The sequence below is a fragment of the Carassius auratus genome, linkage group LG28B (assembly GCF_003368295.1).
Source record: "Carassius auratus strain Wakin linkage group LG28B, ASM336829v1, whole genome shotgun sequence".
NCBI lineage: Eukaryota > Metazoa > Chordata > Actinopteri > Cypriniformes > Cyprinidae > Carassius > Carassius auratus.
In genome coordinates this window covers 3,215,607-3,335,426 of record NC_039293.1, presented here as the reverse complement: position 1 = coordinate 3,335,426, position 119,820 = coordinate 3,215,607, and the positions used below count along the sequence as shown (strand labels likewise).

The window sequence follows — 119,820 nt, the reverse complement described above, 5'->3', positions numbered from 1 at the left end:
GGACCTGTGGTCCAGCAGCGAGGAGGTGAAGGACGAGGTGTTTTCTGTGCTAAGGGAAAGATATTTGTGGGCAGAGTGTGTTTGCAGTGCCGATGTATATATATTAGAGAACATTATTAGAGAATAGATAAATTTACCAAAAGAATGCTTGTTCCTAACTTTGAGAGAACCTTGCCAGCCAAAGTTCTGAGAACGTTCCTCGTTTCCTGGGATGCACAAGCCGACTTTTAAAAGTAACATTTCCATAATGTTTAAAATATGCTCAAATGGAACCCTAATGTTTTCTCTAATATTCACAGAAAATAAAATAATTTTTTCATAACAGAAACATTAGCAAAACTTTTTGTGTTATTCGGGAAGAATGTGTTTGCCTGGGTATTAGTAAAGGTTTATTAGGGTAACAAACCCACTCCTCAAACTCATGTCTCTTTTTTTATTCTACTCCTTTCTCCTCTTTTCCCTCTGATTCTCATTCTCATTCCATTCATCTCCAAGTAAAACACTCTCCAACTGAGGGACTGAAGTCAAAAAAAGTTTTTTGGACTTGGACGCCGGACAAATGCTCCCACTGCAAGGACCAAATGACATCCTGCACCTTCTCAGTTTCTTTGATACTGTCTGCACTTCTTTTTTCTCATTCTCTCAAATATCACTGTGTAGATGTTTGATCTTGTTTCTGTTCATTTTTTGTCTGTTTTCTCTGTTTCAGAGGATGAGTCTTCCGCTCTGATGCTTGTGACCCTCAAAGACCCCCAGCTCCTCCAGCTGCTGTTTCTTCTCAAAGTCCATGAGCACAGACACGCCAGACCCTTGAGCCAAACACTCTCACTGCCCACACTGGCTTCCCACAACACTTTTACAAACTTCTCACAGCGTTTATGCAACTTTTAATAGTGTCTGCGTACTGCCACTCAGGGTTTCTGAAGCCTCAAGCTCTCCAGACGTCACATGAGTCCAGTTATGCTTATGGTTTTGCTGGATTCTTCTGCTGTGGGTTTATGTTTTTGACGATCCCATCTTCCCATGCAACATACAGACTGATAAAATATAAATCACATGTTGTGCCAGATGCATAAATGTAAATCAGGAGTCACTCAATCTTGACAGCTTTTAAAATGTGTTGATTTCTTGAATCTGCAAAAGTCTGTCAAATAATTAATTGTGATTAATTGCATCCAAAATGTTTACACACTATATGTATGTGTGCTGTGTATATTTATTATGTCTATATAAATACACACACATGAATGTATATATTTCAGAAAAATAGCTTGTTCATTATATAAATTATAGGAATATAAATACAGACATGTATATGTAAATATTTTCAAAATATATACTGTATATATTATGCAAACAAAAACTTTATGTGTTTTTATGTGATTTGTTTTATGTGATTAATCATGATTACTATTTTGACAGCACTACAAAAATAATAGGCGAGTTTTAAAATAAATAATTACAAATAAAAAATAAAAGAGATTTGGATTTTTTTTTAAAAAAAAAGAGATTTCTGTTAAATAAAATATCTCCTTTTGAAGTAGACTTTGAGCTTTGTACCATTGCAGATCTTTTTTTTATGCTCAAACAGCAACAACACAGACTAACTAAAGTAGAAAAGTGAAAAAGCATCTTAGGACCCCTTTAAATAAAACATTCATTATGTGCTTAAATCACTTATACATGAGGAGTTTGTGTGAGAGTATTTGAGGTGTTTGATGTGTCTGCACAGGTTTCAGGTTTTCCCGCCCACTCATCCATGAACATGAAGTCATGCAGAGATGGAAAGAATGATTCTAATGACGATGATCGTGGTTTGGGGAATTTTAGTCATGGATGATTCAGGAGCAATCCCAGGATTCCCACACAAAAGTATTTTACTGGAAATTCATTTTGGATAAGTGTCTGCTAAAGGAATGCATGCTATCTGTGTAAACTCTCTTAAAAAAGCATCACATATAGACATTTGGTAGAACTTGTGTAAATCATGATAATTTGAATTTGATCTCTATGGTTCATGGTTATTTAGCTATAGTCCAGGAATCTGTTGTACCTCCGACTGACTGCAGCTGGTGTTGGGACAACCGGGGCGCTCGAGGAAGCAGTTCTCGTGTTTTTGAAAATCAATCACTGCAGAAGGAAGCTCACAATCAGAGCACATTTCAATATAAATGGCGCTTTATTTTAGCCTCCACAGCAGAATTCTTCAGCTTCCTGAGCGCCGTCTGTTTAGTTTTCATCAGTTCAGTCCTCAGCTAACACTCACTGTACAGTTTGCATGCGTGCTGACTGGAAAACTGCACATATACTAGCTTAAAGGGATACTCCACCCCAAAATTAATGTCATTAATCACTTGTCAGCATCATCAACACGTCATTCCAAACCCGTAAAAGCGTGCGCAGCTCCGTTGCCAGATCCAGCTTTTGAAAGTGTCCGGACTTGTCTTTTCTTGATTAGACACAGGGGCAATTCCAGGATTTTCATTTTAGGGGGGCTCAGCCCCCAATGATAGTAGGATATAAATTGTATTGTTAATTTTATTTATCTTTTCTTTATTCTTTTATCAATGGATGATAATAGTTTACATTTTTGGGACACAATACAGGACCATGAGATGTTCTCTGTCTGTAGTTTCTCATGGTTTGTGTGTCCGAATCACACTAAATGCGCATCAGTCGGCCACAAAACCTCTGGATATGTATGCCCTTTGATGTAATTATTTGTATTGTAGTTGTAGTGAGAGTATGAGGTTGATGACTGAATCAGAGATTCAAGTCATGTGTTCAGACGTGATCACCTAACACAGGTCATCATCATGTAATCTGTGTTTGTGAAGTTATCAACTGTTTAACCTGTTAACTGTCACTCACGTTTTTGAAGATAGACTTGAATGTGCATGATACAAACCTAAATTTTTATAATTCATGACTGAAAACATTTTATAACATGATGTTGATGTGCCATTTACATGGTAATGCAATGTCTGATTTTAAAATTGGTTTTAAAGGATGAATTTTGAGATTTAATGTTTTCAAGTGATATATAACTGCTGGTAAAATGTGATAGAGAAAAAGGCCACGAGGAAGTCTTTTTTTTTAAACAAAAGTCAAAACTACTTTTGTAATGTAGATTTCTGATGGTGCACTACATAATTTTTAACAAAAAATATTGGTAAAATATATATTTGGGAGTCTTAGACCTTCCCAGCGATATATAGTTTTTCAAGATTAGATTAGATTTGATTGTAATATAGTATAGTCAAACGTAGGCGTCCCGTATACGGGACGGGGTGACAATTATAGGTTAAGCCCCTCATCATTTTTAAATCACAGATCTCAATATGAACTCCAACATTTATCATCACATTATTTTTTAGCTCTATACTCTTACTGTATGATAACTATTGATTCATGCTTAATACAGTTTAGCAGAAACATCAGAAAAACATGCTCTTTTCTGTGAAATGGACATGTTCCTCTGGCCGCAGCAGCTCTGATGATGTCAGATCCTATTCAGCTGTCTATCAATGACACAGCACAGTTTAATGTGTTTGAAAGGAGTCATAAAGCGCCATTCTTCTGCAGAACAAAGCTCTGATTATGTTGGGATCAGACAGAAAGAAGGTGCTGGATGCTCGGCTGCCCTTCATTGGATTCCTGCTTCACAGAACCGCTGGATGTCTCTTGATCTTCTGCTTCTGGTGGAGCGTTCGGTTTTCTGGCTGTGTTTAGATGTACTGTTGTTTAACAACATGCCAAACATGTTGTTTGGCTGATAAAAAATCTTTCCGGAAACTTTCAAGAACTATGTTAGACTGTTTTGAAAGTTGTCAGAACTTTGTTTTCATCCATGCAAAAATCAATATGGCATCTACAGAAGACTTTACAGACAGTACAGTTAGCTAATATAAAATTTGCTAATTTATTTTATTGAGAATCAAGAATATTGTACAAAAAAAAAGATGTAACCCAACATTCAGGGGTATTATAAAGGAAAAAAGACAATCAAACAGTCAATAAAATTCATTAATTATTAAACCATATGCATGTTAAATTACTTTGATCATATTTCTTTCATGCTCTCACTTTTAGATTAGATTAGCCTACTGTTACTGATATATTACTGTCAGGTCTAAATTGTTCCTTAGCACTTCATGAATAAAACGATGTGCAAATATAAAAATCAAATAAAAAGTTAAATACTAGCTATTTGTCACCATGCCATTATAAACACCTTAACTTCACATCAGCTTCTACAAAATTAATCTGGTTGTAAAATAAACTCAAAAAGTACCAGCACATTTAAAAATAGACATAGAACGATAGAACGATAGATAGATAGATAGATAGATAGATAGATAGATACACTGAAAAAAAAGATTTGTTGGATTTACTCAATCGAATTATGGACATTGGTTCCACACATTCAGTTTGAGTTCAAAGTATCCTATGCATTTATGTGGTTTCATTATAATACGGTTGTGTTAATCCTATGCAATTTCAAAAAGTAATGTGTACATAGTCTTTTCAAGTTATACTAACATGATTCAGTTATGCTAGTTTAACATTATTTTTTTATTTCAGATTTCTGCTTCAATCATGTTAATTCTGTGCAATTAAATCAAGTTATCTTAACATAATTTTAATAACTTCACTAAAATTAAATTTTAATACATTTCAATGGTTTGTTGTCGCATGTTTCATTTCACGTAACACAAAACTTTTGTAAATCCTTTATTTAACAATTTGAACAATGTGTAATTTAAATGGCATGTCTAAATAACATTGTGCTTTCAAAAGCATAGCATAAATAACTTCTCTGATTATTAAATTTAATAAAAATACATATCAGTTTTAATTAGACTAGTATAAAAACAAACACAGTTCATTTTGTATGCATAACATGTAGATCAACAATATTTTTAAACCTTCATAAGTTTTACAAGATTTCTTTTTTTTTTTAAAACAATATCATAAACATAAGTAACATTATACTGCATGTAACTGTGCGTTTAAAAACTAATACAACATTGTAACACTAATTTATTTCATTTCTCTCAGAAACCTTAAAACTGTACCCAAGAACACCAGTACCTGGAACTAGGGCTGCACGATAGTCACATCGCAGGATGTGTGATGTAGGCTGTCGTAGTTTATTCGTTATTCATTAACTGTACGGGCCAGCTGCTCTCCAGCTCTTGACGAATGTGATTCGCGGATTAATTGTACAGCTTAACCATCATAGAGTGAAAGTTTATCTTTTATATGTGTTTTTAAGTCCTGTCAGTTTAACAGGGCAGAGAGAGAGAGAGAGAGAGAGAGAGAGAGAGAGAGCACGAGTGAGAGCATGCAAGAGAGAAAGAGAGAGGGAGAGAGAGAGTGAGCCCCGGCCGCAAGCTCACCAGCTTCAAACAACACGAGCGCTGTCTTGCTCTCTCTCCCTCGCACATATTAATCAATTGACACGATGGTGTCGATGTTTACATCATTTAAAATGAGAATGTAAGTGTGCTCACCCAATTTTTGTTTGTAAGAAAAAAATAGATTTCATATCGCAATATATATCGCAGAAAAATAAAATATCGCAATGTCATTTTTTCCCAATATCGTGCAGCCCTACCTGGAAATGTTATTTCAAGAAAAACGCTTTAGTTTCAAAGATAATTATATATAGACATTACAAAACAATGTGAAAATACAGTATCTGACCCTTACCTAAACTATAAACAAAGTATCTTATTTATGCTAGTTCAACCATGTTTCATAGATTCAGCTCTCTAATCAATCAACTTCTGAGCCAGTCCAACGAAGGGCCAAATTCAGACAAAAAAAAAAAGATAAAGAAACGAGAGCAGGCAAAGGGGAACAGTCTAAACAACAAGATCACGGTTTACCCTCTGCAGTGGTCTTGCATGAAGGCTGCTGAAATTTTCCGAGGTTGATTGTTTGTAGTCTCAGTAGTCATTCAAAAATCAGTCCATCTCACTGGTGGAGTTCAGATTTGAAATTTTGGGCCTTGATCGAGAATTCACCCGCATCCAAGTCCATGATGAGTTTTTGCTAAATTTCATATGTAAAACGCAACTTTGTGGGGTACTGCAGGTTAAGAGCATAAATTAGACCAAAAACATTGAAGTTGCAAAATCCACACTGTCGATGTCCTGAAGCACTGCTACACCCTCTAGCACAATGCCTACATCATGGGCTTCATTGTCTGCAGTGTGCTTTATCAGGAGATGCCCATGGTAGTCTTCTCAATCGCACACTGTAAAAGATCTTCTTCCATGTCCTAAAGACAGAAAAAAAGATGAATATGTATTACAATTAATGCTACATGTCTAGTGGATAAAATTATAATTTTTTACATTTATGTTGCAGTGTGCATATTTGATGAAACCATGTTTTTTAGATGTATTAATATTTTGCTTGTTGAACATAGTACAGATTCCATCAGTTAAGCTCGAACTACTCACCGCATACTCCTGAATGAGATCTTTAGAGTCCTCATTAAGATAGATACACAGTCCTCTGATGGCAAGTTCACAAGCTGCATCAATGTCATCCTTAAAAATAAGCCAAAGCAGAAAAAGAAAGGTTAGTTTAAGACATTACTCAAATCACAATTAAACAAAAGAGCACAATGGGTCTCATTCACTAAAAGTTCCTAAAAATGTATGTGTATGGCAAATATGTTGTGGTCTAGAAAAATATAATAAAGATAATAGCTTGATTTTATTATGTGAAATGTAATGCTAATAACATGAATTACAAAAAATAGAGTGTGAATACATGCAAACAAACAAAAAAAATTATAGTGTGCTAACCTGCTATTTTTACTTTTTTATTCCTTACCTTTGCAGCAGAAAAATCTCTTTAACGTTACCATCTGCACATGTCCAATCAAATAGTCAGCCAAGGGGTATTCATCAGTTAATTCACCGACTTCTACAAGGCTAACTGCCTTTGTTGGGGACTGACTTAGCTCGTAATTTGTCTGAACAGGCTTTGGAATTCCAAATGTACAGCAAATGTCACTGTAAAGAGAGAACGAGCAGAAATTAGGCATAAATAACAGCAACAATTAATGATTTTAAGTAACAGTTTACTGTACGCTTCCAAATTAAAGACAATGCTATTTATAATATTACCCCCTTTTAAGATGTACCTTTTTGGAAAAAAGACTTTTTAATTTTTTCCAAAATGTATGGTAAATACTAGAAAATTAACCAACATTCACTTTAAAAAACAATTTATAGCATACCATAAAATAACCTTTATTGCAGCAGTCATTTATATTAATTATGATATCCATCTTAAAGTGTCAACCATGTTAGTTAGCCAACAAAAATGTTATTAATTTAGATGTGAAATCCTAATATTGTAATCTAAAAACCTGCCTGAGAGATTTTTGTGAGTTATGGACGAGGGCCGGGCTATCGAGTATTCGTTTACTTGATAAAATAGGTCCCTGCACTAAAAACATACTGTATGTTTAACCAGTGGTGGACGAAGTACACAAATCAAGTACTTGAGTAAAAGTACAGATACGTATAGTAAAATATTACTCCAGTAAAAGTACTCCTTTTTCAATTTTACTCAAGTGAAAGTACAAAAGTACTACATTTTTTATGTATTTAAGTAAAAAAGTACTGAAAGATAGATGGATTAATAGAGAAAGATATATAGATTAATTTAATTTTATATTAGAACATTTTTTTTTTTTTTTTTAGAATCCTACTGCTCAAAATACCTGAGATTTATTCCAAAATAACCACTATATGGAGTCAAGATATATTTTTGTTCATATGGACTACGTTGACGAGAGTGATGTTAACTGTGAAGCTTACACTGTGATGTACCTGAGAGAAAACAGAGATGACCATCTGATCTTCACCAGTAAGAACAAAGTATTTTAAAGTTTGTTGTTTTACAGAACATCACAGTTATATATGACATGATAATAAGGCCTGAAGTTAGGAAGAACATTTTAAGGAAAATATAATTATATTTTCATAATGATTTTTTCCTTCTCAAATCTTGTCTGTGGTGTAAAAACAACCCTGGCCAAACGGGGTGCTTCTCTTTTCCTCTTTGATAATTACTGTAATGTTAGTTACCATGTTCTGAACATCACATCCTTTCTTTTCTCCCCAGATGTAATCTATATATATGTGGTTGAATAAAAATATTTGGACATTATTTATAAAAAATACCTCAAGTTAGCACCAGCAAGCTTGTTAGCTAGACAGTTAGCATCACCTAACAATATTTACTTATTTTCGGTACGGTTATGAATAAACATTCATGTCAGTCTACTCGTCTAGTTAATCCAAACAATATAACGTTACTGTTGATAAACAATATAAAAACAGACGTCACATAGGACATGGTAGCATTTTAATAAAACTGTTAATATTACGGCAGCGTGGAATTTGAATAAATGAGTTATTTTATTAATTTGCGTTAATGTTTATTATTTTATTTTTTTTACCTAAAGCACAGAGACGCTGATTGATGTGTCTGCATCGTCTGCACTCGAGCATTTCAGTGGGCTTAAACAGATCACTCTTTACAGCGGGTTTAGTTCCTAAACAACTGACAATTTTGACCTAAACATGATTTTCAGTTACAACAATTTATCCTAAATTTCGACATTAACAACTTACTTTTAGCAACATCAAGATGCACGCGCGCTCACAAGATCTCCCGGTTCTTCTGTAGACTCACACTAAACGGTTCATTTGAATCAGTGAGTGGTCGACTCCAGAACAGCTGCTGCAATCGGATCATTCTAATTCCTAAACGAATCGTTTGGTGCGATTCGCGATCCGATTTAAAAGTTTATTTTTAAAGTTACTCAAAATAAAACGACTCCAGTAAAGTACAGATACTCCGTTACTGTCCACCACTTTCGGTAAATCAAAGACATGCACTGACAGAGCATCGAGCGAGCGCTTTTGCCCATTGCAGTGATATGACAACGGCTACGAACCCCTCCCCCACACAAATCCTAAAGTCCATGTTATTATTATTCACCTGATGAGAACTTGATTTCCATCTGTAAATTGTTTAATCGGATTGTAGAAGTTTGATAAACTAATGTTACCAGTAATATTCATGGTTTATTAACCTGAACGTTACCCACCCAAAAAAAAAAAAATCTGCGACGACACTCGAGAAATATACCATCGATTTAAAAGCGTGTGGGGTTATCTTAAAACATTATTGTTGCATTTAATCTGACAATGAATGCATTTGTATAATATATCATACGATAGATACTGAAATTCTTACCTTTTAACGAGCTCTGAAAACAAGACAGGCAGTACCCTCATGTGTCCTTTCCAAACCAACGGTCCTGGTGTGGTCTGGATTTCAAAGCGCATGCGCAGACGCTCTCGCGCGCGTTGCTCCCGCGCAAAGGACGTATTTCACAAACCTGAATTAAATTAATTATAGCCTACACAATGGAATTAAGTTGAGAAGAAAATACAAAGTAATTGTGTGACATGGGCCTATTTTAATTAAATAAATCAAACAGCAGAAAAAAATCATTTTACATGAACACCATTTGTTTGACATCTGAAACAATTTGAACATTTTCTTGCAAAGTGATTATATCATGTTTTGATGATTATGTTGAATTTCATTTAGAATTAAAACAATACAATTATGTTTCCATCTTAAACATAAATGTATTAAGTAGATTGTAAGTGTATCCTTTTAGTAAATTCAGTAAAACTGCTTTTCCTTTTTTTCAGTGTAGATAGATAGATAGATAGATAGATAGATAGATAGATAGATAGAACGATAGATAGAACGATAGATAGAACGATAGATAGATAGATAGATAGATAGATAGATAGATAGATAGATAGATAGATAGATAGATAGATAGATAGATAGATAGATAGATAGATAGATAGATCCCAGCCGGCACATGACCGACCTTCAACGTTGAAATATGGTTGAAATAAGGTCAGTTGTGGTTTCAACGTTGAAACAACGTTGATTCAACGTTTAAAGCTGAATGGTTGAAAAACATCCAGCACATGACCAACTTTCAACGTTGAAATATGGTTGAAATAAGGTCAGTTGTTTTAATGAAACAACGTTAAAAATGTTTAATGCTAAATGGTAGAAAAAGGTTAACAAGCTTTTAAATTATTTATATTAAATTATTTAAATTAATTATTATTTTAATAGCATTTAAAAATATTTTAGTCATGATACCTATTCTAAAATGTTAAATATTATCATCATTAACAACAATAAAACTATACATTTCGCTGCTTTATCACACTGAAACAACTCCCATTGGTAGTTTTATTTTATTACTTCTATCGTGATTGGTTAATCTGGCTGTCATTCAGGAAACTGGACAATGAATCGGTTCGCGCTTTTCTACATTTAAAAATATGACCGTTGTTGTCGTCTTTCTGTGAGTGAGGCGGCTAACTGTGAGCTGCTGCTCGTTATAACTGACTGCTCGGTCGGTCCCGAATTATTTCATATTTGCCTGTACATTTTTTATTTATTTCGAGCGAATTTGAGTCGTGACATGTCAATGGAGAACAAAAACTGTGCACACAAGAAGGGTCAGGTGTTCTGCGAGGTCCTGAAAACATCCTGTCAAAATGAGGTAAGAAAATCGCTAACTTTATCTTTATTATCTTTTGAAAATAGTAAAGTATTACCAGAGTTTACAAATGGGTAGTTTAAAGGACATGTAACCTGCAGATAAATAAATACCCGTGTGTCTATTTTTGCATTGCTTTATCACAGCTGATCAAGTTAGATGCTCACCTAATGTGTTACTGGTGAGTTATGTGTTAATGTCTGTCTTTTAGAGATTTTCCCATATTTTCCTGATATGAATCCCATGCATTAGGTGTGTTATATATGTTTGTATTCTTATATTAGTTTCAAAGTGTTTTCTGCAACATATAAGTGCAAATGTCGGTATTTAAATAATATAATTTTAATGAATTAATGAAAATGAAAAAAAAAAAAAGGATTGTTTAAAGCCATGGTTCTCAAAGTGTCAGGCCCCCTCTAGATGTTATGCAGGTGAATCACTAAATTAAACTAATTAATGTTAATATATTTTAACTTAATCTTTGAGTAAGTTTTTTTTTTTTTTGCACATTTAAGTATGTTACAGTTAAAGTACAGTACAGTTTTGTAACTTTTGTTACATAATTACATTTAAAATTACATTTTAATTTAAACTTTTTTTTTTCATTTACCTGTGTATGTAAGCACAGTTGTAGTGTTAGAGTGTACTCACACTAGGCACGGTTGCCATGAACCGGGCCCGAGTACGATTGTCCCCCCTCCCCACTCCCCCTCTGGCCTGCACTCACGTATAGGGTTTCAGCATTCGTGCCGGAGCACGCTTACGTCATTATGGTGCGACGGTTTCGGGATAAATGGGAAGGGCGGCGCTCTCTGAACACAATGGAGTGCATCACTCTGTTTTCTTTGTGGATAATTTTGTGTTGTTTGGTCCACAGCCTGTTGTTAAACAGATGTGTCGCCTTAGTGGCGCGAACATTTTCACGTAATCGTGCTGCTCGTATGAGGATGTTTGCAAGGTACCAGCTGAAGTGCAGCAAGGACTTTGCAGTTTTTAGTTTTTTTATGCGTTTTGCACCTCTGCCGTAGACCAAAGCGACCCTTTCCCTGTCATGTTGGTTTTGGAGCGTCGCAAAACCGTGATGCAAAGCGTCCTTTTCCGTGCTCCGGCACGGTTAGCACTCACACTGCATGCGAACCGCGCCCGAGTCCAACTGAACCGTGCCCTGGCCCACCACTTCCAAGCGGGCCAGGGCCGGCCAATCGAGCCGCGCCCGGGCACGATTCGGAGCACTCACACTAGTCAAACGAACCGCGCTTTGGTGGTCAAACGCACTCGGGCACGGTTCAAACTGGCTAGTGTGAGTACACCCTTAATGTTCAAACTGTATTTACCATGGTAAAGTGTCTGACAACAATTAATATTCTTATTAGAAATAAAACTGCCTCATTTTTTAACTGTAGAGCTGTAGCTGAATAGTTTGGCCTACTACGCTGCTGAAATGTAATGTTGGTCATTATGGTGCAACTTAATATTTAATAACAAATATTTTCTGAAGTGGTACTTATAAAAAGTTTGAGAATCAATGGTTTAAAGAAATGGTATAATATGAAATCCTGCTTTTTAAGAACTTTTCAGTAAACTCTTTCTTCTTTCCCCTTGTAGAGTCATCAAGGATCCAGCTTGTTCTTGAAACATTGGTAAGAAATTGTTCATCTGCTACATTGCACTGTCACTTCTGCTAGAGATGCTTTGACCTTTTGTGATAGGTTTTGATTGTACTTAGTTTAATAAAAATGTACTGAATTTGATTTGACTTGTTTTACTACACTGTAATGTTAGTGTTCTGATTAAAACAGTGTAACTGGGGGCTCTGAAGACACTGCTTGTGAATAATTTGTTAATATTGTACATTTTCATCTGAATACATTAAATAAGTGTTTAATGAATAGTGTTGTCCACTTTGTTTCCAACCTCACTGTTACTGAACTGTAAAGTGAAAATATTGTGTGATTTATTTTGCATTCAGTTTTCAGTTAAATATATTTCACAATATCAAAGTTATTGTCAAACATTGTGAACATACCTAAACTCGCTGATTAAATCTTATGTGCCCTCCAGAAGTTTGTACTCTGCAAGTGAACGACGCCTTGTGGTGCCATCTAAAAGAGGTTCATAATCACTCTCAAGGACCTTTTCCTGGACTTTGCCCAGCTGGTGGAATCACCTCCCAATCTCAATCCGAACTGAGTGTTTACTCATTTTCAAGAAACATCTTAAGACTCATCTTTTTCACCAGAACTTAACCAACTAATGCTAGCACTTTTCCTTCTTTTCTTGTCTTTTTTATATATATATAAAAAAAAAAACCTGGCTATGCGTTCTGTACTAGACTAACTGAGACTTGTCATGGCACTTGTATACTGTTGTTGTTCGCTTGTACACCTGACTACTTCTGTTCTTCTCATTTGTAAGTCGCTTTGGATAAAAGCGTCTGTTAAATGATTAAATGTAAATGTTTATACAGGACAGTACAGAAAGTGCACAAGTGGGAGAGAGTGGAGGGGACGGCGTCAGAAAGGACCTAGCGCTGGGACACTTTCAAGGATCACCCGAAGCACAACCACACTGTATACACGAGGCTGCTGGTTCTAACATTTTAGAGTCTCCTTCGGTAGAAATCTCATTCTGCATTCCCCACGGTAAAGAAGACAAGGTCTGGGGGGGTTCCCATTAGAAATCAACTGGTGGAAGGTTCCCTTCTCGAACTGTTCAACACATTTTCACTGCACAAATGTACACAACTCTTGTAATGAGACACATTACTAAAACATGTTTTTGACAGAAACTGTAGGTTTCCACCAAAATAAAAGATCCACTGGTTTCAGTCATAAAGGTACAAGGGTTTGTCTTGTAAGTGCTGCAAAAAATATGCATTTATGGGCCAAATTATTTCACAAAAACCTTTAAATATTATTGTATTTGGATTGTTCTACTACCTGTTTTTAGCATTACCTCCATGCATACTCTGCATAATAAAGTGTGGGATTATTTTCATCTGTTTCCAAAATTTAACTGCTGTTTGACAATTTTGAGCATGTGGAAGTTTATTGAAGTTGTTTGTAAAGCCATTGCTGCCAGTCATTAGATTTTTAGCCTTGCATGTACCATGTTGATCTAAATGCCAACTAGGATCTAGGTGTATTTACACACTGTGCAAGGTACGACGGGGAAACAACGTCGTGTTATCAACGCTGATTAACTTTTCAAAATCAACACCTCATTCAGCTTTCATCCCAGGGCTGCAGCACGACCCTAATTCATCCGTAATGCAGGTAAGACGGTGAAACAGCGTCGCGATTTCAACGGTGAATCCACGTCGTGATTTCAACGTTGATCCAATTTGCAAAATCGAAAGGTTTTTCAACGTCGGGAGTTCAACAGTGAATCAGCGTTGTGATTTCAACCGTACATCAACGTCACGATTTCAACGGTGAATCAACGTCGTGATTTCAACGTTGATCCAATTTGCAAAATCGAAAGGTTTTTCAACGTTGATTCAACCCTGGTACCTGACGTTGTTTCAACGTTGAATCAACGTTGAAATGCCGGCTGGGATAGATAAATAGATAGATGTCTCCCTCCAGTGGATCCTCCTCATCCTCACAGACACGCACTAACAGGTCACTGAACTCTCTGACCCGTCTGGAATGTGACTAATCGCCGGAAACTAGTTACAAATTAACACGGGATTGCTTCACCAAGCTCTCGATGGAACCCCGTGGTTTTCACCGTGACTTTCATATTTTATTGCGTGACTCAGGCATTTTGTGTTTCCCCCGATTTTTTTTTTACGCTGACTGGACTGACTGATATTTTTCTAAAACAATTAGGCCTACCTTAAATCGAGTCGTGAAATTAAACAGTGTGGGTGTCGAGACAGAAAGGCAGACGAATGTTAACGATCATGTCAATATAGCTTCGACTCCTGAGAGAGAGAGTGTGAGAGAGAGAGAGAGAGAGAGAGAGAGGGAGAGAGAGAGAGAGAGAGACCGAGAGAGAGAGGGAGAGAGAGAGAGAGAGAGAGAGAGAGAGACAGAGAGAGAGAGTCGCCTCGCTCCTTCACATCTGGTTTTGTCTGTCTGAAGTGTCGCTGTTGTTTTCATTTCTCTCATCTCGTTCGTTCCTCAGCCGAATTATGACCGGTAAGACCTTTCACTTTTCTAAATCAACGAATGAATCAAATGTTTTGATGTTGTTCTTTGTTGCTTTTTAAATTTTATTTTGTGTTCTATGTCAGTAAATGTATGTAATGGGAAAATATAATGTAGGATTTAAGTTGAAACTAATTAAACTCATAAACTGGTTGTTGTTTTCACAAGCAGCCTAAGAATGAAGATAAGGCACATTACACTGAATTAAACATGATGATTTTACATGCAAAATACTTTTTTTTGTACAACTTAGGCTACTTAATGTTTTATTTATAACTTTGGATTAGTGTATTATTAGTTTTGTGTTAGCTTTGTCTTAATATCACTGTATTATTAACAGATGTTTGTAATGCAGCCTATAGTATATGAGCTTGTGTTAGTGTACAGTGATCTGTTGTTGTTCCCAGAACTGGATTCCTTCACTGTGAGACATTCATTGAGATTCCTGCATGTGTTTGGACCTGCCTGGCCTGAACACACACACACACACACGAACCCCTCACACACACCCCTAATCTTCAGCATCTCTCAAGAGCAAGATAGCTTGTTTGGAAACAGTATACTCCGTGTATTTGTTGTGCTTCTACACAAGAAGAATCACAAATGAGATCTTGTTTATGCCTCAAACCGGGTTCAGGTTTGCAGTTCAGAGTTAGAGATCTCTACATGAATTCTTTTATAGCTCGGCACCGTTACTGGATGATGGTTGTTTGGGTGTGTTTCATTCATGCGGAGGAATTTTAGAAGTACATAGACAAAGGTGATGATTAAATGAATCGTAGCTGATATCTACGCCAAGTCTCCTGAGAAACCATTTTGGTGTGCAGGTACACACAGGCCTGGATGAAAACACAGTTTTTGTTTCTCTGATTATCTCTCATGTTCAGTGACAGGTCTGCATGGTACTGTCTGCATTCCCCAGCTGTGAGATCTTGTGCTTTTCATGATTGAATTTACAATCTCACATCTGTGTTTATGATCATGTGGATTTAGGATATCACCTTCATCACATGTGTTCACTTAAATCTCATGAGAAAACATGAGATTGGTGTGAATGCATGCAACAAAGTTATTTTTATTTCTTAATAATAATTTTTTATGATGTGATTTTTTTTTTAAGTAAGCATGAAGATTCACCTCTTAACATACCCATCAGTGGAGCATAAATATGTTACAAAAACATACATACAGTTAATAAGATTGTACAATATACACAAGTTCACCAAAACACACTGAAAAGAAAGAAAGAAAGAGAAAAAAAACGCAGAAATTGCTAATTTCGCAATTACAAAGAAACAGCAAGTAACACATTGTAAACTAAAGCAACCCCAAAAACAGAAAACAGGCTCAGTTTCTTTGAGGAGCAGCTGCTTGGTGTAATGATCATGAAGCTCATAAACGTGGTCTGTTGTCTCGCAGGTGAATGGCCGCTGGGAGATGAGAGTTCGCTCATGTCTCCGTCAGAGGAGGAGAAGTACGAGGAGCTGTGGGAGCGAGTGGAAGGAGTGCGACACAAACTGACCCGCATTTTAAACCCGGCGAAGCTGACGCCGTACCTGCGGCAATGCAAGGTGATCGACGAGCAGGACGAGGACGAGGTGCTGAACTCCAGTCAGTATCCACTGAGAATCAGCAGAGCCGGTGAGACGCACAACACCACACACACACACACACACACACGGAGAAGTGATGGACACTGTCCAAACACAAGCCAAGGGACTTCAGTGAAGAAAGAAACCAAAAGCCAGAGAAAAAAAATATATATTCAAGGTTAAAACAGTGCGAGCATGACTGTCAAAGACCGATTTTAACCCCCCAAAAATTCTGCTGAGTGTGAAAATTTGAGTCATGGATAAAGAAAAATTATATTGCAAGTGTTTGTTTTGTATTATACTACTCTGGACATCTTTAAAAAATTTGGTGAAATTAATGAACCAGTGTCTAATTTGGTTTTGAATAATTTGAGTCAGCTTTGTAATTTAATGGCAAATGTGAAACAAATGGACTAAAGTATCCAAATCCAAATCCTGCCAAAAACACACACAACACAAGCAGTAGAAATTAATGAAAGAAAACTAATTGCAGCCTACATGTACTTTTCAATTCAATTCAAGTTTATTTGTATAACGCTTTTTATCATACAAATAATTGCAAAGCAACTTTACCAAAAATACGGTAAGCATTGCTGTAAGTACTTCATATTTAATGATTTGTTGAATTTATCTGATGGTTTACGCTCTAATGAAAATATTTTCCATTGCTTTATAAAAGTTTGTGAGTTCTTACTGCTTTTTCACTTTTTCCATTCAAGAATCAGAAGAAAACTATTTTGCATTTGTAGACTGCATTTAATAGATTACACTTTTTGGAAAGATTGTCATTTGGATTGTAAAAGGTGTTATACAGTATTTTGATCAGCCGATTTGGTCAGTGTGTTTTCTGAGTGCTTCAAAAGAGTGAATCATTTTGCACTTTAGATTCCATTTAATAGATGACTCTTTAATTCAAACATTTGCAATTGCAAATGGTTTATTAATATGTTCTTTAAATGTGTCTTTTCGACATGTTTTAGTTGAGTTCTGATTGCATTTCGTTATCAGCATGTTTTCTGAGATCTTCATAAGATCTTCATTAAAATCTTCATTAAAAGTAAATATTTCAGAGCTTGTAATAAGAAAATACAGCCGCATTGGGAAATTCTGCCATGTCATAACATTGCATTCAAGTTCGTTCCTTGAAAAAGCTTCAGTCTTACTTCCCTTACATTTTAGTATCTGGAAGAGTCAATAAGGAACCAGATAAGCTTTTCCTCATGTGTAGTGCAAAGGGTTGTAGGTAATATTTAACCCTTTTACCAATGTAATGATCTAGGAAGTACTAAACTAGTGTAATATTTATAGTATGTGAATCTGGATGCAAATGTTCCCATTTAAAGAGAATCAGAGAAGGAATCAATGTGCAGTGGAATGTGATTGGTGGGCGGGTGTGCCTCTGTCAGTGTGCAGTGATTTGATTGGCTGTTGTGCTCAGGGCGTTTATTGGATATCCTGAGGGGGCGTGGCGAGCGCGGTCTGCAGGCCTTCATGGAGTCACTGGAGTTTTACCATCCAGAGCAGTTCACTCAGCTGACCGGACGACAGCCGACACAGCGCTGCTCCATCATGCTGGGTGACTACCACTGAATCCACAATCCTACACTAGCACACTACTTTTTCTTTAATGTTTGTGAAATCGCCTCATTTCACTTGTCATTACATCACTTGGAGTGTATATCGATTTATTGCTTTCTGAATTGAACACAGTAATAGTATATGAAATGGAATATATCATAAATTTCTTCTTCTTCTTTAACTTTTGTATATTTAATATGTCATCCAGGCATTATTTGCATACTATGCACTTTGTGCATACTATATAATTCAGAGGTATGGCAGCGTAATAAATGAACAGAATAAAATTAAGCAAGTTTATGCTCAAACCAAAAACATTTTCTCAACATTTAGTGGGTTTATATTGAGTTTATGCTAGAAACAAACAAATGTTGCACAATTATGTGGATTTATGCTAGAAGAAGAAATTTATGAAAATTATTTAAAGTTTTGCATAACAAAGCAACAAATTCATTCAAATCAAGTGGTTTATATGGAGCCCTTCACATGACATGCAAGAAAAAATAAGTAAATTGTGCACACAATTTACTAATTCGTTAAATTGGATAAAAAATGAGTTTATGAGATTTTTCTTAAAAATTTATTAATTTTGATATATTTATTAGGAAACAAGACTTACTACTAGTTTTGCTTCTTGTGTAACTTGATTTGAGAAATATATAAAAAAAAATTACAATAACAAATGAATCAGCTTGCAGCAGCTCTAGCGGTTTGCTGATGTTGTGTGTGTGATGTTGTGTGTGTAGATGAGGAGGGTCCTGAGGGTCTGACTCAGTTTCTGCTGCTGGAGGTTCGTAAGCTGCGAGAGCAGTTGCACTGCAGCCGTGTGTGTGAGCGGCGTCTGTCTCAGCGCTGTCGTGTGGCCGAGGACGAGCGCGGCCGAGCTGAACGCAAAGCACAGGAGCTGCGTCAGGACCGCATACAACTGGAGAGGTGAAGAAAACACACATATCCAATTTCTTCTCAAACCTAGTGTATTTAAAGCTAGTGTATTCTTTCTTTTCAGCCAAAGTCAGTATTGTATCTGGTCGTCAATTTTTTAATTCTATGCAAAATGCAATATTCGCAGAGTTATAAGGTCATGTTTTCTACCTTTTTTTTCAAACCAGCGACAAACGCCATTCTCCCATTTTGCAGAATGTGATATATCCTCTCAACCAATCACAGCGCACCATTCTATTCAATCTAGACAGTAACGGCGCTTTGAATACACCAGGCATCCTAGTTTTCCTCATCTACTTTGTACTTTTTGATCAACAAACAAGGGCTGCACGATTAATCGCATGTGATTGTCATGCACATCATAAATATAATTATATATATAATCTGCCAAATGCATAAATGTAGATCTGTTTGGATGTGTGTGTTTATGTGTCAGGTTGAGGCAGGACTGGGAGTCTGGCAGTCGTGAGTTGGGTTTGCTGAAGGAGAGACATTTGGAGCAGGCTGTGAAATACTCGCGGGCATTAGAGGAACAACGCAGAGCTACAGCGCGTGAGAGAGAACTGCTCACAGAGGTAGACAACATTAATCAACATTTCACACTCCAGATACACACAGTTCATGTTAGGCTCAAAGTGGGCGTGTCCATGTGGTGATGTCACTGACAGGTGGAGCAGCTCAGGAAGAGATTACAGGAGGTGGAGAAACGAGCTCACGATGGTCCCGCCCCCGTGCTGACTCATCACACGAGCAATGGGGTGTATGACGGCGCCCCCACAGGACCGGTGGAGAAACCACCGCTCCCTGTGAGAAACAGAGAGCTTAACTCTGGAAATCAGGTCAGAGTCATGTGAGGGACCCTGCTGACACTTACCAGAGTGTGTGTCGGTCGTCTGATGTACCGTGTGTTTTAGGCTCTGTTGGACATCCTGAAGCAGGACCGGCGGGAGGCGGCGGAGCAGAGGCAGGAGCTGAGCAGCACCATCGCCCGACTGCAGGCCGAGCTGGAGAGCTCCGAGACTCAGAGAGAGAAAGTAAGAGCAAACCTCTGTGTGTCTGTGCTGTTCATCAGCTCAGTGTGAAATCACATACTAGCATCTCACTCATCTTTTGCCATATATGAAACTGAGAATGCCATTCTGAACACAGCCTTTGTTTTGTGCACACTGTAAAGTTGGATTTAATGTGCAAATAAAGTGCAGTTGGAAAATTAACTCATTAAAGCTCATTACAAAATGATTTGTATAGTGTTTAATACAATAGAAATGCTTCCATCAGCTTTACAGTAATAAACAGAGGAACTGTGTTCAACAATCAGTTCATTCAAATCTTCAATTTCAACTATTAAACAGCTCTAAAGTAGATTATATAGTGTCATAAAGTTAAATTATATAAAACATTATACAATAATATAATATAAAACTATAATACTATATCAGTGATACAAAAATAATAATATAAATGAACAGATTTGATGGGTTTTGGAGTAAATATCTGAGTCTGTGAGTCATCCTCACTAATATAAACTAATTTAATAATTAGTCTTAAACTTTTTCAGTAATACTGTATCTTTTTGTTACTTTTTGTAACTGGATAAGCTATTCTGAAAGTTGGCAGTTTATTTTCTAAATCCATGTTACTGATCATATTGTTATCAATCGATGCATGCATGTTTCTCACCTTATTTATCTATACATACATAAATGCAAGAGTACATGTATAATGTGTTTGTGTAGTTGGCGTCTCAGTGTGAGCAGCTGCAGCTGCGTCTCAGGACTCTGCAGCTGGACTGGGAGACAGAGCAGAGCAGGAGTGTGTCCTACTTCAACCAGATCATGGAGCTGGAGAGAGAGAGAGACCAGGTACCGAACACACACACACACACACACACACACGCACACACACACACACACACACACACACAAACATGTGCTTAAACACTTGTGTGTCTGTTCAAGGCGCTGCGCAGTCGTGACAGTCTGCAGCTGGAGTTCACCGACTGCCTCCTGGACAAGAACCGTCTGCGCAAACGTATCGCGGAGCTGCAGACCAGCCTGGAGCAGCTGCAGAGAGAGACCGAGAGAAGCAGAGAGCTGAGAGAGCAGAGCAACACCTGCATGCACTGCGTACGTCTGCATCACTACACACTACACATGGCATGCTTCTGTTTCTCAATTATCTGAAAAAACCCTACTAACTCCCAGCATATACTATACTAAAGCATACTATATGCTATATTGAAATATTGACTATAATGCATAGTGCATTGCACTGTAACAAACTATCTTAGTACCCTTCTATACTGAATAGAACTGTACTGTAAATTATACTTTACTGTACTGTACTATACTGCACTATTTACTACACTGCATTGTACCATAATGCACTATTCAATACTGAACTGTACTACACTTCACTGTACTACACTATACTACACTGTACTACATGGTACAATACTACACTATACTGTATTGTACTACACTGTACTACACTTCACTGTACTATACTATACTACACTGTACTACATGGTACAATACTGCACTATACTGTATTGTACTACACTGTACTACACTTCACTGTACTATACTATACTACACTGTACTACATGGTACAATACTACACTATACTGTATTGTACTACACTGTACTACACTTCACTGTACTATACTATTTTACACTGTACTACATGTTACAATACTACACTATACTGTATTGTACTACACTGTACTACACTTCACTGTACTATACTATACTACACTGTACTACATGGTACAATACTACACTATACTGTATTGTACTACACTGTACTACACTTCACTGTACTACACTATACTACACTGTACTACATGGTACAATACTACACTATACTGTATTGTACTACACTGTACTACACTTCACTGTACTATACTATACTACACTGTACTACATGGTACAATACTACACTATACTGTATTGTACTACACTGTACTACACTTCACTGTACTACACTATACTACACTGTACTACATGGTACAATACTACACTATACTGTATTGTACTACACTGTACTGCATTGTATTGTACTAAAATGTACTATAGTTAGCTACACTGCCCTATACCATACTATACTACACTACACTATACTGGACTGTATTATATTGTATTATACTGTACTGTTCTACAACAACACTTTATACTTTACTATACGTTCACGAACATGTGTGTATGTGTGTGTTTCTGTAGTCCCACCTGTCGTTGTTCAGTGAGGATCAGTGTTTCGGCCCGTGTTGTTCAGTTGATTTGAGTCCCAGTCCACTCACACTCAGAGCTCATCTGAAGGTCAGAGTTCACACACACATAAACACACAGCTGTGTTCAGAGTGCACTTGTGTGTGTTGTTCGCTCATGCTGTTCCTGTGTTTTTACAGTCAACCTCTCGAGCTCAGATCTGTGAGCAGTCTGAAGGTGAGTGTTACTGTGTGAATAGTAATAGTATGTATTTAACTGACACGAATGAGAACAGAATTTGATCTGAATTGAACTGGAAAACAACATTGCTTTCTTCTGTAGAGCTGCTGTACTGCTGAGACTGATTCATAATTGAAGAATTTTAAAACATTAACACTGTTATTGTGTTATTTTGGTACTGTGAAGTGGCTTTGAAACAGTCTGCATTGTGTAAACTTGTTGATGTTAATTATTTGACGCTGTTGTGTGTTTGTGTCGCAGACTCCTGCTGCTCTAATTCAGAGGAGAATCTGCTCACGCCGGTAACTACTTATATTATTTGTATATGGATGATGCAGTGATGATCACGTCCTGTGTTTGAATCTCACTGTGTGTTTTGTGATTGTGCAGGAGTGTAACACTGAGAAGGACATCAACAGACTCTCCACATTTCCCTTTCCTCCCTGTATGAACTCCATCAACCGCAGAGCAAACGTTGAGTAAGACAAAAAAAAACACTGCACACTGAGTTAAATACATGAATCTACAGCTGAAGCTTTAGTTTACAGACATCACTAAACTAGTGAAGGACGACTCCTGATTCATGATTCACTGGCGTCTCACTGTCTGTGTGTTTGCAGGTTTGATCTGAAATCCTGGGGGAGCGAAGAGAACGAGCCACACACAGGTGTGTCAAACAGCTCTCTGTCTGTCTGTGCATCTCAGTCCAAACCTGTCTAACTGTTAGAGGTGTTAGAAAATCAACAACATGATTCTCTGATGTGTCACCATTCTTTGTTCAACGATTGTGAATTGATTCTAAAGAACTGCAGAACTGATTCATTTTTAACCACATTTTATAATTGCAACTTTTTATCTTGCTTTTGTATCTCACAATTCTGAACGTTTTTTTTCTCAAGTTGTACACTCAGAGTTATGCAAACAATGCCAGAATTGTGAGATCTAAACTCAAAAGTCAGAATTCAGATTTTATTCAGAGTTGATATATCGCAACTCAGCAGGGGTTACGAGCCTGAGCAGATGGAAGTACTACAGTCATCCATTATCAAATTCAGAGTGCTACCCTTGAGAATAGCCGCTGGTGTGCCAATGAGTAGAACCTCTGTTTCAGAACAATTCAGTTTTAAAAAGTTATGGCGCATCCACGTTTTTATTTCCAGCACACACTCTGAAAGAATTGTTGAGGTGAAAATAGGATCAGACATGGAGCTGATGTACATTTGGGTGTCATCAGCATAAAAGTGGTACCACAAACCATATTTCCTAATAATTTGTCCCAAAGGAAGCATATACACACTAAACAAAATAGGACCCATTACAGATCCTTGAGGAACACCATGATAGACCTGTCCAAATTGCTATACAATACATACATTACAAGTTAACCTAATAAGTGTTCAATAGCAGTTTTTGTGTTATCTTTGGTATTAAATTGGTTTTGAGAATCATTTCAGCTGAAATGTTGGAGTCTTGTCAAATCTGACCCCCGTTTTGTATTGTAATGTAAAAATGTCAGATCTTCACCTTTAGAAGCAAACTGAATCATGGGACTGGTGAAGATTCACATCTCTTCTGTCTTTATGTCTGTGTTCAGTTTGTATTTAGATTGTTAGTAATGGTGTGATTGTGTGCGTGTGTGTGTGTGTATGTGTTGTAGAGGACTCAGACTCGTGTCTGTTGAGTTCGTGGAGCTCTCTGCCATCTCAGCTCTTTCCTTCTGACTTGATCAACATGACTCCAACTCTCCCGATCAAACCTTCATCATCCTCCCCACGGTACGAACCCTTCATCAGCGTTAACATGACCTTCATCATGTTTTGTCTCATGTTCTTCTCATGTGTGTGTGTTCTTCATGTTTTTTATTTATTTATTTATTTATTTATTTATTTTTTGTCTCATATTCTTCTCATTTGTTTCTCAGCTTGTCTCTGGCGCTCTCCTCCTCACTTAAAAGCGTCAGTCTGGCCGATGACATCACTATCATTGGAGGAAACCGGACAGGTGTGTTTGTGCAGACGGTCAGGGAGGGTTCACCTGCGCAGATCTGCGGCCTGAGGGAGGGCAGTGAACTCCTGGAGGTGAGAGAGACAGAAAACTGTTTCCTGTCAGACAGGAAGTGCCTCCTTCTCTGAAACATATTCAGACCACGTGCTCTGTTGTCAGTTGAAACAGGGGTTGTTCGGCGAGGGTCATGTTCGTCTCAGTCAGTGTACGGCTGAAGTGGCTCATTTCTCACTGCAGTGGTGGACAGAACCGAACGCGCTAAAACACACACACAATCCCGATGGTGAGACTCCATCAGAGTTTCTATAAAACCTTCTCAAATCAAGTGTATGTGCATAAACTGATAATTGCTCAGATGAAAACCTGAAACTGTGAATGTTTCATTGTATTTTCTATAATGATTCAGTCTTTTCCTCTCTCGTCTCAGGTTATTCTCGTTTACTCGCTGAGCTGTCGTCTCCGTCTTTCACTGGCGCCGACTCCTTCCACGTGCGAGTGAACCTTGACCTCTCTCACCATGGCGACCCACCGTGTCTCCAGGTTTGCTGTGACGACGTGCTGCACGTCACTGACACGCGTTACAATGGTAAATATCAGTGGCGCTGCATCCGCGTGGACAAACACACGGGGGCGCCGCTGCAGACCGGAGCCGTGCCCAACTACAACAGGTACATGATGCACTCAATACATGAGAAATACATGAAGTATTTAAATACCATCCCTTTAACTCTAGTGACTAAAAATCTATGAAAGTGCACATAATTGGTGCTTTTTTGTCATGCTTTTCTATATCCTATCCTATATTTTGTCATATATATATATATATATATATAGACTTTAATTCTATAATTAAATGTTTGTTGTCATCATCTCCAGTCACATAGTCTGCTCTAACAAGACAACAACTGCTGACAATATTGAATGAATATTAATTATTAAATAACCACATCACAATTCGGCATACAAAAACATTGGGATGAAGAGCAATCACAAATTCATATTCAGAAGATGTGGATATTTGATGTTAACCATCTGTCTGGTGTCATATCAACACGTCAGACTCGTGTTTTCTGTTCAGGGCTCAGCAGCTGCTGTTGGTGAGGCTTCGAACGATGGCACTGGAACAGAATCACTCCAGGAGGAAGGTGTCTGTCTCTCTGTCTGTCTGTCTGTCTCTGTCTCTGTCTCTCTCATAGACACTAAGCTGTTTGTTTCGTGTCTGTTTGTAGTTCTTTAAGAAAACCTCTGAGCGCCTCCGGCTCATTAAAGCGGTCGCGGCGAACTATCGCAAGAGTGGCTCATCCAGTCCGCTGCTCTACACACTCAGTAACCGTAAGCCCCGCCCACTCTAACCTTGAACCAATCAGAGTGAAGATTGTTCTGAGTGTGTGTGTGTGTGTGTGTAGGTCATGAGGAGCAGCTGATCCCGTTCAGTCTGGTTCAGATGGTTGGGGTCTTCAGCAAACGTCCGGTGGTTTTCTCCCCATCTATTCTGTCCCGCGGGATCATCGAGCGACTGCTGCAGCCGTCAGAATCCGGTCTGGACTTCAACACCTGCCATCCAGGTACACCAGCACACCTCCACTGATGACACTAGAAATAACAGCCAGGAGTTACTTTGTCTATTTGAAAATAGTTTGGTTTTAACATTTTTTTAACATGTATTTGTTAAAAATCTTGATACCTTTAAGTTCACAATTTCAGTAATTTATTATACATTTAATGGATTGTTTTCCCCATTGTTATTATCGTGTACAGAGCCAGTTGAAAGCTGTGTGCTTCAGGATAAGAGTGTGTTCCTCATAGACTCCACAGATCAACCACTGGGAATCAAACTACAGAGTATTCAAGAGGTCATTAACCAGGTAAACATTAACACACACACACACACACACACACACACTGAGAGTCACAGCTGTGTTTTAAAACTTTGTGTCTGTGTGTGTGTTCAGGACAAGCACTGTCTGCTTCAGCTGGGCTTGAATCATGTGGAGAATCTCCTGAAGCACAGCATCTATCCCATCATTATCTACATCAAGCCTAAAGACAAGAAGGGACGCAAGTTCAGGTTCGGATCCATGTCCGTCTGTCTCTTGACACTCTAGTCAGACAAAATCTGCCCAACGTTTAGCTCTTGATGTCACACAAACCTTAAACCCTGGTGAAACCTGTGTGTGTTTCAGGAAGCTGTTATCGGGCCAGCGAGAGGAGGACCTGATGGAGGCCTGTCAGATGGAGGAGCTGCAGCTGGAGACTCTTCCTGTGATGTTCAGCACGGTGGAGCCGAACACATGGAGCAGCACGGATGAGCTTCTGGCTGTCATACGCAGCAGCATCCTGAGCCAGCAGAGCGCCATGGTGTGGCTGGAGCAGGAGCGCCTCCAGTAGAGACACATCCTGACATACTTCACATGGTTCATGAACATACCTTTCATATACTCCGTAATGTGAATCAACTAACTTGAATTTTTTTTTTATAAAAAATAAAGATAATGGTATATACATATAGCATATATATATATATATATATATACATATATACACACACATATATACATTTAAATGAGTTAAATGCAGGCAATTTTTTTTTAAGTTTAATGCGTAAAAAATATTGTAGCTTATATCCTTTCATATCAAAGCACAAAATAAACTATGTGCATGCAATGTCGTGGTCAGGTAAGTCATGAAGTTACCAAAAAAGAAGTGATTAAATCTGTCTTAAATCTGTGCATGCATGTAATTTATTTTATATAAGTCACATTTAAGAACATGTCACTGTCCTGGAGCAGCCCAGCACTGTCTCCCTCATCTAACACATCTAACACACCCGATTTAACTCGTCAGCTCATTAATAGAGACTTTAAGAGCTGAAGTGGGTCAGAAAAAAGAGCTGAGTGGAAATATGATGCGTCAGATCCACGTCACGTTCAGCAGCAGCTGCTCTTAAAGAAACAGCAACCAAAACAAACTAATAATCAGCTGCTGTGAAGTCTGTTAATCAAAGCACAAAGAAAATGAAAAAACTTTTATAACTTTAAGCATTCATCTTTATTTAATTTAGAATTTAGTGTTTGATTATTTCAACTTCTTGATATTTCTGCTGTTTATTATAATGGGTTTATGTGAAGATTGTTTTAAGTTCACTTAAATGTTCAAACTGATATCCCTTTACAGAAAAGTCAGTATCAGTATCATTGATACTGGCCATCGATCATAAAAGAAGTACCATTAAACAAATATATATACTGTCTTTATGTTGATTGTACATTAATGTGAAATGTGAAGATTGAATGTGAAATTATTTCAATATGAAATTATAAAAAAGCGTGTGCGATTTAATACATTTTTATTGACTGCAGTAATTATATATAAAACGACAAACAATATACAACAAACTGATGCTGGAGAATAGGTTTTATGCACATGTTATATATTATCTTTTTACTAAGCACTTTTTTAAAGTAGTTTTTATTTTATTTTTTATCTGTATTTATTATGATCTCCGACCAGGAGAACGGCACGACTACATTGATACAGTGTTTAGGATCGACTACCATCAGGTGTTGCTACCATAGAAAACATTTCTGATATTGATCAAATCTGTGAACCATCTGTTAAGTGTCTCTCTATCTATCTATCTATCTATCTATCTATCTATCTGCTTGTGTTTCTCTTAATCAATTCAATAATTCCCGGGGCCCATAAAATGTAGTTTGTGATGACTGTAAAGCAGCTCATGTTCAGAGCTTCTTGCAGATATCAGAGTCATTTCCAGCATCAACCAGCTCCACTCGTGGGACCTTTGGCTGAGAGGAAAAGATCATCTTTTAGATAAACACTTACATCTGAAGGAGCTTCCAGCACCTTGGGATTTTACATGTCATCTTAAAACACATACAATCTAGGGACATATCTGCTGTGAAGCCTGACCCATGAGAGGCATGTTAGTACTTGTGCACTCTTTTGCTTCTCTTGTTTTAAACACGTCCTCTATTAAACAACCAAAGAACACTTTTTACAGACTCATATTTAATATTGGTATTTGATGTGTAAATTGTTTTTTAACAATATACTTTTAATAAAACATTTGCAAATGGTTGTAAAAGCATTTTCCTGTGTGTTTGGGCTGAGTTTTGTTGTACTTTAAAGTTTTGACCAGCAGTCGTCAGCACTCAATTTATTCTCAATTTAGTTTGCAATTCCATTCCTTGAAAGCCTTCCAGCCCTGATCTCTGTAGAGCAAAGATGAAAAAGCTAAAAGGAGCCCAAACAAACACAAGTCTCCCTCAGGCGTGAAACTAGATGTGAATCAGCTTCTCTCTCAGAAACCCCACTCAAGCTCTTTCTGATCCATCATCCAGTGCTTCATGTAATCTTCTAGCAATCATCTGCACTATTAGCAGCGTTATCAGAAACATTCATTTTCATGCAGTGGAAACGTCTTGATCGAATAAAAGATTTAAAATCATTGTTTGAAAATTATTTAACAGTAGTAATATTTAAATTCCATTAAGTGATTTTGTGCCTCTTTGCAGGGATCAACTGGGACCAAAAATTGGCCTTGGCATGTTGGCCCAGACCGGCCCACCAGATCACAAATACCACCTGTCCTTCTGCCCTGAATCTATACCAACTCCTCCTCTTTAAAACCACTAATGCCATGTAATGTGTAAGCTAGAATCAGTAAGAGTTGAAACATTAATGCTGTTTTTCCTCTCACTCAGCTTCTCTGCACCTCCTTTGCGTTTCTTCACCATGATTACAGTAGCTGCTTTACCACTGTCAGGCCAGTGCTTTAAACGGTGCTAATAGCTGAGGCCAAAATAGCATTTTAAATACTTTAAAGCAAACTCTTATGAGTTTTAATGTCAAGTAAGCCTTTTAGGAAGAAATGTATAGGTCCTCTTCCAAAACAAAGCTGTAGTGGATACATCAAAAAGTCACCAAAACAAATTACATGGTATAAAATCAGCTTTATTTGAGTAATGCTGGAGTCATTCTCTAACTGGTACCGAATCAAATCATGGACAGGGACTTCTGTAGGTGGTCTCAAATGCATCACCTAAAAAAATAAAAAAAAAATAAAACCATAATGAGTTGGATCATGTTTAAGAAATTCAGCCGAAGCAAGGCATGACCAGTGGTGTGTTTCCCAAAAGCATCATTAGCCAACTATGATCCCAAGCTCAACTGCACGATTGATAATTATGACCATATTTGCTTTCTGGAAACACACCCCAGGATGATGAATACATACTTGGCTGATAGTAGTCATAAACGCTGATAACCCCTGGCTTGAGATTTTCCACTGCAAGAACCTGTTTCAGCTGCAGATTGTAACTCATGGGGAAGCATTTGGAAACCTGCAAAACAGAGGATGAACAGCAACACACAGCACATGAGACGTCAGTTTGTGAATATGTCCAGTGTACACAGTCTCACCTCTTTCAGATACACCAGGACATGATCATCTCTAGCATCAACGCGCTCCACAAGCGGGGCAAAGGAATTAGGTGGAGATCCAAGCTGAGACGAAAAGATCATAGTTCACTACACTATTACATAAAGAAGCCTCAAACATCATGAATTTGCAAATCTTAAAAACACCGAACCGGTGACGTATCTGCCGTGAAACCCGACAGGAGCTTAACGTCTACTATAACCATGTTAGTGCTTGACTTTGGGCCATCGTATCTGTAGGGTGTGGAGATAAAGAGGTTAAGTCATCAAGAAAACAGCTTCCCTTAGGAGGAGTCAAACAAGAGCTGGTTTCAAGACAAAGTCAAAGTTATTCTTACTTCACCATGAAGTTCAACATAAGATTGGCTCCAAGTGGTTGGCAGTCTCCAGTCACCTTCGCTTCGACACTCAATGTCCTGGCTACTTTATTGGGTGTTGGGATGTTATAGAAACATGCAACCTATAGTATGCAGAGCAAAGAACACAGAATTAGGCCATGCACCACAGAAACAGAGAGAGTACAGATACAGACCTGCACAGACACACAAGTGGATCCTGTTGCTTCAATCCTATATATGCCTGGAACGCTCTCCAGTTGTTTTTCCTGATACAGCAGCCTGTTGTCCAGAGTCACGTCAAAGTTATGAACATCTCCTCCTACCACGGAGGACTGTACAGTAACTGTGCTGGAGCCATCCAAGCTGAACACTTGAGTGGCATACATGGACAGAGCCTGAAGAGCCACCACTGTGTCCTACATACAGTAACAAGCACCAGAATAAAACCTCCACTCAGACATAAATGATTGTGGTCATGTTAGCTGGTCAGTCACCTGGGTGGAGGTAAAGCCTCCATAGGGATTCTGCTGGGCCACAAGCCAGTTGACAATGCGGTTAGCATATCCCAGATTAGCCGTCGTGAGAGGCTGTACAGCAAGAACCGCTAGCAGCACATATGAGCTGATCTCCACCGCCAGAGTATCACCAGAAGAAGTCTGAGACCAGTGGAGCTTGTTGCCTTAGGAAAAGACAAAGGAGAGAAAGTTGATGCCAAAGAGCCTCGAACATCAACAGTCTGGTGAATATTACCTTCAGAAATGGCAAGGTTGTTCAGGGTGTTTAAAAGCTGTGCTCGAGTGCTGGTCTCTCCTGCCAAACTGAAGGTGTAAGTGAGGAGAGCGGTGGCATAAGTGTTTGCCAGGTCGCCAACAACAGGCCTCAAGCATGACAGAGCATTGGTGATGACAAGATCCTGGAGAGAGAAAAAAAAAAAAAAAAAAATAAGAAACACCTGTCAGACCAGGAGGATCATTTACAAGGAGCTCATACAACTACTGAAGATGTTTCTACCGTGACAGGGACACCGAGTTCAAGCAGCGATGCAGTGATGTAGGCGGTCATGGTCACATTATCATCAACTCCACCCTAAAGCACAACAGCACATGGATTAAAACCACTCTGACAGACTCTATGGCAGTGAACGTCAAATCGGTCTCGCGAGATCCACTCTCCTGCAGAGTTTAGCTCTACCCTAAATCACACTCCGGAGTTTGCTAATCAATGTCTTCAGGGTCATTAGAGAGAGAAAAAACCTTCACAGGAAGGTTTGTTTGATTAAGGTTGGAGCGAAACTCCTCTGGAAAGTGGATCTCACAAGACCGAGTTGAGGATCACTGCTCTATGGGGTACATGCCATTTGAGAACATGCATACCTTCATGTCATTGTGGTACAAAGTCCCCCGTTGCGTGAAACAGCCATTTGAACCTTGCTGGCTTATCAGCCAGTCCTTTGCACTCTGAAGGACATTTGGATCGATGAATACGAAGCGTTTCGCTAGACCAAAAGACCTCAGGACAAAGGCAGTCAACCTGGCCATGAAAGTTTCATGACAAACTGATTTCCGAATCAGAGGATACTCAAAGAACAGTGTGATATTCACCATGTGTTTGATTCATCATAACCAAATGTGCTGTATGAACCGTCAGGGTGCTTGTAGTTCAGTTGTCCTTGGTATCCTGTTCAGGTCAAATGTTGCATGCATGGTAGCTTAGAGTCTGACAGATTCAATAGTAAGTGCAGGACAGAACGTCCTTAGGATTTAGTCTCCCCAATACACAAAATGCATCTCATCCATACCGCTCTGAAGGTAACCGGTGGCAGTCTGTCGGATGGCTGTGGTGAGTTGACCTGTGACTTCCAGATATTGCAGGATGTAAATATTGGGAGCAAGAACGATCATATTTTGTTCTCCACAGCCAAATGGCATCTGTAATAACCGATCCAGATTCTTCAGTGCACGGCCCATTATGTCCCCTATGGGAAAGTAAAGAAACTCACATCAGAAAGAGTTGTCCTGCAAAATATCACATCAGTTTCTACTCCGTGAAATTCTTTACCAAGGACTGAAACGGAGCATCTGGCTGATCCCCGGATCACATTTGTCGGAAATGTCAGAATCACATCTTCAGTAAGAACACTTTCTGAGATCCAAACAGAATAGATTAGCTTTGAGCGCTAGGCTAGTGTTTGAGAGAAAATGTTTGGGAATCACTGAGTGCAAACAAACCCTTTGGACACAGTAACCAGCTCTGGGCATTTGTCCTCTCAACTCCTTCAGGCTAAAAAAAAAAAAAAAAAAAAAAAAAACACACCACATCAGAAAAGAGGCACGGGCTCAAGGATCGAACTGGTTAACACTTACTAGAACAAGTAGACTTCGAGTGACTACATCAATGCGTCCTCTCTCTGGCACAGTCACAATCTCAGTGCCACATCGAGTCTGGGATTCTTCAGCCAAAGCACTGACCGTCACATTGACAGATCCTGCAGTGACCGACAGCTAGTGAGCAACACCTCACATACTCGTATGCTTCAAATTTTAGAAACAAATGGACCAAAACTGACCAAGAACAGAGGCTAAGAGAACCCACTTAAATGTCTTTCTCCCATTAGCACAGAGACAGGATGAATATGGCTCTTTAAATGGTGTAAGTGTGAAGGCGGAGCTTGTAGCTGGAGTTACTTTAACCTGCCAATGAAAACCAGTAACATGGAGCCAAAACACAGGACCAATCTATATCCATCTATGAAAAACATGACAGACCATGATGCAATTGGACAGATAGTTGAATACAGTGGCCTTCAGCTCAAAAGACTCTCCACGGATGATGGAATAAGGCAGGGAGAGCTCCAGGAAGAAGGGCTGGAAGACCGTCAGTTTAACAGGAGGAGCCAAACCGAAACCTTTGGAGGACAAGCAAAATGCCTCGGTCTCCCATGTTGTGATAGTGTCAGGAACCGTGAGAGGAACTTGTGTGGATCCAGTGTCTCTGAAGGTTAGCCGAAGACAGAAATAAGAGGGGACAGGAGTTAAATTATTTGGTAGATGGCATCAAGTGTCAACTACTGATTTAACACAAGTTGTTGTTTCACCAACCCCACTTGAGCAAGTTGCCAGATCCAGGTTTCTGGAAAGTAAGTCCTGACGGTAATGACAAAAGGGGAACTGCTCCGGTCTCCACTAACTCCTACTGCAGCAAAAGCCATTTCAGGTTTTAGAAAGGCAACAGGACGACCACCTTGCATAAAATGGAGAGATAAGCCATTAATACGAAGACTGACACCCAATTGAGGTTTATCCATTTTCTAATGTTGAAGAACACCTAATATTAGGAGGTGAATCAGTGTGCGTTCATGCAAGTGACAGTAACTCAAACAACGGTGACTTAAAATTGTGCAGTGTGAAATCGGCATAAGTACATTAAGTGGTTCTTGAACTGATTCACAAATCTTGGATTATAAAAGTCCATTTAGGCATTAGTCGTGTATGCGCATACACAAACATATACACACACACGTAAATATTACAGAGTCATATTAAACTTTAAATAAATGTATATCTAAAACCCTTGCATAATCTTGGGGTATGCTTCCTTATCTTGTAGTTTTACTAAATCATATGGCTAATTTTAGCTAGCTAAAGAACCTAATGGGCATACCATAGAAGTAGTTGCGATAGTAATTCATGTCTCTGTATTTGAGGCACTGAGGGTCTCGGACAGGCAGATTTGTTGCGATCTTCAGTCCCACACTCTGTCAAAGCAACAGATCAAACTACGAGTCACATTCAAAATGGATTATTGACTGATGTGCAGACCATTTTCTACCTTGAAAGCGTCGTATGCTTGGTCTGTAGGAACAGCTCGACGGGGTCGAACATTCAGGCATTCCTGTTCGTCCTCGACACCAAATGGAAAATCTGATACCCCTTGCACTGGAAGTAAGCCGAACACCTGAGAAGAAAAAATGTTTGGGGGGGGGGGGGGTCGTCAATAAATCAAGTAGTTTTAAAGTCATACATCTGCGGAATTCTACCCTTTAAGTTATGCATGTTAATCAAGAGAACTGAAAGATGGACAAATGGTCACAGGATAAGAGGAATAAAACTTAAAGACCCAAATCAACAAGACCAACTGATACCACATGTCAGCAATGGATTCAAATCTACATTGTTTAGTAGGAAATCTGATACCGCTTCAGCACTCAGACGTCTTCCTGGCTCCATGATCAGGACACTCTGATCAACAGCACTGAGGCCACACAGGGATCCTGCTTGAGCAGAGACCGTCAAAACACTTCCCTCACCAGGAACAGCTGTAGCTGGAGAGAACTGCAGAGAAACCTGGAACAAGAACCAACACAAGCTGAAGGACAAGTCAAGGCATGCATGTCAAGGGGGGCGCTACATCATACCTGGTTTTGGAAACACTTTTCTGTGTCAAAGGATGCACTAGCAGCAACTACGTTTTCACTGGGTAGAATGCAGAAGACCAGAATCTGCGCTGCTGGAGGCATATCTACGCTGACAGACAGCTGGAATGACACCGCACCACTCAGGATGCCATTAGAAGCCCAGGCTTGAACCCTATGAAATCCATGAAGGAGAATAACTCCTTTGGACAAGACCTGACAAGAAATGCAGAGTGCATAATGTGTCGGACAAAGACAAGCATAGCAATCAAAAGGCAAGGAACACTACAAAACCAGTGTCCACTCACCATATAGATGATATCAGTGCTGAAGTCACCAGTCTCACCAACAAATGAATATTTGATGGTTACTGGATAGTTGGCACCGCATTTCAGCGGCTGCTCAAGCTTCACTATTGTCAGTTCACTAAACGTTGGGCTGTAGGGGCTGGCAGATTGAAAAAGCTTTACTATTCTTCTGTCTGAAGAGAAGTATGGCGATCTGTAGCCATTAACAGCCTCTGTAGTCGCACTGGCCTGAGGAACAATGAATGGAATTGGTTCCTGTGATAGGTCTTCATTTAAAATAAATGAATACATAAAACTTACCACCAGACTAAGATCAGCTTTAGGGACATCAGCGGTGTTGAGGGAAAAATCGGCAAGTCCATTCTGGTTTGTTGTCACATTCAAAAGCAGTTTGTTGGGCCATTGGCCATTATCCAAGAGATAGACTGCCTTGCTTGCAATTGGTTCCCCATTGAAATAAGATGCTGAAACCTTATGGAAAAAAAAAAAAAAAAGGTTAGGAAAAAACCAATATGAAGGCATCTGTAACAAGTGATGAACTCTTACTTGCCTTTCCAGTAATCAGTGATCCATGGTCAAAGAAATCTGGGAGCTCCAAAAATGTGACCTTACCAACTTCAAACGTAATGGACACGGTTGCAGATTTTGACAGCAGCACATCTGGAAAAATGATACAACAAACATGAGGACACCAAATAAATGCCAACATCCTTCAAACACGTGCAACTGCTTCAGATCAGCCAATAGCTCACCTGTTCCCTCCTCAGTGACGTTGGCAGTAATAAGAAACACATCTTGCAGATTATTTTCAAATCTAGTGGTGAAAAACACTGACGTACTGAAGGAAAGGGAGGCACAGCCAGTGTCCTTCATCTGGCAGCAGAACATATATATAGTCATATTCAAGTCAGCCGCATGCAGAAGACAGAGAGAATAACATTTGGGTTGTTTGGCAGTAGTTATACCTCAGCAGTTTTATTGATGCACAGACGAGTCACCCCAGGAACCTCAACGTATGGATATGGCTCACGGCACACTTCCACCAACGCCTGACCAGGAACAGGCTGCCCATATGTGTATCTGTGAAGTATTTTAAAGGGGGTTACAGAGACCATTTCAAAACAATTATTTGGATGTAGAACAGATTATTTCTGTGGTTCTTCAGGACAGAAGGGTGGAACTCCTTATACAAGCACTTCTCCCAGAAGAGAGCGCGAGCATTGTTTTATTCAGCATCGCTGTACAGGACAAGAGCTTGTCACTCTTTAGCTCCACCCACAGCACCCCTTCAGGAGCTCAGCTGTTTTCGGAGGGAATTGTAAAGTTGCACCTTTCTTTGAAAACTATGATATAACTAAAGACTCTTTGGAGATACGAAGGATGCAATACTACTCAATAGGTACTCAAGATTAACATTATATTTGGTGAAACTCTGCATTATATCCCCTTTAAGAAAAAATATCAAGAACAGACCAACAAGAGAAGAAATCTGGCATCAAGTAAATAGTGTCACTCACTTGCTGCAAACCTCAATTTTCAGCCACAGATCTCCAACGCTGTATATCTGTGGTGCATTTATGGTGACATCAAACTTGGGCAAAACTAAACCAGAAACAAAGCACTTTAAATTAAGACTTCACATCTGCTGGTGTACCACTGCAGAATGTACAGTACATGAAAACTTACCATACTTTTTCACCTCGAAAACCTGGGAGGTCATCCGGTCACCAATAAAAGCCCTCAGTGTGTACATCCCGACCTGAGCCTCGGGGTTTAAACCGTGAGAAAGCTGCAATATCCACTGCGTTGAGGAAACATTTGTCCACTGACCGATTCGGTTCTTCTGATTGTCCTAGTCAAACAATTAACAGGTCAGAAGAGAAACTAAGTGTACCAAGAGAACATCCAGAAATAAAGCAGACCCATCTAATCAAATACTTGCACTGGAGCGAATTCTCACCTCCACAACTACCAGACTGTACTGTAAGACACAATATCATTAGACATTAACATACAATTATGACAAAGGTTGGGCATCTAAAAATGACATGCATTATTTTGCAATTTGTCTGCAGCAAAGAGGTTACGCCTCACCATTTGATCAAGAGGCACAAATTTAGCATCCATTGTCACAACTCGGAAATTCACTGCAAAAATAAGACGTAAATGAATGCGCTAATTACACCAGGCACTTCAACATCCTGATATTCCTCCAAGGGTCATCTGCAGCTCACCAGATTGTCCTGGATTGTAGATGGGCTTGTCTGTTTGGATGAAGGTCAAAGGCAGGGAAGGTCTGAACATAACTTTCCTCTCTTCGGTCATTTTGAAGCACTTCCCTTTAACTACCACACTCAGTTTCCACACGGTCTCCACATCTACACAAGGAGCCTGAGGGGAAACGTTAAATATACATCAAACTGGACAAATGCTTCACGTTTAACATGATCAGGTTCAGACCTGGAAACAAAAGCAGCGGTAAATTGCTGCAGAAGCATATCTCTGCTGCACAAGAGGAGTTGTTCGGTTTTGATCATCAAGCAGAGAAACGGTCATTGTGAGCGACTCATTGGGTTTCAGAAGAATTGCACACAATTTGGCATTAGAGCCAGCCTCGATCACTGCAGGAAAAGTCACCAAGAACCACCTGTGGAAATATACAGAAATATAAATTCAGAAGCCATAAAAAAGCCAGGTCAGAGCATGTTGTGTAGATACACATGCACAGAAATTATTTGCCATAGCCAAGACTAAGAGCATAAGACAAATCAATAAAATTGTGTTAAAAGCTAACTGTACTTACGGCCCTGATCTCTGTCCATCAACAGCAAACGGCTCCAATCTTGGTCTATCAACAGCAATCGGTCTTAAGCGGTTTCCATCAACAGCAAAGAAGAAAAGGGCTAAAAGAAGACCTTCCCGAACACAAATCTCCATGATAGCCATGAAGAGCAATCAGCCAAGTCCAGGTGTCGAGTGAGTGTCTCCTTCAGAAACCCAGCTGAACTTCTGCCACAGTCTACCACTGTTCACTGCTCTACAGCTTCTCACAGTCCGTCTCAGTTCTAGTTCAAGGTTCTAGTCTGAAGAGCTTGATTAACTGGTTCAGGTGTGCTTAATTAGGGACCAAACTTATAAGCAAGCATGCAACATATTTACCATGTTTTATTTCCCTTGAGTAGTGTTTAACTCTCTATAACTAGGAAATTTACAATGTTTTATAAAATCAACTTTATATTTTAACTATTAAAAACAGTCATTTCTCATTCACTCTTTGATGATTGCATATAAACATGTCAGCTATGTGCAATCTAAGGGTGTGTTCACAACATCTATTTTAACCCTTTGATGCACAACATGGGTCTAAATTGACCGAGCTGAATTAATTTTTTTATTTATCTTTGCAAGAAATTAAATCCGTCATTCAGAATTACAGGAATTCCTCAATTAACTTTTGATCATCATCACAAGTTCTTATTTATATATTTTTTCTTACTTTTTTAATAAAAGTTTTGATGTCACTGCCTTTCTTATGCAAAACATGGGTCTAAAACGACCTGTATTAATTTCATTCAGAAATGCATTGTATAATTTATTATTCCAGGTTTGTATTCCTACTTCAATTTTACACACCTGGGTCAAAAAATAACCCTTAAGGAAACCCTAGTTTTCTTTTTCTTTTTTTTTCTTGCTTTTTTTTGCAAGTAGGAACATCTTCACTGCAGAAAACTTTTCACCTGCCCCACATTTCCACAACTCAACATGGCTGCTTTTCGTATAATTTAAGCATTTATTTTTATTTTTAAATATATTAGCACAGAAAAAAATATTTGATATACTGTGGAAGATAACAGGACATATATTTGAATGTTTGGCTAAGGTAACTTTGACCTTGAAAACTATTACTAGTGAGACAGAGAAACTTGTCCAGTACTAGCTTGTTGCTAACATATTCTGTTTTAGCTAACTAATGTAAGCTAGGTCAACAAAATAAAAGTCAAAATAACACTTTGTTATATACAAGCATATATCATTGCTGTCAGACAGAAACCTCATATCTTAACATTTCATAATCATTTCATTATTATTTTTTGTCATAAATCAGTGCTATCGGTCACCATTTATATCTGTCAGTGTTTCTGAAAAGTACTGGTTTTGGAGAAGGTTTCTGTCTGACAGTGACAATATATAATCAGTATAACATTCTTTATCCAGAGTGTTAATGTGTCTGATCCCAGTCATTCTAGATTAACGTCTGAAATGTTTGTAGAGATGCTACATGATGAGGAAGATGAGGCCATTCTTAGTCTTGATTCAAAGTCTGAAATATCTGTAAATATCTATAAATATGCTAATGTGCCACAGGGTCAGTCTGGAGCTGTGGGTGTAAATCCAGCTCTCTTATATGAAGAAGACTCATCTGATGACACTGAAGACTTCCTCTGAAGAGGAAACTCAGACCCAGTCCAACAGATAAACATATTTAAAGTGTTACATTTGTTGGTCTAAATAACTGTGATGCATTTTTCAAGATACGTTGACGAATATAGAGTTCAGAAGAACAGCATTTGTTAGATTTTGTTTTTTTCCGAATGAAGTACATACTTTAGTGCATACTACGTAGACGTTAGAGCGGAAATCACAGCGCCCTCTGCTGGTCCGTCAGAAGAGTCCTCATTACATGATCAAATATTTATGATTATATTTATGTATGACAGCCGTCTGTGACATTCTTACATCTTTAATAAACATGTTAATAATTTTAAAAGAGTCAGTATTTATTATAACTCTTGTTTAGCGGTCGGTGGGAGATGTGTGTGTTTATGTGTTTGTGTTTATGTGAGCTGATACCCGGATGTTGATCGGCGCGCCGTCAGTGCGCAGCTGCAGGCCGGATTGACCGAGGTGAGCAAAACAAACCCAAACATTTGCAAACTCACTCAACATATATCACACTAGCAGCAACATACGCATATATACATGTGGAATAACATGTTAGATTCATGTTTGGAAGTGTTCTTTATTATGTTGCGAGCGTATCTGTCGGTACTGAATTTAGTTTTGATCTCTTGATCCGCTTAGCATCGAAATCCACTGAATAATTGAATGTATAGAAGCCTTACATAAACTAACGTGGGTTGAAATGATACAAGTAACTCTATACTATTTACTTGGAGTGCTATTAAAGCATATTTTCCTGTACGTTTTAATGTTTGTCCGTAAATGCGCCATAATTAGCACGTTAGCTTGGTGAGTTTAAGCAGACAGATTAATAAAAACCACTTTATGGCACATATCAACAGTGATTCATAGTTCATTTCAGGTAGTGCATTGGTCTATGAAGTACATTGCACAGTTTAATGCTGTGCAGAGTGTTTGTGTAAGAAAGTTTGTAATCATTAACACAGAAACATTATAGAATCAAATATTTATTGTTTCTTGACTGGGCTGGTGTAAATAGAGCCATTTATTGGACTTTATTGGCATGAATATGTGTCATATAATTGACCACAGATGTGCAATGTGATGTGTGTCATGTCATAGGAACAGGAAGGGAGCCGCAGTTCATGGAAGACTGTCACTGTACCACAGGAGACCGCAGTCATCAGGAGGTGGCCTATGCTTTTACTGGATTTAACACTGTACATACTCAAAAAAACATACATTAGCTGTATATGAATGTACAATCATCTAATGAGGAATTAATATTATTTTTTTTATTGCAGGGAACTGAAGACAGCACTAAAGGTTGGTATTTTATAATTAACTTCTGTATACTCAGTTGTGAAATAGTCACACATGTACACTATCATTCAAAGGTTTCATGGTCAGTATGATTTTATAATGTTTTTGAAGTTTTTCCAAACCTGCACTGATTTTATAAAAAAATATATAGTATAGTAACTAATATTGTGAAATAAATTGTAATGTTTAGACACGTGATGCTGCACGCTGAGCAGAGCGAGAAACTTCAGACCCAGATTTAGCTGACAGAAAATCCTTCCATGCTACAGAGTGCCATTCACATCGTTTTCTGTTAAATTCTTTAAAGCAGACATATTTATTTCTATAAATTTAGAGTAATCTTAATGGCTACTAAAGTTTTTCAGTCATGAGCAGTGTGTGTATTTCTGTCTTTCTTTTGTTGCTTGATTTACATCAATGACTCGGACAATAGCAACTAAATTAGGCTGCTGTCCCTGTAAAACTAAATGCACTGATGCATATTCTCCCTACTGTTTACATTCAGTAAAATTTACTGTGAATTGTCTGTTTTGACGAGTATTCATATTTAATATGAATACTCGTCAAAACAGACAATTCACAGTTTGTATGCATCTGTGTCTGCGCTCAGAAAACTGGACCGAATTGAGTTCTCTCTTGCGTCGTCAAATTTATCCATATGTCTGCTCTTCTCTTACTCCCACATACTGACATTTTCAGTGCAGCAAGGATATGTTAGCATATGTCCTGTTCGCGTCTAACTTCCTAACCAAGCATCAGATTCGTTCTGAATGAATCTCCCCCTCCTTAACCTTTCCGTGCACCATGACGCTTGCAATCCAGTGTGGAGTACCACAGTGTTAGGAATCGTTAGTTGTTTTCCCTTATAAGGATTCACACTTCAGGCACAAATAAACTCAAATAAAACTGTTTATTTTTTTTCTATTATGTTTTACCTGAATATTTTTGGTTGCCAATAGTTTGGTGCATCATTAGTTTGAATCTCTTTTCTTACTTTCTAATATGTTAGTTCAATGTTTGAAACAAAAAAATTATCCGTAGGTTTGAAAACATGAGTGAAGTTTTCTGGCAGTATGTAGAAGTAATTTTAAGAAATGCTGTCCGTTGCTATGTATAATTGACTGCATTTCTTTTCAACCGCTGTCCTCTTGTCAGAATCGGGATCATCTCTGTCTGCCGCATCCATTTTTCCCCTTACCTGTGCTTCATCTCGACTGGGTCCCACCGAAAAAACCTCTCCCTGTCCTATTGTCGGGGGTTTGCCGGACCCCCCTGAGGGAGGGAACAATGCAAAGTGGACCGCTGTGGCCAACGGACAGCCCCCCTCCGTGGTGTCCCAGCGCTACATGCCCCGTGAGGTGCCCCCGCGCTTCCACAACCAACAGGAACCAAAAGTGCTACTGAAAAGGGGCCAGCCACCATTGTCCTGCATGCTGCTGGGGGGTGGAAGCGGAGGGGACCCTGTGCCCCAAATTCCCCTGCAGGAGCAAGCTGATGCCTCAGGTGGGTGAATTAAAAAAGATATTGGACACAGTTTTATTGGGTGGCTTTTATTCTTTTCTAATGGCATGAATTTTCCTCTTCCAGATCCAACAGTAGATTCTGTATCTCTGCACTTATCGTCAGACGCCTCTGCCGCTCCCACTTATGCAAATTACACATGGGGGTTGAGCTCAGGACGTCAACCCTCCACTCAGGGAATGGACAAGGACAGTTCTGATGTAGAGAAATGGCCTACACCCGAAGACTCATGGACTAGCGATCAGACCCCACATTCGGCCAGGTCAAAGATGGATGAGTCTGATGTCCAAAGAATGGACAGTTCTTCTCAACTCTTTGAATATGCAGAAGCCACTTTGGAAGGAGGTGCATCTTCTCAGTCTGAGAATAAAGAATCCATTAAAGGAGTCAATCAGCAGTTCAATTACAAGGTTTCAATGCTTTCTGGAAACCAGGAGGACACTCAATGTCTAAAACCAAATTCCAACCCTGATGACCCTAACGGAGCAAACCACACTACTTCTGAGGAATCTACTCATACACCCTTGAGTCCTGCCAGTGCAGTGTACCAGACACTCTGCAAGAACGAAGAGCGCATTACAGGGGATTGGTTGGAGCTTCAGGCTGGACCAAATCGTGGTGGAGATGTTGGAGTCTCCAGTTCTGTATTATGGGATACAGAAGAAGACCCTGTTGGGAAGAGAATTGATGCAGTAGGTGGAAGTTCAAGTGAAGGCACTGGCACCTCTAAGGGAGTGTGGGGCGGAGACACGGTAGGTTCAAACAACCAGGCAGCTACAGGATGGACCTCAGACTTAGCAGTTGGAGCATCAAAAGAGTATGTTAGAGGGATCTCTGAAGTAAGCACAGACAGTTTACAGGACTCTTCAAAGTTTGCAAACAGCATGGAATCGAGAGATGACAATCAGAAAGCAGTTGGTGATTCGGATGGGTCTGAGGAAAAATCGACTGGCAGAGAAAGCAATGAGGATAGGATGCATGCCTCAAATCTGGTCCAAAGCCCCTCCAGAAGTCAGACCCTCCAACCAGAAGAAGCCTTACAGAGCATCATCAATCACACTAACCTGGATCCTAAAGTGCTGTGCAACACAGGATGGGGAAAGACTCAGATCAAGCAGAGTGTCGCCTGGGATTTTGAGGCAGACAGTGGGAATGTTGGCTGGGGTGGAGAAGTGCACACCGACCACAGTAAGGAGGGCTGGCAGGACTCTCGGGATCTATCCAGCTCCAAAATGCAGAAGCAGGAGGTTGGCCAGGTGGGTGGAGCTCAAGGATGGCCCGGGCATGGAGACAAGAGCATTGGGATTGGTTGCAAAGGGAGTGGTTGGGGAGAAGACCAGGAGGTTGATGATACTTGCAAGAAGGAGGAATCGGGGTGGAACCAAGGTGGTGGAAGTGAGTGGACTCCATTACCTGAGGGTGGAGGCTGGAATGAAGAGAGAGGCCGTGACTGCAAGAATCAGGATGAAGGGTCATGGGGCAGCCCGGAAGAGTCGGGACAGCGGAGTGGTGGCTGGGGAGGCAGCAGTGTCAAAACACAACAGGGATGGGGCGAGAAGCTTCTTCCATCACAGATACCAAACAAACAACCAGCTCTTAAAACCCAAAATCAAAAACCACAGCATCAAATGCCGGGATATCCAAAGGACTTGCAGGAACAGGGTCGTCCAGGAGACACCAATGATCAAAGTAAAGGGTCTGGCTGGACCTGTGGGCCCATTCCTCAGGTGCCTTCAGTTGAAGAGCCAAGTGGGTGGGAGGAACCCTCTCCACAGTCCATCAGACGGATAACGGAAATTGACGATGGCACAGCTGCATGGGGCGATCCGTCATGCTACAACAGCAGGAACGTCAATCTGTGGGATAAGAAGACCAACAGCTCACAAGACCAAAATCAGTCATCTGGAAGACAGGCTGGAGCTCTATCTAAAAAGTCTGGTAAGCAGGGAGCAGTGCATATTAAATTAGTTAAACGGTTTCAAACCAGAAACATCATTCATTAAAACACATTCACATTGCAGCTCCTGCAACATGGGCACGGAGCAGTGGTCCCCCCGATCCTTCTGTGGACAGCGATGCATCTACCTGGGGGAAATCGTTTGATGGTTGGGGTGAGTCCAGTGAACAAGGCAAAGGAGGAGAATGGAGAAACTCGCATTCCCATTCTACTAAATCTGGTAAGAGCCTACCTAATTGTACATTCTCAAGGGTCCCAAGACTGCTGTACCAAATGAGAAAAAATATGGAGAATGATGTGAAACCTTTCATGAAAACACACAATTTGTTCATTATCACCATGCATTGTTTATGGTTAAGGCTAGAAGGGATAGGTATGGCACTACTGGGACCGAGTGTAAACAAGGCACAGCGCTTGTATTCAATGTCATCTTGCTGGATCTGAGTCAGCGTCATGGCACTGTCATGAGCGTGTGTCTGCAAGTGATGCAGTAGAGATGAAATGTGCAATAAAGTCGTTATTTTTGTTTTCTTTACACAAAACGTATTATGTAATGCTTACTATTATAGTAGTAACCTTGCTGTCTAAGGGAGGATCAGAGAGCATATACATCAGAGAATATACATTTTTGGGGGAACTAACCCTTTAATATACTATAACTTCTGTATACATGACCGTTCTCAAGTATAAGGTGCTTTCCTTGTTTTTAATGCTTGGATTATTTACCCTGCACATGTCTGCGGTGCATTATGGATCCGACATGGCCACTCTAGTCAATGCTTGTGTTTATATCATCTGCACTGCAGCACGTTTTAGAAGCGGCTCAGAAGTGGCTTTCCATACTGCTTTGCTAAAGATACACGCATCTGTGTCCTTTGGATAACAGTAATGGCTAATGCAGTGGCTGCGTTATACATACTCCTACAAGTATCCTCTACCTTGACTTCTCGCGAGAGAAAAAAAATTACGTTTTAGTCACATAACATTGGTTAATAGAAAAGCCGTCATTTTGCAATAGTTTTTTATTTTGTTTTATCGACATTGATGAAATACCGCAAAAGTTTTGCATAAGTCTGTAATGGGAATGCAGCTTGTGATTGGTTACAATGTTGAACAGAAACTTTAATGGCAACGTTTGATGCAATGAAGTAAAGTAAAATATAGGCCTAATGCTGTGTAAGACTTTTTACAATTAATTAACTGACAAAATAATCACGATTATGGCTGCCAACTCTTCGAGTGTGCCACTTGAGCTGATCTTTTATATTTACTCTTAAGGCTCAAAGTCTATGCAAGAGGGGTGGGGTGACGAAGGCTCCAATGTATCGCGCCACTCCAGCTGGGAGGACGAGGACAGTGGCACTGGTGTTTGGGGCAGTCGGGGATCTCAAAGCAACACATACAACTCTGGGGGCTGGGGCCAAGGCCAGGGCACCAGGAGAATCAACACTAAGGTATATTGGGGGCTTTTTTGACCTCGCCAAGACTTTATGACTTGGGGAAACGATCAACTCCTAAGTAACCTTTGGTTTGTCTCTTAGAGCCCTCTTAAAGGAAACAGTGGGGACTCATGGGTGTCTCCTGTGAATCGGCAGTTTTCCAACATGAACGTTACGGTAAGATAGTTGTTACCACTGTGCTGGTCTGCTCTTGTGTGTTGCTGCAGCTCTGTAGAAATATGCTGAATATTTGTGTCAGGATGAAGACTCCAGTATGGGTCACGACAGTAGGCAAGACAGGAGAGGAATGAATGATGCTGAGATGCGGAGAGGCGGCAGGACTGGGGGAGCTTTCCGCTCACAGCCTTCCAAAGAGATGCCATGTGGGGAGACCGGACCTTACCTGGACAAGGTACTGAGACACTCAGCTTATTAAGCAGCTTTACCTTATGGAATCACATTGCATCTTCCATTTTATGCTGGTTAAGTACTCTTTACTCTGGTTAAGTAACTGTTGCTCCTGTTTGCTGTTGTTCTGAAGGTTGGAGGTCATGGTATGTTTGGTGGTGGTGGGATACCTCCAATGAGAGGTATGCACCAGGCTGGTGTGCACCCCTTAAACCCTTCTCCTGGGATAAGAGCACAAGTGCCTCACCAGTTCCTGCCTCCTCAGGTCAGTTTGTGTTCTTGGATTTAACTCTGGGATAAATGGATGTTTATTAGTGCATAGTCATATCATGGATCCTCTGTCGTTCTTCAGGTTCCTGGGCCAATGTTAAAGCCAATGGCACCACCTAGTGGAGGCATGTTCCCCCCACAGCTTTCCCCCCAAAACCTCGCCATGCTTAGTGGCATTCATCCACACATGCAACAGTTTCAACTAGTACGTATCACATTGATTTACTAAACAAGGCAAGGTAGCATTAGAGCGCAATTCCATAAATCCACCGATGGGAGGGGGAAATTCTGCAAGGGATTTACTAACAATGTGCACATAAAAAACACAGACACAGACAGATAATTTCCATAATGACCAGTGCAGTCTACCAAGAGCAGTGCAAATTAATGTTTGCTTTAAGACATGCTTTTTTTGTGCATTAAATGATAGCGCAAATACCAGTGATTATCAAATGTTAGTAAATTGTGTTGCAAGATTAATTTTTAAGGGTTATTTCACCTCAAAATGAAAATTATGTCATTACTTACTCACCCTCAAGTCATTCCAAACCCGTTATACCTTTGTTCATCTTCGGAACCCAAATTAAGATATCTTTGATGAAATCTGACCCTCCATAGACAGCTATGCAACTGAAATGTTCCCAGGTCCAGAATAGGAGTAAATACATCTGTAAAACAGTCTATGTCACATCAGTGGCTCGATTGCAGTTTTGTGATGCTACAAAAATACTTTTTTTTTTTTTCAAAAATTGGAAGAGTTCCAAACTATTGCACCTTTTTTCACTGTATCAAGTACACATGCTGAGTCACGCAAACAAACCATGTTGCATTTACGCACAGACTTTCAGCAACACACTTTTTAGTGCTGCCCTTGATTTTATAAATAAATTCGCTTAATCGCTCATGCGCTACATTATCTTTCTCAACAAGGAGCTGGAAACATCATCGTTTCTAAAGGAATTCAAGCCACAGCTTCACTGTTAATAGAGTTAATAGGGAAACACGGCCAGATGGTGGTAATTTATACATACACAGTCTCTCTCTCTCTCTCTATCTCTCGATCTCGTGTAAATAAACACTTGATAAATGTAACTTTTCTGAAAATAGAATATTGTAGATGCGATCGTCAAACTGCAAGTTAATTGGTGTTTTCAGAAAAAAGTGCGTTTATCCACAGTGGAGAGAGAGCGTGTGCACATGGTTGCCAGGTTGACATAAATAAGTTACATACTTGCAGATATTTCCTTGTTGCTAAATGTTAAGTGCAGTTTACTGAGACTGAAATTGAGCCACTGGTGTCACAAGGACTGTTTTACCGATGTATTTACTATGGACCTGGGAACATTTCAGTTGAGTTTCTGTCCATGGAGGGTAAGAGAGCTCTTCGATTTCATCAAAAATATCTTTATTTGTGCTCCGAAGATGAACAAAGGTGTAATGGGTTTGGAACGACATGAGCGTGAGTAATTAAATAATTTTCATTTAGGGGTAAACTAACCCTTTAATACTCTTCTCCCATAAATTTTGTGTCTAAAAGGGAAACTCCTACAATTGTGTATTAGATAAGGTCAGGTTAAAGAATAATAGTCCATGTCTTTTCAGCACTGATTATTTTAAAGCCAAAAGAAGGTTTGCGCTGGTGCCAGCTGTTAGTAAATCTGGCCCTTAGCAAATATAACATAAGGCATTTAAAAAGTTTTATTTTGATGTTTTATATACATTCTCTATCTCAGGCCTGTCAGCTCATATTGCAACAACAACAACAACAACAACAGCAACAGCAGCAGTTTCTGAATCAGAGGAAGTTTCCTCCTCCTGTAAGACAACAGCACGACCCGCAGCAGGTACAGCAGAACCGCTCAACCAACGAACACCACAGTGACCCCTACTGACTCAACCCTAGAAAACTTATCAATCAGTTTGATAAAGACATTTCTAAGTAGATAAATAGGGCTTCCCCCTTATATTCAACTAACCATTAGTGAACCAGAAGAGGTCTCGCTGCAGCCAGGACAGATGCGCCGGTGCAGTCACGGTCTCTTAAAATATTCCCTCATTTTTGGTCATAAAGATAAGAGTAATACACCTTTCGAAACTGTAAAGAATCTACGTTTATTTGTGTGCACTCACAATAACAACAAAACATTGTGCTTTTGTAAAATAATGAATGCAAACGTGATGTGCTTTCTGCCGTCTCGCTCTCTGTGAACTTGAGCACGAAACTCCATAACTCTGTGTACACATGCCTTACACATACATTTAAAATATATCTATAGAGAGTGAAATGTTTACTTTACAATTTATCAATTTAAATGGAAAACAAATATTCTCAAATTCTGTAATTTATATGAAACATTCACACACGCACATCCACTGCTGCAGAAATGACGAGTCTGAGTCGCCAAGTTCATCTCAAAGAAACCAAGAAAGCACTAGTTTGTCAATTAATTATTTAAATAATAATGCAGCCTTGCTGTTTTCCTTGACACATTCATATCAATTTCTTCTGCCGGTGTGCCGTGGCAAGCCTTATGTGCTTAGGTGCTTATTAGGCAATGTAGGCAATTAAAGGTTTATTATAATTTAAATGATTTAGTAATAAACTTGCGATTAGTCCTGTAAAACAACTTCTTCTTTGTAGCTGGCGCGGATCATGGCAATCCTACAGCAGCAGCAGAGTGCTGGCGGTCCTAGACTCTCACCACCACCCATGGGAGGAGGACATGTCCCCAAACACCCAGACGCACATCTCCATGCGCTGGGCATGAATGCACACAGACCAGTCATGGGAGGATCTGAGCTGCACAGCAAAGCCCCTGCTGCTTTCACAGGTGAGGTTATTCTTAGTAAAACAATCTTAGTCATGGATTTGTTTCTTACAAGCACACAGCTTTTGGCTTCACAAGATGTTAATTGATGGACTGGAGTTGTGTGAATTGTGAATTACTGTGATGTTAAATTGTCTATTCAATTGATTAGACATTTTTTTTATTAGTAAAATGTAACTACTATTTAATTATTAGAGAAGAAAGCCCAGAATTCAGGAAAAATAAAAGGTGATTTCATAGGTTCCTGTGGTAGGTGTTAAAGTCTCTGTTTGTGTGTTCAGGGCCGGTCAGGCAGGCCGCTGGCTCCTCCTTCTCTCAGTATGATGTGTTGGGCGGCAGCTGGCACAGAAGCGCAGGTGGGAAAGTCGATGCATCTCCTGCCAACCCCACCTGGCCTCCAGGTAACATTGAAACCTTGTTAATTAGTGATTTGAAATTAATGAAATTGTCTTGATTCGTAGGCATAGCCACACTACTGATCAAAAACTGATTTCTTGGTTCTCTGTGTGTGTGTGTGTGTGTGTGTGTGTGTGTGTGTGTGTGTATACACAAAGTCTGGGAAGTTGTGGCCGAATGGTTTGAGCACAGCGCTCTCTCTCTCCTTCAGTACCGTGACTGCAGCAGCCCATAAGAGTCACTGATTTAACGCTCCCATCACATTCAGTCCAGCTCAGCATCTGATGAAAGTCACCCAACATCAGCAGCCCCACAGTGTGCAGGTGTTTAACTTTCACATGTATTTTGTGTTGTCTCGCTCAGAGTTTCAGCCGGGCGTCCCATGGAAGGGCATCCAGAGCCCTGAGCCCGAGCCGGACCCCTACATGAGCCCTGCAGGACTGATGGGATCCTCCGTGCTCAGTCACACCGAACATCATCTGCTGCAAGACAACACAGGTACTGAGACCTCATCTCGTCTTCAGACAGAAAGACCCGTGATGACCGCATGAGGTGTTTTTAAATAATACAAGTAAAGTATTTTATATACAATTTTACCTCGCAAAGCTTGAAATGATAGTTAGAAGAATAACATTTGTTTTATTTATTGAACCTTTAGACAGTGTTTTTTTTAATACATCAGGCTTTTATGGCTCATATAGTCTGATATAGTGAGAATATGGAGGGAGAAAAACAGCTCTGTTTTATTCAGATGCAAATGAAGCAAACATATGCAATATGTGATGATATTTATATGATGAAACTCGTGCAATATAAATAAGTGAGATCTTTATAACAGTACAGCATATACGTACATGAAACGATATAAATATGTCATCACTCTATATCTCCAGTAATATGCTAGTAAGATGAGATTTAAATGACCCAGGCATATAATGCAATTCAATGCAATGATGATTGAAAGATGAAGAAAACAAACGTTCCTCAAAAGATCCTGGATGATCAGTTTTGAGACTAATGATTGGAGGATCAAGCAAAGCCGAGATGCTTCATTCCAGTCCAGATATTAACTTGAGAAAAATCAGTAAAGATTTAACATAAAAGAAACATGAAGCACCAGCTGAAGGTGTACATTTGTACAATTACTCTAAAAGAGTTTTTACTTGATTAAAAAAAAAAAGCATTCACCACCAATTAGGGGATAGAAGCCATGTAGTATTTTAAAAAAAAAAAATTTTTAATCTCTCCAGAGGCCTTTGAAATTGGTTTTGCTATGCATCCTTGTAAAATGTAACCATGTTTGACAGTCTGTCTGTCTGTGACCAGGGTCAAACTCTCTGAACACCTGTATGCCTTCACCTGGTGCCTGGCCATACAGTGCCTCAGAAACGCCCCTCAATGCACACAGCACCGGTAACGCTGACTTAAATATATTCATTAAGGTTTCAGTGAAAATGCACTAAGGTGATTTGAATTGCAAGGGCAGTTGGTAACTTTTCGCATGTTTCCAGCTAAATACTCCGAGCTGAAGTCCAGTTGGCCGCCGGAGCCCATTGGACATGGCAAATCATGGCGGACCAATCGGAACCCTTCTCACCTGCCCCGCCCCCCTCCGGGTCTCCCCAGTCAGAAGCAGCCGTGGTCGGGGGAGGGGCCTTGGATGCCCAGGACTTGGGGGGGTGGAGCCAGCCCAGTGGAGTCACCCTTCAAAACAGGTACTGCAAACACACACAGTCACATTCAGATGTGAGGAACAGATGTTTGTGAAGATCAACCTTTCCATGTCTCGTGATCTTCAGAGTGGAGCGATGGAGGAGCTTCCGCAGGAAAATCATGGCTGTTGCTGCGAAACCTCACGCCACAGGTGTGTACAAACACACACTTACACTACTGTTCAAAGATCCTGATGTTTTTAAAAGAAGTCTCTTGTAAAAAGTAATATTTCTCTATTATTTTTAGTTTTTAATTGTGGTTTTGATCAAATAACTACAATGATGGTGTGTATCACCATCATGCTCATGTTTTAGGGGGTTTACGGTATTTGTCAGTGTATTTAGTAAAGCAAAGCATCAGATGTTTGTGATTTCTTGTGGTTTGTGTGCAGATCGACGGCTCGACCCTGAGGACGATCTGTCTGCAGCACGGCCCTCTGCTGACCTTTCACCTTGGCCTGACACAGGGCAGTGCTCTGATCCGCTACTGCAGCCCTCATGAAGCCGCCAAAGCCCAGAGCGCTCTGCATATGTGAGTCACACTGGCACAAACACTTGTTTACTGATTATATATGTGATTTGATATGTATAACCTAAAGACATGAATGCATGAACTTTATAAAATATTTTCAAAAAATTGTAAGTATGACTCTGTCTGTGTTGTGTCTGCTGTTCAGGTGTGTTCTGGGAAACACTACCATCGTGGCCGAGTTCATGAGCGAGGAGGACGTCGCCCGTTACTTCACACATTCCCAGGCCGCAGGGGTCGCGGGGTCACCCGAGGGCTCGCCCAGCTCTGACCTCATCACGCGAGAGGGCGAGCGGCCCTTGAGCACCGGGGCGGATGGAGACGTGGCAGTGGGCTGGCAGGGGCTGGACGTGACGGCTGGCTCCGCAGTGGAAGCCCCGGGACTCGCCCTCCTCAGCCAATGGAGCAACAACGCAGGGGAGGGGGCGGGGAAAGGCGTCTGGGGGGGCGTGGCTCTCGGTTACCACGGTGGCAGCCTATGGGGCACTCCTCAGTTAGAGGATGCCACAGCCGGGTTGTTGCCAGGCAACCTGCTTGGAGGCGGGACAGACAGTTTGTGATTGACAGCAGTCAGTTCTTGAGACGCTGGTACGTGGCGTATAAAGTGTCAACCTGCAAAAATAATGATTGTTTCCAAACATGTGGAAGCCCATGCATTGTTACAGTTTTTCAGTCTAGTTTTCGTGAACATTAAATTTGTTTTAACCCCAAATTTTATATATATATATATATATATATATATATATATATATATATATATATATATATATATATATATACACATTTATTTTGGGGCCATTAAAAAAATCGCGTTGACATTATTTTTAAGGACAGTTAATCATGTTCTCAGCTAGTACTCATTACTGTATGTCATATCTCATTTTCATTCTCATATATATATATGTATGATAATGTGTGTGTGTGTGTGTGTACTAGGTTTTATTATTTTCGATATAAAGGCATTACAACAAATATAATGAAAAATTATTGAATTGGCATGAGAAAATGTGTCTATTTTAGTAAAAAATAAGTTACCAAAAACAAAGCATAATGCATGGCCTCTGTATGTTTTCATTGTTTTTGCAGTTGTTTCTGGTGACACTAAGCAGCTTTAAGACACTCACATGCAGAGAGCTACATTTCTACTCAAACAATGGACGTGTTGACGGGCTTTTGTATCTGTCCAGTCAGATATTAAACACACACAGGTGCAGTGTGAGCGTCGTAGGGATTTGCTTACAGACATTCTCATCATTGCCAGAGTTAAGCTATCATGTATTTGAATGCAGGGACTGTTCCTTAAGGCCTTCTTAAACACACACATGCGCGCACACACACACACTGCTCAACTTGAATGACTGACTTCAATTTGATGTTACGTTGGCACACGCAGACACCGATTGATGCTTCGACAGCAGATTTATTGATTTCATTAATAGCGCAAGAACATTTGAAGCAGGTAGATGCGTTAAACTCGCCAAAAACAAAACAAATAAAACACCCATCTAAGTTTTATTTCACTCCAGAATTAAAATCATGATTGATGACTGCGCACATTTTCTCACACATTCTCATTATTGTAGTGTGGAAAGTGTTCAATTTCTCATTACCGTAACAGTAATATTTCCTGTATAACTGCAATACAATTAGCTCTTAATTTTAATAATCTAGTATCATGATAGATAAACACTTTATATTTTAAATAACGTAATTTTTCTGCATTAAAGTAATGAGAATTTGGAGAGAAAATGTTTAAAGTTTGGAAGGCTACATTGCTACTTTGGGATTCAGGAGTGAAATTGCTTCCCTGTGTTTTGGGAGGTTCACGCAGATGGTGTTTTCGGCTTTTCTGTCGCTCCGTTCCTTATCCAGCGCGGCGTTCCTGTGGATTGGTGTATCTTAAACACATCTGATCTCTCATTCAGACCTTCCACTGTTCCCTTCTTGATCTGTTCGTCAGGTTTGCTGTTACATTTATATGATTCGTATGTTGTTTTTTTGCTAAGGCGTATACAAGTTATCTTTAAAGACTTTCAAGTGATCGGACGGACGTCTGTAACGTGTGTATGTGTGCACTTTACTGTTTTGGCCTGTGTTTGTGTGCAGCTGTACATTGTTAATTGTGCACTATACACTGCTGGTTGTGTTTCACAAATGTTGGCATTAGCGGGTTTCTGCTATTGGTGTTTCTCTTGTGTTTTTTAAGCGGACTCATGTAGCCTTTTGTATCGGCTGAATTGCAATAATGATTCTACAAGCATTTTTAAGACATGAACGTGTGACGGCGTTTCTGCCAAACTTATCCGCCTGTCCAGAGTTTACAAACAGCTGAAAGACGTGTGTGTTTTTATGTGTCTGTGCTGTTGTTTTTGTTTTAAATTAAGACTTTAACACTCCTTTCAGTGTTTTGTTTTTTGAGCTTTTACAGAGAAAAAGAAGTGAAGAGTTTATTTAAATAAAAGTGACATGCAGCTGTTATAAACACTGAAGTATCAGACCCCTGAATATTTTTTTCTTCTTTTTTTTTTTGTTTTTGTTGTGGTTTCTGGATTATTTTTGTCATATATGTTACTAACCATAAACAGATTTTGTCTCTTGTCAGTGTCGGTGCATTTTCTGGTTTTCTTTCAATAATTGAGAGTTTCACTCACTTGTGTATAATATATAATTATACAGATTAGTGGTTCTTACTTTTTTTTTTATTATGTTTTGCTTTGTATGATTATAGATGCTCTTATTTATCTTTAGTAAAACTTACAGTAAGAATCATTTAATAAAACAATTAACATTAGATATTAGTTATAATCGTGCATGAGTTATAAATGTCAAGTTAGGTGTATTTTCAGGTTGCTGACATTTTGTATAATGGAAAATTAGTTAAACAGGCCTGGAATTTATGCAATAATCAAAGCATGCGTCGAAAATGAAAACTGCGCTTTTATTTGATCTCTCTCTAGTACAATATTTTAAAGAAGCTAATGTCTAATTTAATGAAACTAATTGAGTAGTTTAGAATTGGACGATAATAGTTAATAATTAAAGACCATATAAAATGTGATGTTTGTATTAATCGTCTCTCGTTAGTACAAAAGCGGTAAAGTTGCTGTAAAATGCGTAGCTACTGTATTAATCTAACAATTTTTTTTTTGCGTTTACACTGAGGGATTATACAAATGGTTTCGGTTTCAGTTTGTTTTGTAATCCACAACAACATGATGAGGATAGGTGCTAAAAAAAGAATGCTTTTACTTGACTAAACTTAAAAATACAAGTTCCATTTTCCATGTATTGAAGACAGTGGCTTTGTCTTAAATAGTTCAGCCAGGTGTCCAAACTGCTACCGTGTTCATATTCGCAGTAACACCTAATCTATTCAGCATCATCTTTTGTGTGCTAAAGACTCATCAGTGCATGCGATGATGAGGCGTCGCCTGGCTGGCTTGGTGACGTCACCGGGAGAGAACGCTCGCTCGCGGACGGAACGCGTCGCGGAGCAGAGCATCATGCGACGGGGTTTCACGTCCTGAGAGGAGACCTGCCGATGAGCGGGATCCACTGAGAAACCGTGAGTACCGGGTTCTGATAACGTACATGTGTAGCATCAGGAGATCTGTTTGAAGTCCACATCAGCTGGAGAGAGGCAGCATCAGCATCAGAGCACCCGCTCGCGAGGCTATCATCCGCCGTCATATATAAGCCTTATCGTTTCTATCGACAAAGAGTAAACGTTTTTTATTTATAAAGTCGCCGGTTTTATGATTTCTTCGATTGTGTGATCAGAACTGGAGATCTTTATAAAACCACAAACATCAATGACACTGAAATAACGCGTTGTTCTATTAGTTTGTGACCCCATCATTGTATCTTCATAAATGTCGATTTCTCTCTCCAGACGTGATGATTCTCAACCTGCGATTAAAAAAAAAAAAAAAAAAAAAGGTGCAAAGATGTAGGTTTTTAAACATGGTTCCCTGTTGGACTTATTGTATAATAAACCCACGGTATATTTTTAGTATTTTGCGGTGGTACACTGTGTACCTTGTGGATATCACAGTATTAAGGCACTGCGTATTGTTTTGACGACATTAACCCTCAGTTCACCTCATCAACCCTCATTGTGTTAATTTAAAGGGATAGTTCACTTAAATAGTCTCTTTTACGACAGGTAGGCCTAGAGCCACTATATGAGATGTATGTTTGAGATGTTCATCTTGTGGAGCACAAACACAAGCTCAGATGCTGTCAGTGTTTCGGTCAGTCGTGATTCTTGTGTATATATCAATCAATATTATGGTACCACGTGTGAAATCCACAGATTTGACAAGCTTTGTATGATTGACACTTCACTACTAGTGAAACCTCTATGGACTTTAACCTTTTCTGGGTTTCTCATCGGCGGAAATCATGATAGTTGGGTTCACTTGAAGAGGAGTGAATGGGAGAGTATATTTACGATGCTGGTGACCATTCAACGCATCATCACAGTCTTGTGAAAAGAGTAGATTTGTTTTGACTAGTATTAGCTCCTCCCCCTGGTGTGTTTTCTGTGTTCTGATTGGTCCTCGTCCACAGATGGCTCTGCGATGGAGAAGGGGCGTGTCACTATCGGAGCGTTCATGGAATGACTCTCTTGCTGCCATGGCGCCGGGGCCAGGGGTCGTTACGGTGGCCCCTGGGGGTCACAACGGGTCGTGGGAGACGCCCATCTTCCTCATGACCCCCGCGGCTCAGACCATCTCTGGGTTCTTCACCTGGACGGCTCTGCTGCTCACCTGCCAACAGGTGCATTCACAATCAGAAACCTATTCCTTACACCTGACAAACTCCTTCTAGACTGCACTATGTAGTTGAATTACTTTGTGAAATAAATATTTATGTATTGAAAAGATAACACACTAGATGTGCGTTTAATAAAACTTGGCAGTAGTAATGCAGTTTTTATTTTTAAATCACTTTTTACAAGACTTGAGAAACGTAGAAAAAGGTCTGTGGTGCTCAAAAAGCAGAAAGACTTCAACACCCATAATGCACTGGGCTCAATCCAACTGTCTGTGAGTGGGGATACACAAAGAGAGAAGAACAATCTGTAGTTTTCACAAAAGACGACTGCAGATTTCTGTAGATGATCAATAAATGTGAACATCTCAGGGCAGGCAACACGTTTATTTGTATATTTCTGTATAAATCTATCATATATATATAAATCACAATATTTATTGTAAGCTTCACATTACATAATATATCTGTGCTATCATAGAGGTTCAGCTGGCTTATAATGATGATGAGCAGTTGCTCTGGCAACAGGTGGCATGACATCAGAGAGCAGAGCTGGTTGCTTAGCAACAGCATTCGGAGCTGTGTGTGTGGCGTGATAGTTCAGCTTTTATGAACATGTAACAAACACACACACACACACACACACACAGAGAGTTGTGCTGACAGAAGAGACAGCTGCTCCACTGACACACAGACATGCTTTTATTCATGTGTTTGACAAACATACAGGAAGTTCTGTTTCTGCTCAGTTTCCATGTTTAATTCATTAGCATGATTGTTGTATGTTCAACACAGCATCAATTAATGCAGCATGAATATTAATAAAGAATAACATGGTTGTAAACATGAAAGTATTAATATCATCTATTGTCTGTGTGTGTGTCAGATCTACATGCACTTGCGCTACTATAACACTCCTAACGAGCAGCGGCACATCGTGCGCATCCTCTTCATCGTGCCCATCTACGCCTTCGACTCGTGGCTCAGTCTGCTGTTCTTCACTAACGAGGAGTATTACGTTTACTTCGACACCGTCCGAGACTGCTATGAAGGTCAGACACGCACATCTGCTCTGTTTACATGACTAATGTTTCTGAATCACCTGACGTCTGCTTCTGTGAATTCACTGCATAGATTAGCTCATGTTATGCTTTTTTATTTCCTCTGTAGTGTCAGTGATGCCTAACCATTCACTTCTACATTGTTAACACAGTTTCCATGTAGAAACGTTAACTGTAACCATAATTAAACAGTATTGTTCTGGTGCCTAGTGGTTTAAGCCTGTTTAATAACTACATATAACCCTCAAACCACCAGTAGGTGTCTATATGAGTGATTCATTGAGCCATTCATTTGGACGATTCATTCATTTAGAAATGAACAAGTGACTGAACTTGCTGATATATGGGAAAACTGCATTGGTAGCACTTTATTTTACAGTCCTGTTCCTCATATACATACTATGCACTTATTATAGTAATTTCAATGACTATGTAATAACTAGGTACTAACCCTGAACTTACCCCTAAACCTAACCCTACCCCATGTAGTTACCTTGTATTACCAGAACTTTCTTAGATAAATACACTGTAAGTACACTATAAGTACATGATAGTACACGTACTGTAAAATAAAGTGCAACCGCATTTTTGCTAGTTACATATTGTTCAAACAACGATTACGAAATGATCATAGATGATAAATATTGCACACCCCTAACTGTGCTAATTCCTGCAGAAACTGTGGGTTATAGTAATTGTTATAAGGCATGCAGAGATATGATCAGGATGTCTGATATTCAGTGTCGTGTGATGAATCTCAGTGAGGAATGTGATGGTGAGATTTCCTTCTCGTCTGGACACGTTCAGTAGAAACAACAGCTGAAGCAGCACAGATACACTGGATGTGATATCTCACTGCTCACGAGATCTGTAACGTCTGGTTAGATATGAGCCATGTCTCAGATGTTTCAGCTAATATGAGTCAGTAGTCATCATCCAGTAACAGTCTAGCTCATATAGAGACTCTAGTATCTTAATGTCTTTAGTTGTGCTGTGTGAGATGAATCGCTGTGATGTAGATTTCACCGGTGTGTTTCTGCAGCGTTTGTCATCTATAACTTCTTGAGTTTGTGTTACGAGTATCTGGGCGGCGAGAGCGCCATCATGGCCGAGATCAGAGGAAAACCCATCCAGTGAGTTCAGCGTTTACTGCTCCTCTCTGTTTCTCTGTCACACGACACATCAGCTGATCTGAGGTGTGTGTGTGTGTGTGTTCATTCAGGTCCAGCTGTGTTTATGGCACCTGTTGTCTGTGGGGAAGAACGTACTCCATCGGCTTTCTGCGCTTCTGCAAACAGGTGCTTCACACACACACACACACACACACACACACACACACACAGATACTCACACACACACACACACACAGACACTCACACACACACACACACACACGCACACACAGACACGCACACACACACACACACACATGTATCTTCAACCATAAATAGGTTGATGTCTCATAAGGAGTAGTGGAAAAAACACTTTTAACACATATACAAAGTGCTTGATAATGACAAATGAATAATGATCTGAGAACTGAATAAATAATTATCAGTATATCAGTTATACACGGTTAAAATTTTATGATATTTGTAAAAGATGAGGGTCTTCATTTTTTATGACACGACATTTCTTCATTTTTCTTGACCTTAATTTTGCAACAAATGTATTGTTGTTGTTGTTAAAGCTACATGATCTATTATTATTATTATTATTTTTTATTAATAATACCATCTTACTCCAGGCTACTTTATGAAGTAGGAATAAAAAATAAAAATAATAAAAATAAATATAGTTAATTGAGTCATTTGAAGTAAGTCTTTATCTTTATGAAGTGTATTTTTTATGTAATTTATTAATAACTGTGTGTGTGTGTGTCTCAGGCGACGCTGCAGTTCTGTGTGGTGAAGCCTCTGATGGCCGTGATCACCGTCATCCTGCAGGCCTTCGGCAAATACAGAGACGGAGACTTCAAGTGTGTCTGTTCAGCTCACGAATCAAACACACAGAGACTGACAGACAGTAAATCACACATCTCTCTCTCTCTCTGTGTGTCTGTGTCTGTGTTTCAGCGCGGCCAGCGGTTATTTATACGTGACCATCATCTATAACGTCTCGGTCAGTCTCTCGCTCTACGCTCTCTTCCTCTTCTACTTCGCCGCTCGGGATCTGCTGGAGCCGTACGGCCCCATGCTGAAGTTCCTCATGGTCAAATCCGTCATCTTCCTCTCCTTCTGGCAGGGTGAGTCTTCATCACCTCGTCTCATAATCTACACATTCTCTGACCCGACATCTGATTTCCCCAAATAAAAATTGTGCATGCTGTAGGGATGCTGTTGGCGATTCTGGAGAAATGTGGCACGATTCCTCGCATAAACTCTCCTGATGTCAGCGTGGGGGAGGGGACTGTTGCCGCCGGTTACCAGAACTTCATCATCTGCATCGAGATGTTCTTCGCCGCTCTGGCGCTCAGACACGCGTTCACTTACAAGGTCTACATGGACAAGAGACTCGACATCCAGGGTGACTGCGTTTGATAGTGTTTGCATGATTAGTTTAGACCAGATTCAGATTCACACACTCGATTCTGATTCTGTTGGGTATACTTCAGTCTCACACTTGTGAGATGCTTTCACTTTTCACTAGCGTGCCGTCGAGAGCCTGTGAAAAGAGACTTATTTCAGTGAATTCTTCAATGTTTCTAACTGATCTTTCTCTTTTTTCCCTCTCTATCATGTCATTCCTCATTCCTGGGTTTGTTTCCATTCTCAAATATTAATTTGAATGTGGATGTGCTGTCATTTTGTCTGTTTCGCTTGTTGTTTCTCTGTATTTTGTGTCCATCTCTGTCTCTCTCAGGTTGTGTTCCTGTCTATGGCCAGTACGGTAGGTTTACTCCGTTTTATGTTTTCACTGTCTTCATTTAAAGGTGCTGTATGTACATTTTTGACTCTACTAAAGCATACAAATACCATAGTATGTTAGCAGCTATTTAGGAAACATGCTAAGTTAACATACTTGTTTATCTAAAATACAATGCTACAGTCAGTAATTCTCATTTGAAGATGTGCGTTCTTGGCCTGAATGTCAATCTTTGTTTTGGTTTGTAAAACCCGCCCACTGCCAGTTTACCCAGTTGTATCTCGCACCTCGGGTCGCCAGTTGCTGGAAAACACGTTGTATTTCATCTCAATCATTGTCTACTGTGCTCATGTTGGTGTCGTTAATCTGGAAACCTGTGTGTGGTCAAGTCTGAGGAGGAGTTTGCGATTGAAAAAAACACCTCAATATTTTGAATTTGCACTGCAATACACAGTTCAACCACACGGTGTCAATCCTACATACAGCACCTTTAATGCATAGTTCTCCTTAATACAAATTCTATGAGTCTGTATAGGGAACCTTTCATTTTATTTAATTCATTAAGCTCATTATTTATTTAATTCACTCCTCACAAACTTGCTCAGTAAACCTGTCTGTGTTTCAGGTCGCTGTGCTCCCATGAGCATCTCCAGCAGTCTGAAGGAGACGATGAATCCGGGCGATATGCTGCAGGACGCTATCCATAACTTCTCTCCGGCGTATCAGCAGTACACCCAGCAGAGCCGCTCCAAGCCGCTGAGCCGCTCCAACAGCTGCAGCAACGAGAAAACTCTGCTGCTCAGCTCCGACGACGAGTTCTGATGCACTCGCGCTCACTTACAAACAGTGAGATGATGATCACGATGCCTACATAGACAGCATGTTTAGGCAGCATCAGGGCTTCCAGACAGAACGCAGCAAAACTACTCTATGCTACCTTGTGTTACATCATTGTGGACAAAATATGGAGAGAGAATCCTTTAACCAAGTGGTTCTCAAACCTTTTTAATGAACTTACCACCTTTAAACAAATCAGAGCACAAATCATTCTATTAACAGAAGAGGAAGAATGTTCTTTCAAAGTTACGAACTTAACGAACTAACAAAATGTTAGCACAAAAGCATTTGTTCATCATTCATTGTTCACAGAACATGAAATGATTTAATTGGAAGTTTGTGTAACATTTTTAAATGTTACAACTCGTTCCGGAACGTTCAGAGAACGTTCTTATAATGTTTCTACAACGATAAAGCCTAATATTTCCCAAAGTCACATAACCAAGAGAAAACCTTTTTTAAAAAACTAGGCATTCATGACAAAGTCATAACTTAAGAAAATTAGCGAAATATAATCAAAAATACAGCCGATTTTGAGTAATATCATATTTTGATCAATTTCAATAACCCAGTAGTTCAGATAAATCATGAAATCCAATCTTTTTTCCCATCATTCTTCTATAAGCAAATCGTTGTTTCAAGTAATACCTGCATACATTCGACACCGACTCAAAACAATGTAGTATTCATGCCAGACCAGTGTGTGGCGCTGTAATTCTGCCAGAGATACACTCAAATTGGAGAAGAAGCATATAAACCTTGCGTGCTGTATATAAACCCAACACAACGACAAGATGACCATGGAACAATACTCTCATTACATTATTAATTAACCCTACTACATTATTTATTAAGGTTAGCTAATAAAAATACAGTCGTTCATTGTTCATGTTGTTGTTGCTGTCACGTGATGTAGTGTCTGAATAGGAACCCGGTTTATAAAAATAGCTCAGGCTCCCGAAACTGCTGTCTGTGTAGAGCATCTCAAATCACTCACTAATGAGGGTGTATAGCTGTAGTAGATGTGAAAGAGTGAGACAGACTGGAGGATAATTAGGAATCATAATGACGTGCCATATAAACACAAACGCTCCTCTCGGCACTTTCTACATGTATATCTGAGGGTAACGTTAAGATTTATTTACATCAAGTATCTAGATTATAAACTGCTGCATCATAAACTTCAGGAGGAACTAGTTCATGACTGAAATGCCTTATTAAACATCTGTTCCTCTCATGTGGTTCACACTGGATTGAGAACTTCACCATAGTAGATTGCTGCATATCTTGAATGAATCAGTTTGATGTCTCTCAGTTTTCTTTTCGCTCTTGAATGTTTTCCTGCTGTTTTATTCTGACTGAAATCTCTGATGTAAAGATGAGTGAAGTACAGATGGGACTCAGATTAAACCTCACAGATGTTTGAAAGCAGCTGTGTGTAGCTTCTTCAGATAATTGTCCTCTTTCGTTTGAGCGTCTTTTGTTATTTTTTTTCTCCCCCAAACAATCTCTATTTTACTGGCACATTTAGCTTCACCTCTAATTATTATAAAGTTGGTATCACTTTATTTTACAGTCCTGTTCCTCATGTACATACTATGTACTTATTATAGTAATTACAATAACTATGTAATAACTAGGTACTAACCCTGAACCTACCCCTAAACCTAACCCTACCCCATGTAGTTACCTTGTATTACCAGAACTTTCTTAGATAAATACACTGTAAGTACACTATAAGTACATGTTAGTACACGTACTGTAAAATAAAGTGCAACCATAAAGTTTGTAGACAGAAATTCTCGAAGCATTTTGAATGAACCTGCCAAGAAAACGAAATGATATTGTTTTGACATAATCCACTCTGCTTGGTGAAGCTTCTGGTTTCACAGTTTATAACATGACATATATATTATTACTTTACCAGTATAAAGTTTTTAACGGTAAGATGTATTATAAAGATGTCTGCTCACCAAGCCTGCATTTATTTCATCCAACGTAGTCTACAGTAATATTCTGAAATGGATTTACTATTTACAACAATGGCTTTCTTTTTGAATATATTGTAAAATATAATTTTTATGTGATTTCAAAGCTGATTTTTTAGCATCATTACTCCAGGCACACGATCCTTCAGAAATCATTCAAATAGTCTGATTAGAATGTTCTAATATGATGTATTATTATTATTATTATTATTATTATTATTATTATTATTATTATTATTATTATTATTATTATTATTATTATGTTGAAAATAGCAGAGTAGATATTTTTCAGGTTATTTGATGAATAGGAAGTTTGGAAGTTTGGCATCTTTATATGTATATTTTTTTTGTTATAAAAACGTATATACATGCATGCGTGAGGAGTGAGGAGATAAAGATGATAGAGTGAGGAGCATACAGTTATTGTTAAATGTTTGTCTGGAAGAAATGAACGAGGAAACTGCAGGCGGGAGCAAACAGAACAAACGGAATAGGTCAAAGTCAAAGATAAAGAATCTGAGCCTTCAGGAACAGGTAACCCCTATAAAAGTTATGGCTGGAGTTGAAAAACAAGAACTGTTGGAGTTGATCCACTCGATTATGAAGGAAGAAATTGCTGTTGCGCTGACCACAGTTCAACCACAACTGAATTCTCTCACATTTCTCAGAAATGAGGATTATGAGCTGTGGAGTGCCACAGGGGAGTTGTTTGGGGCCACTTTTATTTTCAACATTTACTAATGATTTACCTTTAGTTTCAAACAATGCTTCCATTGCTATCTACGCAGATGATTCTACCATATATTCATCAGCGTTTACGTCAATGTATGCTTATTTTGTAAAAATGTATATGTAATAGTGATTTTGACCACAGGAAGAACAGCACTCATATGTATACGAGATAGCTGATTGTTGGATCAATAAACAACAACAACAACAACATTTCTATTTCTTCCCAAAACACACACACACACAAAAGTTTACATAATATATGTTTGTGTCCTGTGTATATTATTTCTATAGTAAATACACAAACGCATGTATATGATTAAAATAAATAAAGGTGATTGATTGATGTATATATTTCAGAAAAAAATAGGCTATGTCTATATATTAAATACATTTATTTATTATCTAAATTATATTATTATAAATATAGAGTAAATATTTTCTAAATAAATACTGTATGTGTTTGTATTTATATATACATAATAAATATACAGAGAACACATTATGCAAACAAAAGTAAAATATAAAGCAGTTATTTGACTCCAGCAGAGTTTCTGAAAAGACCTGACTTTAAAAAAGAGATTAAGGTTAAGCATGTGTGTTTTTGTGTTAATGTGATCCCCTGAGGATTGTTCTGCTGGGGGAAATGTGTGAGAAAACAAACTTCATATTAGGACGAGCAGTGTTTGACAGTGGAGCTCCTCCAGATGTTCTAGAGAGAGTCAAGATTGAGCATAAGAAAATAGTTACTGTTTTCTTTAGCGTCATCATAAAAACAAGGAATCGGGCTCTATAATGTTGCAATGATTAGAGAACATCCTTAGAGAAAACAGTGAAGAATATACAGATGATACAGAGGGATCATCGTTTGATGAAGATTGGAGCAGATCTTTTACTTCACTCAGAATAAAGGAGAAAAAGGAAGATTTGGATGCAGACGGTGATGGAGAATCAGACTCATACTAAGAAAAAGGAAGTAAAAGGTTTTCTTCATAATATACCAAAAATATCCAACTGTTAGTATTCCTGCTTTTGTAATTACATATTCAGTTGTGTTCTGATACCAGGGGTCTCATATATCAACCTTGCGTATGCACAAAAACTTTGCGTACGCCAGCTTTCACGCTCACGGTCGGATGTACTGACAGTGAAATTAACGCAAAAATGTGCGTTCCTCCAAGCCAATTTCATGTCTGGCGTACGTTCATTTCTCATTGTTTTTGTCCGTTGGCGACTCTTACAGGCATTGAAGTGAAGTTGCAAACATTACACAACAAATTGTTCTACAAGTCAAGCTTTGGCCTTATTAGAGGACATTGCTAATGGCAGAATCCGACGAGAACAAGTTTTTAGGGACCACAATGATTTTCTGGCCCAGGATGATGACTGGCTTATCAGCCGTTTCAGATTTCCAAGGGCTATCCTCTTGGAGCTCTGTGCTGAGTTGGGTCCGAATCTAGAGAGAGAGACAATGAGGATCCACGCAATACCCGTTCCCTTGCAGGTGCTGACAACACTTGGTTTCCTGGCAACTGGTTCTTTCCAAAGGTATATAAGGTATATAAGGTTCCCATATGATGCAGTTGACAAGCCAAACAGTAAAATGCAATTTACAGCGATAGCCGGTTTTCCTAATGTTATCGGAGCGATCGACTGCACACACATTGCTATAAAGGCGCCATCTGAAGAAGAATTTGCATATGTGAATCTGAAACATTTCCATTCAATAAATGTGCAGATAATATGTGATGCACAAATGCGCCTAACAAATATTGTGGCAAGGTGGCCTGGGTCAACCCATGATTCATACATCCTTAAAAACAGCATGGTTGGGATGAGACTCCAAGCTGGCAGGGTACGTGATGGGTGGCTTCTTGGTAAGTGAGGCATTTAAAGTTATGATTCTATCTAATTGTAGTATTGTTTATTTATTTTTTTGCATTTAATTATTAAATAACCCTTCAGGAGACCGGGGTTATCCACTGAAGACGTGGCTTTTAACCCCCCTCACCTACCCACAAACTGACGGAGAGCGCAGTGATGATGCCCATTCTCGCACTCGTTCAGTTGTAGAGCGGGCGATTGGGCAGCTGAAATGTCGGTGGCGCGGCCTTGACAGGACTGGGGGGGATGTTGTTATACCGCCCTGACAAGGTGTGCCGCATTGTGCTGGCCTGTGGTGGGCTGCACAATGCCGCGCACAGGCATGGCATACCACTTGGTGAGGTGGCAGCACCGCCAGATGACCCTGACCCAGGACCAATGTATGTGCAGCCCAACCAACAAGCCGTTCAGACCCGCCAACATGTGATTGCAACAATATAAATGGTAAACAGAGACAAAGTTCACTTTTTGACCAATTCCTTTAATAAGTGGCTTATGTCTGTGAGTGCGTCAGTGATACTTTTCAGGTGACTGTTAATTTCTCCGATGGACATAACGATTTGCTGTTGTGACTCCAAAACAGCATGCATCAAGACGCAACCAGATGGACGGGCGTCAGCACTGGGGAGAGCAATTCAATTCAATTCAATTCAATTCAAGTTTATTTGTATAGCGCTTTTTACAAAACAAATCGTTACAAAGCAACTTTACAGAAAATTATGTTTCTACAATATTTAGTAGTAGCTAGTAGTTTGTGCACATTTGACAGGATTTTAGAAAAACTAAAAAATAATAATAATACAAGACGTAGTCAGCTAGACGATGAACTATCAATATTATTAATTAAGTTATTATATGATTAAGTCACACATTTAGGAATAATTGTTAGTTCTGTTTGTTCATTCAGGGTTAGCATCATCTGGGGTCCTCTGAGGGTCAGCATCATCTCTTCTCAGGTGTTCTGGATCCAGACTGGAGCTTGTGTAAATCCTAGTTACCACGGGATGTGAATCCCGTGGCAAAACATAGAAACAAATACAGACATCATTAGCATAGCTGCTGATCCAACAAAGTAAAATTAGTTTAACCCAAGCTAATGAATAAAAATGCACCTTTGATCAGATGCAACTACACTCACAATTAAAAAGATACATTATTCGAATGCTTGGCGAAAGAGATGTGTTTTTAATCTAGATTTAAACAAAGAGAGTGTGTCTGAACCCCGAACATTATCAGGAAGGCTATTCCAGAGTTTGGGAGCCAAATGTGAGAAGGCTCTACCTCCTTTAGTGGACTTTGCTATCCTAGGAACTACCAAAAGTCCAGCGTTTTGTGACCTTAGGGTGCGTGATGGGTTGTAACGTGGTAGAAGGCTAGTTAGGTACGCTGGAGCTAAACCATTTAGGGCCTTATAGGTAAGTAATGATAATTTGTAACTGATGCGGAACTTAATAGGTAGCCAGTGCAGAGACTGTAAAATTGGGGTAATATGATCATATTTTCTTGACCTCGTAAGGACTCTCGCTGCTGCATTTTGGACGACCTGTAGCTTGTTTATTGAAGAAGCAGGACAACCACCTAGAAGTGCATTACAATAGTCCAGTCTAGAGGTCATGAATGCATGAACTAGCTTTTCTGCATCAGAAACAGATAACATGTTTCGTAGCTTGGCAATGTTTCTAAGATGGAAGAATGCAATTTTTGTAACATTGGAAATATGATTTTCAAAAGACAAATTGCTGTCTAATATAACACCCAGATTTCTGACTGTAGAGGAAGTTACAGTACATCCGTCTAGTTGCAGATTGTAATCTACAAGATTCTGTGTAGTGTTTTTTGGTCCAATAATTAATATCTCCGTCTTATCCGAATTTAATTGGAGAAAATTCTTTGTCATCCAATCTTTTACATTTTTAACACAATCTGTTAGCTTAGATAATTGGGAAGTTTCATCTGGTCTCGTTGATATATATAGCTGAGTATCATCAGCATAACAGTGGAAGCTAATTCCGTATTTTCTAATAATATTACCAAGGGGCAACATGTATATTGAAAATAGAAGGGGACCTAGGACGGATCCTTGTGGCACTCCATATTTTACTGATGATAAATGAGATGACTCCCCATTTAAGTAAACAAAATGGTAGCGATCGGACAGGTAGGATCTAAACCATCTTAGAGCCTGCCCTTGAATACCTGTATAGTTTTGTAATCGATCTATGAGTATGTCATGATCTATGGTGTCGAACGCAGCACTAAGATCAAGTAAGACTAGAAATGAGATGCAGCCTTGGTCTGACGCAAGGAGCAGGTCATTTGTAATTTTAACAAGTGCAGTTTCTGTGCTATGGTGGGGCCTAAAACCTGACTGAAATTCTTCATACAGATCATTTTTATGCAGGAAGGTGCTCAATTGAGCAGACACAACTTTTTCTAAAATTTTAGACATAAATGGAAGATTTGAAATAGGCCTATAATTTGCCAGTACACTAGGATCTAGTTTTGGTTTCTTAATAAGAGGCTTGATAACCGCCAGCTTGAATGGTTTTGGGACGTGTCCTAAAGATAACGACGAGTTTATGATATTGAGAAGCGGTTCTTCGGCTACAGGTAACAGCTCTTTCAGTAATTTAGTGGGTACAGGATCTAATAAACATGTTGTTGGTTTAGATACAGTGATAAGTTTATTTAGCTCCTCCTGTCCTATGGTTGTAAAGCACTGCAGTTTATGTTTGGGTGCGATGGATGAAACTGAAGTGTTAGATGCTGTAGAATCTACATTCGCTATTGTATTTCTAATGTTATCTATTTTATCAGTGAAGAAATTCATAAAGTCATTACTATTTAACGTTGGTGGAATATTTGAATCAGGTGGCATCTGGTAATTTGTTAACTTAGCCACTGTGTTAAATAAAAACCTTGGATTGTTTTGGTTATTTTCAATGAGTTTGTGTATATGCTCTGCCCTAGCAGTTTTTAGAGCCTGTCTATAGCTGGACATACTGTTTTTCCATGCAATTCTAAAAACTTCTAAGTTAGTTTTTCTCCATTTGCGTTCAAGACTACGAGTTACTTTCTTGAGAGAGTGAGTATTACTGTTATACCATGGTACAGTACGTTTTTCTCTAACTTTTTTCAATTTGATTGGGGCAACAGCTTCTAATGTATTAGAGAAAATAGTGCCCATGTTGTCAGTAATTTTGTCTAATTCATGTGTATTTTTGGGTACAAATAGCAGTTGAGATAGATCAGGCAGGTTATTTGCGAATCTGTCTTTGGTGGCTGGAACAATAGTTCTGCCCAGACGGTATCGCTGCGACATATAGTTAATATCAGTTATACGCAGCATGCACGATACGAGGAAATGGTCTGTAATATCATCACTTTGAGGTACAATATCTATAGCAGTAAGATCGATGCCATGCGATATAATTAAATCTAGTGTATGATTAAAACGATGAGTGGGCCCGGTGACATTTTGCTTGACTCCAAAGGAGTTTATTAGGTCAGTAAACGCAAGTCCTAATGTATCATTTGTATTATCAACGTGAATATTAAAATCTCCCATGATTAGCGCCTTATCAACTGTAACTAGAAGGTCTGAGAGGAAATCTGCAAATTCTTTTAGGAATTCTGTATACGGCCCTGGTGGTCTATACACAGTAGCCAGAGCAAGAGATACATTAGATTTCTTTTGCATGTCTGACAGAGTAACATTTAGCATTAGTATTTCAAAAGAGTTAAACCTGTATCCTGTTTTCTGGGTAACATTGAGAATATCACTATATATTGTTGCAACACCCCCGCCACGACCAGTCTGACGGGGCTCATGCTTATAACAGTAGTTTGGTGGAGTAGACTCATTTAGACCAAAAAAAGAGCACTGGAAACGCTGGGTACAGTGGGCGCTGGCTGCTCAGGAGGGGCGGACTCCGAGTGCCCCTCCTGAGCAGTGGATGTTTCGGCTGTTGCACCCTATAAGTCTAAATAAACAGGCACATGTTGACAGTAATTTAAGTCTGTTCCATTTTAAAGGGGCACACACATTTGCAATAAATGAAATGGATCCGTAAAATCTCTGGTGTACTTTTGGTCCGCTACACTGCATGCATTTGACAATGAAATAGGTACGCTATATGTACCAAAGTAAAAACAAATGAGAAATTGGTTACCTTCGTCGCAATCCTGTAAATCAGAGTCTCCCACAGCAGCAGATACTACTCCAGAGAGTAAAGTGTCACCCATAATTGAGGCAACTCTCTGCTCAAAGGATGTAAGTTCATCGACCCCTTTACCACTGCCTGTTCTGCCCACACTTTGTCGGTCCGCAGCAGTTCTCCGTTTAACGTCCACCTTTATATCAGACCATTTCTTTTTAAGCTCATTTACAGTGCGACTTTCAGATCCCACCACATTGACGGCTTCAGCCAAACTCTCCCATTCATATTTTTTCTTTTTGTTATTAATTCCGGAGGACAAAGTTCCAAATAAAATATTTTTTTCTAGTCTCTACCTCCGATAGTACCGCCTCCAATTCACTTTCTGTAAAGTTTCGTTTCTAGTCGCTTGCTTTAATTAGGGGAGGAGACTGGGTGGGGTGTTGTGCTTGTGCATTTGTTCTCAATTTTACGTTAATTGGGATGTACAAAGAGAATATGCATGGAACCCTTTGTACGCAGAGATTCATACATCTGTTTTTTTTGTGCGTACACACATTTACAGATTTGTCCGTACGCAATGTTTTAGTATGAATTCAACGCAAGTCTTTGTACATGAGGCCCCAGGTTACTGAATATCAGAAACTTGTGTAACATTCAGCTGTTTTGAGTGGCACTGGCCACTTCACTTTAGTTCAATACAGTTCATTCAGGGAAAGAATTAGAGAAAAACAGACAGTGCTTAAACGCTGACAAAATTTTGAGCTGGAAAGTGGAGGGCATCAGACAAGACTCTCGTCCTGAGAATAATTAAGTGAAAAACATTCCTGAGGGAGTGGGACAAACTATATGTGGAGAATGATTGTATCCTACATCACAAAAGGAAGTACTAGGTGTCAACTTGTGCTCCCTAAAGTATACCATGCTTCAGTCTTTACTGCACCATGAGATGGGCCATTTGGGTAAAGAAATTTTGATCAGGGAACTCCCCTTACGAAAAAAGACATTTATTCAAGTGTGCTATTAGTATACTTCTTTTAAACTTAAAATAGGAAAGTATGCTTTTAGTTTACTTTTTATGTACTTCTCAGAAATGGGTTTTATGTTCTTCTCAGAAATATACTTAAAATGACATTTTGAAATGACATACTTACAAAAAGTCTAAATATGTTTGAGCTATACTTGTGCTCCTAAAATCTGTGATTTCATTATTATACAGTAGATGGCGCTAGTACACATCTTCGGTACATAATTTACAAAAAACACAAGTGAAGAAGAAAAAGAAACAGATACTAACACATGTAACATGATCATCTGATATGAAACAGCATAAAAACTGTAACGTTTTGGAATAAAATGTTGACTGATGAAGAGGTAGTAATTTCAGTCAAGTTTTGGGGAGTTGATCGACTCCATCTACGTTTTGATCATCATTCTGAATCCACTTTATAGACTATGTTGAAAGCTTTGGCTCGCACTGGACCGATAGTGGAAAAGCAGCTACTGACCAGACTCAACCCTGCTTAGCTTCAGTGGGCAGCCAGTCTTGTGCTGCAGGGTGATATGGCTGTGGTCTAAAACAACAACAAAAACATGTATTACATTATGAAGAAAACAGAACTGCTGCTCGCATAGACGAGTTTTGACATGCTCCCATACAACAACACATGCTTTTCCATTCTTGTCATGTATATAATGCTGTCTGTCTATCTTATCTAAGAGATCCTACTCATCACAAACACATAGGCAGAGATTCCTTGCTGAAAGAGATTTTTTTTTTTTTTTTTTACATGATTAAGTTTCCAAGCAATGGGGGAGAGAAAAATATATCTAAAGATGAAAAGCATATCTTAAAAAAGCCATGAAAACAAAATAATATGTTGAAAATGTTTTATACGTATCGAACTGACAAAAGATTTGAGTAATTTAAAGAATAGAAGAATTCGGTCAGATAAAGGCATAGTAAGCAAGGTTTTTGTCGAACAATATAGTTTTATAAAAAGGCCAGCTATAAAAAAAAGATCCACTGTTGAGCAGCAAGAAGGTATTTGAAGCCTAGCATAGAGTGAGTGACAGAAAGATCAATGTTCCTCTCATGAATGAGACAGACAAAGAACCTCTGACTGCAAACGGAGAAGCTTCAGTTCTGCTTATCTGATGATTACTGAACACTAACTATATCCCACGAAAAGTACAAATAAACGATTTAAAGAAAATAAGAAATGAACACTTCATTATGTTTATAGGACATTTAATGATGTGGAATTGACCAATGACTTTCATGTGTGTAAGTTCCCTCCTTAACGGGAGGAGTCTATCTGAACACACATATAGAGAGAGTCTGAATCTGACCAGTTAGAGAAAGCTGCTCACATCTCAGCGCAGAACGAACTCAACTCACCAGTAAGCTAAACTGAAGGTATAACAGAAAAAGGTAAGTGAAGAATCACGCTAGAATGAATTTACAAATGGAGTTTCTAAGACTAAAATATAAATCAGTAAATAAATAACATTAGCTAGCTATTTTTCAGCCTGTGCATTTAAGACATTTAGTGCAAAGTTATTTTTATTCTTTTTGTTTTGTCGGCATGTCAGCAGCTTTTAATATGTGGGACTTCACAAACAGTAACTGTAACCTCTCTGAGATGTTCCCCTCTCATCTGATTGTTTTCAGTATGGATCCAGTGGGAGTCAATGTGATAGAAACGGCAGCTCTTGGAAGACCCTTCCAGCTGGGCATGTTATATGACTGCAGAAAGGATGCACTAATACCAGGTACCACAAAATAAACTTCTTAAAAATTTGACTCATGGAGAAATAGTCTAATGTCATGCCAAATAAGAGGTGTATATTGTTGTGTTATAAAGCACAAGAAACAATGCAAATCAGATTAGTGTAGAGTGTGTTTAAATTAAATTTAAATTAAATATAAAATGTATGCATTTAGGAGAAGCGACTTACAGTGAATTCAGACTAACAATTTTTACCTATCATTTGTTCCCAGGGAATCGAACCCCTAACCTTGCGCTTGCTTGCTTGCTAACAATGCTCTTCCACTTGAGCTACAGGAACGCTTAAATTTAAATTAAGTTTAAATTAGAAAACATTATGTCTCTCATATGTTATTGTGGGGGGGGGGGATTATTTTGTGTTCTTCTGTTTGTGGAAACTTATAGTACAAATATACATTACTCTACATGCTCTAAGTGTGCAATGATTTGTTCCTCATTTCTCTCTTTATTAAATTTTTCTGTTTTATGCAACTTTTGTTAGAAGTTGCATTTTCTGAAAATGCTTTTATATTATGTAGTATCTCAGAAGCAGAAACATTTTCACTTCCATGATCTTTACATTTACATTTAATCATTTAGCAGATGCTTTTATCCAAAGCGACTTACAAATGAGAACAATAGGGAGTCACGTGATGTGCTCGAGGTAGTTGGTCGTACCCAGGAGAGCTATCTAGAAACCACCTAATATATGTTGAAATAAACACTGAAACATTGCCCAAATAGTCTACCTGATACCCGTGTGCAACGCGAAACTATGAGCGTCGACCATGTTTTAAACTAATATATATGCTCCAAATATTGATGAACACTTGTTTATACAAAATATTTTCCTTCAAATTGCTCAATCATCAGGCTCACTCTTGGTAGGTGGGGACTTTAACTTTTGTCTTGACAATGTACTTGTAGATCTTCAACCAGACAATTGCCTGTTTCTAAAGAAGCTCAATCTACTACTGCTTTTATGAAAGATTTAAATCTAACTGATGTTTGGAGGGATGAACATCCACAAGATAGAAATTACTTTTTTTATTCACATCCTCATGATACACACACTTGTATAGATTATTTTTTTGTTATCCACCCAACTTTTATATTGTGTGATGGAGGTTGAATGTCTTCCTCGTTTATTGAGTGACCACTCTCCCCTTGTAATTTCATTGTCCATCCCAGAGAAAATAGGATGAACTTATAGTTGGAGGTTAAATCCCATTCGTCTTAGACAATCGCAATTCCAAAAATGTATTAGAGAACAAATCGATATTTTAACATCTACGAATAGACCTTATTGTTCCAATAGCTTCATATTATGGGACACTTTAACGGCTTATCTTAGGGGCCATTGTATTGCATATACTAAGGAGTTAATCTAATAAAAAAAATCCAAATTGAATGAGCTAGAGTCCAAAATCTTAGCACTTGAAAAAATATACCATAAGGATCAGAATAAGGATGCTTATAGGGAGTAACTTAATTGAAAAACGGAGTATAATTAAATGAACACCTACCAGGCAGAGAGGGCTATTATTAGTTCTAATCAGTGTTAATTTCGTTGACTAAATATTTTCGTCATTATTTTCGTCACGAATATATTTTTGCTGACGAAAACGAAACGAAAACTAAAATAGAAGGCACTGATGGAGACTAAAACTATGACTAAATTGATTGACATTATCGTCAACGAATAAAGGACGCGACGAAAATAGACTGTGACGAAAATCAAATCAGCAGACGGGAGAGATGCGAGGAATGAGCAAAAGAACCGGCAAAACAGAACAGACTGCATGAGAGAAGAGAACCAATCAGAGCCTGACTTATTGAGACGTGAAGCGAAGGTTTTCAGTTTTTATGAGCTCCCGGGAAGTCGGCATTCGAAGAGGTGATAGGGACTTTAAGCAACAGCCTCTGGTGGAACGGCAACGCCATTCTGGCGTTGTATTGCGCCTGCGCGAATTTAACTGCTACTTTGTGACGTTCTAATTTAACGGTCTACTACGGGAGAACAGCTGATTTGCCGGAGTCGCTACAACGTGAGAGGTTAAGTAAATAAATGTTATGTTTTTAGACTTATTTACATCATACAATATTAAAAACTCCTCTTCTGACAAAAGATTGTCATTTAACGCCAAAAGCAATCCTTCTCTTGCTTTTTTAAATTATATATTTTTTTGGATCTCAATAAATGAATTAATGCTGCGTTGCGCTGTTCTGTTTTACCGTTGCTTAGTGACTTTTACGTTCTTGGCTACAGCGGTGTGACGGCAAACTTCCGGTCGCTGTAGCCGTTCCATTCGCAGCTGTTGCTTAAAGTCCCTACTGTCTAAAAGAGCGACAAAATGTCCACAGCTCACTTCACGTTTGACGACGAACAAAACAAAACAAAGTGTAAAGCACGCAGAGCGCTCATTCGTGGCAAGAACACAACCAATTTGAAAAGACATTTACAGACGAGCCACCCGGACATTTTCTCAAATGTAATTTTACAACGATGTTCTTTTGTTTATTGAGCTAAGCAAAATTGGAATAGTGCAGTGCGTAGATGTTGTAGCATTAAATATTACGAACTGAAAAGTACTGTAAAATAGCCCCTTCTTCAAATTAGATGCGAGCACAATACTAATACGTAATATTATGATAAATACATTTGATTAATACTAATGTTTAGTATATTTTATAATGTTCTACTTGTTGACAATATCACAAATATTTCTATATTAGTCATGTGAAACGTGAATGTTCACATCCTATCATTATACATACAAATCTAGCAATATTGTAGTATTTAAAACATACAATATTGCTAGACAAATGAATACCTTATAAAATCTTGTTACTTTTTTTATCCACCTAGCTGCCAACTTATTAAATATTTACTTTAAATGTATGCACTCCTTGTTCAGCTCAGCTGTAAGCTTTAAGGTCCTGGACCTAACGTTATTTTTCTTTTATTGATGGTCAATTGGCAGCTAGTTATTGTTTACATTATCATGACAGTGTTTGTTGCTGCATAAAAGCTTTTGAATCGAAATAAAGACACAGTTGTGTTGAAATAAAGTTGAATTTGTGTTTTATATATTTTGGTTAAGTTTGTTTCCTATACCAGCTGTAAAAAATTGTCTAGTAAATCTGTTATTGATTTTAGTCTTATTTTAGTCGACTAAAATACCAAGCAATTTTAGTCGACTAAAGTAAGACTAAAATTAAAACAAATCAGATGACTAAAACTTGACTAAAACTAAAAAGAATTATAGTCAAAAGACTAAGACTAAAACTAAATTAAAATTTAGTGTCAAAATTAACACTGGTTCTAATCAGCATTATTATGAGCTTGGCGAGAAAGCTCATAAAGTTTTGGCCTGGCAATTAAAACGTGATGAACAGAAATTAACAATATATGCTATAAATACAGGTAACATGGAAACATACATTCCTGTGGAGAAATTAATGATGCATTTAAGCAATATTACATAGAGTTGTATACTTCTCAGGCAAGTACAGATAGTACACAAATGGATTCTTCCTTATCCTCAATTCACTTACCATGTCTTTCAGAGGAAGACATGCTTAATCTGGATCAACCTTTTTCTGCCTCTGAGTTAATAATAATTCCTTACATTTATATAGCGCTTTTTCTAGGCACTCAAAGCGCTTTACATAGACAGGGGGTATCTCCTCATCCACCACCAGTGTGCAGCATCCACCTGGATGATGCGACGGCAGCCATATAGCGCCAGCATGGTGCGCGTCGAGTGGTCATATCTTTTTGAAGTGCTTAAAAAAATTGGATTTGGAGCTGCATATATTGACCTAATTTATTCACATCATAAATCCCCTAAAGCAAAAATAGTTACTAATGGAATCACTTCTGCTACATTTCCCTTGTACAGAGAATGTAGGAACGGATGCCCCCTAAGCCCAGCTCTCTTTGCACTGGCTATCGAACCTCTAGCTGAGGCTATTAGATGCAACCCTGATATAAAGGGCTTTGTACAGTAATTGGTCCTGAAATGCAGAAAATATCATTATTTGCAGATGATATTCTTTTATTTATAACTGACCCTATAGACTCTTTGTTGAATCCACAGAATGTGTAACAATTATATAGCACTTTCTCTGGATATTAAGTTAATATTGACAAGAGTGTCATTTTGCCATTATCAGGGTTCGACTACACTGCACTGGACGACTTTTCCTTTAAGTGCTCTCCTACTGGAATTAATTATTTGGGTATTCAGGTATATGGTAACTTAAAGAATCTCTATAAACCTTTAAGATGTATTATTGGGCAGCCCAATCCAGGTACTTAGCTCAGATGTTTGCTAACACCCCCTTTCCCTCTTGGCTTAATATGGAAAAATCTGAGATAAAAGAAGAATATCGTGCCAATATTTTATATACATGGGATAACAAACTGATTAAAACAAGAACTAATAATCCCATGATTGTACATTTAGTTCAGACTTGGTATAAACTGCGGTCTCTGATGGGACAGGATAGTTTTCTTTCCCCTAAAACACCTTTACCGGGAATAGATTGCTACCTATGTGTCATCAAAACAAAAATGTTAAGATATTGTGACGATCGTGTATCCAGAGAGACACAGGGAGAGCGAGAGATCCAATTGCAGATGTCTTTATTATAGGGTAATCCAAATCGTAGTCAGGACCAGGCAAAGGTCAACACCAAAAAGACAGTCCAAAATAAACAAACAAAAAGAAAGGAACAGGAAAGGGAACTCGGGAAACGAGAGGACTCGGAGGACAAGCAGACTGGGAAGAATCTCGGGGAACGAGAATGCTGGAAACATGAAGGGTAAGGACTACATACAAACAACAGGAAAAGACTGGTATTTATAGGGAGGCTAGTGACAATAAAGTGACTGCACCTGGTGCAATTAATAGGAGTGCAATTACTGTAATGACAGGACAAGACCAGAGGAATTCAGGTGCCTCCACATCCGTGCGTCCGAACCAGACGCCCCCCAGGGCGGAGCAGAAGACCACCACATCCGTGCGGGCGAACCAGACGCCCCCAGGGCGGAGCAGAAGACCACCACATCTGAGCGTCTGAACCAGACGCCCCCCAGGGTGGAGCAGAAGACCACCACATCCGTGCGGCCGAAACCGACGCCCCCCAGGGCCGAAGACCACCACCTCCATGTGGCCGAATAAACAGGAGGATAAGTCTGGTTGGGCATGTCTGAAACAAAAAACATGAACAAGTTAAGGGTAGCCTCCGTGGCCACAGCAGGATCAGTTGGGTGCTCAGAGAGTTCAACTGAGACGTGAGAGTCTCTGGAAGTTCCGCAGAAGCAAGGAGAGACTCTGGTAGATCCTCAGATATGTGGAGAGACTCTGGTAGTTCATCAAAGATGTGGAGAGGCTCTGATAATTTAGCAGAAACGTGGGGAGTCTCTGGTAGTTCATCAGAGATGTGGAGAGGCTCTGATAATTTAGCAGAAACGTGGGGAGGCTCTGGTAGTTCATCAGAGACGTGGAGAGGCTCTAGTAGTTCCACAGAGAAATGACGAGAATTTGATACTCCCATGGTGTTTCCTTGTTCATGAAGATCATTGGTGACTTGCCTTTGTTCATGAAGATCACTGGTGACTTGAATTCTCCCATGAAGAACCCCGGTGACTTGACTCGGTCCTTGAAGATCACCGGTGATTTGACTCTGTCCCTGAAGATCACCGGTGCCTTGACTCTGTCCTTGAAGATCACTGGTGACTTGACTCTGTCCCTGAAGATCACCAGTGACTTGACTCTGTCCCTGAAGATCACCAGTGACTTGACTCTGTCCTTAAAGATCACCAGTGACTTGACTCTGTCCTTAAAGATCACCAGTGACTTGACTCTGTCCTTGAAGATCACCAGTGACTTGACTTGACTCTGGAAGGTCAACGGAGACTAGCCCTGACTCTGGAAGGTCAATGGTGACTAGTCCTGGCTCTGGAAGGTCAATGGTGACTAGCCCTGGCTCAGGAAGGTCGATGGTGACTAACCCTGACTCTGGAGGGTCCACGAGTACCTGACTCGACTCTGGAAGGTCAACAGGAACTAGCCATGACTCTGGAAGGTCAACGGTGACTAACCCTGACTCTGGAAGGTCGACGGTGACTTGCGTTGATTCTGGAGGGTCCACGAGCATCTGACTCAACTCTGGAAGGTTCACGAGCACCTGACTCAACTCTGGAAAATCAACGGGCACCTGACTCGACTCTGGAGGGTCAACGGGAACCTGAGTTGACTCTGGAGGGTCAACAGGAGCCTGACTTGACTCTGGAGGGTCAACGAGAACCTGACTCGACTCTGGAGGGGGTCAACTGTGACTGCCATCTTGTGCAGAGGCGCTGGACAAGCGGCCATCTTGTGCCATGACTCTGGACTGGCAGCCATCTTGGGCAGTGGTGCTGGGCCGGCGGCCAACTTGTGCTGTGGTGCTGGGCTGGTGGCCATCTTGCGCCGTGACGCTGGACTGGCGACCACCTTGTGCTGTGGCGCTGGGCTGGCGACCACCTTGTGTTGTGGCACTGGGCTGGTGGTCCTTCTGTTTGTAGACCCCAGTCTAGAATCGGCCATCCCACCGGGAGAGACAGGAGTGGCTGGGGTATCCTGCGGAAGCCGATGTTGTAGGTAGAACATGAAATCCCAGAAATGAAAAGCATCCAAATGATCCATTTCCATACGAGGCACCGGGTCATCCAGACCGGTCGTGAAAATGTCTTTTAGGGCCGCATCATTATATCCCATACCATCCGCCAGGGTCCAGAACACTTGTGCCATAGCACCCACCTCATTGCCTTCTTGGTGGAGGGTGGTCAATTTGACATATCTTGCCCTTTGTTCCACCATACTGACTGGGGAACAGGTATGAAGTCCCACACCGCTGGATCTCGACATTGATGGAGTCCTTCTGTTCCGATCAGAGACCCAGGGAAACACAGGAGATGAGAGATCCAAGCACAGTGTGGTTTAATGGGTAATCCAAATCAGAATCCAACAAGCAGGGTCAAAACCAGAAATCAATCCAAAACGAACAAACACTAGGGACAGGAACAGGAATCGAACTGGAAACAGGAACTAGAACTAGAACTCGGAAGACGAGGAAACTCGGAAGGCGAGGAAACTGGGTGACAGAAAGGACTACATGAAGACAACAGAAAAAGACTGGTTAATATAGGCAGGATAATGACTATCAAGTAAAGACACCTGAGTGCAATTAACAGGAGTACAATTACTGTGATGAAGGGACAAGGCTTTATGGGAATTGTAGTTCCTATGGTGAGGTGCCTATGGGGAAGTGAGAACACTAGTGGAGACTCAGGGAAACAGAGACCAGACAGCGTGACATTTTTACACCTGCGTCACTACACTCCACCTAGATTACATACATTTAACAACTGTATTTGACCCCACTGCTTCAAATGTGGCACAGAGTGGGGGGGGGGGCATTTTGCATTCCACCTGATTGTGTCCTAAGGTTAAGGTGTTCTGGGTACAAGTATGTGATAGTATTTCACAATCTGTGAAATTTACTTTCCAATGGATCCAGAGATTATGTTTATTAGGCAATTTTACCAACTCTAACCTCCGAAATAGACAAGCTATTAAGCTTACTGAAATGTTGTTAATAATAGCTAAAAAATGTATTGCTTTAAAATGGAAAACAGACACTGATGTGCCAAATGGATTGTGGTTGTCGGAGATTTGCAGCTGTGTACCTGTAGAGAAAGATCACATATTCAGTGAGAAGCAGGGGTGAATTATTTTATAAAATCTGGAAACCCTTTTTACATGATATAAATATAGTACCACATGACTTAATTAGATTGTTTTTATCTCCAGGGTTTTTTTATATGAAAGACAGGAAAAGAAAGAATGAAAAGTGCTAGTATTAGTTGGTTAAGTGCTGGAGAAAAAGATTAGTTTTCAGACGTTTCTTGAAAATGAGTAAAGACTCAGCTGTATGAATGGAGATTGGGTGGTCATTCCACCAGCTGGGCACAGTCCAGGAAAAGGTCCATGAGAGTGTTTGTGAACTTCTTTGGGATGGCACCACAAGGCATCATTCACTTGCAGAGTGCCAACTTATTGAGGGCACATAAGATTGAACTAGTGAGTTTAGTTATGTTGGTGCTCTGCCAGTGGTCGTCTTGTAGGCAAGCATCAGTACCTTGAATTTGATACGAGCGGCTACTGGTAGCCAGTGTAACCTGATGTGGAGAGGAGAAGTTGGGTGGCTTGCTCTGAAAGGAAGGGTCTAATCTTCCTAATGTTGTATAAGGCAAATCTGCAGGACTGGGTCGTTGTAGCAATACGGTCTGTGAAGCTTAACTGATGATCCATCACCTGTCCTGGAAGGAGTTATGGTTGAAGAACCCAGCTGTATAGAGAAGTTGTGATTAAATGATGGGTTTGCTGGAACCACCAGGAGTTCTGTCTTAGTAAGATTGAGCTGAAGGTGATGGTCATTCATCCAGCTGGAAATGTCACCCAGACAAGCTGAAATGTGAGCAGCTACTATCAGGTGATCTGGTTGGAATGAGAACTAGAGTTGGGTGTCATCAGCATAGCAGTGACAAAAAAAGCTATGCTTCTGCATGACAGATCCTAATGATGTCATGTAGATAGAAAAGAGAAGTGGTCCAAGTACTGAGCCTTAAGGAACCCCAGTAGCAAGATCTTGTGACTTAGAAACATCACCCCTCCAAAAGACGCTTAAGGATCTATCGGAGTGGTAGGACTTAAAACACAGGAGTGCAGTTCCAGAGATGCCCATCTTTCTGAGGATGGACAGGAGAATCTGGTGATTAATGGTGTCAAAAGCAGCAGACAGGTCCAGTAAGATGAGTACTGAGGATTTTGAAGTCCGTCTTGCCAGTCGCAGGGCTTCAGTATTCAGGATCAAGTGGACAAGCAGTAGGATGATTGGACAGGATAAGTTTGCAAACGTCCATCTCTGAGAGTGGAGAGAAGGAGGAGAGAGAGTGTGCATTGGTCATTGTGAAGTTATCCTCAGTCTGCGGTGTGGAGAATTGGTCACTGATGGTTCTTGTCTTTTTGTGAAGAAAACTGCAAAGTCCTCAGCTGTAAGAGTCAATGGAGGAGGAGGTAGAGGCGGAATAAGAAGAGAAGAGAACGTTTTGAAGAGTGTCCAAGCATCACAACAGTTGTTCATTTTGTTGTGGTAGTAGTATGTTTTAGCAGTGAAGACATTTGCAGCGAAGGAAGAGAGGACTCACACTGAGGTCGGTAGAGATTCTTGATTTATGCCATTTCCTCTCTGCAGCCCCGAGTTTAGAGCGATGTTCACTGAGAACCTCAGACAGCCAGGGGGAAGATGGGGTGGTGTGTGCTGGTCTAGACGACAGTGGGCAAAAATTGTCCAAGCAAGAGGTTAGAGTGGAGCAAAGAGTGTCCGTAGCACTTTTTGTGTCCAGAGCTGAAAACTGAGAGAGTGAAAGAAGTGAGGATGAAACCACAGAAGATAGGCGAGATGGAGAGAGTGAACGTAGGTTCTGTCGAAAGTGAACTGCATTGGAGTGTGTGCCACTTCAGAAGTAACTGCTAGGTTAGCAGTAATGAGGAAGTGGTCTGAGGTGTGTAGTGGAGCAACTGAAGAGTGTCCACGGAGCAACAGTGCGTGTAGATGAAGTCCAGTTGCCTGATTTGTGAGTCGCTGTAGTAGACACTCGCTTGAGATCAAATGAGGTGAGCAGAGTGTGGAAGTCAGCAGCCTGGGGTTTATCTAGGTGGATGTTGAAGTCACCAAGCAGTACCAGAGGAGTACCATTTTCAGGAAAGTTTGATAGCAGCACATTCAATTCCTCCAAGAAGTTTCCTAATTGACCTGGGGGACGATAAATGACCACAAAGTGGATTTTAACAGGGTGGGTTACAGTAATGGCATGTGATTCAAATGAACCGTTACCTGTAGGTAATGGTTGAATATCAAATTTCCATTCTATTGATATAAGGAGACCAGTACCTACAACCCTCCCAGTCATACAAGGAGTGTGGGAACAAGTGAAATTATTTTAGAGGGCTGTGGGAGTGGCAATGTCTTCAGGTTTGATCCAAGTCTCAGTCAGTGCCATGAGGTTGAGTAGCAATAGAAGAAATTAAGTCTGCTTTGTTAACAGCAGACTGGCAGTTCCAGAGACCAACTGGAAAAGAGAGCATAGTAGTAGAGGTCCGAGGGACAGACCATAGATTTGTCGTATAGGCCTTCCTTCGACGTACATTGCGTGCTCACCAAGTGTTAGTAGTGATAATAGAGATCTGAAAGCACATAGTTACTACAAGTGACTTAAATAAGTATTTGAGAACAAGCTATACCAAAAGTAAAGAAAGGGGAGAAAAAAAAGTCACGCAGGTAGAGTCGCGTCTTCACACGAGGGCTGCAGACCGAAACTGGGCAGTCCCATGATAGGCAAATACAAAACCAAGGGCCAATTCAGCACCTATTTACCAGTGTAAGATACACAGTATTTAAACCAAACTTTCCAAGCAACGACGATCACACAGTAGTCTAATGAGATAACGAGGCAAAACACTTACAAGCTGCTGTCCTTTTCTGTTGCTCCAATGTTTCTTCTGACAAGGGATTCAAAACAGCTAATTAAGTACTTTCACTGGCTTTCTTTAACTTCACTGAATCAGTAACTTCAGTAACCTGCAGAGTTTATAGATGAGAAATGTTTTTTCTAATAAATTCAATGTTGAACGTTAAAGCACCTTTTTCTTTTTACAGGAATCAGACTTTGGAATAAAGAGCAACTGCAGCAGAATATTTACACTTGTCCTCAAATTAATACAGCATTCAATGTCACAGCTTCAGACTCCTTTCAGGACAAATCGAAATTGCTAAATATTGATGGTGGACTTAAACTGAGTTTTTTAGGTGATCTCATCCATGTTAGTGGAGCAGCAAAGTATCTAAGAGACACAAAAACATCTTTCAAACAGCAGAGACTTACGCTACATTATCATTCAACAAGCCGATTTGAAGAATTGACTTTGAACTATTTGCCTTTTAGAGATATGGCTGATGATGATCTTGATATAGCCACCCATGTGGTGACAGCAATCCTATATGGAGCAGACGCCTGCTTTGTGTTTGACAGAGAAGTTTCTTCAGATGAGGACAAAAGCAAAGTAGAAGGAGAAGTAAAAGTGGCTCTTAAGAAACTGCAGGGTGCTGTTTCAATAGATGCAAATGCTAATCTAAATATGGATCACAGTCAGAAAACTGCAGTCAAAAAATTCACATGTACATTTTATGGCGACTTTCAGCTGCCATCTAACCCAGCGTCTTTTGAAGATGCTTTGAAAGTTTTCACTGATCTTCCAGAACTGCTGAAAGATAATCAAGAGCAGACGATTCCACTGAGAGTTTGGCTTTTCCCTCTTAACAAGCTTAACAAAAGAGCTTCAAAACTTCATAAAGACATCCGCATGGATCTTATCATTAAGATAGAATCAGTGATTGAGAGTTTAAATACAACTGAGATGAAATGCAGTGATCTTCTGAAAGACTCGCCTGCTCAGACGTTTGCTGCTTTTCATGATACAATTCTAAAAATGAAGCAAAACTGCTGCATGTACAAGTTGAGACTCATGAAGAATCTCGGCTCTTTGCTGCCAAACATCCGTGGAGACGTGATGAAGGAAACTGCACTGATTGATCTTCTACAGGAACATGCCGCGTCTCCATTCAGAAGACGGGATCTTTCACATTGGCTGAAAGAGAGAGAAAGAGAGTCTGAGATCATAAAAACAGTCCTCCGACAGCTGAAGGATTATGGTGCACAGGTGGAAGTCAAAATAGATGCCATCTTGATGGATCTGGAGGTTGGGAATCTGGTCAGTTACACATTCACATCATTGAAACACTCAGATGTGCTTTTTCTTCAACAAACTGCCTTTCTGAGTCCGTCAGCACAAGGAGAAACTGAAGAGAAGAGCCTTGATTCCAAGCAAACACATTGGCTCACTCCTGAGATCAAAAAGTCTATGAGGAGTTATTTGGAGATATTTAAGAACTTAATTGATTCAAAAGACCGTAAACCAGCCAAGTTTATTGTGTCCTCAAAGGAAATGGAGGATAATCCTGGTTCCTGCATTCTTCTGTATGAAAATGGATGTGATAAAGCTCTCTGCTTTATTCCTCCATCCAAACCAGCCTGTCCAGTCACTGAAGAGGTCAAAGGTCAGAGTATGGTTCTGAAGGTGGTTCCTTCATCATGTCCTAGTACAGTGGAGCTCAGATTACTGTATAAACCGAAGCAGGACACAGTCTGGAGATCTGAAGCTGTGCTGAAGGATCAACACACAGTTACTCTGATTGATCTGAGAGAAGGAACTGTGTTTGAGATCAAGTGTGCAGCAGTGGGGAAACTTAACTACACCGTATACAGTGATGTGATCAGCGTCACCACAGAGGTAAGATGATCATTCATCAAATATCAGCTGGCAATAACAAGACGTTAGGTAAGAAATATGTCAGGTAATTGAACAGAAATATTATAACTTACCACCTTTATGGCAATCTCATGATTTAATCAGTTGCTCATTAGAATAAAGTGCATGTTTTTTTTTTAGAAAATTACAAGGAACCTAGTGATTATGTAATAATTTTATTTTTTTGTTGAGCAGAGAAAAAGCAAGAATACTGGAACAACAGGAATCAAAGCTGAAAAGATAGATAATCTATTTCACAGACTTCATCTTGGAGACAGGCACCACAATAAACTGAGAGCTGCTGATGTTCTTCAGATCACCAAACATTCATTACAATCTCAAGAGTCTTGTGCCGAAGAGAATCTGGTTCAGATTTTCGTACAAAAGCTACTGATGATGGACTACAGAGCAAGATACTTTAAAGCTAAAGAAAACAATGAAAAAGACCACACACAGCAACAAGACTATGACCCATCTAAAGATGAGGGTGATATTTTTATTGAAATGTCTTTGTCTAGCGATAGAAAAAGTCATTCTGAACGAATCCACCCGATGGATGTTCAGATGGCTGTGTTTCATTGTGCTGATGGTTTCCTGAAGCAGCTGATGGTCACTAAACTGTCCCAGTGTCAGTACGCTCTGCCTCTGCTTGTTCCTGATCCATTCACAAAACAGATTGAGTTTCCTCTCTGGACATTCAGACAAATCAGCAAGAGCTGGAAGATGAGAAACAACAACAATGAGACCATCAGTAAATCCCAGCCGATCTACAAGGCACAAACTCCAATGGTGTTTTTCTTCAGGTTTGGCTCTGTGTCTTCATCCAAGTCTCAGCTGATGAACAGTCTGATCAATGAGAAACACAACACATTCTTCCACAGGAACTGTCCCGGCAGCAGCAGAACCAGAGTCCTGATGGATGGAGTGGTGGAGATCGCCTGGTTCTGCCCTTCTGGAACAAATGATGATAAATTCACTGACTGTGTTGCCTTCTGTAATCTACACGGGATGCAGGAGACCATGAGAAACAGTTGCAGATCCTCACTGAAATGGCCTCAGTAAATGTTGTTCTTCTACCACGACTGGACAGGAATGACAGAAACATGAAACAACTTGATGAACTCCATAAGGCCTCAAAGCCACTCATTTGTCTTTTTACTGAGGATGAAACTGCTGTAACTGTGTTGAAGGAAAAATATCGGATTGGTCTGAAAAACAGAAATCAGTCAGATGTTTCTGAAGAGCTCAGAAGAGCCATAAAGAATTGTCTCTCAGAATCATCTTCCACTTTCAGACTTTCAGACTTGTCCAAAAACTCAGACATCAGAGTCGATGAGGAAGAGGATGATGACTGCAGAAGAGGAAGAGAAGCAGCACAGCAGATGATGAGTTTACTGGAGAATAAAGATCTGACAGAAATCAAAGAAACATTTCTTCCTCATCAGGGGAAACTGGGGCATCAGTGGAGTCAGAAGAACAAAGAACTACATCGTCCTCAAAAAGATGAGATAGAAATGGACATCAGCAGAAAACAAACAGATTTGAAGAAAATCCGTGAACAGCAGCATGCATCTGATATAAGTGAGTTTGTGAAGCTCTTCATTAAAGAAATGAACACAGGTGCTGAACATGAAATTATATTTTTTGTTAAATGGATTGGAATCCTCCTGGATGAATATATCTCAGCTGACCTTTCTGCTCTACATCACAAGTATAATGAAAAGTGGTCAACAGTCTTAACAATGAATGATAGCAAAAATACAACTGTACAAATTGATCTGGAGCAAATATCTGAGGATCTTCAGACTGCAACCTTTGGTTTGGAGCACATCATTAGGGAGATTGGTCAGATCTATGAATCCTGTTCATCAGTGAAGAAGAACAAGAAAGACCTGCAGGTTCACTTCTCTTCTCTCCCGAGTTTTGCAGCAGAGATGATGATCTCTGGATTTCCTCTGGAGCTGATGGATGGAGATGCTGCTCATGTTCCTGTGATCTGGATCTCTGCTGTTCTAGATGAACTCGTCCAGAAACTGGGAGACCAGCGAGTCTTTGTGCTGTCAGTTTTAGGGGTTCAGAGCTCTGGGAAATCCACCATGCTGAATGCCATGTTTGGACTCCAGTTTGCCGTCAGTGCTGGAAGATGCACCAGAGGAGCTTTCATGCAGCTGGTCAGAGTCTCAGACGAGATGAAAACACAGATGAAAATTGACTACATTCTGGTGGTTGATACTGAGGGTCTTCGTGCTCTAGAATTGACTGGAAGATCAACAAGAGATCATGACAATGAATTGGCCACATTTGTTGTTGGAATTGGAAATCTGACCTTGATAAACATCTTTGGAGAAAACCCATCTGAGATGAAGGACATTCTTCAGATCGTTGTTCAGGCCTTCATGAGGATGAAGAAGGTCAGGCTCAATCCCAGCTGTGTGTTTGTGCATCAGAACGTTTCAGACGTCACAGCTGGAGAGAAAAACATGGAGGGAAGGAGACGACTGCAGGAGAAACTGGATGAAATGACAAAACTCACTGCTAAAGAGGAAGAATTTGATGCAGATTGTTTCAGTCATGTCACTAAATTTGATATACAAAATGATGTGAAGTATTTTGCTCATTTCTGGGAGGGCAGACCACCAATGGCACCACCGAACCCAAAGTACTGTGATAATATTCAAGAACTGAAGGAAACTATTGTGGATTTTGCCTCAAAATCACATGGAATGAGGCTGATAGACTTAAAAGTTCGTATTAAAGATCTCTGGGAGGCTTTACAGAAGGAACAATTTGTCTTCAGCTCCAGTTTCAATGCTTTGGAGATTGCAGCCTACAGGATATTGGAGCCTGAATACAGCAAGTGGTCCTGGAGTCTTTGCAGTGCCATGATGGAAACTGAGAACAATCTACACAACAAAATAGAAAATCAAGTAATTCATGAGGTTAAGGAAACTGATCTTAAAAGAGAACTGAAAAAGACAAATGAAGAAGTGAAAAAATCAATGTCTGAGTTCTTTGAGAAAGTCAGAGATAAAGATAAACTGATTCAGTGGAAAGCATCTTTTGACCTCAGAATTAAAGAACTTCAGGAAAACATTGTGAGAGAAACAAAGAGAAAATTAAATGGGATTCTTCAGCAGCGAGACCTGAAGAAGAAGATCGATGCCCAGAGGACACATTATGAAAATAGTCTCTATGAAAAGAGCAAAGAACTTGCCTTAAAATTTAAAGACAAAGCAAATAATGAGGAAAAACTGAAGAAAGAGTTTGATTCATTTTGGGAACAGAGACTGAATAAGATCCTCACAGAAATTCCTCCAATCAAAGACATTGACATAATGACAGATTTGAAACAAATCCTCACTGGCATCTACAAAAGTGCTCACCATTACAGTGAAAGATGTGATATTTTTACCGTGTTGACTTATTCTGAATATGTTCTTTTCAGAAAGTCCTCAAAAAGAGTTAAAGAAACACATGGATTTACTCAAATTCTGTCTCCAGCGGATGAAGCCCAGATCAGATCATTAGTCACAGATGTTGTTCAGCAGACAGACAAAATGATTCAGTCATTTAACATTTCAAAGATGGGCTACAACATCAGCTGCGTTCAAAAACTCACAGGTTACATCAAGACAAGAGTAACAGAACATCAGACAGTACAAATGAAATATGTGTTCAAGATCAATTTCTTCATGGATTTGGTTCTTTCGATCTGTAAGAGAGCAAACAAGAAGATCACTGACCAACACAGACTGTTCAGGGAAACCAATGATCCTGTAATGTATGTTGAGAAGAAGAGAGAAGAATACTATAGTATTTTCCAGAAATACTGTCAAGGAGCAACATCATCTGCCATTTTTGGTGAGTTTATCTGTCAGAAACTGAAAGAGCCCATTGAGCAGAGTGTCTACAAGAAGACTGCTAGAGATTTAGCAGATGAAATGAGATCAAACTGTGAATCTCTGAATGGAAGCAGAGCAAACTGGGAGAAAGACATCCTAAAGACACTGGCAGAAGAGGAGGACTTTGACAAATACATGAACTACATTCATAATCCCAGAGATCACTTCAAGAGTTTCATCAGAGATAAAGTCAGTCAGTACATCACTGGTCAGTTCAGTGACAGTGTTTTACCAAAGATGAAGGAGAACATTAAACTCCTGCAGAAGAAGATAATAAAAGCAGCTCATGAATCCACTAAACATGTTCAAGAGAAGAGAGGAAATGAATCTACTGAACATGTTCAAGTCAACAGTGGAGATGTTAGTTTGTGGTTAAAGAGTTTCACACAGCAACTCTCAGATGAGCTGATCTTCTCTGAAAAAGATCTCAGTGGAGTCAAACATGATGATGTTGATGTGAAACTTATAGAAGATGTGATGGAGAAATCACTCTCTGTTATGTCTGAAATCAGTGGGAACTTCAACACGAAAACATTTCCAGTTAAGCTGGACTTTAAATTCAGACCAGATGAGCTTCTGATTGATCACTTCTGTTGGTGCTGTTGGGCACAGTGTCCATTCTGCACCAACACTGTAGAAAACCATGACGGAGATGGAACTAAAGGGTGGCATTTCTCTCAATCTCAGTATCTCTGTGCTGTTATTTGCACCGAATTAGTGGCATGTGATCAGGATTTCTATGAACCAGATGGAACATTACCTTTGAGAGAACATAGAAGAGCAGGAGGAGTTTATGCAGACTGGAGCATCACCCCTGACCTCTCTGAACTGCCCTACTGGAAGTGGTTTCTGTACAGATTCCAGAAAGATCTGGAAAAATACTATAATAAAACATTTGATGGATATGGTAAGATCCCAGATGAATGGAAAAAATATTCAAAACAAGATGCTATTGAGAGTTTGGGTCAGTGCATATAATAGAGAAGATGAACATTGTAAATCTTCTGTCTCCTCTCAGATTTCCTCAAGTCACACCCAGAAATTAGTTTATATTAACACCAGCCAACATCTCAATCAACACCACATAGAGGACAATGTTCAATCGAAATGTTCTGTTCTACGGAGCAGGAAATATCCTTAAACGATTTACATTTTATACATTTTAATTGTAGACATTTTTATATATAAAAAATGTTTAGAGGTTAAATTAGCTGTAGATACTAACATGATTAAATGAGTATAAGAAATACGTTTTAACTAAGTTACAAATAATAAGTAAATAACAGTAAAGTTCAGATTATACATTTTTACAGTTTTAAAAAGGATATGTGATGTGTAATGTTATTGGAACCCATATTTCAAGTTAAATAACAAGGACAGTTATCCACACCAGCCAATCCCAGTGGCTTTAGAACATCTCCGCGGAGCCACTGTAGACTTCTGCAGGACATGTAACCTCATCCGAGTGGGGGATGAGTGGAAAACCGCTTTCGCGATACCTACTGGTCACTATGAATACTGCATTATGCCATTTGGATTGGTCAATGCCCCCATCGTATTCCAGGATTTTATTAAATTAGATTCAACTTTATTGTCATTAAACATGTAAGACACAGGGCAACGAAATGCAGTTAGCATCTAACCAGAAGTGCAATAAGCAGTAAGTAGAGAATATACAAGGTCAACAACATATTACAAATAAATGTACAGATAAGGGAGTGCAGTTCCTTGGATACAACATCAACCGTAGTGGAATCCAGATGGACGAGGGGAAGGTAGCAGCTATTAAGAACTGGCCGAACCCCAATCATCAAAGACGTTCATACAGTGATGTCCAGAGTGTGCCATCTCAAGAAGCCTTCACCATCTACCATCTGGCAAGCTCCACCCGCTGCCTGGTCCCAACTGACCTTGGTCACATGTAGGAGTGGATTTCATCACAGATCTTCCTTCCTCCGATGCAGAGCCATATAGAGAGAGAGTTGCTACAACAGAAGTTCGAAATGTTTGGTTGTCACATGATTCGTGTCGACTTAATTAGTTCCAGGAAGTGCGTTGGCGGCCATTCAAACTGATAGAGTGACAGAACTACGATGTCTGATAATAAGGAATCAATAAATGCATTTATTTTATATATTTATACAACAAATTGACATATGTATGTAGCATGAGTGTGTAGTTACAGCAATGTTGTTTTTAAAATATCAAATCAGGTCATTTTTGAGGATTAGTGTTCAATTACCGTTATTTTAAAAACTTATTTCAGGCTAACGTTAAGTTATATAAAACGGGTTGCTGTTGCCTTTTTATGTTACATATTGTTCTTTTTTTCACTGATCTCATGTTAATTAATGTCATATTGATGACTTACAGGTAGTAGAGACAGGCTGGTGACAGGTGATTTTCAGCTCGCAACGCACAATGGGTCAATTAACTGTTAGCAGCAGTAATTAGCATGTTAAAAGAAATGTAAAATTAAGCTTATTGTTTGTATATGTATTATAAATATATCTATTATATATAGTATAATTCTTACAATACTTTTTCATGTGCACAATATATTCAGGTTTAAAACAACTTAAGCATACTCGTATATAAACATGTACACTGCCATTCAAAAGTAATGATGCTGAAAATTCAGCTTGGCATCACGAGTATATTACTTTTTAAAATAGACAACAGTTATTTTAAATTGTAATTATATATTACGAGATTACTTTTTGTATTTTTATTCAAATAAATGCAATTAACTATTTACAGCAATTCATGAATACATTTCTAATAAATTTAATAGCATGACAAGCATTTTGTATGTGTCCTTTCTTTAATGTTGTCCTTGCATAGTCTCCACCATGGTTTGCTGTGCTGCATGGGGATGCTCCACTCAGTCAGAGAAAGGTGTGCGAATGTATGGCTTCCCCGCTGACATAGAGAGGAGAAAATAATGGTTGGCTCAAGTCAGCAGGAGCTATTTAAATATAAATGAAAATTACAACAACAACAAATTGTTAGGTAATTATACTTAAATTTATTTGCACCGTTTTACATTGAAAATGATTTACTTGAAATAAGGAACAAGCAAAGCCTTGCAAAACCCAGGGAGCTGAGACTCATGGTGAGACATTGCAGGGAGACATCAGTGTTACCTATAACTGTGCATTTAACCATCATATGATATGTAACGTATGTGGGTAGACAAAAAAAAAAATACATTTGTGTTTGTGAAACTAAACTCAAGTCCCTCTGCAGGCACATTTTGAGGCAAACCAATTTGTCATGACCAAAAAATTAAAGAGTATGCTGAGTCCAGATGCTATTCCCACAATCTTTGTACATCGTCCTGTGGTCAAAGAGAGGAGCGCCCTGCTCCAAGATGCACCCCTAGACCTGTAAACATACAAGAAATGGCTGCTGATTACAGCTATATTATTTCAGGTGATACATATATAATAAGTACAAACTCATACTAGTTGAAGTAATATTTCTCATTTTGAAGTGATGTGATATATTAAATATTTAAAATTAGCAATATCATGTATTCTGCCTCGATCAGTTTCAATTGTTGTTAACTGAATGCAAAGAGTTCTAGGAGAATGTTTGTGTAGTGATGATGTACACTCACTAGAGTTACTAAATCTGACATCATACATTGAGAAAGTTAAAAGACAACTGCTTAAAAGGAAATGACGAGAAGTTCCTTAAGACTCAAAATAAAACCAGAAGAAGTATAGTAAAGGCTTGCACTTGCTGATCAAGTGAAGTGTGTATCAGTGAGTTCAGACAATCAGTCATGAGGTTTCCTTTCTGTTTCTGTCTTTTCCTCTCTGTGCTTCATTTTATTAACGGTAAGTCCAGATTTATAAATATTTTTATTCTGACTGAATTCAGAGTAATTTAATCAGTCATCAATCGTTGAGATTCTGTGGCAGTGCTAAATGATTCATTTGAGTATTGTGATCTTTGTTTACCATTTTAAACTGAAGTTTTCATAAAGCTATACCGTCTCAGGTTACCTGACCATAACATAAAGCTCAAGCTGCATCCCTGCTCAGTAAAGATTATATCAACTAAAGGTTACACGATTATGAACATATGACTTGTGTAAGTTTAGTACACTTTAATGCATGTTGTATTATTATTCAGTGATGAAATCCTCTTCACTGTTACTTCTTCCTGATGTTTATGTTAATCTATAAGGGGCTGTTCAGATATCGCGCCTAAAAACACGTGGAAAACGCTAGGCGCGCCGCTTTCTCCTTCTTTCCAAAGCGCTCGGGCAGTTGCGCCCCTGAGGCCTCTGCCATTGCTAAACAACCATGACGTGCTCTCTCCATGAAGACGCGGAAATTTCAGCAAAGGATAATTGGATTTGCAGCACTAAAAATCGCTTTCAGTAGCTCTGCTACTAAATTTATTTCAAAATGGCAATCCATATACAGCTATGATCAGCTGTTACTTCATCTTGTCTGAGCTTCAACGTTGTTACGGGAAAGGATGAAGCTGAATGATTAGTTCTTGTCACATGATCTGCGGTGCGCTTGTGACTCTCTGAAAAGTTGAGATGTTTTTAAGTCGATGTGGTGCGGACGCGCCTGGTAAAAATGAGCGCGTCGCACCGCGTGCGCGTCGCTTCCAGTATGAGCTCGCATACTGCGCGCCTACATTGGAAATAACGAAAATGAGCGCGTAAAAGACGCGATATGTGAACTCACATTGATCCATTCTGAAAGGAACTCTCTGACTGCAGGATGTCATGTTTCAGATCATAGAGAGTGTAAAATAGTAACAGGTTACACAGGTGGATCAATCCTGCTGCCCTGCTCCTGTACTGACCCTCAGTCTACAGTCAGGACATTCAACTGGATCCACTATAAAAGAGAAGGCCAGTGGCTTGGAGTATTTAAAGATGACAACTACAAGAACAGACTGAAGCTGTTTAATCAAAGTTCTCCAGCGAATCTGTCTCTGCTCATTTCTGACCTCAGAAAGAAGGATGAAGGGTTATATAGATGTGAGGCTCCACAAACTACAAATATTACATATACAGACATTAACTTACAAATTCAAGGTAAATAAAAAACATTTGTTTTCTATAAATGTGCAGAGTAAATATAATTGTCAGTCTAACAGCTGTGAATTATATATATCAACCAAGTCTCTACATTTCTCACACACAACAATCTCCTTGACAGCAACCAATCTGGCTTCAGAAGTGGACATTCAACTGAGACTGCCTTGCTCTCAGTTTTTGAAGCTCTAAGACTGACAAGAGCAGAATCCAAATCTTCAATACTTATCCTACTTGATCTGTCCGCTGCTTTTGACACGGTTAACCACCAGATCCTCCTATCAACCCTACTGGCAAAAGACATCTCAGGTACCACACTTCAGTGGATTGTGTCTTAATTATCAGATAGGTCCTTCAAAGTATCTTGGAGAGGTGAGGTGTACAAGTCACAACATCTAACTACTGGGGTGCCTCAGGGCTCAGTTCTTGGACCACTTCTCTTCTCTGTCTACATGGCATCATTAGGTTCTGTCATTCAGAAACATGGCTTTTCATACCACTGCTATGCTGATGACACTCAACTCTACCTCTCATTCCATCCTGACGATCCGACGGTAGCTATTCGCATCTCAGCTTGTCTAACAGACATTTCTTTCAGTTTTTAAATGGTTTAATCAATAAATAACTAGCAAATTTAGTGGTTCTGTTTAGGGTAGAGTAGCATTGGAGTTTATTTTGAAGGTCAAAGTGTATTTTTAGAGATTCATCATGAGTGTCTTTTAGATTTTTGTCATTTTCTTTAATAATGGCTTGGGGTTGAAGCTGTAGTCAGTGAGGAGCTGCATTTTGTGGATTATCTGAAGAGCAAGCCTGTTTAGAGGATCAGATTCTGGTGAGGTTTCATTGGCGAGGGGTTTATCTCGGATTGAATCAGGATAAGATTGATGGAGGTGATGCCAGAACTGAACACATCTCTTCTGGACCTCAATCTATGGACCCTAAAATGTTTCTGATAATTTCTAGTTGTAGTTTTCCTACTGACGTTTTATCACAATTTTTCAAATGTATTATTGGTCCCCAAATTTCTTTCCCGTTAAGTAGATTTGGTTTAATGATTTGATGAGTGATATATTTTAATCCATTTTTTAATTTTTACTGGCCAAACCGTGATTTGAGGGCATATATTGCCCTCCATGCCTTCTCAACCGGACAGAAGCCCCCTGATGCTGAAATCTCGATGCCAAGGTAAGTGTAGCTGGTGCTGTGTTACCAACAAAGTTCAACGATCCAGTGTTTCCCGAAACAATAGTTCAAACAAACATTCGCAAACTGCATCGCAAACTTGTGTCGTTGGAACGACAGCTCTCCACCTGTGGTTAGAGGCATAGTTCGTGGTTAGTTTGCTGTGTCAACGTCATTGATTGCGCTGCACCTGGGCTGTGTTCTATTCCGTTATCAACCCTATGCCCTATAGCTTTAGAAGATTCTACCATCCACTTTGAGTGATTATAAAAAAAGACTTAAAGATTTAAAAGTGGTTTACGTTTATTACCTAATTCGCCTTCTTTATTATTATTACAAATTCAGTTTGAAACTATATAGCAGCGTGGCCCTCGCGATTATTCTCCCTCCGAAGTGCCCTCTGAAAGCATCATGCCGATTAGAACGGATCCATCGTTCTGTTTGTGCGAAGGAACGGTGAATCTGTCGAGTGAGTTACCTTAGTAAAAACATTACAAAAGACATATTTCTCATATAACAATATTGGTGAAACAGTGTGTTAGAGGTTTCCACTTATATTAAATGTTAACACTCAAATCACAGTATTTGTATAGTAAAGGAATGTGCCAAAATAAAGTAGCAAAAATGTATAAATAAGTGTTTGTGTGTGAATGTACGTGAATGTGAATGTACGTATACATATATATATATATATAGAGAGAGAGAGAGAGAGAGAGAGAGAGAGAGACACACACATACACACACATACACTTTATTATTTTCCACCTACTCCAAAAGGACTGCAATTTCATGCTTTGAAAATTGGGGTTTTCATGTCATTTTAATTATTCACACGGCTGAGAGGGAGTACATTTAAACACTGCCTCGCCAAGTAATGACAGAGTGCGCAGAGGTTTGCAAAACGTTGACAGGCTTGTAGCGGGGCAGATCTAGAAAAATATTGATGGGGTGGCGAGAAGGGGGCAGGAATTTTTGAGGGGTGGCAACATATGGCAGACGTATATATACTGACATTTAGTCACAGTTATCAGTTTGATGATAAATAGTATATGTGCACACTACAAAAGGACACAGGCTGCCATTTACAAACTTAATCTCATGCAATCAATGTCTTGAATTTGAAACAGTTCATATAAGGAATAAGTGATCATACAATGTGATCTCACTTAATAGGAGATAGAAGTGTGACAGAAGTAAGGGGCATTATCACAGGAAAGACATTAAGGTTAAGACACAGGTGATGAGTGGCAGATGTGTGAGAGGGGAAGCAAACTGTTTTTGTTTTTTTGACTGTGACTGTATATATAAAATAAGAAACATAAAAAAAATACTGCTTCATATTCAGCAGAATTTACACCATTTACACCAGTGTCACATTTTAAACTTTGTTTCTCACTAATGCATACAGTATGCATCGACACAGTCTCGCTGCTTTTTCTTCTGTGTGGGTGTATTCAAGCCGCGCGCTTTAGTTTGAATCTGAATAGCGCGTTCAGAGTGGGGGCGTGGTCTCATTAGATATAATGAAAGTAGACGTGAAAAACGGACATCGCGTTGTTTTCATATGGATTACTTTATCACAGAATATCTCTTAGCAGCACTTGTTACACTTCATTTTAATGACGTGTTTGTAAATGAAGATCAGTGCAGATAAAGGCTGCAGACAGCACACATACTGATAAGACGCTCGGGAGAAAACAGACACATAACTTCATAATAATACTTCGCGTTGTGATTCGGAGATGCTTGTTGGTCTAAATAAAGTTGGTAATGAACCCTCTTTTATGGCCAAACGCTTTGAAAATCCCGCTGTACTCACCGAGATTAGAAAAGCAGTCATCAGTGAAATGTTGTGAACACAACAAAAGGGATTTGTTGTACTGCTCTGGTATTGTGGTAAAAATGAATTTTAGCCATTGGTTCTTCTGATCTTCATTCTTTGGCAGTGAAAATAAAACAAACTTGCCTTTACAATTAAAAACACACTGTCTCCTCGACATGATGCTCTCACACCAAACAGAGCGTCTGTGTGTGTGTGTGTGTGTGGGGGGGGGGGGGGCAGGTCAGAGGTCAGTTTCTCCCAACACGGTAGGCGGAGATTATTATGCAAAGTGTTCCTAGTGACGTACATAGAGATGGGCAAAAGATTTGAAATCTATAACGACTTGTTTCAGCGATTCAGAGTCGACTCCTTACTTTAGAAGCCAATAACTTTATAAATCGTGTACTTTTTGGTTTAATTACTTTGCGCATTGTTTACACTGATGGACACCTACATCATACACTGTAATACAGGTAATTTTTGATTTCCCATCTGCGTGGCTCTTTAATAGTCTCTGCAGGAAAGTAATGGGAGTTACCAGATTAGGTTACCAGACATGGTTTTTACACCATGATACCTGATTGGTTGACGTAACAGTGACGTTAGGTTTAGGGGTGGGGTTGGGTAAGGAGGATAATTTAGATTGCATGATTTATAAACACCCAGCAGTTTGAAAACACCCACATGGTGATAAATGCCAACTTTTGTTCTGCAGAGACCTAAGTCTCAATGAAATGGTGAAATCCTCTCATAGCGCGCTGTGCACATGTGTAGCCTACATCATGTGTCAATATAGTAAAGAGCTGAAAACACCACGCGTGCTTCTGTGTGTGTGTAGTAGTAGAGCACACATAGATCCCAGAGACGTGTAGAACAACAATTGCAGTCTCTTTGACTGTTAATATTCACAGACACTAGTCCATATCGATGTTTGATTAAATGTACAGCACTATTTTTTATTTATTCACTCAAAAATGGCCGAATTCCGTGACGTTCTGCTTTATACAGCAAGTTCTCTTTGTGACTGAATTCTGCGATTCGATCCCTGTCGCTTTGCACAGATAATCAATTTTTTTTTATTGATTACCTCTTTCCTCCTGTGTCTCCTCGCGACTCCTGGTTAGTGATGGCCGATTCGTGAACGAATCGTTCAATTTAACCGGTTCTTCTTAGTGAACCGGTTGAACCAGTTCACCAAATTGAACTGAATCGTTTGAAACGGTTCACGTCTCCAATAAGCATAAATCCACAAATTACTTAAGCTGTTAACTTTTTTTAACGTGACTGACACTCCCTCTGAGTCAGGATAAACCAATATCCCGGGGTAATCCATTTACTCAAACAGTACACTGAATGAAATGCTGTGAAGACCGAACTGAAGATGAACACCGATCCGAGCCAGAAAATGAACGAACACGCGCACTGCTGGAGCAGTTCTCGTTCTCGAGTCAAGAACCGGTTGCTTCGGTTTTCGGATCACCAGTACACTCAACCGAGAATCGTTTCTGTTGGACGCGTCCGAACTGAGAACCGATGAACTGATGATACTGCGCATGCGTGTAATTTTGTAAGTATTTTTTTAAACATCGGAAAGTGAGATAAAGTAACTATATTTTATTTTTTTTTATTTTTATTTTTTAGATTAATGTTTCCAATCTGTATATATAATGTATAGGCCAAATGGGTTTTCAGAGAAGTTGGACAACAATTAAGACTCCAAGACTTTTGTTTAACAGGAATAAGAGATGATTTATGAAATATCTGTACTGTATTTATAGTTAATGATGACACATTCACAAAATGAGTTTGTAGTAAACAGAACATGAACACGAGTAGAGCAGCTGATGAAACTGAACTGCAGCACGTGCCGGTTAGAGCGATTCTCGTTCTCGAGTCAAGAACCGGTTGCATCGGTTTTCGGATCATCAGTACACTCAACCGAGAATCGTTTCTGTCGGACGCGTCTGAATTGAGAACCGATGAACTGATGAGACTGCGCATGCGCGATTCAGCATGAAGCCAACTGACTCACAGCATGTCTGAACCGAAGGGATTCTTTTGGTGATTGATTCTGATTCTGTGCTAATGTTGTGAGCGCGGGTAATTCGAGGGCTTGGATGAAGGGCAATCTGGCGAAACGTAAATTCATTTAATAACAAATACATCGCAATGGATTATGTTTAGTAAGTGGATCATGGTTTCTGCGCTGATGACACCTAATTTATTTACTTTATATCTTGAAGACTTAAATCCTCATATGCACATTATTGCTGTTACTGTATTTAGGTGTTGTTGCAAAACTCAAATGTAAACTTTTCATGATTTTGAGGTTTTTAACTGACTAAAGTTATGGTTACTGACTTTATATATCTGAATGTTTGATAGACGTGACGCCATTACGTCATCACCAATGACGTCATTACGTCGAGCGTAAAAGAACCGATGAACCGGTTTTTTCAACCGGTTTATTGAATCGAACCGTCCGAAAGAACCGGTTCGCGGAAAAGAATCGAACCCGGTGGATCCGCCCCTGCTGGTAGGAAAGCTATTTAAAACGCTCGGACCGAGTGTTTTGATTGAACGTACATTTCTTCGTCCTAAGCCTTCCACAGAATATATAAATACGGATAAATAAATCTAAACCACTTAACTTAATTATCGCTATTGGGATGTGAGGAGACTTTCAATCAGTATACCAGGGGAAGTTAAAGTTTTTGATGAAAGATTACCAGGACGCATGAATAAAAAAATAAAATAATTAAGTGCACGGATAAATTATTTATAATAAACGCTACAGTATTCCATTAAAAAAATCTTATTTTTATTTAATGGTGACAGAGGGACGCAGATGAATTTGAATAGACTCGTTTTATCCGCACGTCAGTCAAGCTTTCAGTTTCATTTTTGGATACTTCAAGGTGTAGGTGGTAAAATGGCGCACGGTGCAGGTAATATTGAAATTAAGAGAATATGAATAGGCCCATTTTTATTATTAGCCTACTCTAAATGTTTCTTCAATGATACGTCATAATACGCTTTATTGATTAAGCGAAACGATCAGTTGTTTTAAGATTAATCTATCTCGTTGGATTTCAACAAGTAGCCTACTAAATCAACGACAAATCGAGCAGTATTTACGCATTTAAAGTATTTACACATTTAAGTATTTACACATTTAAAAGGTATTTACACATTTAAAAGGCATACGACTCGCAAATGAATTTAGAAATAGGCACTCTTTAATTGTTTGTGTGTTGCATTCATCTGGGTTTATACCATATTTTTTTCTCAGGCTCTCAAATGGTCCCGGTTGTGAGAAGAAAAAGAACATGTGAGGGTTTTTTATTTTATTTTATTTTTTAGCTTTTTTCTCTTTCCTAAATTTGTAGGATTGGTTCCCTTTTTTTACCTTGATATGATTACTTCATGTTATTCTTTAGTTTAAGTGGTAACTGAAATGAAGTAGGGCTACTTTTAATTCATTCTGAATATTATTTTGCGTTGTGTTGACTAGTTCATAATAACATGCGTTTGTTTGTTTGTTTGTTTGTTTGTTTGCAGTGGAAAGCAGTCCAGATTTCTCTCGCACCAACTGTAAGTAAATAATATTCTGTGGACTATTTTCTAATTTAAATGTTTGAAATGCCCCATGATGCTTAGCACAAATTGGGGGGGGGGGGGGGGATTAAACCATAAACTATAAGAGAGTAAGAATAAATTGTTCAAAGATTATATCATTATGTACCCAGTTATAAGCATCTAGGAAATTTTGTTAAACATTAAATCTAGTGTACAGTAAGGTAATTAGGATATATTATTTTTCCAAACCTTTACCCAGTGTACATCAAGGGGGAAAATAATTAAAAACTTGCTAAAGTACTTACAGTAGTCCATGAATAAACGTAAACACTTGTTTACTGTATATTTCAGTTAATTATTCATGGCATTTTACTTGTCAAAACATATGAGCAGATCATAACAACATAATACAAAGTAAAATAATCCATAACACAGAGTGAGGAAAAGAGGTCTTGCCACAAATGTATAAAAATAGATCATGATTTATGGCTCATTTGGTAAAAAATGTGGGAGCACAGCCTAAACAAATAAAATAAAAATAAAGTGGTACTATGCCCTAAAAACTAAACTGACCAATCAGCAGATTACAGCTTCCCACACTGTACTACTACAGGTGTTGTAATCAGCAGACCTTCAGTGTATACACAACTTTGCTTATAGACCTTAATCACTCTTAGCACCTCTGTTTCTTCGTTAATTCCAGTGAACCTTTTGGAAAGAAAGGGAGGGTTGGAACAGGAAAACAAATGTCTTTGATCAAATGTCTTTCAATCTAACAGAGAATTGTTGATATGTTGTGTGTTCCTGTGTTTGAGGATTATGTATACTAAATGTGTGATTTCACTCTTTGCAGTGAGGATTTTTCTGCTGGGGAAGAGTGTGTCAGATAACAGTGGAGTGGGAAACTTCATTTTAGGACGAGCAGCGTTTGACAGTGAAGCTCCTCCTGATGTTGTGGAGAGAGTCGGAGGAAGATTGAAGGACAGACATGTGATCATCATCAACAGTCCTCAGCTGCTCCAGACACATTTGTCACTCCATCAGATCACACAGACAGTAAGAGAGTGTGTTAATCTGTCTGATCCAGGACCCCATGCATTCATTCTAGTACTACAGTGTGAAGACATCATTGAGAAGGACATCAGAAGAGTGAATTATGTCATGAAAGAATTCAGTGAAGAGGCGATGAGACGCACTATAGTGATCACGACTGATAAAGACACTGATAAAAGGGCCTCTGTGAGAGCAAATGAATTAACTGAACAGTTAACTGCAGGGTGTGGAGGAGGACATCTTAAGTTTGATAATGAAAAGGAGATATTTCGCTCTGGAATATCCCAGTGTTTAGAGAAGATACTTAGAGAAAACCGTGAAGAATTTCTCATCTGTGAGCTGTATGATAATGCTGAAGAAACATCAGTGGTTGAAGAGCAGAGCAGTTCTGTAGGTTCAGTCAGAACTAAGGAGCAAAAGGAAGGTTCTTATAAACATGATGATGGAAAACGCAAAGACAATAATACAGGGATAAAGGAAGCAAAAGGTATTTTTAAAATGTTCTATTAATGGGACCCCACATTGATCTACCACAACATTAAAATCCACCTGCCCAATATCCCCCTTGTGGTGTGAAAAGAGCCATCATTTGTCAAGACAAGATCTCTGCATGTGTACTGTGGTATCTGGCACCAACACATTATCAGCAGATCAGTTAGCTCCTGCAAGTTGCGAGGTGGGCTTTGATGGATCTTGTCATAGATGCTCAGTCGTACTGAGATATGGGGAATTTCATGTTCCTCAAACCACTCCTGGTCAATTTTTGCAGGCTGTATTGTCCTGCTGAAAGAGGTCACCACCATTAGGGAATGCCATTGCCATGAAGGGGTGTATGTGTATGTGGTGTACAATAATTTTTAGGTAGGTGGTAAATATCAATGTAACATCCACGTGAATGCCAGGATCCTAGATTTTCCAGCAGAACATTGGCCAGAGCATTACACTGCCTCTGGCCTCCACCTTCCCATAGTGCATCCTGCTGCCATCTGTTTCCCAGGTAAACAACGCACATGCACCTGGCCATCCACCTGAAAAGATTTTAACCTGTCTGACTGGTCTCTGTCTACATAGCAACGTAAGCAGCAAACTGCAATGCACTGTGAGTTCTGAGACCTTCCTGTCATGGCCGGCATTACGCTTTTCAGCAATTTGAGCTACAGTAGCTCTTCTGTATGATTGGTCTACTCGGCCTAGCCTTCTCTCCTTAAGTACATCAATGAGCCTCGAGGGCCCATGACCTTGATGCTGATTCACTGGTTGTCTTTCCTTACACCCATTTTGGTACAGGTAGGTACTAACCGCTGTATTCCAGGAACAGATCTTTATGCATCCATTTTTTTTTCACAATTAGGGTGATTTTGATTGCCCCTCCCCCTCCTTGTCTTTCTTCACATTGAATTTAAATCTAGACAGTAATAACTCACAGCACCAGAGACCTCCCTCTCCATAGTTCTGCCAGGCAATGATTCGGGTTACAAGTCTGCCTTTCTAAACATTAGACCAAGACTGCCCCAACGTTCCTTGTTTCCTTCTTCAGAACCTATGGAGATTGACAGGCATGCCTCTTTCATAATGAAAGGGAAAGACAATAAAGGGGGGAAAATATGTTTCTACTTTGGCTCAAATTCATATTTTCTACCTTCAACCATCTTCAACTTCAACTCCATCCCTTTTGAGTGAACCCTAATCTGTCTCAATCACTTGCTAATGGCTGTCTCCAAGTCCCAGCAACTGTATACATTGAAACTGATAACTAACTAGTTTTTGTTTAATTGTTTCTTGCACTACTTGCAATTTTCATCTATTATTATTCGCCATTATCAACTATGAGCTAGTCAGATGTCCAAATCTATCTACTGTGCCTTGTGTTCCTCCTTTACAACCACAGCAGTAGATGGGAAAAAAGACCATCAACCTCTCAATATTCAGTCAAACACAAGACTGCAATTTCTTCTAGCTATATGTAGGCTTGTTGCACATGATCCTGATTTCTCCTGGCTAAATATAGAGATTTTATCATGAGATCTCTTCTGTTTGCTAATGTCCAAATGCTCCCCTGCAAACTGGTCAGACATGTCAATATCATCATCAGCTCACACTCAGCAGAAGTTAGTTAAAGTACATGTGAGTATGCATATGAAGGACACTCAATGTCCCTCTTACTCTTGTTGGCCATCTCTGGTTGACCACAGATGTTGTGTCCTTAGTCTTGGTGCATGCTACATCTTTTTTGACACCCCCTTGAAATCATCCCATTGGATTAGTATTACCCATTCTTCATCACCCACTTTACTTCCAAAGTATGCACAGCTTTCTGAAAACAACTTAACATTAAAATCAGACAAGTGTCAAACAGAACGGCTCAAATCAGATGTTCCCCAGAACCTTCTGTTTGAACAAACAACAAACAGTATTCCCAGAACTCACTTTGCAGTTGCTCCACAGGTTTGACTTTCAGTCGTGTCCTAGGCTTGTAGATCCAACTTTTTCTGAAGTGACAAAGTACGAAAAATGGTAATTGTTAGCTATTCCAGGACATTTATGTTATAGTACATTCATACTTTTATGGCCAGACTTTTTCCATTGAAAAATTGTATCAACTGGAAATTTGTCTGTAATCAGTTTATAATGAAATGTATTTCAGTATAAAATGTTTTGTTGTTGTTTAAGGTGGTGCAAGTGTCACTAGACAACAGAAACTGAACTTAGTGCTATGGGGAAGTGATGATTCACTGAAGACTTCCGTATCCAAGCTTATAAGAGGGATTAAGAAACATGAGAGAGAGAGAAGATCAGAGTGTGTGAGGAGAGACGTGGAGCTTCATGGACGTCTGGTCAGTCTGCTGGAGCTTCCAGCTCTGTGCAACACTCGGCACTCAGAAGAGGAAGTGATGCGTCAGACTCTCCGCTGTGTGTCTCTCTGTCATCCTGGAGTTCATGCTTTCCTCCTTATTATTCCTGATGCTCCATTGACCAGTGAAGACAAAGCAGAAATGGAGGAGATCCAGAGGATATTCAGCTCAAGAATCAAAAAACACATCATGGTCCTCAGAATCAAAGAGAAAAACGTGATTAGTAAACTAATTGGTAAAATCGGTCTGTTTCATTCTTCGGCTACTGAGTCATCTCTTCAGTCATTTGAAGGTCACCAGTTTGTTCTGGAGAACAGCTCACAGGTTCCTGATCTACTGCAAGATGTAGAGAACATGGTACAAGAGAATCGAGGAAGATGCTACACGACCTACATGTGCTTTCAGGCACAAGTAGAACTGGAGAGAAGTAAATGCACATCTCAAATAGAGGAAGTGAGAAGATCTGTGATGAAAACAGCAGGTACAAGTTCATATATATTGGTGATGATGTGTAGATTTTCATTATTTAAATTTCACTATGCTAGCATCATGATAAATCGTTTTTCAACTTTACATTGCAAATTTCAAACACGCACATTCTGAAAGCATGTAACATTATTGATGTGAAGATTAGCAATTAGCATTGGGAAAGACTGACCAAAGCTGCAATTTTAATTATTTATATATATATATTTATTGCAATTTTGCATCAACTTAAAAATCAGAATTAGAAGCATTTAACTGTCATTGTCATATTGTTCGCAGGTGTTACACGCATTGATGATGATGATGATGATGATTTGAGGATTGTGCTGCTGGGAAAGACAGGAGTTGGAAAGAGTGCAACAGCAAACACTATACTGTCAAGAAACGATTTTGTTTCTAAATTAACTTCACGGTCAGTGACCAGAGAATGTCAGAAAGAAACCTCTGAGTTCGACAGCAGAGAGATAACTGTGATCGACACTCCAGGCCTGTTTGATACTGGAGTTGATAATGTTGAGACCAGGAAGGAGATTGTGAAGTGCATCTCAATGGCGGCTCCGGGTCCACATGTGTTTCTGCTGGTGATTCAACTGGGACGATTCACTCAAGAGGAGAAAGATGCAGTGAAGATGATCCAGGAGACTTTTGGAGAGAAATCCAGAATGTACACCATGGTGCTTTTCACCAGAGGAGATGATCTTAGAGGAGCAAGAATTGAAGATTTTGTTGAAGATGATGATAGCTTGAAGAACCTCATACAGCAGTTTGGAAAGAGATACCATGTGTTCAGTAACACTGAGACTAAAGATCAGACGCAGGTTTCTGAGCTGCTGGAGAAGATTGACTGTATGCTGGCAGCTAATGGAGGGAGTTTCTACACCAGTGAGATGTTCCAGCAGGTGGAGAAGAACATCAGAGAGGAACAAGACAGAATCATGAAAGAGAAAGAAGAAGAGATCAAGAGAACAGAAGAAGAACTGAAAGCCAAATATGAAGCAGAAATTGAAGAAATTAAGAAAGAAAAGGAGAGAGAACGACAAGAGATGCAGAATGAACTGAGAAAAAGAGGAGAGGAATTTAAAAAGAGAGAGGAAGAGATCAAGAAAGAAACAAATGAGAATCTGAGAAAAGAGCTACAGAGAAAACTGAAAGAGAAGCAGAAGGAATTTGAAGAGGGGAATAAAATCAAAGAAAAGGCTTCAGAAGAACAACAACAGAACATCGTAAAATACCTGGAAGAAAAACATGAGAAAGAAAAACAAAAGCTCCAGAAGAGAACTGAAAGAAAAACAAGAAAACAAGCAGAATGTGAATATCGCGAAAAACTTGAGCAAGAAGTGGCCAAAGCTTTAGAAGAAGCTGAAGAAAAGCTCCCGATCTCTGCAAAGCGCGCTCGTGACTGGAGTCAGTGTATTCCTGGTATTGGAGGAGCTGCTGGAGGTTTAGTTGGTTCTCTTGAAGAATTTGTGCGTTGGATCACTCAGTGTCGAGCTCACTTTAGATAAATTGGGACATACTGTATCACCTGAAGCACACATTACGATATATATGTATATGCATTGCCTAATTTTCAAAACCCTTTTGTGTGTGTGAGTGCTGTGATAGTTTTGTTGATGTTTGTCTCCAAAGAATGAAGGAAAACAATGATTATTTTGCTATGTTTTTACTTGCTTTGTAGTTTATTTATTTATTAATCATATTTGATTGTAGCAGTAACTTTATATCCAGAGATGGACATCAGCCCAAAGTCGCTAGTTTAATTGGTAACATAAGTAACTGTATTCTGTAATAATGTATTCTGACTCCATTTTAGATTGCTTTTAAATTATGTGTTATCTAAAATGTACCAGTGAATACGATACTGATATAAAAAGCAAAGAGAAAGAAAATAGATTCCACTTTTTACATAATCATCAGTGCATTAAACATTACATTACATCGGGGTTTCCCATGCTAGGCTTAATGTAAGAACTGCAGTGAGTTTGTGAGTTAATAAAAAGCTAATAATTAAATAAATCATAAAAACTGTGAAATAAATTATTTGAACACTTGAACACTAAAATATAAATATTAAATTTGTTCACTGCATGCCAGTGTGACCATTAATCAAACTGCAAACATGCAAATGCACGTTAAATTACTTCCAGAACCAGCAGTTACTGAAAATAACTGGATTGTTTCTCAGCAAAGCAATGAAACTTGATGACCAGAAACATGAATGGTCAAGTTACATTTAAAGTGAAACATCATGAACCAAAAAATGGCAGTTGTTTTATTTATTTTTATTTTTTATTTTTTTTGCTGAACTGACAGAGGAGTGTCATTTTAGAGAGGAGTTGTTTGTACACCAGAAAAATGTCAGATGCCAATGCCTTGATGTTTAACTGACTACTGTAGGTCATTTATGTGCAGATCATCCAAATGTCCAATTCCTAGCCATTTTTAAGATACAATAGATTAATGTCAATTGTGCAAGTCTGTTGTTATTGGTTGATAGCTTGTGACAACATTGAAAGGAGAGAAGATAATTAAATTCTAGAAGAAGTGCAACTTTCTAAAAGGCTTTCATTAATTGCTATGAAATAATAATAGAGTATTCTGATATTTTCAGGTTTAATGTCACTTGGTGTGTGACTCAATACATTCAACACTGTTGTCTTTATTTAGACAATTGGGTGACAAACAGAGCTATATAACTTAAAATGTTGCAGTCTGTCAGTAATATAATGCAGGATGGAAATCAAGGCTTTGAGAGTCTAAAAAATAAAACCAAATGAAACCCTGCAGATCGTGACAATACATTGATGTGTAAAGACACAAACCGATCGGTCTGTGCAAGAAACAGAACAGTATTTATGTGGTTGTTTTTTTTTACATCTGATTCAACCTCTGTCCTGAGACCTTTCTCACCAACAGTTGCCTGACGAATCATCTTAAAGGGGGGAGAAATGCTCATTTTCACTCAATATCCTGTTAATCTTGAGTACCTATAGAGTAGTACTGCATCCTTCATAACTCCAAAAAGTCTTTAGTTTTATTATATTCACAAGAGAAAGATAGTCTGTACCGATTTTTCCCGGAAAAACACGAGCGACTGGAGGCGTGACGTGTGGGCGGAGCTAAAGAATCACGAGCACCAGTAGGCTTTTGTGTTGACAGCGTTTGGAAGCTGTGACATTACCGTGAGGAAAAAAACCAACCAAAACAAACCATGGCTAACAGTCAGATTCAGCGTATATTTATGATCCAGAATCAGATCCCGAGGCTGAAACTGAACGAGAGCAGCAGCAGCAACGACTCGCTCCGAGCGGGGCTCGAACCCGGGTCTCCGATGGGAGGGGACGCACTAACAAGGAGGCAGAGATATTTGAAGCAGTTTTACTCACCGCCTGCGGTTCCAACACACGATCGTGAGCCTTTTTCCTTGGGATTGCATCATCCTTAAGAAATAAACGATATGCAAATCCGTCATCAAACTGGGCCTTGTTTGTAAAACAAGCATCTTCGAAATGCAAGGAACAAACACAAACACTTGCACAACTCCGTTGATGCTCTGTAAAAATAAACTCCATCCACTGGTCCCTTAATGCTGTTTCTCTTTTGGTAATCTGTGCAGGGTTGTCTTGCCCTGGCAACCAAAAACACACTGCTTTTGTGACATTTGGCGACGCTCTCGCTCTGATCAGTGAAGTCTGTTGTGCTCTCTCTGCTCTGCTATACGGGAGCGCGCTCTTCCGGCAGAAGTGCCCTCAGGACCCATATAAGGAAATTCCGCTCCATCTAACGTCACACAGAGCCATACTCGAAAAAAACTTTCCGAAACTTGTGACAAACCGGAAGGAGTATTTTTGGAACAGAAATACTCCTTCAAACGTACAACTTAATTTTTGAAACTTTGTCCATGTTTAGCATGGGAATCCAACTCTTTAACAGTGTAAAAAACTCAGTATGCATGAAATAGCATTTCACCCCCCCTTTAATCTTCATGCTTTATGGCAGATTGCAGACTTATAAGTGCATTACTGCCACCTATCTCTCAAATGGAGCATTGACACTCCTAATTGAGATTGTAGATAGAGTGTCAATGTGAACAACATGAGTTCACTGTGTTATAAATCTTCAAAGCTGTAACTACAAATAAGTATTAAGAATCCTCAATATTATAATAAAGTAAGCAGCACAAAGTTGAAAACAATATTATAACAAAATTAAAAAGAAAGACATGTGATGTGATAAATAAAAATGTATTTAACAATGTTGTTCACTTTATTTTGATGGTCCCTTTAGCACATTCTGTTGACTGTAAGTACCATTGCACTTACATATCTTCTGACTCTCACTAGAATACATTTCAGAAGTGTTTGAAACTAAGAAAAGTGTTTGTGGTTCCTGATCTGTCCAGGATGGGGAGCAGTGATTGTGCATTCATCTGACACGGTGAATGAATACGTGTGAAAAAATAAATGCTGTCATTAAAAACTTGTTAAATAGAGCAACTCCCCATTTATATAATTTCAAATAAACATTTAAAAAAGTCAGAAAATATTTGCCTCGTGTAAGGCCAACAGTCAAAGGTTTGATTCAGAAATAAGGCCATATAATTGAAGTGTTCATACACTGAGAGAGTGTGTGAATCTGTCTGATCCAGGACCTCATGTGATCGTTCTGCTCCTCAGTCATGAGCAATGTCATCCAGTGACATCCTACAGAAAATCTTTCAGAAATGTGCAAACAGAGACTTCAGTCTTCATAGAAGCAGCGCTCCTCAAGATCTTCTGCAGATGTTTGAGGATATCGTGCAAATGAATGATGGATGTCACCTATTTTGTGCTGAATAAGAAGATTCACAGTATTTCACAATAAAGGCACAAGAATAGAAAGATCCATCAGAAGAACAAGAAACCAGTTAGAGAGAACTTAAAACACGGGACCAAAAAGTAGCTGGACATGTATAAGTGTATATGAATAGATTAGACACTGTAAAAACTGAAATAAAACTCATGACTCAGTGTTGACTCTTACAGTAGATCAGGTCTGTGTTTGTGGATGATGGCACAGAAAGCCAGTCCATCTGTGAATGAAGAGCTCATGTCTGTGATGAGAACATCAGAGTAACCTTCTCAAATATCTCCACACCAGTCCTGAAGAGCTTTCAGTGAACACATGACCAGACAAACAAACACTTATTTAGGAAATGTTTTCAGATAACATTGGGTCAGCTTTCCTCCAGACTTGTGCTGCTCCTCTGAGCTCTGGTAATACAGCGTTCATTGGTGTAACGAGGAGTCAGAGGCGTTCGGATCCATGTGAAGAACTTTATTCAAAGAATGGTCAGACACAAAAACGTCTGTAGTTGATACTCCTGATTCTCTAATACAGAGATGAGCCCTGAAGAGTTAATGACAGAGATCATGAAGAGTGTTTATTTATCCAGTCCTGGACCTCATGTGTTTAAAGGGTACATAACATACACAGTTAAACCTAATTTCATGTTAATCTTGAGTACCTGTAGTGTAGTTCTGCATCCTTCATATATCCAAAAAGTCTTCAGTTTTATCATATTTATAAAAGAAAAATACAGCTTTCCGATTCTTTCCAGAAAAAGCCGAGCTCCTGGAGGAGTGCTGTGAGCGGAGCTATAATACTGATGTTTTGTGTTGTTTCCATTAACATATATTCACTTATGTGCTGATTTCCAACAAAATACACAAATCTGATGCAATTTTACTTACATGAATGGGGTCTTTTATCACAGGGATGGCTCCATGTTTTAATAGCAAACGATGTGCAAATCCAGCGTTGACTTAGGCCATGTTTATAAAACATTCGTCACTCAAATGACCAGAACACACAAAGGCACTTGCTACACTCCATTGCTGCCGCGGAAAAACAAACTACATCCACTGTTCATGTAATGCTGGGTTCTTGGGGAAGCTGCATGGTAAACTTTCCCTCACATCCAAAAATACACTTATTTGGAGGCATTCTTGAACAAATCCTCTGCAGTGCTCCCGACAATTTTGAAGCATGTTGATGTGCGCGCTCTCGCTCTCCTCTCGTCAACGTGTGTGTGCGGGCGTGCTTTTCTGGGAGAAATGCTCATATAACGACTTCCGTTCTTGTCTAGGTCATTATATCCACCATTGCAAAAAAAACAGCCGAAACTTGTACCAACCTGGAAGTAAGATTTTATAGTCATTCTTCTAAATTATTTTTTTTAACTTTGGCCATGTTTAGCATAAGAATCCATCTCTTTAACACTGTGAACAACTCTGAATACATGAAACACCATTAACCCCCCCTTAATGTGACTGTGAGGATCACTGAACAGGAAGAGAAGATTCCTCAGATGATGTTTGGTGAGGAGGTGTCAAAACACATCATTGCGGTCATTTTGTATAAAATAGAATACTTATTAATGAAAAAAAGCGTATTTAAGCCATCTATACATGTTTAAACATCTGTCCAAAATGTGCATATTTTGTTGTTGGCAAATAATTCAAATAATTAATAAGTCTGTTCTTGATGTAAGCCTTCATCTAAAATATTTACTATTCTGCTGGGTTGCAGTTTTCTTGATGTTTTGTAGAGTTTGGCTGCCTGCTTACAATAAATAATACAGACTGCATTGTTATCACTGCTGTCAGGTTATTATTCGTATACATAATGTTACTTCCTCAATACTTCCTTAGACTCTTTATCATTGGACCGTAATATAATATTGAACAACTTAGGCATTATTCCTGTGTAAGAGATATTGATTACAAAAAAGAAAAAGAAAAACTTTTACAAAGAGCGGCATTTCCCCACAATGTTATTGTTCATTGCTGTTCTTTATTCATCTGTTTTTGCCAATGTCAGACATGCTTGTGGAATATCTTCCTCCTCCACATCTGACACCAACTGATACAACAATGTTTTCTTTATCATTTCTTTTTTTTTCAGATGTGTGTGTGTGTGTTTGTGTGTGTGTGTGTGTTATTCTGTATCAGACAGGTTTTTAATACCATCATAATGCTTTAAGTGTGTGAATGAATCTGTTTAAATGCTCTTTCTCAGCAAATGGGTGTGTAAGGCAACTGTATGAGCCATATTCATTTGGTATTGCATGTAGTTTTATTCCTGTGCCACTAGTGGGCTGGATGTGTTTGTGGCCCAGCTGATCTTAGGTCAGCCAGGTATGTCATTTAACCCAGAGGAAACGCAGACACAGGTGTTGCTGATTTGGGAAGCAAACAGTTTTCGACTGTGCTTTTGTGTCTTGCCTTGATAGGAAAGAAGACGGTTTGTTGTTTTGGTTATGTATTATGAGTCAAGATATTGCCGCTGTATGGTATACGGAGGAAAATAAATCTGCTAGATAATAGTAACAAACTGAATTCTCCGTTTGTATCGTGTGAGGACGCAAGGGCACACGTCTAAACTTAATCCGTTTTATTAGCAACCAGTAACGTTACTAGACTTCGTTTAGGACTTAGTCACTACAGTAGGTCGAAAACTGCTTCAGCTTGGATAATCGTTACTCGTGAGAACCTGTTATATTGTGGATTAACGGTGTTCGTTTGGAAATCACGGATGTGAGGTGGGCAAATGTTTGGAGTTGCCGATTGCTGAAAGGAGCTGTACCGGAGGAGAAAAGGGTCACCGGAATACCAGCATCATCACAACGGGACATCATTCATAAAGCCGGCCAACGCTCTATTGGGGTATGTGGTGATCAGCGCTGATATTATGAATGGCCATGGTAATTTGTGTGCACACATTCGCGTATAAACCAATGCATTGGTAGCAAGCTCGCAACCATCTAAAAATAACTGCGCATCTAGACGAGTTGTTGTGCAACACAAAACTATTTGCGGGCTTATTGAATAATAAGCCAACTTTTGCGTGGTCATTATGGCCGAAAAGGAAAAAGGTCAACTTGGACTTGAGACTGAACTTTGTGTGGATGTAGGGGTAAAATCTGTAACTGAAAAACGTGTGGTTAAATTAACACCCAAAGCTTTGTTGGAAAAAATAAGCGCTTTAGAAAAGGAAAGAAAGTCTAAATTTAGTAAACTGTCGAACGCAAAAACATCTATTGCTAAACTGATGGAAGATAAAGAGCATGTAAGTGAGGTTGAAAATGAATTTAACATGTTCAATAAGTTGTGTGACGAGATAAATCATGTACATACATCTTTATTGGGTTTATTGCCTACTGATGAAGCAAACAAACATGAAATATGGTACCAAGCTAAAATGTTGAATTTTAATGATTTTTTTGTGGGTACAAAACAATGGTTGTATGACACTAAAGCTTGTTCAATTACTAAAGTGGATGATGATCATGATGATTTGCTGGGTCAAATTGAAATTCAAACTGTTGATGCCAATGTTGTAAATGGAAATGAGGTTGATGGCAGCAATGGAAGGAGTGCTGCTGGTGGAAGGAATGAAGAAGAGGATGATCAGATTCAACCTCAAGACAGCATTTCAAATGTGCAGTCAAGGCACCATGGCTCAAGTAGCAGATCCTCCAGTAGCAGATCTTCCACTTCTTCAGCCAGACGCATGGCAAAGGCGGAACAGGCCGCTCTCTTGGCTCGAGCTGCTGCCTTAAAGGATAAGCATGCATTGGAGGAGCAGGAGCTCATCTTGAGGAGAAAAAAGGAGCAGCTTGAGCTGGACATTGAGATAGCTGCCACTTCTGCTAAGCTAGAAGTGCTACAGGGTGGTAGCAGCGTCCATTCAAGGCGATCTGCTGGAATGGCTTCCTATATTGGAGAGGGGGCTAGATCTGAGCTCCTGCCCACCTCTCTAAATCCACAGGCCTCAATATTTGTTCCTCTGCAATCACAGCAACATGTATCTCTACCACTAAAAAGCAATGCTTCACCATCAGCCACGCCAATTATCTTGCAAAAGCCAACTGTCATTCAAGGCTCTCAACCTTCTCGGTTACAATCAAAGACAGCTTTCAGTCAAAGCTTTCAGCCCACTCTAGACCAACAAGTATTTCAACCCCTGCAAGACCAATATCAGACAGCAGGTCTCCTCAATTTGCTGCAACAACAGAATGACATAACAGCTCTCCTTGTTAAAATGCAAACGTTACATTTGCTGCCGAGCCGAGAAATTCCAATTTATGATGGAGATCCTCTAAGGTTCAACACATTTATAAAAGCATTTGAACATTGCGTGGAAGCAAACACCAGCTGTAAAGGAGACTGTTTATACTATCTTGAGCAATTTACTAGGGGACAACCAAGGGATATTGTGCGCAGCTGCCTTCATATGACTGCAGATAAAGGATTTGCTGTTGCTAAAAAATTGCTAAAGGAGCACTTTGGAAATGAGTTTAAGATAACCGAGGCCTACATGGAGAAGGTCATAGGATGGCCAAGTATCAAAGCTGAGGACCCCAAAGCGCTCAAAGCTTATGGACTTTTCCTGCGTGAGTGTTCCAATGCTATGGATGATCTTCAGTACTTGGAAGAGCTTAACATGCCAGCAAACATTAAGAGTCTGAGTCAGAAGCTTCCGTATAAACTCAGAGACAAGTGGAGAGCAAAGGCATGTGAGATACTGGAGAAAACTGGTCGAAGAGCACGGTTTTCAGACATTGTGGAGTACATTGAGCGCCAGGTCAGAATCACTTCAGATCCCGTCTTTGGTGACATACAGGACACTTCACCTTTTATCAAAGGAGCTATAAAAGTAAGTAAGTCACAGGTGAAACCTCAGCTGGGAAGAAACAGCTTTGCAACACAGGTGGTAATTGAAGATGGATACAGCAAACCAGATAGTAACAAGAAGGAAAAGGCTCAGAACAAAGTGACATCTTTTACCAAGACTGATTCTATTTCCTGTCTGTATTGTGCTGCTGGTAATCATGTTTTGGAACAATGTTTTAAACTAGGAAGAAAGACACACAGGGAGAAACTGGACTACCTAAAGGAGAAAGGTTTGTGTTTTAGTTGTTTGTGTACAGGACACTTGAGTAAGAATTGCGACAGGCGCATCATTTGCAACAAGTGCAACCGAACACACCCCAGTGTTTTGCACATAGGAGAGAAGGAAAGGTTTATTCAAAAGGTTCAGAAAGATGGTGAGCAGAAAGTTACTGAGCAGTCAATACTTCTGACAGCTATACAGCATCCTCTGCTTGTTGTCTTACAGGGGTTGGCCACTGCAATGGAATTCTTCCCATTTTGCCTGTTAAGGTAAAGTGCTTAAAGGGAAACAAGGTTATTGAAACCTATGCTTTTCTGGACCCAGGGAGTACAGGAACTTTCTGCACCAGGAAGCTCATTGACAAGTTAAACATGGAAGGACGCAAATGCAAGATTCATATTCGCACCTTGGGCCATAATAACGCAGTAGAAAGTTCCATTGTTGATGGCTTGGAAATTTCTGGATTTTTTGGTGAGTGCTTCTATCCACTTCCCAAAGTGTGTACCCAGAAAGAGATGCCTGTCTCCACAGCAAACATAATCAGTGAAAGGGAGCTGAGAAAATGGCCTTATTTAGAGGATGTAAAAATTCCCCATATAAATGCTGATGTTGACCTGTTAATTGGCACAAACGCCTCCAAGTTGATGGAGCCTTGGGAGGTGATTAACAGTTGTGAAGGGGAAGGACCCTACGCGATCAGAACCCTATTGGGATGGGTGATAAATGGTCCGTTACGGGGATGTAGCGACTGTGTAAGTGACCACCCTTCAGTTTGTGCCAACAGAATTGCCATTGACAGAATCGAAGAACTGTTAACTAACCAGTACATCTATGATTTCAATGAGCAAGCTTCTGCAGAACAGGAAGAAATGTCAAGGGAAGAAAAGAAGTTTGTGAAGATAATGGAAAGCTCTGCTCAACTTCAAAACGGACACTACACATTTCAAATGCCTTTCAAAGGGAAAGATGTTTCGATGCCAAACAACCTTGGTGTTGCCATGCAACGTGTTCGTGGTCTAAAAAGAAGACTTCAGAAAGACGCAGGCTTTCATGAAGAGTACAACAACTTTCTTGCTGATGTCATTAGCAATGGCTATGCTGAAGAAGTGCCGAAGCATCAGTTGGAAACGCCAACAGGGAAGGTGTGGTATATCCCGCACCACGGCGTGTACCATCCACGGAAAGGAAAGTTACGAGTGGTGTTTGACTGTGGAGCAGAGTACAAAGGGATCTCGCTCAACAGTCAGCTCTTGCAAGGACCAAACCTCACCAGCTCATTGGTTGGAGTTCTTATGAGGTTTAGACAGGAACAGGTGGCCATAATGGCGGATATAAAAGCTATGTTCCACCAGGTTAAGGTGGCAGAGAAACACAGGGACTACTTAAGATTTTTATGGTGGCCACAAGGTAACCTGGAGCAAGGTCTTGTAGAGCATCGCATGACTGTCCATTTATTTGGAGCTGTTTCATCACCCAGTGTTGCCTGCCTTGCTCTTAGAAAAACTGCTGAAGACAATCAGGTCAACTTTCCAACAGAAGTGATTGAAACGGTCAACCGAAACTTCTATATGGATGATTTACTGAAGAGTTTACCCTCTGAAGAAGATGCAGTCACCATGGTTAAAAACCTTATAACCATTTGCGGCAGAGGAGGGTTTACCCTCACTCAATGGATTAGTAATAGTCGAAAAGTACTGCAAAGCCTTCCAGCGGATCTCAAGTCCAAGAACCTGTATGAGCTTGATCTGGACAGGGATAAGCTGCCGTTGGACAGAGCTTTGGGTTTGCAGTGGTGTATCGAGACGGATACTTTCAAATTCAAGCTGAAAGTCAAGGAGAAGCCGGCAACAAAACGAGGCATGTTATCCATCATCAGTTCTGTCTATGATCCATTGGGGTTCCTCGCACCCGTAGTACTCCCTGCCAAGCTGTTGTTGCAGGGGTTATGCAGGACGAAGTGTGATTGGGATGATCCAATACCTCCAGCTTTTCAGCAGAAGTGGAACAAATGGCTGATAGATCTTGAAAAGGTGGCATATTTCAAAGTCCACAGATGTGTGAAGCCTGCAGGATTTGGGAGGACTATCAGTGCCCAATTGCATCACTTCGCCGATGCGAGCGAGAACGGCTATGGTACGGCTACTTATCTGAGGTTGCAGAACATGGATGAGAGGGTTCATGTTACTTTCTTATTTGGTAAAGCCCGAGTGGCCCCCCTAAAGACTGTCACCATTCCCCGTTTAGAGCTCACCGCTGCCGTTGTTGCAGTACGAGTGGACAAGATGCTTCAATCGGAGCTCCAGTTTCCACTTAAGAAGACTTGCTTTTGGACTGATAGCACATCAGTTCTTAAGTATATAAAGAATGAGAACCGAAGATTTCAAACTTTTGTGGCAAACAGGGTAACCACCATCAGGGAAAACTCGGAAATTGAGCAGTGGAGATACGTTCCAACATCCCTGAACCCTGCTGACGATGCTTCACGTGGATTGAAGGCAGAAAATCTTGTAAAGCAAAGATGGATAGAAGGCCCGGAATTCTTATGGGAACCAGAAGAAAAGTGGCCAACATTTCCTGGGGATACAAGTATCACTGCTGATGATCCAGAAGTAAAGAGATGTCTGACGGTCAATGCGATACTTGTTGACACCAACGCCACATCTCAACTGATGACCCATTTCTCTGATTGGCAAAGATTGAAAGTTGCAGTTGTGTGGCTCATTAAGCTGAAAGGAACTCTGCTCAAATTGAAAGAAAAAAGAAAAGAGTTGGAGCAAGCAAACACCAGTGCTATTGGAGCAGCAAGGTTGGATGTACAAAGGAGATGCAAGCTTTCTCAAGATCGCTTGGGAATCAGAAGGTGTCTCTGGAAGATCTCTTGGAGGCTGAGACCTCCATAATCGCTTTTTGCCAGCAAGAGAGATTCCCTACGGAATTTGCTGCACTAACCTCTGGCAACGCACAAGTGCCAAGAAGTAGCAGCATCCTCAAATTGGATCCGGTTCTAGAAGGAGGAGTTCTACGAGTTGGGGACGGCTGAAAGGGCAGCAATCCCTGAGGACATTAAACAACCCCTCATCTTGTCAAAGGACCAACATATCTCCGATCTTATCCTTCGTCATGTCCATTTTCGGCTTGGACATGCAGGTAGAAATCATTTGCTTTCCGCTACAAGGAGAAAATACTGGATCACAAGTGGACCTACTGCAGTAAGGAAGATCATATCAAGATGCCTTATTTGTAAGCGCCATGGTGGAAAAACTGGTGAGCAAAAAATGGCAGACTTGCCAGAAGAGAGAGTGGTTCCTGATTTACCGCCATTTACTAATGTTGGTGTAGATTACTTTGGGCCAGTTGATGTTAAAGAGGGCGTAGCATCGTGAAAAGATATGGAGTAGTATTCACTTGCATGGCGAGCAGGGCTGTGCACCTGGAAGTGGCCTATTCTCTTGACACCGACTCATGCATCAATGCTTTGCGACGGTTCATCTGTCGAAGAGGACAAGTCTCGCATTTGAGATCTGACAATGGCACCAACTTTGTGGGTGCAGAAAGGGAGCTGCGAGAAGCCTTAGCCTCTTTGAATCATGACCGAATTGATAGAGCCTTGTCTAGGAAGGGAATCAAGTGGAGCTTTAACCCTCCAGCTGGATCACATCACGGTGGCGCATGGGAGCGTATGATACGGATGATCAGGAAAATCTTGTGCTCTGTGCTCCGTCAGCAAACCTTGGATGACGAAGGGTTCCATACCGTGCTCTGTGAAACTGAAGCTATGCTCAACGATCGCCCCATCACAGGACTGTCAGATGATCCCAACGATCTTGAAGCCTTGACGCCAAATCATCTGCCTCCTCCTTAAAGGAAAACCAGTTTTCCCACCAGGACTGTTCGACAAAAGGGATGTTTACGCAAGAAGAAGGTGGAAACAAACCCAGTACATCTCTGATCTCTTTTGGAAGAGGTGGATCCGCGAGTACTTACCGCTTTTACAGGAGCGTCAAAAATGGAACCAGGAGAAGAGGAATTTTGTACCTGGAGACCTGGTCATGGTTGCAGACTCCACTGCACCACGTGGGTCATGGATGCTAGGAAGAGTCTTGGAAACTTTGCCTGATAAGAGAGGTCTGGTACGTGTGGTTCGTTTGAAGACCAGGACAACATAATTGAACGACCCATAACTAAGATATGCTTGCTTAATGAAGCTAAAGAGTAATTGGTTCCCATTCATATAAGCTATATTTTTGGTTTTTATGGCTCTTTTGAATTTGGTGTAATTGCTCTGGCAGATGCAATTAGGGGCTGGAGTGTATGAGCCATATTCATTTGGTATTGCATGTAGTTTTATTCCTGTGCCACTAGTGGGCTGGATGTGTTTGTGGCCCAGCTGATCTTAGGTCAGCCAGGTATGTCATTTAACCCAGAGGAAACGCAGACACAGGTGTTGCTGATTTGGGAAGCAAACAGTTTTCGACTGTGCTTTTGTGTCTTGCCTTGATAGGAAAGAAGACGGTTTGTTGTTTTGGTTATGTATTATGAGTCAAGATATTGCCGCTGTATGGTATACGGAGGAAATAAATCTGCTAGATAATAGTAACAAACTGAATTCTCCGTTTGTATCGTGTGAGGACGCAAGGGCACACGTCTAAACTTAATCCGTTTTATTAGCAACCAGTAACGTTACTAGACTTCGTTTAGGACTTAGTCAGTACA

The 119,820-nt window shown here is 39.6% G+C and overlaps 7 protein-coding genes and 2 long non-coding RNA genes across 12 annotated transcripts; 7 read left to right on the top strand and 2 right to left on the bottom strand.

The window, feature by feature from the left end:
- Positions 1 to 5,573: 5,573 nt before the first annotated feature.
- Positions 5,574 to 9,414, bottom strand: LOC113067754 (uncharacterized). Of its 3 annotated transcripts, none has more exons than XR_003279436.1 (4): positions 9,295 to 9,414; positions 6,853 to 7,034; positions 6,474 to 6,563; positions 5,574 to 6,289 (listed from the first exon to the last, which is right to left on the bottom strand). It is a non-coding gene; the product is annotated as an uncharacterized LOC113067754 (long non-coding RNA). The 3 variants fall into 3 exon arrangements; XR_003279437.1 differs by lacking the exon at positions 9,295 to 9,414 and adding an exon at positions 8,667 to 8,725; XR_003279435.1 differs by lacking the exon at positions 9,295 to 9,414 and having other exon boundaries at positions 6,853 to 7,318.
- Positions 9,415 to 14,675: 5,261 nt separating this feature from the next.
- LOC113067753 (caspase recruitment domain-containing protein 10) lies at positions 14,676 to 26,836 on the top strand. The gene is made up of 24 exons (XM_026240207.1): positions 14,676 to 14,784; positions 16,213 to 16,434; positions 17,824 to 17,961; positions 18,710 to 18,896; positions 19,342 to 19,480; positions 19,574 to 19,744; positions 19,820 to 19,939; positions 20,642 to 20,767; positions 20,864 to 21,031; positions 22,127 to 22,222; positions 22,312 to 22,348; positions 22,613 to 22,653; positions 22,742 to 22,830; positions 22,972 to 23,018; positions 24,009 to 24,126; positions 24,273 to 24,429; positions 24,515 to 24,638; positions 24,783 to 25,023; positions 25,434 to 25,500; positions 25,585 to 25,687; positions 25,762 to 25,920; positions 26,114 to 26,220; positions 26,308 to 26,423; positions 26,539 to 26,836. The coding sequence occupies exons 1-24, from the start codon at positions 14,778 to 14,780 to the stop codon at positions 26,741 to 26,743; spliced, it is 2,985 nt and encodes a 994-aa protein (XP_026095992.1). The 5' UTR covers positions 14,676 to 14,777; the 3' UTR covers positions 26,744 to 26,836.
- Positions 26,837 to 29,322: 2,486 nt separating this feature from the next.
- LOC113067752 (alpha-2-macroglobulin-like) lies at positions 29,323 to 37,958 on the bottom strand. The gene is made up of 34 exons (XM_026240204.1): positions 37,676 to 37,958; positions 37,333 to 37,519; positions 37,107 to 37,263; positions 36,967 to 37,019; positions 36,833 to 36,853; positions 36,559 to 36,724; positions 36,390 to 36,474; positions 35,838 to 35,952; positions 35,625 to 35,745; positions 35,423 to 35,532; positions 35,173 to 35,343; positions 34,873 to 35,100; positions 34,568 to 34,780; positions 34,347 to 34,496; positions 33,982 to 34,107; positions 33,814 to 33,907; positions 33,252 to 33,393; positions 32,919 to 33,144; positions 32,720 to 32,843; positions 32,517 to 32,638; positions 32,382 to 32,433; positions 32,212 to 32,295; positions 31,952 to 32,128; positions 31,755 to 31,830; positions 31,527 to 31,683; positions 31,165 to 31,239; positions 30,904 to 31,066; positions 30,648 to 30,832; positions 30,348 to 30,569; positions 30,154 to 30,275; positions 29,968 to 30,049; positions 29,798 to 29,881; positions 29,613 to 29,718; positions 29,323 to 29,417 (listed from the first exon to the last, which is right to left on the bottom strand). The coding sequence occupies exons 1-34, from the start codon at positions 37,816 to 37,818 to the stop codon at positions 29,377 to 29,379; spliced, it is 4,380 nt and encodes a 1,459-aa protein (XP_026095989.1). The 5' UTR covers positions 37,819 to 37,958; the 3' UTR covers positions 29,323 to 29,376.
- Positions 37,959 to 39,663: 1,705 nt separating this feature from the next.
- On the top strand, positions 39,664 to 54,166 carry LOC113067751 (trinucleotide repeat-containing gene 6B protein-like). Of its 2 annotated transcripts, XM_026240202.1 has the most exons (20): positions 39,664 to 39,777; positions 40,417 to 40,484; positions 40,599 to 40,620; positions 41,773 to 42,120; positions 42,205 to 44,076; positions 44,160 to 44,315; positions 45,374 to 45,549; positions 45,637 to 45,711; positions 45,794 to 45,946; positions 46,076 to 46,207; positions 46,295 to 46,417; positions 47,946 to 48,056; positions 48,854 to 49,043; positions 49,322 to 49,441; positions 49,800 to 49,934; positions 50,763 to 50,849; positions 50,948 to 51,151; positions 51,236 to 51,300; positions 51,541 to 51,680; positions 51,826 to 54,166. In XM_026240202.1, the coding sequence occupies exons 2-20, from the start codon at positions 40,440 to 40,442 to the stop codon at positions 52,235 to 52,237; spliced, it is 4,566 nt and encodes a 1,521-aa protein (XP_026095987.1). In that variant the 5' UTR covers positions 39,664 to 39,777; positions 40,417 to 40,439; the 3' UTR covers positions 52,238 to 54,166. The 2 variants fall into 2 exon arrangements, with proteins under 2 accessions (XP_026095987.1, XP_026095988.1); XM_026240203.1 differs by lacking the exon at positions 50,763 to 50,849.
- Positions 54,167 to 55,097: 931 nt separating this feature from the next.
- On the top strand, positions 55,098 to 62,389 carry LOC113067749 (transmembrane protein 184B-like). The gene is made up of 10 exons (XM_026240201.1): positions 55,098 to 55,242; positions 56,250 to 56,459; positions 57,340 to 57,505; positions 58,557 to 58,647; positions 58,737 to 58,812; positions 59,401 to 59,492; positions 59,590 to 59,759; positions 59,846 to 60,040; positions 60,377 to 60,403; positions 61,005 to 62,389. Exons 2-10 carry the CDS (start codon positions 56,250 to 56,252, stop codon positions 61,199 to 61,201), a joined length of 1,224 nt encoding a protein of 407 aa, XP_026095986.1. The 5' UTR covers positions 55,098 to 55,242; the 3' UTR covers positions 61,202 to 62,389.
- A 9,953-nt stretch (positions 62,390 to 72,342) lies between these two features.
- Positions 72,343 to 84,335, top strand: LOC113067536 (neoverrucotoxin subunit beta-like). Its single transcript, XM_026239916.1, has 4 exons — positions 72,343 to 72,408; positions 72,649 to 72,749; positions 83,519 to 84,283; positions 84,316 to 84,335. Exons 2-4 carry the CDS (start codon positions 72,650 to 72,652, stop codon positions 84,333 to 84,335), a joined length of 885 nt encoding a protein of 294 aa, XP_026095701.1. The 5' UTR covers positions 72,343 to 72,408; position 72,649.
- An 11-nt stretch (positions 84,336 to 84,346) lies between these two features.
- LOC113067748 (interferon-induced very large GTPase 1-like) lies at positions 84,347 to 90,277 on the top strand. The gene is given in 3 exon segments (XM_026240200.1): positions 84,347 to 85,209; positions 85,423 to 86,230; positions 86,233 to 90,277. Coding segments are annotated over 3 exon segments (5,544 nt in total). The 5' UTR covers positions 84,347 to 84,348; the 3' UTR covers positions 90,108 to 90,277.
- A 9,837-nt stretch (positions 90,278 to 100,114) lies between these two features.
- On the top strand, positions 100,115 to 100,795 carry LOC113067897 (uncharacterized). The gene is made up of 3 exons (XR_003279453.1): positions 100,115 to 100,149; positions 100,494 to 100,532; positions 100,763 to 100,795. It is a non-coding gene; the product is annotated as an uncharacterized LOC113067897 (long non-coding RNA).
- A 463-nt stretch (positions 100,796 to 101,258) lies between these two features.
- Positions 101,259 to 106,990, top strand: LOC113067535 (uncharacterized). Its single transcript, XM_026239915.1, has 6 exons — positions 101,259 to 101,277; positions 101,634 to 102,320; positions 102,603 to 102,669; positions 102,736 to 102,830; positions 104,504 to 105,166; positions 105,451 to 106,990. Exons 1-6 carry the CDS (start codon positions 101,259 to 101,261, stop codon positions 106,674 to 106,676), a joined length of 2,757 nt encoding a protein of 918 aa, XP_026095700.1. The 3' UTR covers positions 106,677 to 106,990.
- The last annotated feature ends 12,830 nt before the right edge of the window (positions 106,991 to 119,820 follow it).

Excerpts from the sequence above, each read along its gene's own strand:
- LOC113067753 (XM_026240207.1), top strand. Across the intron at positions 16,435-17,823 it reads ACTGAGAATCAGCAGAGCCG|GGCGTTTATTGGATATCCTG; the intron begins GTGAGACGCACA and ends TGTTGTGCTCAG. Across the intron at positions 19,745-19,819 it reads AGCTTAACTCTGGAAATCAG|GCTCTGTTGGACATCCTGAA; the intron begins GTCAGAGTCATG and ends CGTGTGTTTTAG.
- LOC113067752 (XM_026240204.1), bottom strand. The coding sequence starts at position 37,818 with ATGGCTATCATGGAGATTTGTGTTCGGGAAGGTCTTCTTTTAGCCCTT. Across the intron at positions 34,497-34,567 it reads AAAAGTGTTTCCAAAACCAG|GTTTCTCTGCAGTTCTCTCC; the intron begins GTATGATGTAGC and ends TTCTTGTTCCAG. Across the intron at positions 32,129-32,211 it reads ATGCTCCGTTTCAGTCCTTG|GGGACATAATGGGCCGTGCA; the intron begins GTAAAGAATTTC and ends ACTTTCCCATAG.
- LOC113067751 (XM_026240202.1), top strand. The coding sequence starts at position 40,440 with ATGGAAGACTGTCACTGTACCACAGGAGACCGCAGTCATCAGGAG. Across the intron at positions 40,485-40,598 it reads GAGACCGCAGTCATCAGGAG|GGAACTGAAGACAGCACTAA; the intron begins GTGGCCTATGCT and ends TTTTTATTGCAG. Across the intron at positions 45,947-46,075 it reads CCGGACCTTACCTGGACAAG|GTTGGAGGTCATGGTATGTT; the intron begins GTACTGAGACAC and ends GTTGTTCTGAAG.
- LOC113067749 (XM_026240201.1), top strand. The coding sequence starts at position 56,250 with ATGGCTCTGCGATGGAGAAGGGGCGTGTCACTATCGGAGCGTTCATGG. Across the intron at positions 58,813-59,400 it reads TTCTGCGCTTCTGCAAACAG|GCGACGCTGCAGTTCTGTGT; the intron begins GTGCTTCACACA and ends TGTGTGTCTCAG. Across the intron at positions 60,041-60,376 it reads CAAGAGACTCGACATCCAGG|GTTGTGTTCCTGTCTATGGC; the intron begins GTGACTGCGTTT and ends TGTCTCTCTCAG.
- LOC113067536 (XM_026239916.1), top strand. The coding sequence starts at position 72,650 with ATGGATCCAGTGGGAGTCAATGTGATAGAAACGGCAGCTCTTGGAAGA. Across the intron at positions 72,750-83,518 it reads AAAGGATGCACTAATACCAG|GAATCAGACTTTGGAATAAA; the intron begins GTACCACAAAAT and ends TTCTTTTTACAG. Across the intron at positions 84,284-84,315 it reads AAATACAACTGAGATGAAAT|ACGTTTGCTGCTTTTCATGA; the intron begins GCAGTGATCTTC and ends TCGCCTGCTCAG.
- LOC113067535 (XM_026239915.1), top strand. Across the intron at positions 102,670-102,735 it reads TGCCATGAAGGGGTGTATGT|GATCCTAGATTTTCCAGCAG; the intron begins GTATGTGGTGTA and ends CGTGAATGCCAG. Across the intron at positions 105,167-105,450 it reads ATCTGTGATGAAAACAGCAG|GTGTTACACGCATTGATGAT; the intron begins GTACAAGTTCAT and ends TATTGTTCGCAG.